This window comes from Anopheles ziemanni, chromosome X (genome assembly GCF_943734765.1).
Source record: "Anopheles ziemanni chromosome X, idAnoZiCoDA_A2_x.2, whole genome shotgun sequence".
Lineage (NCBI taxonomy): Eukaryota > Metazoa > Arthropoda > Insecta > Diptera > Culicidae > Anopheles > Anopheles ziemanni.
This window is the reverse complement of record NC_080707.1, coordinates 4,670,843-4,793,479: the sequence shown is the minus strand read 5'-3', so window position 1 is coordinate 4,793,479 and position 122,637 is coordinate 4,670,843. Positions and strand designations below refer to the sequence as shown.

Below are 122,637 nucleotides of genomic sequence, written 5' to 3'. Positions count from 1 at the left end.
AAATCAAGTTCAACCGTATTTAACCTCCAAAGTCAACGGATGCAAAAATGCCAACAATTAAAAACTGTTGATTAGCAATATTTGACATGTTTACCTAACATTATTGTATAGAGGATGAAAACATTGAGCTATGTATTGTGTATTGTTTGTAGCATCTTCTTTTAACCGTCCTTCTAAGAAGTCGTTCGTGTGAGGAAGATAAAAGGAAGATGAAGCCCTTAATGTTTCGATACGAATTTTATTATAAGAGGCGCCCCTTTGCGTGTAAACAAACATATTTTCAGTCAAATTATCATGTTATGATATCTAACACAAATGCTCTCATATTTAACATCTCTTATCTCTCGAAACTATTTTCGAGCACTCTGGCTGTAAGCGTGTGTAGTAACCAGGAAATACTAATTGGAGAAGACAACTTATGTATGATTTAGGTTTTAGCTATGAATTAAAAAATGTGCCCTTTATTACCATAAAAGAAAAGAGTTGTGCTGTAAAGGAACTGTTTGTTTCTAGAACCTCAGATACGCAAAGTTGGAAATATGTATGCTAATTACAAACTGATTGCATGAAATTAAACTTCAAACCAAATGAATTACGAGTATTATATTACGATTCGTTGGTAACAGTGTAATGCAAAATAAACGAATTCAGTAAATGCAAGTTAATTTTATTCTTGAACTAACATAAGTTGCATTTTACTTTGGCTTGTTACTTGAGAATAGCACCATGCCATTAAGGGTTAATATTCCATATACGAAAAAACCAGAAACTGTGCTCCTTTTTTTTCAAATCATCTCATGATTATTTAGTTCCATTGTTGATATTCTCAGATAAAAAATTATTAGAACAGCCAATTTAACATAGACGATCATTTGAACGCTCATACTTTTCGTTCCAATAGCTGTTGAAAATATATCTTTTAAATACTTGGCACTCAATGCCAGGTTTATTTCTTCTAAATATTTCGTTCCATCCGTTTGCACAGCTTGCCTTTCTCTTAGAAGGCAACGTGTGCCATATGATACACCCTGAAAGTCCGCTTAACTAGATGGTCATCGCGCTCGGTTTTTCGCTATTTTCTTCATGTTTATTTTTGATTGCATGGTCTCGTGTAGTTTCTTTGTATTGTTTTTCCAACGATTCCGAAAAGAAAGCATTTGCTACAAACCGGTTGTACCGCATCTTCGGAGCACACGATGTGCGAGTGGAAAACCTTTAGTTTACTAGCTAAATAAATATACTCGAAAATATATCTTTCTTGCTCGACACAACTGTTACGTTTGTGAGATTATTTGTTTGTTCTTTATCTTATAACTATACCTCAGCTAGGCAAATTACAAGTGCACCTACAATCGAATTCAGCTACCAGCCGGACATTAAATTTTCTCTGTCTCTTAGGTTTCTTAATAGTTTGTTTTTATTTTTGGAGCAGAGAACTGGAGGCATACAATACATTGCTCACGCACAAGAAACACACATTCGTACATGCATACACAACACAGAAACCCAAAAATTATATTTTAAATTAGTTTCAGTACGTGCTGTCCAGGATCCTACTATCCTTACAACACCCCCCGTTGTAACCCTCTCCCTACATTGAAGAATGAACATTCGGTGGGTAGTGCGAAAAAACTCAGTTTTGACAAAACATTTGACGCAGGGCTAACGCGAAACAAGTAGATGATGGAGAATGCAGCAGTAAGGAAAAAAACCTTAAGCCTAATCAAGTTTAGCATTTGTCCAAACAAGTTTCACAGTTACGTATTTTATGCGCATCAACATTCGAAATTCCCTAAGAAAACAAGCTAAAACAGATAACGGCAAAAGTGTGTGTATATGTTGTTCCATCGTAGGAGTGGCTATATGTATGACACCGCCATCACCTTCTAGGCAAAGTTCAATTTGTTTAATGTTACGACAGCAGGAAGCAAGTTAGTGAAAATATCGAAAAAAAGGAGTTTTACAACTGAATTACATTTGTGAATAGTAGAAATTAGAAGATAAAAAAAATGTTATGTGTTGTGGTGAATTTTCTTTGCTTTGTTTGCGTGTTGGTTTGGATTTGTTTACGCGTCAGTTTATAAAGCAACAGTTTCGCTGCTCCTAAGCCTAACTAGCACGAAGTTGCAAAGTAGTTTTGCATGGAGATTAGCCGCCGTACGCGCTTCTAAGCGAATGTTTCCTTGGCACGACGAATATTCACTTGTCAATGTAGAGATAAAAGGAAGAATTTAATAAACAAACCCGAATTTTATGTACTTATGTACACAATACATTTGAATGTTTAGAGTTCTATGTCAACTGGTGTTAACCGTATGCCATACAAATTGTATGAAGTACCAGTGTAATTTTGGAATCAAACGAAGGAATAAATTATCATACTTATTGAAAATATATAGAATTATGTAATTTTTAGATCTTTTTTAAATACTAAAGTAAATCGAAAAATCTACCTTAATTTAAAAGCTCTCTGACTTGACATACCGAATTGGCAGATATTTGTGCCGAATTTTAAGATCCTTCAATTTCCCATACAATACACGCAAGGGATGCAAAGAACCCTTGAAAATTGATATTCTTAAATTTGTTTAAAAATTCAGATTATTCATAACATGACAAGATACTGTTCGATCTATGTATTTTAGATAACGTACCTAAGATTCATTTTCCAACGATGCATGACTAATAAAACTGAGGTTAGAGGTTGAAAAAAGAGAAATCCATCGATATCCATACAAAAGGTATGACAAACAAGTTTTCTGTCCGTTGATTTCAGAGACGAAATTGTAGTTTTTTGTGCATAAAAAATAGTGTAAACTTTGTTTCAACATTCTTTTTCACCTATGTCACAGAAAACATTCTCGTGTAGGTACTGTATTTTCTCTGCCAAGCTAAGACTTCTAATAACAGGGCTAACCATTTTAAAGTAGTAAAACAATTCCGGATATGCCGTAGTAGACAATAAGGAAATCTTGGAACATTGCGTATCAACATTTACGGCAGATGGTAGCTTGAAGATCCAATCCAGTGTAAATGGATTACATTGCAGATATCAACTAGAATCAGCTAACAGTCGAGAAACGAAAGCTATGAACAACAATATTTACAAGTGAGCATCCTAGTGGCAGTATCCAAAACATGTGTGAGATAAAACTAGAGCAAATAGGAATAAACGTGGGCTACTGCCTTATGATCATAGAACACAGACACTAAACCACAGGCTCGTGTAGTTCGATGTTCATAAGCAGGAGAATATCCAAGGTTCTGCTATTACCGTAGCAGCTAAATAACCTAGCACAATATAGTTAGATGTAAACCAAAGGGCAGTAGCCCTAAAAAAGGCTAACGCTGACAACAGTCGAAAAACGATCGGCAAAGAAAAGTATCGAACACATTTAATTGGTTAACCACAGTCGTGCTTGACTCGAACGTTTTGCCCAAACATATATACTAAGTAAATGAAAATGCAATTGAATTGAGAAGGAGAAAATTATAATTCTTTTATAACGAAACTTTCTAGTCTGCATGAGCAGAAAGGTGTATGAACCTGTGCAACCTGGCATCCTGGCGGGCTGTTATGCTAACAAGCTAGCTATCAGTAATGAGTCGAATTAATAGGGATAAAATATTACAATAAAATATATCTAGCTGTAATAACCCTTAAGATCTCCACCTCATTGACTAGCTCCGAAAAGGTTGATGCCGGAAGAATATGTACCATATGATTTTAAGTTGTCTTACTACAGCGTCCTGGAATAAGCGTGTAGATGTAGAAATGTAGAAACGTTTCAAAAATTTTGTCGAAGCTGATCTGGGGCTTAACGTTTGCTCAGTATTAACACCTTACTGCGCTTATCTTGTCAGTAGGATGAAGAGGTCAAACATAAGTTAATATAAATCAATTCCCAACGGAACAGTACGAGAATTTTTGGTGCGTCGCTAGTTTTGCTACAACGGCTTCAGATAACCGCCTTCTTAAGTAACGAGAAGTTGTGCCGAAACTTCCATTCGATGTTTGAACGACTATCCAGTGCTGGAACGGATGGACTTGATAGCGGCTCGCTCACTGCAGTCTTAAGTGATTTGGGTCGTTGTTATTGGAAAGCTTTGTCCGCAGAGGCATGTTTTCGATTGCCGCTAGGAATTGATCTGTGAAAGAAACAATATTAATGAACAAAATAAATAACTAATATACGATTTGTATGATGATTAGATGAGTTTTTAACCCTTTCACAATTTGTGGATAAAGCTACAAGTTGCAACCGAAATGGTATATGATCATTTGACCAAGACGTTACGCCAAGAAGAAGAAGAAGAAGATCCTTGCACACCATCTAATTATAGCTTGCTCTTTTCAAACACCCTTTGATATTTCATATACTTACTCATGTTAATTTTCCCAGTATGCGCTGTGTCCGCCTTTACAAACAAGACATCCACTTCTTCAAGAGAAATTTTAACCACATACTTCAACGCATCGTACAACTGCGCACGATCAACGGATCCCGAAGTTCCGTAAAGCTAAAAGAAACGGAAAGTTTCAGCACCACTGCACTGCGCTTTTGTCTGTTGTGCACCAAACGAGTCGGTTAAGCAATTTCATTTTACTCACGTGAAAGAGTAGTTCGACGAACACAAGTTTTGGTTTGTTCAGGGTGGTAAGAAACAGAGTCATGAGGAGATATTGCTGCACATCGAGCAAGTCTGGTTTGTTTGGCTGAAGGAAGGAAACAAACGAAAACAAATTTAAGAAAGTCTAGGGTATCTAATAAACTAAAGAAACTATTAGCTGTTAATTTAGGCAGCTTCAGATAACGGAGGTCCATAGCGATGAAACGTACCTTAACAAATATTTGATGCAAGGCGACTGTCGCCTCAAGCTTTTCGTCAAAGTGAAATAGAGTGGCAAACTCGGAGAGTGTTAAGAAGCGGTTGCCGTCGTTGAACGCTGGTGTATTCCGTACAACAGTCGCCTCGATATCCGGGGCCGCACTAATCGAAAAAAAATGAACGAATTGATCACAATCATCGTAAAACGGTTGGTGAACTAATGAGTGCTTACCCGGCCAACTCACGCAGCTTTTCGATGTCAGCAATGGCCGATGCGTACGGCAGGTTGACGTTCTTGACGTATGTCATCAGCTTGCAGTCATCGAAGGTGTAGTCGGAGATGGGAATGTCGAGAGCCTTGGCCATCAAGTCCCGTACGTTGCGCGCATAAAGTTTCGGATCGGCCTTCTCATCTGCGCTGGGATAGTACACGGGAAGAAACTCGATCTCGCAGAAGGTGTGGAACTTGGTCAGGGTGCGCCACAGCAGCTGGATGCTGGAAGGCAAGAGTCTGGCATGAGATAAGATGTTAGGGTGTTAAACGGGTAGGTAAAATACTTACGCGCTTGGTCCTTCCCAGGTCCAGGTAACCGTGTCGACCTTGTTAGGGTAGCGCATCAGTACCGGCTGAATTGGAACTCCCGGATAGAACGCGCCAGGCTTAAACTGGATCAGCGAGGTGCGGTTGGTACACGTCCCCTCGGGGAAAATCAGAATTTGTGGCCAATCCTCCGTGGAGTTGGCGCGCTGGATAATCTCGCGAATCGTGCTCTGACGCGAATGCGGATCCTCCCGGCACACGTAGATTGGTTGTGCGTAGTCGATCAGTTCTGGTTCGGAATTGAGGTTCGAGTACCCAAACACACATATACATAAAAGATGAGAGGAAGCAATAAAATCATCGTGTTAGCATGGATTGGAGCCAAAGGTAAAAACTAGCCTGCAAACTTTCGCCATTGTGCACTACCCATTCTCTGACATACTCCTGCCTTCCCTTTTCACTGCGTAAACAAACACACACGAACGAAACAAAAGCACCAAAAAACATCGCGCACACGCACGAAGTTGCAGTTACGGCCAGGATGATTGACGCAATGGACACATTAAGCACAAAGGGCAAGGAAAAACCGAATAAATAAATTCGAGGAGCTTTAGTGATTGCTAGTAAAAGGGAACGTTTGCAGTAGTAGCAGTGGTAGTAATAACAGTAGGAGTAGGTAGACATTTCTTTTAGTAGGGTTTTCCTAAGGAAGGAAATGAAGATGAATTCGTAGATGTAAAAGAGGTATTGAGGATACGAACCATTCCGAGATTTGTTAAAGTGCTTGTGTTATTATATTTCGCTAAACTTTTCCCAGTCTGTACACATCAAAATCGGCCACTCGTAAAATGATACGATCTGCTGTCTTTTCGCAAGCCTACAGCATTCCCGGCACCCAATAATGACCTGTAACGTACATATACATTTCTTTTGAATACCTCTTTCACTATGGAAACAAAATCGATTCACTTTATACAACACAAACAAACAAATCGGGAGTTCGAGATTAACTATTTTGTAACATTTCCACTTGAATCCAACCGACTTGTAATCAATTTGGAGTGCTTTGTACTTCTGTTTTTTTACTTTAACTCTGCCATTCACGTCTTAAGGTGGTTTAAATTAGTTGGTCACTGCGTAACCACTTTTTTGAGTCTACACAAATGCTGTGTTGCCCACAAGTGTATTGTTATTCATTTCATAAAACTACCCAATTCCATTCTGCATTCCTCGTATGTAGTTCACTTTCATCTTGGGACCATCTTACTTGTAATAACCTGGACTGAAGTCCATCTAATACCAACAAATTTGATACTTCTGTTAACGGTCTTTGCGTACAGTTTTGGCCATATCTCAGTAAAACAAGCGTCTTTGATTCCGTTTTTAACTCACATGCCAAGAGGAAGAGGTATTGGAAAGAAATATAAACATTGGAGGTCATTATTCGGTTCTGGGAATGCTGTAGGCATTCCAGATCGTATCATTTTACGAGTGTTCAATTTTGCTTGCTGCATACTGCATATGGGAATAATTCGGACTTTATAGGGCCGCCAACTGCGGTGATATACACAAAGCTCTCTATCCATAAGGAGGTTTTCCAAACCAAAATTAATAAAAACCCTACCAACTTCGCACAAGGCGTTTAAACTTTAGATCTTCAGAATCCGTGTCAATGTATGGCTTAGTATTCTACATAATAAAGAAGTTAAGGTGGTATCTACTCGGTAAGGACGATCAGAGCTGGGACTTGGATCAAATCAGTTACACAAGCAATAACCTCTTTTGCAGGTGGGGATTCCAAACAATTACAGTACGGAAACGGTAGTACGAGAGATCTCAAAAGCACAACGAGGGAAAAACAAAAAAGGAAAATAAGAAATTGAATTTCTGACACTTACTCCCGAGGTTACGGTCAGCGATTCGTACCAGCGGACTCGAAAGCCCGGTCAAGTAGATGATGACCGCGTCGAGGAAGGAACTGTGCGGCGACACAACCAGCACTGGCGCCTCGCAGCGTAGGGCCTGCCGACCGCGGATCGAAATACCCAGCCCGGCGCAGGTGTACGTCAATACGGCAAACTCGCTTAGTAGCCCCTTCATGCGTCTACACAAATGTGTACAGTTGCGTCCGCGTCCATGTGTACGGCGAGCCAGTAGCGTCCAGAAACGGTCGTTCAACGGTCCGGCGTCCAGTTTTCATGTCAATATGGGCGAATGAGGTGCGTTTTTATAAGATGGGTCATGTATGTTAGCGGCGATTTGATAAAGTATGTATGATGACGTAAAAGTAAAGTGTTGTCGAATGTATGTTTATAATGCCGAAGGATAATCGTATTTGGTACGATGACGTAAGGTGACAGGTTTGAATTGAACAGTAGCGATAGACAACATGAAAAATGACATATGAAGAGAGAAAATCAGTATGATATTGCCAACGTGTTTTGTTTCAGCCAATTACACAAAAGTAAAACGGTAAACAGATATTATCAACCAGAGTGTTCCAAATGGTAGAATCCATAAGGGGTGCACATAACATCGTTTCGTACAACAAGTGAAACGTACGCAAAAAAGGAACATTGAGAAATAGAAAGAGAAAGTGAATAGAAAGAGAAAGAGAGAAAAAGAGAGAGAGAGAGAAAGAGAGAGAGAAAGAGAGAGAGAAAAATTGTAGAACGCGAGATCTACGTGTTGGGTTCATGAGACGCAATTATCTAATTACTTTAAAATGCAGGAAAAATTTACAACGTTTAACATTGGCTTGGATTCTTTAGCACAGTTAGATTAATTATCAGCAAATTAACATTTAAGAGAAAATGAAGGAGAACAAAATTGAGACAAAACACAGCATCAAAAGCTCGCCAAGTGAGAAGCATCGCATTGATGATCAAATGTCTGCAGAAAACCCAATCACCACTCCTAGGAGTTCATTATGTTATCAGCATAATAATATACATAAATATGGATAGTGAAATATTTCATTAAAGAATGTTAACACCAAGCATAACAACTTTGCATCGCTTAAGAAAGTTGGTTCTGCACCGTTTAGTGAATACATTTATAAAAAGTTATTCTTTATATACAAAAAGTGAGATGCTTTGCTTAAATTCACCACACGCATTCCGCCGATTCGAAACTATTCAATTAAAGCTAATTTTAAAAATTTACGAGCTTTCATTCCATGTATATAACATTTGCATTAAAAAAGGACAAAATTTCGTTAGCAATTGCAAAAACAGCACGCATGATAATCGAATGAAGTAAATTTTATCGTAAACTTACATCAGTTTACTACTTTATAAAAGTATTTTGAAAGCCAGTCAGGTAGCTGTAGATGGCCGGAACTTAATCCATAGCCGATAAAACTATTTATGTTGACATGTTTTTTAGCTGTTGTGTGGCTTTCATGACCACATGCTACTTCGTTTAGGCATCCTTGTTAGAAAAGATCCTGAATTCTGAGGGTTAGCAGTGCTGGGTATACTAATGATATGTCACCGGTTCATCTCCTCCGATGATCTTTACGCATGACCCAGTGTGGTTTGTCCAAAACACTGGATTGTACTTTAATGATGTTTTCTGATAAAGTCGCTTACTTCTGGAAGGCGCAGCAAGCTACATAATTCTCTGTAAGTCATGAAGTCATGACAGCTAAAACAGCAACTTAGTGTGCATTGCCTTTAGTTAGGGATTTTTTCAAGCAATCGAACAGTTTTTCGATCGGAATTGCTGTTTAGAGCTCCTAATTTTATTCCAGACCGCTTCAGCCTATACAAAAATGAGGGATTTTTTATTCGCTTGGAATAGTTTTCGGAGGAAACCGTTAGAAATGTGTAGCGGGACACAAAAGAAATATTACTCTTGATTATGGTTTCAAAATAAAGTTTTAAGCATTTTTTTATTTTGCACGAACAATCGTTTAAATTTATCCTTTTTTTAATGCATACGTTAAACAAACGTTGAAGCTGGTAAAAAAATCAATGCAAATGTTGTTTGTTTTCGCTTCCATTGACATTAACTTTACTATGATAAATATCAAGGAGTATAAACATACATAAACATTGAAACGATGTGCCTTTTCCATTTATGATTACGTATTAGTATAAAGATGGGTTTGCAATGTTGAAGGACCAGGCATTCCCTCCAAAATATGGCTCGTAATCAGCATTTTGGTGGCAAAATCTAGTGGAAACAATACAGCTATGTTAGTATTTGTCTTGCTAAATTTACAAAGATTGCGAGAAGTAGAAAAAGTGTCACTTTACTGACAATTTTATTTTTGTTCGCTGCCCGCTGCATCGATCAACTCGCGTTAGTACAACGTAACGCGTACCCGTGATGGCCATTTTTACTCTGCAGTTGCTCAAAGTTGTGTACAAAAAGGCATGAAACAGTTAGACCTACGAAAGCCAGATCATTAATACATTTTCCAGGCAACGCAAACCAATGGCAAGTATTAATGGATCTTGGCGTGTTGAAGCATTAAATCTTAGAGAAAATCGATAACTGAGCAGATACTTCTGGTATTTCTTAAGGGAGGATGACTGAAAACACATTATACCTTCACAGTAGCCCATGTACTCTACAAGCGAATGGGCGAGAAAAAAATGAAAAGGAAACAACACAAAAACGGTAAATGGGGGGTGTTGCTGAAGGTCCAGCATTAACAGATGAGACATGCAGGATGCAACTAGCAATAATGTAGCTGCTTTTTGCTTAAACCTAAAGAGCGAGTAGTAATGAGGATAGTTATGAACATACTAAGAAGTGTGTGTATATGGTTCAATATGTAGAAGCTTATGTTTGCTAGTCGGTGATTTTCCTTCAGCATGTAATAGAATCTGTTTGCTAGTCGATGATTTCCTGTCGGATATAAATACGTCACGGTTCCTTGTTTGCCAAACGTTATGTCAGATGAAACATCGGAGGGAATGTCAACCTACTACTGTTGCTATTTACCACAGAACACATACAATTTCCCTTGCTTTTGAGATCAAACTTAGGCATTCATCGATAAAAAACGTTTTTTAAATCGTATAACTAACAAAAAATATTGCCATAAAAATGTTCAAACAACAGACGTTTGCTCGAACGATCTCGATACGTGTAAAAGTGTCAACGAAACTTCAGAGTATTTTCACACTATTATAATTATTAACCAAACATTTACCTTACCTATTTCAAGACTTCCTTTCAACTAGATTCAGTTTGAAGTATGGTCTACTTTTATCAAAATGGATCAACATTTAAGCATCGTCTCCGTTTAATCGAAAGACAATCCCATTGGCAAATTGTTTTTGAAACATCTAATTTGTGTATTAGCTTTTTTGAGGACAAAGGTTATCAAAGGGATTTGAGGTTATCATGAGATAATGACGCGACCCCCACTCTGTGAGTAAAGAAGCAAACGTCGATAATATCTCAACATGCTTCTACGGCCGGCATTGTTTTCGGTTTTTCCCATATGTTGTATACTGGTTTTATGGGAGTTGAAAAAAAGGAGATCGTGTCGTTATATCATGAAAACGTCGTATGACAGCAACAGGGTTCAGAGATACTTAACTTAAACCTGGAACTTAGCTCGAACAGGCACGTATTTTTGTGATGCGTAAATCTGCATCCTAGTGCGGTCATATTCGTCCTCACATGCATTACAAATTTTCGTTCAATGTTTCTCGATTTGTTTACTTGTTTGCTTTTGTTTGGTTCGTGAGCAGAGAAATTGCAATGGCGACAGCAGGTACCAGCTGTTTGGACACAGCGGCGAATCTAGCAATAAAATCAAAGAGTCAAATATAGCGGGCACCTACTTCCGAAAAACGGCAGCGAGGCCGTTTCGTACTTGGCGACAACGGCCGACGGCCCGAACAGGACGACGCAGACCGAGTCGAAGAAGGCGGTGTGGGGCGCGACGCATATTACCGGGGCCTCCTTCGGCGACGCTCGCTCGCCCTTGTATCGTATGTAGTTGAAGGAACCGAACAGGAACAGCAGGCGCATCACGTGCGCGGTGATGCAACGCAGTTGGCTGAAGTGTGACCGCGTGAGACGGTCAATTGGCGAGCAGTGCGCGTTCCATAAGGTGCGGAAAGGAGAAGGTAGGGGGGAAGTGAAGGAAACATAGCAGAAAAGAAAACATAAAACTATCAAAACACGCTTCTAGCATTAATGATGCACTTCCTTCACTGGTGTGCGCTTCTAGTTACTACTTATCGATAACCGTCTTACTACGAGCATTTCATGATGATCCTTCTGTTGGGACCACCTTGTCCCCGAGCCAGTTGCAACAATAGCTAGAGTAGAATCTAGAGTCTTCTTACTTGGCGTAACGACCGTCTTCGGTCATGCCTGCCCCATTAGGGGCTTACTAGACTTATAGTGATGTGCGCTCTGAGTGAGAATGAGTGAGTGATTCGAATCTTAATATTGAATGAACGATTTAAATCCAGATAGTTTTTCTGACTCCCTTTGATTTGAATCCTTAACTGGGATTCGAATCCCAAAAGAATGAACGAGTTGGTAAAAGAGTCGCTAGTCGCCATAGAGATTCGAATCCCAAGTTTGGGATCACTACATGGGCGACTAGCGACTCTTTTACCAACTCGTTCATTCTTTTGGGTTTCGAATCCCATATAGAGATTCCCAAACTGGGATTCGAGTCACAACTTGGGATTCGAAACACAACTTGGAATTCGAATCACAACTTGGGATTCGAATCTCTATGGCGACTAGTGACTCTTTTACCCACTCGTTCATTCTTTTGGGATTCGAATCCCAGTTAAGGTTTCAAATCACCTCGAAGGTTAATAAATCATTTTACACTTTTTAAATCACAAAAGAGTGACTTAAAGATTCGAATCATCGTTATGATTATTCACTCTGATTCAAATCTCTAAAAAGAGTAGTTATTCTCATCACTATAGACTTATTCCCATTGCGTACGTGGATATACGTACTCCCCTCTCGTACAGGGGAGGGGTGAGTCCATCCGATCTCATTTGGGATTTGAACCTACTCTGTCGAGGTACTCGGTACTCGTGGGTAGTGGTGGGTAAATTCGACAAAAAATCGGAACCGCTTCCGAATGACTCCACCAATATCGGAAGCGGCTCCGTAAGGTAGGTGCAATACTCCGAGCTCGGAACCGTCCGGAGCCGTCCGGAACCGTCCGGAGCCGCTAGTCGGCAGTCGGAGCCGTCGGAGCCGTCCGGAGCCGTCCGGAACCGTCCGGAGCCGTCCGGAGCCGTCCGGAACCGTCCGGAGCCGCTAGTCGGCAGCCGGAACCGACCGGAGCCGGAGCCGTCCGGAGCCGTCCGGAACCGACCGGAGCCGGAGCCGTCCGGAGCCGTCCGGAGTCGTTTGGAGCCGTCCGGAGCCGGGTCCGCTCCGCTCCGCTCCCGCTCGGAAGCGGTTCCAGGCGGTGGGTGCGGTTCCGAGAACCCATCACTACTCGTGGGTTGATTTTCTAACCGGTGATCTCGCTGGACTGTCGCGGACCTCCCTCTACCGCGGATCCCACTCTGTCTAGAGTACAATATCAATCACTGACAAACTTATATTGCGTGCATTCATGAACCAACGATGAGAGTGTTCAAGTCGCTAATCCAGCATAGAGATAACAGTCATATCATATCCTTAAAATCTAGCAAACGTATCTTTAGGAGAAAAGAAAAATCTCATGAGTGCTAAAGTATCACAGCGGAATAAAGTTTTGAAGTGAATGTGAAACAAATACCGTATGCGTGATAATGTTTGCACCATCGTACTAATATGGTTCCCGCTGGACCTGGGCATACAAATCCTTGGCTTTCTCTCCACCCACTTAATTCTTTGGATAACTATCCTCGAAGATACTGGGCACCTGAATCAATCACCAAGCGGCACAATGATCGAACAAGTGAAAAAGTCCTCATTTTACCAGTTAAGTTAAGTTGATTTTAACAAAAAGAGACCTAATTTATCAAAATTCATCTTTTAATAGTTAAGTATCTCATAAATCATAAGAAAATGGTTCTACGTGCCTAAGTTAGCTCCCACAACACTTAAGCCGCAGAAATTCTTTGGAATCCTAAATGTCCAACTTTGCAATTGACTGGCAAAACTATGACTTTTTGCACTTTTTTATCATTGCGCCGCTTGATGACCGATTTTTAAGCACTCTTTTTGCACATGCTTCATAAAAACATAGACAAAGAAGATGTGATGTTTTTAATTCTAAATACTCTAAAATTGACCGCAAAGCCAGACAAGTATTCGTTTTTCGACTTGCACCCTGCGATTTGCGATTCGTTCGATTTACACACTGTATATAAATAAACTGAACCTTCAAGCATTAAATTTATAATTTAAGAAAATCTTAATTAATTAAAAAAGCATGTCGTTTCCTATCGTGAGATCGTTGAAGGTAAAATCGTCCTCTAGTAATTCTATGGCTATGAAGGCCGTCCATTGTTATAACTAGTGGACAATTACAAAGCTTATAGAAATTACTTTTTTCAATACAAACTATTGAAGGGTCCATTGCTATTGAAGGGTCGCTAGACTGGTGTAAATAATGGAATCACGAACAGCTAGTCCTAGGCGATTAGTTCCAAGACACAGTTTTTTGTCCTGAATGACCCCTTTTAACAGCGTACCGGTGAAGGGCTTTTGGAAGAGTGCAGGCACAAAGCAACCGGCGAAATCGACGACGCCGACGAGCTTTCTCCGCGGACCTGGGACCTAAGGGATGTACTGTAACAATCAACAAAAAGCGCAAACCAAGACTGTTACACTCGCAGTTTTGCCTTGAATTGGATCAAGGTGAAAAAAGTGAGAGCTCGGACGAGCCAAATGATGATGATGGATGCACATCGTTCAGAGTCAATAGGCAACACACTTTCCCCAAGGATTACGGATGACGATTTTTATGCTTGGTGACTGGCCGCTTGATTTTGTTTCCCTTGGCATGCTAACCCTTTATCTCTGTTGCGCGATAGAGGACTTTATGCATGGAATTCCGTTTAAAGACTTCATCCAATCTATAACCGCTCGCAAAAGGGTAGAATTGTAAATTTACAAAAACAAAAACTAACATTTTTGAATTCGTTTTCAACTCACTTACATAGTGGAAGAGTTATTGAGAAGAAATATTAACGTTGAAGGCCAATATTTGGTTCCGAGAATGCTGTAGGATTGCGAAAAGACATCAGACCGTCTCATTTGACGTGCATCCGATTTAATCCTTGCTGCTTTTATTGTTAAATTATTGCTAATCCCAATCACAAATAACGCATATGTAAACTGACAAACATTTAATCAATAAAATCTCAAAAAATAGGAAAACATATTATTTTCTCCGATTCTAGACCAAAAACTATACAAAAATGTGAAAAACAGTGTTCGGATATGTTCGGAGTTGCAGTGCTTTGAAAATGTTGTCTTTCAAACGCTTTTCTACTTACAATGTCTCAAGACACACACAATAACTAAACACACAGTATTTCACTACACAATCCACTGCACCATTTTCGTAAACACATCCATTTCTGATGCACACGCATGCTAAACGGTGATTTAAAAAGCGGATGTATGAATATTTACTTTACTTTTGCTATTTTGGGAACTCATCCTGCCAGAAGAAAACAAAATCAAAATATTTGACTTTCGGCTTTTGTCCAAATTAGATTCGTTCACGGTTTTAGCTATCGTAACCAAACTGACGATGTTTTCGGTTTGCTTTCATTGTTTCGTGAACAAGTTATCAAGTGTTGGCGACAACATTTTTTCGACGAGCAACTTTTGGTTGCGCTAGCCATCACTAGTAGTCGCTAGTATAGAATAGCTCGCGAGAAGCGTATTGGCACTTTAAGGTTCAGTTTACAGATTGTAACAGATACACTTCATAACATTGATATGATGAAGCAAATGGAGAACGATAGTCGTCTAAGTTTGAATATCCCAATACTACGAATTCTGTCCAGAGAATTATCTAATACGACCGGTGCGTTTTTCAATCTTTATTCGAATTTACGTACGAACAGCAACGCGCTTTGTGGAATTTGTTTACTTTCTATTTAATGTATGTTTACATCCAGTAGTCTGTAGTCCGTGTCAGGTGATAGCGACGCACCAAAATGATGTGTACGGCAAGGTGTTAAAATTAGTTACACCATTTTCATGGCCACGGGTGAAAAGCACGTTAACACGGACGAATTTAAGGTGCTTTTTACCCGCGATAACAAGTGAACTGGTCATGAGATTTCATGAAAATCGTATACGAATAGCACTAAGACTCTCTAGCTTGAAATAGGCTAGCCAATTTAAACAAAACGGGAAAGCTTACTAAGAACAATAACCACATCACCCAGCAATAGGAAGCAATTGTGCCAGCAAAACTTACTTACTTATGTGGCTGAGCGGTCTTGGCCTGACGAAGCTCCATCCGAAACCGCTTACGGTCGCTCACCACGCTGGTCCAATTTCGTATCCCGGCTTTACTGGCGGCTTCGTCTACGCCATCCTTCCACCTCAATTTAGGCCTACCACGCCTCCTCTGTCCTTGGGGACAGCCTAAGAGGACTTTACGGGCTGGGTCGTTCGGTGCCATCCTCATGACATGACCAGCCCACCGGAGCCTGGCGAGTCTAATTCGCTGTACGACGGTGAGGTCTCCGTACAGCACGTAGAGCTCGTCATTATATCGGCTCCTCCATTGTCCCTCCTCACATATGGGGCCAAAAATCCTCCTTGCCAGCAAAGCAACAGTTGGTAAAAAGTATTCAATTCAAAGCATTGACGAAATATTTGTCACGTGAGCTATTGATTTTGATGATAAATATAACTAACTTGATCTTAAAACTAGAACAAGATCTCATAAGACTAGAATAATACTGAACTTTAAATTTATCTGGAAATCCGTCCTTGATCATGACTGGCCCCATTGCAAGACTTTCTTCCATAGTCAGGCCTCTCGTACAAAGGAGGGTCCGGTCTCGGTCTAAATTCGAACCCACGCCGTCGAGATGGTGAGCACAAAAGTTTATGGACCGAGATTTTCTAACTGTCGCTACCACTCGGCTTTCGCGTTGAAAATTTATTAAGACCATTATTGTCTAGCGCCGTGTGACACGGTGTTGTAAAAAAGTAACAAAAATAAAATAAAGCTCAATGGAAGCGTCAGCTTGTGAAAAGTAAGGCGATTCATCGCATCAGCGTTTTTTGGAGTGGTCAGCTGTATATGGGTCTTTTGATTTGTATGCGGCGTTGACAGAAAAACCGGGCTTTGACACTAGGTCGTGCCAAATGCGTCGATAGATCGCTGCAGTATTATCTAGTGATGGGCGAAATAAGTTCAAATTCGAAAACCGGTTGCTTCTGGAGTCACAGAAGGATTAAAGCTTCTTTTCCACGATGCACCCAATTTCATACTCGGCATTCCCGGAAGGATACTCGAAACTCCATACAACTTTGACAGCAGTTTCACCAGTCTCCTAACAGAGTTTCCTATGTGGAGATGAACAGTAAGGGGGATCCATGACCCCGCCCTTATTTCACGAAAGCATCTCCCTTTTTCCTTCCTCAAATTCATTTCTTTGGATAAATTCATTGGTTCCTGCTATCCATCATGTGTAGAATAATTTACAAGGTTAATCAATATGTTAAAGTACAGGTGAACGTCGATTATTCAAGGGTGTCGGATCCGGGAGGCCCCCGGATAATCGAACATGTACTAAAATACGTTTATAATACCTGGTTTGAGTCACGACTAGTTCACTTTTTACGGCGGACGTTTCCCAAAGGTTGATACATTCCACAAATTATAACGTTAAGTTTCTCCTTCAATAAATTGGAAATGATTTTTTTCGAATATACGTATACGGGAAATTGTTAATCAATCATAAAAAATGTTTGAATAAATTTCCAATGGTAATTTTCGTTGCTATTTTCGATCCGACCAATTTTATTTGACACATAATTGCAAAAGACTTTAGTGAACCAACTTGATATTAATTGAAACATTTCAACAATGTGTGCAGTTGTCAGTTACAAGACCCCCGGATACTCCGCCCTCGGTTAATTCGACCCCGGATAATCGCATCCGACTGTATACTATCATGCATCACTGCATGATTATTTAAAACCGTTATGTGTTTCTAAGCTATCCGTTAGCTTTCAATCGTCGCATCGCGCTTTGCATAACTTCAAGCGCAAATTTGACCCAGCAGGACGATGAGGATCTAGGCGGGGGTGACATTTACCCTTTTACCAAACCCGCTTACTATACTTACCAAATATGTGATTAGGCACAACGCATCATCAAAATTTTAACTTTGCAATAAAAACGTTCGGAAACCAAAACAAACTGTATTTTTTTGCAATGAGCTACCATCACACCAAGCTGGTGTGATTGGATGTCAATCAGTACATTTTCACCGCCTCCATAGTGGAGAGTCCGGATGACAAGGACTTCTCCACATTGTGATCGACAATAAGCCACTCGACATATTATTGAAAACTCATCAACACGAATTTGAATTAGAAATCTAAAGAATTTGAATTCCGAGCTGAAGCAATATCAATTCAATGGAGAAATTCGGATTAAATGGAGCATCTAATGCCTGTATTTTATCGGATTCGGATACGGTATAAGATAGGTGGAACCAAGGTGGACTCGCGCATCCATTCCGGAGTTCCCTTCACTAGTGCCTTCGCACAATAAAGATAGGCGAGGGGAAAGTGAGGGAAGTTAAGCAAATACAAAAATAACAGAGAGAGAGCGAGAGAGAGATAGAAAGAGAGTGAGAGAAAGAAAGAGAGACAGAGAGAGACAGAGAGAGAGAGAGAAGCAATCGATGGAACGACCATGGAAAATATAGGAAAACTTAAACCCAAGAAGATACTTTGCAGCGGAAAATATGTTCCGAATCATAGTTGCTGAGGTTGCTTCCTTGGAGCCACCACACCACCACCACCACCACCTACACCACCGTCCTCCATACTCATACGTTACTCACCGCCGCCAGCCGGTTAGGGGCTTCATCCGCAGGTCCTCCTTCGATAGTCCGAAAAGACCGATGTTGGCGAGGGCCCATGCGATTACCAGACATCCCAATATCAAGATGACTCGGAATGGTAGCAGGATTACTGTGAGGATAACGGTCTGCGAAACAGAAGTCGTAAGAAGGCAAACACATTCATTAAATATCTCACATTTTACACGGACAGCTATATAAATATATCCTTCCAGGAAGTTTCATTTTGGGTCGACGCACTTACATTTTCAACCGTTACGGAGATTCACAACTGTTCTAATGGGTGTCCCCGAAAGTATAAGCACGATTTCGGGTGTTTGATTGTTTACATTCAAACCTACTAGATAGTGCATCGAAACTATTTTTTTCAACCGTTTCTGTTAAAATGCGAGGCATTTCCGTTAAAAAGCGCAAAAGCGTTCTACACAAATGGTATTCGACTCCTTACATTTCGCTAAGGAAATTGGCGAAATCGGTAGATGTGAGTATCGGAGCCGTACGAACCGCCATCCAAAAGTGTCGGGAGGAGTCCAGCTTCGAGGATACGCCGAAAAGTGGTCAAAAACCTGGTCCTAAAATAGGAAAGTTCCATTCGCGATGTGGCTCAACAAATGGGTACGTGAAAAAGTAACGTCCAATGAGACAAGGCCAGATTGAATTTAAAATCGAAACGGAGTGCATATTAGGCTGCATGCATTAAACATCGGGCTCGGAAGCTGTACGACAAGCTGCTGTGTGGTCAACCCTCATGCATCAGTTCGACGAAGAGTCGACCAAGACCAGACCAATTGAGATATTTTGGGCGCTAGCGAAGGCATACTTCAGAAAACATTTTAAAGCTGCGAAAAACATCGACAGACAAGGTGGGTTCTAAGGGAGGTGAGCTCAAAGGCCTGGTCGTGGCAGCCATTTTGAAATTAATGTTTGACAATCGTTCCTGGTTTTGTTTACCAACAAAAGGATTGCGATGCGTTAGCAAGCTGCTGGTTCCAGTTGATACGGTTACCGGAAGACTGCCCTCATAAGCCACAACTTTGGTGAGGACACAGTTCCATCAACGATATATTGCAAAGTCATCTAGTAAATGAGGTTGGACGAGATGGGTAAAGCGGTTTGGTCGTCCCAAGGCACATATGTTAACACTTTGTTACTACTATGCTACACGAAACGTGTTTGTTAAAACGACAGTATCTTCTTCATATCGCATTTTTTTCACATTAACGCCAAACGCGCTTGACAGATACATTCCTTCCTCAAAATCGGAATCAGGCATGACTGGTTCCAATATTGGCAAGGACTGGAGGCAATATTAATTAATGTAAGATCAGAGAAACGGTTTGTCTAAATTCACACCTTCCTGTGTAATTGAGTAAGCGATTTAGTAACCGGCAAGTTGTTGCATTAGTTCTTCTTCGTGGCGTAACGATCTCTTGGTCATGCCTGACCCGTTAAGGGCTTACGAGAATTTTTACCCTATATGTACGTGGATAGTCAGTCCTCTCGTACAGGGGAGGGTCCGGTCTCGGTTGGGATTCGAACCCACGCTGTCGAGGTGGTGAGCCCCGGCGCTCATGGACCGATTTTCTAACCGGCGCTATCGCTCGGCTGTCGCGGACCCCCAATTGTATTAGTCTGTGCGGCTACAAATCACTGGCCTGCATATTTGCTATTTGCAGTTGCCGACGTGCGAATCAGTCTTAAGACCATTCCGAAGATAGGTTGCTATTTTGACACTATCTGTGCATCCGTTTTGGCTGAGCAGTAAAAAAAATGCTTTGGCCAAAATTACATCCATTGGCCAAATCACCCCCAATATCGTTATTTCATGTAAACATCCCTCAACTGGTGCACGAAAGATCACAAGGAATGTCAGGAAAACGGTCTTGCGTTGACACATTTGATCTGCCCATTGTTTAATTGGTTGTTTACGTTTGCAGCAGGATTGAAGTTAAGTCATGGATGTATGAGGTATATGAAAAAAACCCAATAAAATCTGTGACGGTATCGGTTTCGGAAGCTCCAGAGAGGTGGTAGATAAACACCACCTTCCACCGCTTGCGTCATCCAAATGGTAGACACAACCCTTGAAAGCCAGAATTCGTGGTCGATGCTTGACGAGATTTTGTGTGAAACTCGAGCATAATCGTGTCGGCTGTTCCCGATATGCTAATGGCGTGCTACTTACCTTGAACTTGTCTATCGGATCGTCCCAGGCGAGCTTGTGGACGAACGGGTTGACACGGTGTATGTCGTGGTCGGAAATTTTTTGACAGCAAACATCGGCCGCAAGTGTGTTGATTGCTGAGTGTGTCGGTATCTGGCACAGGAATTCGTTCAGATCTTTGTTGCTGGATGTTCCTGGCACAGAGTGTTGCTCCATATCCGGAGTTGCCATCGCTTTCCGACTGCTTCGCAAATGCAGAACACTACACTATGGCTTTGTCTGCCGTTGATTTTTTTGTCAATGTTTTTCCAGCTTTTTCGCCTAATATACACCCCCACACCACTCGCACACCGTACCCCAGAACATAAACTTGCAGACACAGGCACGACACTAGTCTGTAAATATCACAATTGGCAAGCCACCACCATCACCCCTAGTAAGAAAAATAGCATACTGCCACACACCACACGCTTTTCGTCCTATTGCGCGACTGACGGATAGGGCATACTACAATCGTAATGGTCGCTAAGACAACGCTCCGCCGCTTTCACAACAGCTGCTCTTTACAATCTGCCCTGGAGCGGAAGGTTTTTCCCGAAAGTTACCACCGACAAGTATTTCTGCTGCGCGAACAAAATATTTTCTTTCCCGTACACTTCTGCACTTTATCTTTTTAGCAGAAAACCTTGGTACTACCCTACTGACGCCCGTTTGATACGCTCTCTGTAAAACAAAACGGAGAAAGAGGTGGCAATATGAGTTTTCCGCTAGCGTTCAATTTTGTGGTTGCTGTAATGTCGCGCGCGTGCGCTCGTGTGTATGTGTGTGTGCTTTTTTTTCGTTTTTGCGAACCACACTTTCACTGCAATCAGCCGCTTGCTGGATATGTCGCCTTTAACGCTGGGCCAAACTAATGCTACTGCCAACAACCATAGAGCTTCACCGAGGGGTCGAGGACGGCCAACGAGCACAGAAACTTCAGCAGAGCTGTTTTACCGAATGCGTTTGCATTGTACACAAACATTTTTATTCATTTCGTGTCCGTTTTCAACAACAGCGCAGTTTCTGGCAACGGCACCATACCTGTGACTTCGTCGTCGTCTGAAACGCTGTCTGCGTCAACAGTTGTTGAACGTTATCCCGTTGCGACGTTACTGCGGCCAACATCATTGCCAACTAGATATAGGTACCCTCGCATGTACCAAACCCCTTTCTTTCAGTTCCGCTCTTCAGCATCCTCTTTATTTTTCTCCGTGAAGATTAGCAAGTAGAGAGATAAAAGTGGGAAAAGTTATTTTAAAAAAAATTAGTTATTTTTGCTAACGCCAATATTAGTTGTTTATTTCCACGTCGATCCCAATTTTTAAGATAACCGAATACATGATCATTGTGAATTTTTGACATAATAGTTTTTAAAATGTTTCCGTATAGAGTTCGAGCTGCAAACAGCACGATAAATTATAATTGGAAGCAAGGTTGATTGAAAACAAATGATAAAAATGGTTGGTTTGGTGGCTGGTGATGTTTCTGTAATTTTTCAAATACTAAGAAAATTAAATGATTTTTATTATTTTTTCTAGATGTATGCCACGGTTCTGAGTTTAAAATCCAATTTTGTTGTCAGATAAAATCGGATACCACCCAAGATGATTAAATACTGAATTAGGTGACTTTTTACGTACTTATTAGACGAGGATTTTATTGTCGGCTTTGCCTTTTACTATCAAAGTAGGCTCTGGCGTTTGACATAAAAATGAATAATCCGCTCGTGTAATAACGCAAAGTTGCACAAAGTGGATTTTGCAGTTATTTGATCATTTTCATGTTTAAATTTAGCGTATTGTTCATCATTTAGTAATGAACAAAATCTGTTCTGAAAATATGACAGATTAAGTCCTCGTTTATACCCTATTAGGCCGCTAATAGACGGGACGCATCCGACGCGTCCGCGTCCCGAATGTGATCTACAATCTGTCAAATTGACATCTTTTAGGTCACTTTCGGCACGCGCTAGACGATGCGCCTGCCTGGACGCAGAGTTGCTTCGAGCAAGTCTTTTACTCGAAATTGTAAATTTTATAAGAAGCAATATAATACAAAATATCGCGGGATCGCGATATACGATCGATTATGCGACGCTGCAGTCTAGATACCGTGTCGTGTACACGCCGAAAAGACAAGGTTACTCAATCGCGGTATATTCGCTTCAGAAAAGACGTAGCTTCGTACAAGTAACCTTGGTATTGCTCGTAAATCTGGCTCGGTGCTCGTAGTGCGGTAAACTTCAGTTTTAGTTAAATTTTGTAAGCATGAAACATAAATAATTTTTTAAATTATCAAATACGATCCCACAACCATTAACAGAATTAATTCCCCAAGAAGCAGGACCATAGCGAAACAGCTTATATACTTTAACAACGGTATTTGTAAGTCAATCAAAAGCGCGGCGACTGATCGTGTTAATCAAGGTGATTACTTTCTTAGCAAACACCTTTATGTGAATGAGAGATCGTTAACAAGGCGAGTCTTTAGACAGGTGGGCTTTGGGCTTTGGTAATTGGGATACAGTCTGTTCTCGAGTTACGCGGTTCTCGACTTACGCGGATTCGGAGATACGCGGTTTTCAAAATTTGACAGTAGATTGGGTTTATTACATCGATTTAAATTCCTGAGATGTACAACCACACGAATAAATATGTAAATTACACATTTGTATAACTTACGCTTTTTATTTCGTTTGTTGCAATTTATGTTGTTTGAATACGCTTGCATTGCATTCATATTAATGAAAAAAGAAATTTTTTGAATATTATATGATACATGTATACAAGAGCTCGATCTCTTAACTCCTAGTATAAACTATGTGTCAAGCAATATTCGAGATACGCGGAAATTCGAGATACGCGGATTTCTCTGGTCCCCATTATCCGCGTAACTCGGGAACAGACTGTACATATTTTGATTGAAAAAAAAAATATTACGATACCCTTGTAACTATGAAACGGTTACAAAAGAGCCTTAGCACAATGACGAAAATAACTTATACCGGCATGCAATAAACCAAAAACATTACTCATCCCGATTGTTAAGACATTCTTTAAATTTTCGAATGAAATCAGTCCGATTTGTTCGGGATGAACCCACCTCGTCTGTTGATCCATCTTGATCGTAATAACCTTTATGAGGCTTTCTTAGGTGGGGAGAAAAAGGGAATGTTAACAAATGCTGCATGTCTAGTTCTGAATCAGTTGTTCAGTGTATGTAAAATGCGTGTACGTTGCACGAGCGTTTCTTTCCAGTTATTACACCCTCGGTGAATCGATTTAGAAGTTTACAATTCGTCACTAATTCAAAAATCAGTTCCCCATCTTTCGTTGATCATTTGTTTCATGCATAATGAAGATCGCATCGTTGGAAAACTATTTTACTTTGTTGACAACAATCATAATAATGAGCCATGTCACAATAACGAGTGGTAAGTTGTGGTTATTTAGCGTTGATTTTTGCAATAGTTTCGATTTCATTAAGACACCACCCTTCAAAACCAACCTTTATTGTTTTTCAATAAAATTACCGTAGAAGTCTTTGGGTACCTATGGTCTTCATCTAGGCTTAACTGTTAGCTTCAAAATGGAAGTGTTGCAATTTATCAAATTTCCTGAAATTTGTAATTGTATATCAATCATTCGCTTCCCCGCCCTGTTTCATTACGCATCGTACTAATAACATATAGATGTTTCTTGAAAAACGTATTCCGGGCTCAAGCTCTGAAGGCCATTACGAAGACTACGCCGCGGAGCTTTCTAAAATGAAATGAGGGTAGTGTAGGGAAAAATGCAGTATTGCAAACAATCATTTGTGCTTTTTGGCCGAGGCAAAATATGTATAACTGTTAGTTATAGTTTATGTTTAGTTAACAAAAGTTACCAAATGATTTGTTACAACATGAGCGTTAAAATTCGAAACCTAAAAAGGTTCATCCATCGCTTGAAAGCAAATCTTCATTGTGCTTACTTTATTTTACAAAGAGCTTGAATCACCATCAACAAAACTGGTGCATTCAACCATTCACCATTTCTCTCTCTTCCGGGTATATGCGATTGGGCAACGCATCCACATCTGTTAACATAGGGATTTTTACCTTCACTCGATTTTGAGAGATATAGCCTAAGCAGGGATGAATGAAGTCGAAGGATCAAACCAAATGTGCTTATAGAAGCTTTCTCTCTGTATGCTGTTAATACTTGGAGCAAGGTGTAAATGGTTCATGAAATAATTCTATAAATAGTCGCCTTGCGTATGTCTACAACAAGTTTCTTATATTGAAAGCATCGCACAAAGTTCAATCCTCGGATCCTTTAGATGGGTACGGTACATCAGTTATAGCTAACCGTTGCTTTCTCATTTTCTGCAGACTATGGTTCTGCAGAGTATTTGAGATGCAGAAAAGTTTAGAACTATTGCTTTTTTCTTGCCGTTTTGCGCGCAAACCAGAATAAACGAATACACTTTAGTTTACTTGCAATGATGATAAAAAATGAGTATATATAACACAAATCTGAACCCTGCGAGCTGTGTGAATAGTATCCAAAGTCAGGATGGTCCAAATAGTTAACTCAATAAATTAGGAATATAAAATAAACATATGAAGATAAGGCTCTCTTTTACTTTTATTTTGTATTTTTAGCTTTACTTAAGCGATGCTACCAATGCCGTTCCCGAAGCGAACTCGGGAGTTGCAAAGACCCATTCTTATTTAATGCAACTCAGGTAGAAAACGAACGTGGTGTTTCCGCCGTTCCTTGTGCATCCGGTTGGTGCGGTAAAGTCATCGAGGGAATGGGTTCTTTCAGAGAAGATGGTGAGTGGATTCCATTTTGTCTTAGGACGCTATTTTAACACATTTGATTTGGTTGATATAAATTTCATTTCTAGACTACGATATGGCTACCCAGCGAATGTGTGTGCAAAGAGGACCTTCGGATTCGGAAGATCGTTGCGCATATACTGTGTACAATCACAAGAAGGTGTACATGTGTTTTTGTCAAGGAGATCTCTGTAATGGTTCCGACAGGCTTCACGGCGGACGCAAATGGATAACATTAACTAACGCATCGCTAATCTCTCTAGTGCTCTTGAGGTGGCTAGTGTAAAGAAAAAGGTTTAATACAAGATTTCAATCAGCTGTTGGTAGGACCTAACGTTCACTATCGGTTAGGAGTGTATGGGATTCCTCAGATTCCATTTATGATGAAAGTGTATTTATGATGAAAGTATCTAGTATCGTAATTATTGACTCAGATATGTTATTCCCATTCCGTCCTAAATCATTCCAAATGGTTTGATAGCTCTATTCATGATGCAATACATAATAATAGTTTTAAAATTGTTGGTGAATTGACGGATGTTTTTCGATGTTTTATATTTATTGAAAATCGTTCTTGTAATCGCAATAAAAACTTTAATATGAAATTTGGTTTCTGCATCTACTTGTACTATTGTTTAAATTGCATATTGTTTTTACATAATGATTGCGAAAGAGGGTTTTCAATTCTTGTTGATAGGTTAAACCTTCGATTAAAGGTTTCGCATACTTTCGTAAAAGTAAAACAATTGTTTGCATTCAATATTTTCAGTTTGACACTTTCAAATTTTGTTATTTTTGAAATCAAAAAACAATGCTACTTTTTTAGATTACCTTAAGTCAACAGATGGAATGGAATATTATCACATGATGACTACATATTAAAGAAGTTTGTGCCCCAATTTTTAGAAGAATCCCTTCCAGAATTGTTTTATTTTTATTTTTCATCATTTCATTTCATAAAATCAGCATAAGGTCTGGATTCGGATAAAATCCGAACAGACCTGCTTAGCACAATTACAAATTTACTAATCAAGTATAACTTATCCACTATAGAAACCATTTTACAAAAGAAATATATGTTGGATAGTACACACATATATGATACACAAAGCACACTATACACAAAATATATTTCATTTCATATATAGAACATACGCTTTAGGTAAAAAATGTAAGAAATGACGGTTCATTCAAATTTATCCAATTAAGTGCTAAAGATAAATTGTAGCAGAAAAAAATATAACGTCAGGTCGAATATAATTTTTTGTAAAAAAATCCTGTGAAATATATATGAGATACATAAGATCAACATCCACATTCTATGTATGAAATGTAATACGTAGCGTAATGTAACCCTAACGTTTACGGATCCATACGCCCTGTCCTGTACAAAAGGTTTGACTACCAACGTAGGTAAAGGGAAAGGCCTAGTTTGAACAATAGATAGAACAAGCACACCCGGGTATTTCATTCATTATGTATTGACCAAGATGGATTTGTTTGTGTTTGAAATCGACTTCTTACTTAATGTAAGTACTATTCTAGTAGTCTTAGCACTTCACAAGCAAACCAACTCTTGAAAAATAGTAAAAACCAAATTCTTCCGTTCTTTTCATATCACAGAAATCATTTACGTTAAAAAATTCATGAATTTTGGACTTCTAGATACGGAAATATTGATTTTATAAAGTTGCAAAATATTGTCTTGTCATACTTAACGTGGCTACCATATGCGATCAATAAAATTAGGCCAAATTGTACAATTTTGAATATTTCGTTGGTCACGAAACGTTTGATACAATATTGACTAATGTAATCGAAAAATGTTTTAATATAATTTTTATGTAGTTTACAAAAACCTTCAATACCTTCTGCCTAATGTTGTACCTTATGAGTCTTTTGGTGACAATAATTCATATGAATCATTCACCTAACATTCATTCAGATGGATTCATTAATCTTTAGGGATTCCAATCTTAAAACGTTCTTGAATCTATCGAAACCCGAATGAATCTTCATGAATCCTTCATGGATCTTTCACTAACCTCCATGATAGTTTCATTGGCGTGGATCATGCGCATTACATTTCTTGGGATTAATGAATCTCTCGTTAACGTATTCAACCTCTAAAACGCACAGAAACATTCAGATTCATGAATCTGAATCTGAATTACACAACTCCAACTCTGCCAGACCTCTTCGATTTTCACGATTTTCACTGCATATATTGGTAAATTAGCTAGCTGCCGATAATTTGGTGGTAAAACCTGCTAAATTTGCTTAAAAAACACACAAACTCACAGTACAACATAGCAGAGCAGAGCACTTAGATGCAATCGGGTTTAAAATGCATAATCCCAAACTAATGTGTAGGTACAATACATTACAATACAAAAATGTAAATATCCTTTTCAAAAAGTTTAATGATCTCAACAGTTCGATTTGGCATGCATTGATTAGAGTTGACTATCGAAGATAATTGAAAGTTTGTCCATCGTTTCGGAATTGGCCGCACTAGCTCGAATAGCGTTGCATACCATGTCCCTTTTAATAAATACAGCTAACTTAATATTCCAAAACAATTGTGGCCTAACTTAGGATTTTCCAATCGAAGAAATTTAGCATTTCCCTTCATCTATTGAATGTTTGCTAATGGCAATGCATGGCATAAACTAGTGGTTGGACAATAAATTGTCCTTTCAAAATTTATAGTTTCTTATGCTTTTTTGTGTAAGTCGATACTTACATGCTCGAAAAATTTTACTAACTTTATGTAACTTATGGACTTTTGATTATAACTCAAAACAATCTATTCTTTGACTTGTAATTTTATTAGTTTTTCAAAGATTCAAAGGAAGTCTAGGCGACTTTAATGAACTTAAAGTTGTGTCAAATAGAAAACTGTAATTTATCAAATATTTTTACAGTTTTTGTCAGCCCTAATAGAGATCTTACAAAAGAATTAAGAACGATTTGAATCTATCGACAAAAAGCATATACTTTATTTTTGGCATCCCGACAGTTCTAGCTCAAAGTTACACAATTTATACTGTTACTAGCTCCAATTATAATTTTTACTTTCGTCTAAATCAGGATTTTACCACTAAGAGTTGTTTTTACAAAAAATCATCAATTTCTTTATTTGTTTAAGCAAAGCTTGCAAATAGGGGGTGCCCATGGCGCAGCGGAATCTCGAGTCTGGCACCCCTCCGGTATTACGAACGGCTGACCACCGATCTATAATATACCGTCTTTCGGTCACACAAACTCTCTTCAGGCGAAAAAAGTTTGCAAATTGTTATCAAAAGATTATTTAGAGTGAGCTAATTTACAATATTTTCATTGAAAATCACGAAAATCAATGTGGTCTGATAGCAATTGGAGTATAGAATGTAAAATAAAAATCAAATTTAATAACATCTACATCTGAAAATTCCTTCTTTGAGCAAGATTGTTATAGTCCATTTTGTTTACTCATCATCGGATGAGTGGGATTTCAAACGAGCCGTAATCATTCCACGTTTCTGTGCAGACGCGCCTGTCGGGGAGTTTGATCTCGTCAAATTAGTTGAAGCCTTATTCGTCGAACTTCTTGATGAGCTTTCGGTTCCTACTCCGGTAGTGGACGTTGTAGCAGTGGCTGATGTGCTTCCTGTAGCCCTTGTCATGATCGATGTGTTTTGACCGCGATGGTATTTGGATTTGTGTGTGGATAGAGACCACTTAGTTTTGAATCTGGCCTCACAGAGTAAGCAAGTGAACGAGTCTTGTGAGTTGCTATGCTTTGCCTGACGATGGCGTTTCATTGCATTCATTGAGCAGAATGAACGACGACACTCGGGGCACTTGTACGGTTTTTCCTCGCCAGTTACGTCCAGTCGATTTACGCTTACTGCAATTAAAGAGAAGTATGGGGGATTATGGTTATATCATAAAAAAGCTATTTTGACAAATAAAGGTGCAAAACATTTAAATGGTTATATAAACGATAAGCAGGAAACAAAACCCCATATCCACTAATTTCAAATTTAATTGTTAGTTACTCAATTACATAGAATATTACAACAAACGGCAACGATTTAGTTTCTCCATTCTTTTAACAGATACGTTTGTTTCATGACACCAATAAATTGCTAGTTTCGTATTGTACGTAAGCGTAATGTATGAATGTCACACGCCGCTCAATTATTTAATTATTATATATATTTATATAAATTATGTCATTATTATATATATATTTTACAATCCCTTTTATCAAAGGTGTAGATTACACAATTTTCTTAAATTATAGTTCAAACTGCTGAAACTTAAATTACTTTATTCTCTATTTAAAATAAACCCTTTAAAGTTGCGGCCGCACTATGAAAATTAATTATTACTGATTATAATTCGTTGACCGCTAAAATTTAGATTTACATAACGATCATATAAGCCATATTGTTATGAAATAGCATTACAATATTACAAAGTGTGTACATTTTTCCAAGAAAACTAACTTGAAAATACATTGGAGCTGCACTGCAACGAGCCATCGACGTTTTTTGGAACGGTCAGATGCCAAAAACATCTCTTTTCTACCAAAGCTTTGAAAACATCTTTTAATGCCAGACCGTGTTTTTATTCACTGTAGTCATTATTTTACCGCCGAATTTAGTTTACCGTTTTCGTAGAAATATTTGACACCAGATAAAAATTACTTTGGAAAAGCGCTCCAATAGATTACAGCGTTTTACAGATCAACTACAAGATCCAACAATATTCTTTGTAAAACACACTTTCATTCACATCAGCAACAAAATTGAAGTACTGACATCAACGGCGTTATCAATAAGCATAAATCCATAACTGGAGACGGGAGAGCGTAACTGATCATTACCAAGGTACTGGTCAATGAAATGAATTTTCTCTGTTACTACTTCAAAATTCAAAATTTGCTGATGTGAAAGAAAGTGTGATTTAGAAAGAATGCTGCTGGATCTTGTAGTTTATCTGTAAAACTCTATATTTCGGGAGTTCGAAAAGAATAATTTTACTACCCATGGATGATCCTTAATCAAATGAATTAATAAATATGGCATATACTGAGTGAATTTCCTATAGAACTGACAAGTCACGCGTTTAACTTATCAAAGTATATCACGAGCATTACCTGATTTCATCATGTGAACAGTAGTGCTAGTATTTTGGACCAACTTTTTATACCAATCACTTACATGTTCGCGACCATGTTTTTAATTCGATTAGCTCTCTTGATTTGCTAGCCGCAGCAAACATACTAATACTACAGTGATCGATATACCATTTGCTAGGGTTGATTGATATACTACATGCTTTACCATGCTTCTTTTGATATCAATGTTTTTAATAACTATCTTCAGAAGTCTTCTAACACCCTCTGATTTGTTTCCACTGCGGTTACTGCTGTGGCTGTTTGGTCTCGTGTGCCATTCGCACATGCTCCCGCAAGCTGTACTTGTTCTTGAATTGCTTGTTGCAGTGATCGCACTGTTTTGGCTCGAGACGGCTATGCTGCGTGCGCATATGGCGCCAAAGATTACCCGACGTAATAACCATCTGACAAATTTTACATCTTGTCCACTTATTATTGATAACAATATCTAAAAGTAGACAGAAGCAGATAAATTGTACGTTTAGACAGAGGCAAATACGAGAAAATGCAAAACAGATAACAGTCAGAATAAAAAACTACAGCAATATTGTCACTGTTATATTGTTACAATTCGATGTCAAAATGTTCTGTCACTACGGAAATAAAATAAAATCATAAAAGTTGAAACTGGACATCAACAGTGACTGTGAAAATATCGAGCCACACGAGAGCGAAAGGATTTGCGCACCGGTAGCTGTTAGGCCTATCAAACAAATAAGTTTTCAAAATCAGAACCTTATGACTTTGATAGTTACCCTAAGCTCACTTAATATTATACAAAGTGATTTACACCAATTAAATACGGCAACCGATTGCTACAACACAATATTTTAGACATTCACTAGAGTCCCAAGCATTTTTGGCCCATAAAATTCGCACCTTTCTACATTCTCGGAACAAACTCTTATCTAATTGTGATATTTTCAATTTTGCCAATCCCTAGACTGGCCTCAATTAGCTTTTGAACATACTAGGCATTTACTCATTTTCTTCCTAGGTACATATCAATATGTCTTGTGTTGAGCAGAGTTTAAAAAAATATTGCTCGTTAGCGGATGAATAAAAACCTTCAATCATTCTTTTGCTAGATGAGGCGGTGTATTGTTTTTTTTTTTATATAGGCGATGATTTTTCCGTTACATCTGAACTTCATCGTCAAATGGTGCTTCGCATTTATACGAGTGTTCATGGTTTGGTTTGCAACGCAAAATAAATGTTCTCGTTCAATCTACTCGTTCTATGCTGTGATATTGTTGAAAGATTGGCATCCACCGGCCAGCTAATGTATATCTTTTACATGCTTCAGCTTCATATGGCGTTTTAGATTGGCAGTGCGGGACAAGATGGCTCCACATATATTGCACTTCGTGAGGCCTTTGTGAATGTGCTGATGCATCGTTAGTGACTTCCAGGCAGCGAATCGTTTGTCGCAGTCTTTGCACTTGTACTTTTTCGCTTTAATCTTTTGCTCAAACACTTCTGCAAGAGAGAAGAGAGAAAATGTAATAAAAGGTGCTCTTGTGTTTGCTTGTCATAGAACACTAAACATGTTACATTCTGTGATGTTGCAAGGTTCTGAGAAGGCGGTCTGCTTTTAATACAACATTTTTGTACTGAAGTAGGAAATGTTCTTTCAGACTGTTTGCAACTTTTGATTTTGTTTTACCATATCGTTTTGTTCGGTACTACATCTATTCAATATGTTTGTATAGGCACTTGGAAAACTTGAGTGAGTATTTGAGCATAAGAGAAAAGCAATGGATTTAGTTTAGAATATATAGCCCACTTTGCACAGGATTTGAGAACGACTGCTAACCACCTAAAGAACGGAGCCAGATTCGTATAGTTAAAGGTTGCCAATTTGGATGAAATTGTTTAGTTTGATAAAAAAAAACCGAAAAGTGCTAATGCCCAGTGCGCATCAAACTGCAACCCAAAGGATTATCCTAACTATTTGCAGTGTGATAAGACCGGTGACAAAAAATGTTCAGATCACACGGCGTAGTTAGCAAGGACATCATATTGTTTTATTCGTAAATGTTTCTGGCCTGCACTCGGTATGTGGGCTAACAATATTTCTCAGCCAGATTTTGCAGTTCTTGTTAAAAAAAAATTAAAGGAAATATAAATATGATTCAGTCGGTCTGCTGTATAAAACAATTGAAAATTAAAGAGCCAAGATAAAACAATTTAAAATACATGTACTTGGGAACAAGAGTTCAAATTACTGGCAAACTATGAATCCTGTATGACACAATAGTGCATACTAATAAGACAAAAGCACAATAACAAGTACAACTCATCAAAGCTTTTCGGTTGCGAAGCCGGTTCAAATCACGTCGAATACATCATTTTGTAATCCCTTTATTCTCTTATATTAAATAAGTAACACATCTTCACAGAGCCAATGTAACAAAGTAGATTAATACTACCATCCATGTGTTTTAATCTGACTTCATGTTCTTAAAATTGAACCTTGCGTCCAGCTTCAGCGTAACTTGGTGGATTTTATTTAGGTGGATGCGCATATCGTAACTGCGCGAGAAAGAACGTAAGCAAACCGGACACTTAGTTTTCCCTGAATGCAGATCCTTATGCAGTGTCAGTGACATCGGGTGCTTGAAGCCCTTCCAACAAATACTGCACCGGAAACGTAGCTCTGTGTCTGCAAGTTAAGAGATACAGAGAAGAGAAAGGGAGATAGATAGATAAAGAGAGATAGAAAGAAGAGAGAGAGAGAGAGAGAGAGAGAAAGAGAGGGATATAGATGTGAGAAAAGCATGTCATTACACAAACTGATGAATGTTTAGCCTTCTCATGTAACATCTTTGAGTGTATACCAACACCTAATATATGACAACAAATTTGAATTTTAACTACAGAAGTAACACAATTTACTTGCTGCATCAAAAAACTTGAACTGAATCAATTGAATGTTACAGTCAGCTTTCTGTTTTCTTCATTTGCATTCACGCTCGAAATGATGCACAAATATTTCAGGCCTGAAGCGAAACAATTTTTTTTCCACAACACACTTTTGTTAAATTGCAATGTACACTGACAGTTTTAAGGTGCTATGAAAAACGGCCCACGAGCGCTTTGCCAGCTGCTCGACGGCATGGCCCATCCCTCCTTTGTACGAGACGACTGTCTTTGCCCGTACGCAAGGGAAATACAGTTTAGTAAGCCCTTCATGGACACGGTCATTATGCCAACAAAGAAGAAGAAGCTGCTGTTTGAATGAAAGTAAAACATAATTTCTCATTTTACAAAATTCAGGGTCCATAAACGACAAACCAAAACAAAGTCCCAATTCTCTTTCTCTCCGCGGTATAAAGGACAAATAGCAGACATTCCAGACAAGCTTCTATACGATAAATCCACACGCTTTAGCCAGTCGAAACACCATATATAAAAAAAACAACCAGGACACACAAAAAGCATCAGCTACAAGAGAGCTTGCATTACCAAACGAATACTTAAATCTAAAATTAGAATATCTTGAAATGAACCAGAATACATTATTGCCGCTGATTCGAAATTGATCCAAGTGCACTGAGATCCGCGACGTTGGATGTAATCCAAAACGAGACGGGAATTATTCCTTACGAGAGAACCGACTAGGTGACCTCGCCGTTGTGCAACGATTTAAATAAGTTGGTTTAAATCGTTGCACAACGGCGAGGTCACCTAGACGGTGCGATGTTATGTGTTGTCGATGTTATTTGTATTTGACCACAAACATCTGAAAATTATCCACCCTGTTGTGGGCGGTCAGTGTTATCGATGTTATTCGCATTTGATCTCAAAAATTTTAAAATTACGCAGTGATATCGTCATAGACAGTCATGAAGGATACAGGAGACATTGTTGTGGAAAACTGGGATGGTAACAAAGCGAAAGCTAAGTTGCAAATGAACAAAGATGACGTGAAGTGACAGTTAATGGTTGTGAATTATTATAACAAGAGAACTGCTTAGTGCCTACACCACATCGATATTGTGCCTGAATGCCACCATTTAGTAATGTAAAAACAAAAGCAGAAGATTTTTTAAAAAATACTCATGTTTGGGTGGTAAGCTCTGATTAATCAACACTGGATGCTTATTTTCTTAGGTGTCAAAAACAAATATCCCACATTTGAAAAAAGGCAACTACGTTGAGGGCTACGACGACATAAAGCACGTCTTATAGGTTTTACTGTATCCGGCCATACGATAAGCTTCGCTGCGATAAGCTGCATAAAACATCGTTGAGGGACATCATCGTTGAAATGATCTTTCGTTAGCTTCGAGAAACGAACAAGTGGCCTCCAATCCGAAAAATCGCTAATTTCGTTTAAAGATCCCTCGGAATCGGCCCTTGAGCGCCGGGGCTCGCCACCTCGACGGCGTGGGTTCGAATCCCAACCGAGACCGGACCCTCCCCTGTACGAGAGGACTTTCCACGTACTCAAAGGGACTCAAAGTGTTGTAAGCCCTAAAGGGGCAGGCAAGACCAAAACACGGTCGTTACGCCAAAAAGAAGGAGATACGCGTTGAATGGGTATAAGATGACACACTCTGCCAAACACAATTGTGGTTGTTATAATCATAAAAATTTAAGAAAATCATGAACGAATGTTCCATACGGATTAACGTGATCTAACCAATCTTCTTCTTGGCGTAACGATCTCTTGGTCATGCCTGACCCGTTAAGGGCTTGCGAGACTTGTTTCCCTATTGTACGTGGATAGTCTGTCCTCTCGTACAGGGGAGGGTCCGGTCTCGATTGGGATTGGGCCGATTTTCTAACCGGCACTACCGCTCGGCCAACCAATAAAAAAAAATTAACCCTTTAAACTCGAGCGGCGTTATTTTTCTTATCTGTGATGTATTAATGAATAAACTACCCAATTTTAAAATTTCTACGCTACTTTGTTTGAAACAGTTTATGCGCGCGCGTGTAACAGGTTTACCAAATTTGGTGAATATCACCTCGAGCGCAAAGGGTTAAAAATAGGATACCATATCCTAGCGACAATTTGATTTTATGTTCATTAAGTTTCTTGTAGATGAGGGAGGTCATGCAGCAGCTATAGCGCGAGTAAACAGCACGCCATAAGTGTGGGATCGAATCTCGAGTCTTGCACTCTTCGGTATTACGAACGGCTGACCACCGTTTCATAATATTACCGTCTTTCGGTCAAAGTAACTCTCAAAGACAGGCCTATTCCGACAACGGGATGTTGTGTCATTTTTTATGGCATACGCATTGTTTTGCGAAGTGATTTTTTTGACGAAGTGGAAATCATGTTACCGAACAATGCACCAGTCAACAAGAACAAAAACATGATTGTGCCGATTAATTGTGTAAACCGTGTAATATTCATATATTATTAAAGTTTTTAGATATACCAAAGTAAAGTCAGAAAAAAACTACCTGATCTGAACATTTTCACATTATTTGTATTATAGTGCCTTGCAACTAGAATAATTTAACAGCTATCAAAAACGCAATTAAAAAAGTTAATACAGTTTTTATAAAACGATTTCATTGAATGTATAGAATTTAAGAGTTCATCATAGGTGCAAATTGATATCATCATCGGGAAAATTCAAAAGGTGCCATGATGAAACCCAAGATTTAAAGAGTCTTGGCCAAGCTAAGCCGGTATGGCTAATGTCTTAAGTGTATCATTTGTATACCTTTGCATATTTTAAAGTATATTGTTGAGTAGATATAGCCTGGCAACAAAATGAACACTATTTCGAGCTAATGCCTTCTAAAACCAAAATGCAATGAAAACATTGACCAAAAATGGCATATAAAAATATGCAATGAATAATCAAAATGAATACATCAGCATGCCACCTTATACATTTAACCAAAGTTCATGTATTTACCTTTTAAAATGTTCGACTTGGTTTGTTCATCAGTAGATTCTTGGAAGATTCGGCCTAAGGATAAAAAATAAAAAAAGAAGAGTAATGTAAACGAATTCATATAATGAGTTATTACAAATACAATACATTGCAAATGCATTTGATGCAAATGAATAAAGATAATCACAAAATTCTCATCGATGCATATATGTGATTATCATTATTTGACACTAATCGATGCAATTGAACCAATTTTTACTTATTTCTTATATTATTACTTATTACTTATATCTATAATTCTACTGTCTACAACTGTATACCCCCCAAATTTACTTCACCAACGACGATCAATATCTAATAGATAAATATACCCGCGGTTAGTCAACGTTTGTGAATAAAATTGTTATTTGGTAAGCTGGACTCACCTCGGGTACAATGTGATGTGCACAAAAAGGCATCTATACATTGACAATTTCACATGGACGCATTCAACACATTCAGAAGAGAACTAATGTGTATACTATTGGCTGGTGCACTCGCAAGTGTCCACCCGTAAGCAAAACTGATGGACATTCCAACAGGATTTTTGATCTTGCTAGTAAGAAAATTTATCTTATGAGAAAGTGGTTAACATGATTGTTCTTGTTCGATTTAAGATGCTCAATCGTAGCGGTGCACCGGCAGCATTGCCAGCATTGTACCGCGTAAAGTAGATTTAGAACGAAATTGTGTAGGTAAAAATTACAATACTAGAACTAAACAAATAATTATGTGATTAATTTTAAAAATTCATGTCTGCACAGTGCACAGTTTGCTCAGGTGGACGAGACGCCACTGTTTAATATAAATTAACCAAAACCAATTATAAATGTTGACAATTCAATTTTTCTGTAACATGTGGATATGTCAACAAAATTCACAAGAAAATGTGGCGGTTAAATGAATGAAACATAAAGCCCATTACATCACGATTATGGAGACAAGGTTCTTGTAATACTTTCGGTTAAATTGCAATAATGCAATTTTTTATAATACTTTCGTTTTTATAACACGTATAATTAAGTGTAAAAGACGTGTATTATCCACGTACATAAAGGGTAACAGTCGAATAGGCCCTTAAAGGGCAGGCATGACCCAGACCAGGCAGACGGTGACTACGCCAAGAAAGAGAAGAAGCCCAATAGCTTTTGGGCAGCTTCTTTCAAGATGTTTTATTTTTTATGAAACATTAAAAATTAAATAAATGCATATATTTATGTTAGCATCTTGAACTTACTCATATCCATGTCTGCTCCTTCTATTTCTATGTGATCCTGGGCCATATCTTCATCATCTTCATCCTTATCTTCCGAGACCAGTTCATAGCCTTCTGGTTAAAAAACAATGAGAAATTGAGAAAGGGGTGCGAAAGAAATCAAAAGAAAACCATGAATTAATACATACCTTGTATAAAAGTGTTATTCCCGCTACTAGTGCCGGTAATTGGCTCGCCAAGACTTATAAATTCCGGAATTTCCATTTTCATTCCTGAAGTATTTTGCTGGCCTGATTCAGCGTATGTTTCTACTGTAAAGACAATCCGACAAAAAATTAAGCCTTCAATTAAGATTTAACAGTGACTTTTGCGTACCTTGTTCTTGGTCGGCTCGCTGATCATCCTTTGTGGTGGTGATGGTATAGGTTTCTGACTCAAATTTTTCGAAAATTTCACCATCGTTAGATTGGCTTGAGCCAGTAGCCGTTACAGTCACAGTTGCCGTAGCCGGTATACTCGATGACGCCTGAGATGCAATAATCTGCTGTACCTTGATCTTTTTTTTTCTTGGCTGCACTACGTGGTCGACTACTTCTTGCAATGTAGTTGCCTGTGGAGCTTGTTGCGAGGCTTGGGTCTGTAACGAAGACGATTGTTGTGTTCCTTGCTGCGATGATGTGTGCTGGACTTGATGGATCTGTGCATGTACTTGTTGCTGTTGCTGCTGCTGCTGCTGCTGCTGTGCTGACTGTGGTTGTACAGAAGGTTGCTGGGGTGCTTGCATCTGTATTTTAGTCAGTGTTGGCTGCTGCTGCGTTATTGGAACAGTTATGGTAGCCGTTGCAGTCGTCAGAGCCGGCATCTCGGAAGGAGCAGGTTTGATGATAGCTTTACCTATGACTGGTGTTGTCTGAATTTGGGACTGCACGAGCTTCGGTTGATGGACGATAGTGTTTGATGGTATAGTAAGAAACACTGAGTCAGCCGAGGTGATTGTGGTTGATTTTTCAAGTACTGGTGGAGTATGTATCAGTTGAGTGATGCTGGAAGTTCCTGATCCAGCAGGTCGCGTTTCACTAGCACTATCCGTCAAACCTCGTATCGAGAGCAACTCTGCAGTGTGTAAGAAGGAGGGTAGCTGTTCCTGGGCCACACTTACCTCACCTTGGTACATAAACTCTACCAGCGACATAAGATCCGTGTAGCGCACATTTTTGAATATGATTACAGGATGTTGGCAAGGGTTTTCTTTGAACACCTCTTTAAAATACGGACTGCAAGCCGACAACAGAATCTTGTGGGCGCGAATTTTTCTCCCTTCACAACAAAGCGTAACATCGACAAAATCCTCCTCGTAGCGTAGTGAATCAAACGCTCCCGCTATGTAAGTGCTGTAGTTATTCCAACGCAAGGAAAACTGTTGCGGGGTCATCTTTACTATGTTCGCTCTTCCGCCGTAATTCCGTAATGTTTATAAGAAACAATATCCACACTTTGTCACTTTACAATAGTTTGTATTGCTGTTTCTTCACACGAATAACAATCCTCATAGCTAAGAAGAAGTATACGTATGAATAAACTAATTCATAATAAACAACCTAATAAAAGACAAGAAGGTGAAGCATGATGAATAACATTGGAATCGACCTCACGATACACTGTGACATAAAACCTTTATGAATTTATGTGCCCAACACTTTGCTAGTTGCCCTCCATTTTGTATAGTCGTGGAATAAACCTTTTTAGTTACTTGAGACACAATTTACGATGCTCTATCAAGCTGTTAACAAATCTAGCTCCGTGATGGCTTTTCTCTACTCACTCGATTGTCAAAGAGCGTCAGTATAATATTTGACGGACTGTCATGTAGTTACAGCAAGAGTTCCAGCCAAGATATATACACACTTATATATTCAGTATTTAATCGTCTTGACTTCAGCAATCTAATATTCATGGTAAATCTTGCTGTGTGCATTATCGCTAGGCGATTTCGAGCAATCGTGCTAAAAACGTGCTAAAATGAAACAAACATCGAGCAATTTAGTATGGGAAGTAGCACGAAGTAGAACGACTGCTCGAAAACGTCCTGCATTTTTTTTACCCCCATCAAGGTTACTCCCAAGATAAATACACACTATATTATATTATATTATAAATACACACTATATTATATTATATTCAGTATTTAATCATCTTGGTTGAAAGCGATCCGTTTGGCATTAGCAAGATGACGAAGCTAAGCTATATCCTGTACGAACCTTAAATTACTGATTAGAACCAAGATAAAGAAAATGAAAAGAAGTTTAATTAAAAAAAGCAATTTATTATGTGCACCGTACGTAAAAAACCAACAACCCGCCTCAATCGCTCTGAAAAGTTAAAGATCAATTTCAATATCTACACCTGGAAAGTGGAATTAATCTACCTTATTAGTAAAACCCCCATAGGCCTGTATAAAATATATGGCTAATGAAAATGCACTTCGGGTATGGATTTGGTTGCATATGCTCAAGTATCATTTATTCGTCCTTTAAAATTCATCATATCCTGGAAGAGGGAACTGTTCACTATATTGCTCAACTTCCTTACGAAGGGTTTGCACCTTAACATTGATACCTGCATCCTCGTGGATGACGCGCTTAAAGTCGGCCAACTTTGGACCTGAAACGGTGGTGATCTCTTTCGACAGCTGCAATCCTCGATCGATAAAATTCACGACCTGCTGCATATCCTTCTCCAATAAGCCACGAGTGGTAAGGGCTGGTGTACCGAGACGTATGCCTGACGGATTAAGAGCTGATTTGTCGCCAGGGACAGTATTTTTGTTGCACGCTATTGAAATTTCCTCTAGAATGTATTCAGCACGAGCACCTGTTATACCAACGGGTCTTAGATCCACTAAAACCAAGTGCACGTCAGTCCCACCAGTAGCAACAGAGTATCCCTTTTCAAGTAGCCCTGCGCACAAAGCACGCGCATTCTTTATCACTTGTTCTTGATATGCACGGAATTCAGGTGATTTTGCCTGCAACATGCATGTAGCAATTCCAGCTATCGCGTGGTTGTGTGGACCACCCTGCAATCCGGGAAAGACAGCCTGATTGACACGTGATTCTAGATCGTACATCACTTTATCACCGTTTGGCTTTACGGTACGTATGCCTTTACGGAAAAAGATGATACCGGCTCGTGGACCACGAAGTGTCTTATGCGTCGTAGTACTGACTACGTCCGCGTATTCAAACGGCGAGGGTATCACGCCGGCAGCGACAAGTCCCGATATATGCGCCATATCAGCGAACAAATATGCTCCATTCTGATCAGCTATGGCCCGGAATCGCTTGTAGTCTAAACAACGCGAATAACAAGATATACCGGCGATGATAACCTTCGGCTTGAACAGTTTAGCCGTTTCCTCCATCTTGTCGTAGTCAATCAAACCAGTCACGGGATCGACTTTGTACGGCATGCTCTCGAAAAAAATCGAAGTAGCAGATATTTTTTTCGTCTGCGTCATGAAGCCGTGTGTCAAATGACCACCATCTGGAAGGTCCAATCCCATGATACGGCCATGTGGTTCGATTAGAGCAGTGTAAACTGCAAAGTTCGCCGGGGAGCCGGAATAAGGTTGAACATTACATCCCCATTGTTCCGGGTCAAGACGATAGGCCTCAAGCGCACGTTTTTGAGCCAATAGCTCGATTTCATCGATAAATTCATTCCCTCCGTAGTATCTGGTGAAATAAAGAAAATTAGGTTGAAAGTAAGTAGGTAAAATAAAAAAAAAAAACAATCAAAATGATTACCGACATTACCTTTGTCCTGGAAGTCCTTCGGAATATTTGTTGTGCAGGCAAGAACTTAGACACTGCAGCACGGAAAGTGATGTAAAATTTTCACTGGCAATCATCTCGAGACCACGCGTTTGACGTTTCTTTTCCTTACGTATCAAATCCATTAGCTCGGGATCTTGATCCCACAAGTTCTCTTGCAGCATTTTTGCATTACCGGACATCTAGAATTATTTAATCATAAAACAAGGTATTATTTGATTTTGTTTACTATTTAAAAGATCATCGCCCTTATTCAAGAAATACGATTTCAACTAGATTGCTCTATGATATTTACAAAAGGCTTGCTCATTATGTTGAACCACTTCGTTAGTTGGAGTTTTCACTTATGACGAGCAGACTACGCATGCGATATAAGTTGATAACGCAGCAGATATTGTAAAACGCTCCGGAGATGTGTGCAGCTAGTTACTGAATGGCTGAGATTAATGCCGGATGATCTTATAAGCTAGCAACTCAAGTCGTACAATAAGTTGATTTGATAAGCGCTCGTGGACTATTTTCGGTCGGCGATGGAACTCAATAGGAAAGGTCATCGCGTTGCAAATGATTACTTGTAACAAACAGATCACGTTGTTTACGCCGTCAAGCATTTTCTTATAATACGTACTATGAAGATCTTCTTTCCTTATCGCTGTTTACAAATATACCCTGGCTACCAATCCCTACGCTACCACGTTTAAATTAAAAGCATCACTTTGCTTTATGCAAGGACAGTAACTATGCGCATTTCTTGTACGTTATAAACAATCTTCTATCATATTTGTAGTAACATAAAGAGGGTAAGGATGTTTTCTTGTTAACATACTTCATAATATTCATAAATATTTGTTTGTGCAATCCCTCTTCCTTATTCTATTTTACTATGTTATAACATATAAACCTTTTCAAATGAATATTATATAATTTGCCGTACCAAAATTTCAGATTTTGATGGTTTATACAGTGCGAAATCTATTCTTAATGTTGTTAACACTCAAGAAATGTAACCTTTAACCTCAAAATTTAAGTGACATGTGTCGTGATCTACACGAAACATTTCTATATTTTTATTCTAAACTCCAAATTCGACAATATTTTGCTTGCTTCTTATATTTTTTTTTTATCTCATCCGCTCAATTCAACTTCTATCACAAGACTGCTCTTCGTTTGTTCTCGTTTCAATATATATACTTTATCTTCCTTTGTTCCAAACGCAGATCTATCTCCGCTCTAGTAGGTTATAGTTCCAAATTGTCATAGCCATCTAACTTGCGAATAATTTCACTCATTCATTTGTTTGTTTCGATCAAGCCAAAAAAAAGTTACGACGAGACTTGATCAGTTAATTTGTGCTTAATGCTGATGAATGAATACTAAACATTTTATTGACTACATCTTACAGAAGTTATTCAAATCAACATTTTATACACTTCACCGCGTCCCTTTTTTGTGTTAGTGCGCCAGTCAAGTAGCCTGAATGCGTAAGCCAAATGCGTACTAACATTTGGAGACACCGCCGGACTCAACGTGCTTAACTTATTAGCGCCATTTTCTTGTATGTCCATGTATGTCACAGTAATTCATTTTCTAAGTTCGTTTTAAGATCCAGCACATGGTTGATCTTGCAACTTTGAGCATTGGGTTGAAAGATGAAGGCGAATTCCATTCGCCGGTTTTATAGCTCTCAAGGTCATCTAAAGAAGCAAGGAGATTTGCTCGTCTTGAAGTAACGATTGAAGCTGGAGTATTTTGTTTCGGATCATCAAACGAACTTTTCTTTTCACTGGATAATAAATTATTATTATTTAATAATATAGTTACCTTGGAAACTGAATGTGTTACCGAAGAAGCGAAACGATGTTGAATTTTCAGTACTGGAGCAATGACAACTTCAGCAAATCCGTAGCCACTTCTACTATATGCCACCGGAGAGCAATGAAACATTGGAGAAGATTCCCGCCTTCGTATTGTTGTACGGGCTGCCAACGCGGGAGCGAAAGAGACATACCCTCTCGGGACAACTGCTGCAATCGCTTTCTGGATGTTCAGGCAAGCCATTGCGTAGAGTGAGAAACGAATTTACTGCAATTTAGGATACAATGCTATGGGAGCTATCCCACTCAGGCCGTTCAACGAACAGCAACCGATCTATACGGTATATATATCGTTCCTGCTCTTTTTAATAGCTAACTTGAGCTATCCCACTCAGGTCGATCAACCGCTTTTACGATAAATATCTTCCTTGCTCTTTCTACGGTACACGGCTTCGACGGTGCACACCTAGCTATTGGCACAACACTAAACAAGATGCTGATTTGACGTGTGGCTTCCTTCTACTGCTGTCGGATGTTTTCTGCACCGCTTGGCTACGCATTAAAAACCGTGGTCCCACACGTTTGGGGCGTTATAATCTTCGTTGCCAACCACCGAAACAAAAGGTCACCTAGGTTATCAACACTTCGGCGATGATTTTTTTTGTTGTAACTCCTTGTCTGCTCTAAATCATGAAACCCTACTGCAAAAGACCTACAGAAAACGTAGCGGAAGGCGGGGTAATCAGGTAAGATGAGGCAATATACACCGCTTTGCCGAGAAACAAAAAATTTCTCCCGCTCTATTATGCGTATATAAATACTCCAAATTTTCACATTTTGATTCCTTGATTTGCTTCGTTGACGAAAATACGAAAAACTGCATAAATTCTAGCTCTTCGTAGACAAAGAAGATTTTTGAATAATTTTTTCGTTTGTTAAAAATGACTAGAATGAAATGCACCGCAATTCCTTATCACATTAGTCACCTAACAAAATTTGGTCTTACTCAACGAAGATCACACCAGATGAGTTCATTCCGTACAAATCATCCCCCGGAAAATTTTCCCTATAACAATAATGTAACATAGGGGTCCGTGGGCCCCCCTTATATCGCATCCTTAAAACCCTTGCACACCTGAGCAATGCCTGCCAAGGTAATATCAAAGCAATACTTGACAACCTCTGTTTTTCTGCCAAAATAGCTTGCCTTGGCATTGCTCATGTGTGAAGTATCACCGCAAGATGTCGAGATTGTCGACGACAACATTGTTTTAAATTTCATTCTATACTCGTTTTTACATTAAAAATAAACAACACCAGTTGTGTTTGAATGCGAATGGTTGTTTACGCTTGGTAAACTGGTTTGTTTACCTTTTCTGTACTAGGTAATATTGAATTGTCAAACATTGGCGAGGTTGCAACCAAAATTTTTTGGTTGAGCAAGATTTGGTTGCAACTTTTTCCGACAGATGGCGATACCATAGAATCTGCATAATGGCAGTGAAAGTTTGCGCCAACATTGTTCATGTGTGCAAGAGCTTTTACGTTGATAGCGTAGTCGAATTTTAACGGTCCACACAATGCCTCAAATACTCCTAGGTCGTAATTGAGGATTTAATATAAATCGTTGCACCGAAAAAACGAAGGCTGAGCATCGTTTACTTTTTTATCACTCTTAACTTTTTTATTTATAGTTACGAGGTTGGATCAGTGTCATTCGGACCGTCAAAAATTGCTCAAACATGGTACACTGTCAATTTGTAAAACACTGGAAAATTGTAAAAAGGCTTAAGCTACAACTATAGTTGTTGGATTAAGAACTATGACCAACAGAAGAAAAAAAGAAAATTCATGAGAAAAGAACGAGTATTTTTGTTTGTTAGGACTGTCAGTTTGGCAGAGAAGTGAACTATGCTGTGTATATGCGTATTCATCATCGTTGACATCCACTGTCAAAATGGCAGCAAGCATCCTTTTTCTGCTCAGCCATAGAGGTTACCAGACGCAGAACGCTAATTTTGTTTGTTAGAGAGAAGTACTGTTACAATTTTCAGCCAAAATGCTACATTTGGAGGATTACCTTGAAAGTAAGTTGAAAAGTGTCACGCCGAATTGAGTAACAAAGATAAATCATCGATGCGTAAGCAAAATATCTGAAGAGCAAGCAACCATCAAGCCCCGGGCATCGGCCATCTACATACAATCATATTCAACAAATTATAACCTCATTGCAGCTATATTTCTTATACACAAATTATAACCTCATTTCCTTTACACAAATTATAACCGCATTCGCGATTCACTTTCATGGCAAGCTTTCATCGCTAAATGAAAGTTGTTGGTGCAACTTAAGTGTAATGTAAAATAAAAGTGATAACTTTCATCGCATCTTTTTATTTGCGATACCAGTGATCGAGCATCTACCCCAGGAGCTTCGGGATAGGTTCACGGAAATGCGTGAGATGGATTTAACTGTCCAAAGTACGTAGGTGGTATCACAACGTATTTGGAAGCAAATATTTATACATTTTCTCTCGCGCTTCTGCAGATAACACTGATGCCCTGGATAAACGGGCCCGTTCACTATTTCAACAGTGTCGCAGAGGGGAACTACCAACTGCAGCGGCGGATGCAGAGTTCAACGCAATTCGAGGCGACTACTACCGCGTGCTGGATGATTCTGATGAGAAAATCCAACTGTCAGGGCAGATGTACGATTTGGTTGAACGATATGTGCGCCGTCTCGACACCGAGCTGTACAAATTCAAGTGTGAGCTGGAAGCGGATCACAATGGCATCACAGAAATACTTGAAAAACGTTCGTTAGAGCTCGACAGCAATGCTACGTCGAACGGTGGCACGAACCAGAAGGAAAACCGTTTCTATGACGCCCAGCATTCGTACTCCGGAACATCTTCCGGGCGCTCGGATAGTCGCTACAAGTCGAAGCCGGTAAAGCGCCGTGAGAGCGTGGCCGTCACTGCTGCCGAAAAGCGTGCCGCTGCTGCAGCAGTGGCTGCAGCGGCCGCGGCAGCATCCGGAGCTAGCACATCGAATGTTGCTCCGATCATGAATGCGCACATTCGTCCGACGACCCCGGGCACGGCGGTACCTGCCAGTATTGTGTCGGGCACGATCGTTATCCCTCCGGCTGTGAATGTTGGTGTGCACGCTTCATCTACTACACCGAACGTATCATCCTACAATTTGCCAAATTTTTCTCCGGCGGGAAATGCAATTGCTGCCGCTGCAAGCCAGGCGATCGCTCAAACGCAACAAATGCAGCAGGGTCGTCGAACGGCCAGTCTGAAGGCATCGTACGAAGCGATTGGCGCAATGGGATCGCAAGAGCTGCTGATCAATAGTGAGCTGGCGGGGGCCACGCACAACGCGCTGCAGGCAGTTGAGCGAGAGTCGAGCGTTTTCTCGAACCAGCGACGTACGAAGAAGAAAGGTCTTACGAGCACGCCAAACACTGCAAACACCAGTGCGGCGGGTGGTGTGCGGGGCACAACTACCACGACCCTGCTTTCAAGCAATTCGATTGTAACGCCGATACTCACCACTACCCCTACTCTGCCGAATCAAACGCCGTTTGCAATTTTAGGCCAGCAAACAACCACGTTGCAGCAGCAACAGCAACAGCAGCAGGTTGGAACGGTCCAAGTGACACAGCCGCTTGTGCAGCCACAACAGCAGCCGCAAAAGGGGCCTACCCTGGTGCCGTACATAATGGGCACCAATGGGCCAATCGCGGTGCAGCAGCAAATACATCTGCACCATTCGAACGCGCAAGTTCCTTTACAGCACCTGCAGCAAGTATCGCACCAGCAACCGTTGTTGCAACAGCTTGCGGTCCAACAACAAGCGACGCAGCAAACTGTACAACAGCCGACGGCGATGAAACAGGAGTTGCTTCCTCAGCAAATTCAGCAGCTCGGCAACATTCAGAATGCGCAGCAGAAGCACATTCTCTTACCAACCACACCGCAGCAGGCACAGCAAAGGCTACCGCACCCACAGCAGCCGCAGCAGCAGCAATTCCAACAGTCGCTGCAATCACCGCAAACGTTGGCACCGCAGTTGCTGCAGCAGCAACAACCGCAGCAACCGGTTCCGGCAAGTTCCCAGCAGTCGGGTCAACAGCAGCAGCTGCCAATGCAGACGCTCGCGCAGCCGCAGCTGATACAAGCGCAAGGCGGGTCCCATTCGTTGCCACTGGCGCCGGTGCCGGTGCAGCCCACGTTGAAAACGCGCCCAGGATGGAAAACTATCACGAAGCCTACATTACGCCGCTATATCCCTGGGCAAACTCCGCACATCTTACAACGGCAGGTGGTCCATCTGCAGCCACAGCAGCAAACACAATTCCAGCAAATACAGCAACAGCAGCAGCACCATCATTTGCAGATGGTACAGCAGCATCTGCAGCAAACGCAGCAGATAGGGCAGCATCAGTTGCAGATAACTCAACAGCAGCAGACTCCGCAACAACAACAACAACAGCAGCAGCAGCAGCAGGCTCAGCAACAGCAGCAGCTGCCTCAGCAACAGCAGCAGCTGCCTCAGCAGTTGCAAACATCTCAGCAGCAACAGCATCACCATCAGCTGCTCGATATGCAGCAACAAAAGGATTCGCAACTGCAGCAGGCAATCCAACAACAGCAGCAGGTTTTGCAACAGCAGCAGCAGTTGCTGCAGCAGACCCAGCAACAGCCACAGCTTCAAGTCCACCATCTGATACAACAGCAGCAACAGCAGTTGACTCAAAAGCAGCTGTCGCAACAGCAACAAAAGGTGGTACAACAACAGCAGCAGCAACAGCAGACGGCGCAACCGCAGCAGCAATTTCTTGCTGGTCCCGCTGGATCGTCGGCGTCCGCTGTTCTTGCGAATACGGCATCGACGATGGAACTGCTGCCTTCCTCCACTGCAACCTCAGCGTCAACGGCGTCGGTCAGCTCGTTGGACGGCAGTCGGGGGGAAGTCACCAAAGGCGCCAGCACCAGCGGCGCAGGTAGCACCACCCTGACTGCCTCCAGCGGCTCCAGCACCTCCGGCTCGGTCGTCTTGAACGAGTCTGGGATGGTGGTCGAACAAACGCCCGAAGGTGAGTGGTCTTACGATCCAAACGAACCTCGTTACTGCATTTGCAATCAAGTTTCCTACGGCGACATGGTGGCCTGTGACAACGAAGACGTAAGTACTGCTAACCGATGTCAACGGAAAGCGATGACACTGTGCCAGCGGTTCTATTTACTAATTCGCCTTTATCTTACAGTGCCCATTCGAGTGGTTCCACTATCCGTGCGTTAATATAACGTCCTCCCCGAAGGGCAAGTGGTACTGCCCGCAATGTAGCAGCTCGATGAAAAGACGGGCCTCCCGCAAGAACTAACGCTGACCGGCAGCGAGGAATCGTTAGATTTTAATTTTCCTTATCCTATCCATACAGTCAACTCCGCTTAGATCAATTTTTCAACCATATTCGAGTGATGTCAGGTTGAGTGCTTGTGATTGGAAAGATGCTTTTAGGAGCAATCGAGTGGAAACCTTCGGACATCGTTTCCATGGCCAATTCAATACGTTCATGTTAAACCGGGTTCTCTTTCTTTTGACCTATGATACAACATTTTCCACCTTATAATTCCAAGATTGCAGCAATAAACTAACTCGTGTTGCAATCTTGGAATGATAAGGTGGAGAAGACTGTAACAAGTAAGTTCCCACTTAACGCACTTGTTTTATCACAGGCTTTAGAAAAAGATGTAAACATGGACGAATTGAATTGGTCATGTACACGGTGTAATCCGTTTTACGGTTCTTGTGCTTTTCCATAGAACTTACAGCAAGTTCCTTCCCAAGCCGGGTTTTAGTTGCCTAAGCTCTGCATGACACGCCGTGAATAGTCGTATGCTTTTACCAAGCAATAGCCACTCTCTGTAATTCGGCACAAGTGGTAAGTGTTGTGCATTACAGAGGTGCGCAGTTGCTTGTTAAACACCTACGTCTTGTGATGAGCGTTTTGCGACCTCTTTGGTACCTAAACCTATGGGAGATCTTGTGCAAATTTAAAGTGCTAATTAAACATTCATCCAAAATAAATTCTCTTTATGAATTTCCCATAACATAATGCAATAATTTGAAACTAAGTGTATATATATAATTTATTATCGAATTTTATATTTAATATCAACTGCCTGCTAGTTTTATGTGTTGGTTTGTTCCACTAGTGTTTTAGTGATCAAATCGAATCAATTATTAATCAGTGTTTTAGCTTAAAGTATCATGTTTCGACTTTCGAACACCGAGCGGCAGCAAAAAGCAAACAAAAAAAGTGCCAAGAACCGAAACGGGAAGAGATTTTGTTCCATCTCCTTCCAAAACGGCTATGCTTTGATTCCACTTTTTTTTAATGTGATAATATCTGTTCGCCTTGGCGAGCACCTGATTGTATATATGAATGTTTATGTTCCAATGTATTTGCTAATGTTTTTTTAAGCAAAGCAACAGGAGTGACTTGTTGATGTACCTTTCACAACAACAAGACCTCCTGCGTGGTCGAGGGCGTTGACTGTATTTTCATTTTCGTTCTTAAACATCGAGTGTGCTATAATATAATAAATAAACATAATCTCTATAAAAAGAACCGATTTTCATCAATACAAGGCGGAGGGCTACAAGTTGGTTTGTAGTTCTGGTAGATGACAAAATGAAAAAAAAAACATAAAAAAAGGTGGCAAGGTAAAAAGGCGAGTCACTGCTAAAGCGACATTTGCGAATATAGGTGGATCGAACGATGGAATTAACTACGAATTCGAGAAATTGAAAGGAACAAAGTACTGAGTATGTTAAACACTCCGGACCACCACAAACAGTTCCCGCTCTTCACACGCCATGCACTGATACTCAACAATCCTTGATCTCTTGTCGCCTCAGAACGATATCTCTTCATTATGCTTCTCTCAATCGAATTACACCAACTCGTGATTTATTGTTCTTAGACAGCTCGGCACGGCGTACGTCGTACTTAGTTTCATTCCATTCTAATTATTTTAGATGCACTTGTTGTGATCCACTCGAGAGTCCGCTGGTTTCGTCCCCTTCTCTGCCAAGCTCTGTTCGACGCAAAGGGGACGGTAGTTGTTTTCCCTACGGTTTTTCTAGTTTCAACGCGGCGCCTAGCAGCAGCGTGAAGGGATGACGGAGATCTCTATTTTGCTCCTTTATTGTCTCAGTTTACTTGCCTTGTTATTATTGTTACCCATATAATGCACGGTTTTTTTGTTTTCCACAGCCAGCACGGTAAGTGCGCAACAGCAGCAGGTTGGAACGGACCAAGTGACACAGCCGCTTGTGCAGCCACAACAACAGCAGCAGAAGGAACCTACTCTGGTGCCGTGCAAAATGGGTACCAATGAGCCAATTGCGGCGCAGGAGCAGATACAAAAAAACACGCAAGTTCCTCTACAGCACATGCAGCAAGTATCGCCCCAGCAATCGTTGTTGCAACAGCGCGCGGTTCAACAACAGCCGGCAACGGAAATACGGAAGGTACAGCCGAAGTACATTTGCTTATCGAAGCAATCACTGCAGTTGCTGCAGCAGCAACAGCAGACGGCGCAACCACAGCAGCAATCCCTTGCTGGTCCCGCTGGATCGTCGGCGTCCGCTGTTCTTGCGAATACGGCATCGGCGATGGAACTGCTGCCTTCCTCCACTGCAACCTCAGCGTCAACGGCGTCGGTCAGCTCGTTGGACGGCAGTCGGGGTGAAGCCACCAAAAGCGCCAGCACCAGCAGCGTAGGTAGCACCACCCTGACTGTCTCCAGCTGCTCCAGCACCTCCGGCTCGGTCGTCCTGAACGAGTCTGGGATGGTGGTCGAACAAACGCCCGAAGGTGAGTGGTCTTACGATCCAAACGAACCTCGTTACTGCATATGCAATCAAGTTTCCTACGGCAACATGGTGGCCTGTGACAACGAAGTCGTAGGTACTGCTAACCGATGTCAACGGAAAGCGATGACACTGTGCCAGCGCTCGTTTCGGTTCTATTTACTAATTCGCCTTTATCTTACAGTGCCCATTCGAGTGGTTCCACTATCCGTGCGTTAATATAACGTCCTCCCCGAAGGGCAAGTGGTACTGCCCGCAATGTAGCAGCTCGATGAAAAGACGGGCCTCCCGCAAGAACTAACGCTGACCGGCAGCGAGGATTCGTTAGAGATTTTAATTTTCCTTATCCTATCCATACAGTCAACTCCGCTTAGATCCATTTTTCAACCATATTCGAGTGATGTCAGGTTGAGTGCTTGTGATTGGAAAGATGCTTTTAGGAGCAATCGAGTGGAAACCTTCGGACATCGTTTCCATGGCCAATTCAATACGTTCATGTTAAACCGGGTTCTCTTTCTTTTGACCTATGATACAACATTTTCCACCTTAAAATTCCAAGATTGCAGCAATAAACTAACTCGTGTTGCAATCTTGGAATGATTAGGTGGAGAATACTGTAACAAGTCAGTTCCCACTTAATGCACTTGTTTAATCACAGGCTTTAGAAAAAGATGTAAACATGGACGAATTGAATTGGTCATGTACACGGTGTAATCCGTTTTACGGTTCTGGTGCTTTTCCATAGAACTTACAGCAAGTTCCTTCCCAAGCCGGGTTTTAGTTGCCTAAGCTCTGCATGACACGCCGTGAATAGTCGTATGCTTTTACCAAGCAATAGCCACTCTCTGTAATTCGGCACAAGTGGTAAGTGTTGTGCATTACAGAGGTGCGCAGTTGCTTGTTAAACACCTACGTCTTGTGATGAGCGTTTTGCGACCTCTTTGGCACCTAAACCTATGGGAGATCTTGTGCAAATTTAATGTGCTAATTCTCTTTATGAATTTCCCATAACATAATGCAATAATTTGAAACTAAGTGTATATATAACCAAGAACCGAGACGGGAAGAGATTTTGTTCCATCTCCTTCCAAAACGGCTATGCTTAGATTCCACTTTTTTTAATGTGATAATATCTGTTTGCCTTGGCGAGCACCTAATTGTATATATGAATGTTTATGTTCCAATGTATTTGCTAGTGTTTTTTTAAGCAAAGCAACAGGAGTGACTTGTTAAAAGGTACACCTCCTGCGTGGTCGAGGGCGTTGACTGTATTTTCTTTTTCGTTCTTATACATCGAGCGTGCTATAAAAAAATAAACATAATCTCTATAAAACGAACCGATTTTCATCAATACAAGGCGGAGGGCTACAAGTTGGTTTGTAGTTCTTGTAGATGACAATCTGAAAAAAAAAATTATAAAAACGCGGCAAGGTAAAAAGGTGAGTCACTGCTAAAGCGACCGTTGCGAATATAGGTGGATCTAACAATGGAATTAACTACGAGTTCGAGAAATTGAAAGGAACAAAGTATTGAGAAATGTACCACACTGTGTTAACCACCACAAAGAGTTCTTCACACGCCCCGCACTGATACTCAACAATCCTTGATTTATTGTTCCTAGACAGCTCGGCACGGGGTACGGCGTACTTAGTTTCATTCCATCCTAATTACTTTAGATGCAGCAGCGTGAAGGGATGACGGAGGTCTCTATTTTGCTCCTTTATTGTCTCAGTTTACTTGCCATGTTATTACTGTTACCCATATAATGCACGGTTTTTTGTTTTCCACAGCCAGCACGGTAAGTGCGCAACGCCAGCAGGTTGGAACGGTCCACGCGGCACAGCCGCTTGTGCTGCCACAACAACAGCAGCAGAAAGGACCTACTCTGGTGCCGTGCAAAACAGGCACCAATGGGCCAATCGCGGCGCAGCAGCAAATATATCTACCCCATTCAATCAAGCAAGTTCCTTTACAGCACCTGCAGCAAGTATCGCCCCAGCAATCGTTGTTGCAACAGCGCGCGGTTCAACAACAGCCGGCAACGGAAATACGGAAGGTACAGCCGAAGTACATTCGCTTATCGAAGGAATCACTGCAGTTGCTGCAGCAGCAACAGCCGCAGCAAGCGGTTCCGGCTTCCCAGCAGTCGGGTCAACAGCCGCCGCAGCTGATACAAGCGCAAGGCGGGTCGTCCCATTCGTTGCCACTGGCGCCGGTGCCGGTGCAGCCCGCGTTGAACACGCGCCCAGGATGGATAACTATCACGAAGCCGAAAATTGACATTGTGCATACTCCGCACATCTTACAGCGGAAGGTGGCCCACCGGGAGCCGCAGCAGCAAACACGATTCCAGCAAATTCAGCAACAGAAGCAGCAACAGCAGTTGACTCAAAAGCAGCTGCCGCAACAGCAACAGAAGGTGGTACAACAACAGCAGCAGCAACAGCAGTTGACCCAAAAGCAGCTGCCGCAACAGCAACAGAAGGTGGTACAACAACAGCAGCAGCAACAGCAGTTGACCCAAAAGCAGCTGCCGCAACAGCAACAGAAGGTGGTACAACAACAGCAGCAGCAACAGCAGTTGACCCAAAAGCAGCTGCCGCAACAGCAACAGAAGGTGGTACAACAACAGCAGCAGCAACAGCAGTTGACCCAAAAGCAGCTGCCGCAACAGCAACAGAAGGTGGTACAACAACAGCAGCAGCAACAGCAGTTGACTCAAAAGCAGCTGTCGCAACAGCAACAGAAGGTGGTACAACAACAGCAGCAGCAACAGCAGACGGCGCAACCACAGCAGGAATTTCTTGCTGATCCCGCTGGATCATCGGCGTCCGACGTCCTTGATACAGCAGCGACAATAGAATTGCTGAACTCCATCCAGAAAAAGAAAAAGTGGTGGATGACGATCGAACCAACGCCCGAAGGTGAGTGGTCTTACGATCCAAACGAACCTCGTTACTGCATTTGCAATCAATCACTCACAAATGATGACACTGTGCCAGCGCTGGTTTCGGTTCTATTTAGTAATTCGCCTTTATCTTACAGTGCCCATTCGAGTGGTTCCACTATCCGTGCGTTAATATAACGTCCTCCCCGTAGGGCAAGTGGTACTGCCCGCAATGTAGCAGCTCGATGAAAAGACGGGCCTCCCGCAAGAACTAACGATGATCGGCAGCGAGGATTCGTTAGAGATTTTAATTTTTCTTATCCTATCCATACAGTCAACACCGCTTAGATCCATTTTTCAACCATATTCGAGTGATGTCAGGTTGAGTGCTTGTGATTGGAAAGATGCTTTTAGGAGCAATCGAGTGGAAACCTTCGGACATCGTTTCCATGGCCAATTCAATACGTTCATGTTAAACCGGGTTCTCTTTCTTTTGACCTATGATACAACATTTTCCACCTTATAATTCCAACATTGCTGCAATAAAGTAACTCGTGTTGCAATCTTGGAATGATGAGGTGGAGAATACTGTAACAAGTAAATTCCCACTTAATGCACTTGTTTTATCACAGGCCTAAAAAAAAAGATGTAAACATGGACGAATTGAACTGGTCATGTACACGGTGTAATCCGGTGTTTTACGGTTCTTGGAGCGTAATACAATGGGTAGCGCTACAAGTTGGTTTGTAGTTCTTGTGGTTGACAAAAAGAAAAACATACTTTTTACAAAGTTGAGTCACCGTTAAGGATTGGATTCTTTTTTTATTTATTTGCAGTGTTACCCTTGGATTGGCCGCTTTTATAATTTCGACTTTTGCGGCGACTTTTGTGAATTTAGGTGGATCCAACGATGGAATTAACTACGCGAATGATGGAATTACCTTCGCTAACGATGGAATTAACTACGAGTTCAAGAAATTGAAATGTACAACAAAGAATTGATAAATGTAAAACACTATGGACCACCGCAAACAGTTCCCTTTCTTCACACGCCACACACTGATACTCAACAATCCTTGATCTCTTGTCGCCTCAGAACGATATCTCTTCATTATGATTCTCTCAATCGAATTACACCAACTCGTGATTTATTGTTCTTAGACAGCTCGGCACGGCGTACGGCGTACTTAGTTTCATTCCATTCTAATTATTTTAGATGCACTTGTTGTGATCCACTCGAGAGTCCGCTGGTTTCGTCCCCTTCTCTGTCAAGCTCTCTGTTCGACGCAAAGGGGACGGTAGTTGTTTTCCCTACGGTTTTCTAGTTTTCCACGCGGCGCCTAGCAGCAGCGTGAAGGGATGACGGAGATCTCTAATCAAATTATAGCGCTGCTCTGGGTGATGTGACCGAATCAACCTTCGCTTCTTTCTCCTTAGCGCCTTTCGCCCCTTTATTGTCTCAGTTTACTTGCCTTGTTATTATTGTTGCCCATATAATGCATGGTTTTTTATTTTCCACAGCCACCACGTTAAGTTTTATAACCTCAGAGCATGTTTAAGTTTATCATAGATAATTTCAGACGCAGCAATCTTCCATGCGAGTAGTGTTTAACACTAGAATAACCGCGACGAGTAAAATAAAAACCCATCTTACAGAATCGGAATAGACGACGTAAACAACGAACGGTACCTCCTTCAACCCTCCTTTTGGGTACTGTTTTCTGGCGTGATCATTCGGTTCAAAAGATTTTTAAGTACTCATATTTAAAATGATATTTTTCATTCTTTGCAACCTTTTTGTTGCTTTCCATTGCTCGGTAAGATCTAGTGCTCGCTGAAACAGTATTGTTTTATTAGAATGTTTTTAGAAAGTTACCTAGGAAGTACATTTAATTTTGTCAGCAGAACTTTAAGTTATGTCTTCAGTACTGATTTCAATAGCATTTAAACTTAATCATGTTTTTTTAGGTTTTTAAGTTTTTATACTAGCACTGTCGGACCGGATTATTTTCAATAATCCGGCATGAGTTATTTTGAATACCAAAGAGAAAATAGTTTTCGTTCGACATTATAAAGGACAAACAATTAAATAATTATGTACAAATAAAAATAAAAAATATCGATATAAAACAGAAAATCCAATTGTTTACTGGTTGTTTAACGTTATGCACTCAACAATGTTCTGCGAATATTCAAATATTTCGAAACCAAATGGATTACAGGTCCAGGTTCCAATAGTATGTATTTTCCTATCGAGTAGTATGGATATAACAGGCAAAAAAATGCGTTTAGGCTTGGTAAGTAAATTTTGTATTAGTCGATCGATTAAACCATGCTTCACTTGCTACGTGTCTTGTTTCGAGTTTCTAACACACCTTCAGGACAAATCATTGAGGCACGCTTCTTCTTGAGCTACTTGGAACCGACTTTTGAGAGGAAGATGGTAGGGGAAAGTGGTTAAAAAAGGACTCTTTATATTTTTTATCTGAATTATGCAATTTTCAACAAAAAGAATAAGTTCATTAACGTATATACGTTCTAGATGAGTTCCTTAGCCCCAAAGTAAAAATTAACAGAGTAGACAAGATGCAGCAAATTGAATACGAAAGCATGGAAGACTTTTCTGCCACAGAGTTGGACTCATAATTTTTGCAATCTGGTTGTGAAAACAACTCAAGGATGTTCATATTCAATAAGCATGACTTTAAAATATAATTCATTTTTGATTTGTTATTTTTGATTATTTGTTTACATGTTTTCTGATTTTACGGACGTTGCTATTAATTAAAAAAAAAAACAAATTAATCGAAAAAAAGAAACGATACACATTGCTTTATAACTTTAGATACTGAAATCTCTACAAACAGCATCGATTCAATTATGATTGACGAGGTGCGTTTTGTTCCACGGTTTGTCCTATTTCACTTTTTACACTTAGACTTTACACTTTTAAATAGTGCGTGTAAGCAGTTTATTTTTCGTACTAGTAGGGATGTTAGGAAGTTGATTTGTGAATATTCTCAAGTGAAAATAATATTATTCACTTGAGAAGTTCGCTTTGCCCCGCCTTACCTTATCCTTGATGGTTTCGATTACCCTTTCTCGGGAATGATTTCCTGCGGCCCCGTCAAGCGTGCTGCAGTTTTTGCTCGTGGAAAAGAGAACTCTGGAGTTTCTGGCTTTTCCTCGGTTCGTTTTAGTTACGTTGTCGGGAAAACGGTGGCATAATTGAGTGCAAGCAACCGGCGCGCAATTAACGGAAATAGGTTGAAACGGAGAAGATCGCTCCGCGGACACGATTGTGAGTGACAAACATATTGGAATGATTAAGGAAACGGTGTCTTTGCACTCCGCGCACGGCGGCGACGGCATGTGGGCCGATTTTCCGTGTGGAAAAATCGAGCGTCAGAGACGCGCTTGGGGCCATAAATAACGACGTTCGGTGGCGTCGCTGCAAGGCTGCAAGCAATTAGGTGTAGGTGGTGACAGGGTACTGGCGGACGTGTTCCGGGGGCAGGGCGGTGGTTTGGGCGGTGAACCGCAGCGCGCTGTCGCCATTGGAACGTGTCGTGATTTTCCCGACCCTTACCACCACCGTGTGCGTGTGTGTGTCACGACGAATAAATTATAATTAAATTGAAATCACAATTTTAGTTTCGTCCGCACGCCCGGAACCGATTTTCCCGCCGCCGAAACCCGCCCGACGCCCGGCTGTCTGTCTGGCTGGAAAATGCGGCCCTGCTTGATGGATGATGGCATAATGGAGCTGGCAGGCAGCGGAGGGAGAGAGAGAGAGAAAGGGGGGTCGATTTGCTCGGCGTTCGCAACCAATCAGCCTCCAGGCATGTGCGATGTGCCAGCGGAATGTGCCATCGCGTGCAACAGCATTCCCGGTTTGATGGCCGGGACTCGCTCTTTGTTTACTTTGAAGTCGAGCACTATGGTTACTGACGTGCGCCGGGAGTGGCAAAACATGGCTTCAACTAAATTCAGCTCTGGTGCATTTATTTTATTATTGTCTATCCTGTTTTGCTTTATTGTGGTCCACAATGTAAACTTTCCTCGAGCAATGATTTCGGGTTTCGCTCCCGATCCACCGGGTTTTCGTAGACCACCTTTCTCGTCTATAGTTCCGGGCATGGCGTAACCCGATGTCGGCACGACTGATGTCACCGAGCTGCAGCTCCGGTGCATTTTTGCAGCCCGAGCACGCAACGTGTACGATAAAGCGCGCTCTGCCCGGCGGTGACATGTGCCCGGCGAAGCCGTTTATCAGTTTTTAGCGATCTGTCAGCACGCCGACGTTCGAGCGGGGAAGGCCATAAATCTGTGCCTGCTTTGCGCGAAACAAGAGGCGTGCGGCGAAAGCAAACAAGTGGATGGCAGCGGATGGTGTCCTCCGAATCGAAATTGATCGGTCGACAACGATGACGGAGCAATCGAATCGAAACACACACACACACTGGGACTTGACATCTTTTTGAACCAACAAAACGATCTAGTACCAAATTGCCAAGTAATTTATTTTGTTACTTTTAAGTAGAATATTTTTTTAAGGTGATTTAAAATTGACAATCGTGAAGTGTTTGAAAAAGAAAAGGCAGAAATAATGTGACGCAAAATTACTGTATTTGGAAATGAGCAGGACATTACTTTTGCCAACCCATGTCCATTATACTTAAGCAATCTCCTATTTTAACCCAAAACCTCGTCTCGCAAACCTGTCACGAAACACATATATTATTACACTAATAAAGTGGTAGGCTATGGTAAATGTACAGATTTATTTACAGAAAGCTTGGTATCATTCTCAGTTCATATCAACGTCAAAGAATGTTTTAAAAACGTTGAACGTGTTAATAAAACAAGCTACTTTTTGCAAAATAATTAGCTTACCCTATGAAGCAAAACGTACTTTATACTAATCGAAGGAGAAAGTAGAGAAGAAAACAATGCTATATTTGATGTAGCGTGAACAAAAAACCTCCCCTATGCCTAAAACTAGTATTCCAAGTGCATTATAAGAAGGCTAAAGGCATAGTTTTTACAGTTTAGCAACTGGAAAGAAAGGAGGAAGAGGTAGATAGATTTATAACGGGAACTTGATTGGGACAAACATAAAAATAATGTTATTGTTGCTAGTTACAGGAGAATAAGACGTGCTGTTTGAACGAAATGGAAGTAAGAAACATTAACCCCTTTTTATTAGTTTATAGACGAAACACCCAGTGGAAGATGTACAAATTTTATAAATCTTTGTATGATGGTTAAACACCTCTAAAGACGAGCCTAAACTCTTGGAGCTTGTATAATTAAAGATTGTGTAGCCTTGGGGTGACAGGTATTACTCGATATTGGTGCACAGAATATTTTGAACAAAGTCGTACCAAAGTAAGAACCAGTTGTTACGTTTTTATAACTTTTATAAGGACTTTTAGATGCTGTGTAAAGAGAAGGTCCTTGAGGTTTTGAGAAAGTTGTACCAAAGTTTTAACGAGGTGTTGAACAAGATTGTTCACTATCGAATGTTTGAATTGCGGAGTACATGTTTTAAAAAGAAACACGTCTTGACGCTACAATCAGATCGAATTGTTTTGAAATAAACCATTTCTTCTAAAGTTAGTTTAGCTCATTGAATACTAAAACGAGACAGGTTTAAATGAGTATATATGTATATATAGGCAGGCAGATGGGAGAGTTAGACGGGAAATCGACGTTTTTTCGGTCAGAATGCTCACGAATGTTTCCAGTGTGGAATACATGTTTGATAAAGCAACCCGTTGCTTAAACATCCCCTTTATTTTCCTTCTTCTAGGACGAAAAAATGGAACCGCTCAACGAACCGTTATAAATAAATGTCGGACAATTCCGGCGTCGCTTGGAAAAAGCTGTCTGCGTCAGCTTTCCCTGGTGAACAAGTAAATGAGTTCTGCAAGCTCATTTGTTATCCTTTCCAGTTCGCAAGGTTTCCTGGACGTAAACAGATGTAGAGTAGAGGCGTCAGGGTGCAGATACATAGAACGGGGATTATAGTTTACAACCGGCTTCGAATGATGCAAGGAAGGCAGGGGGGAGGGGGGGGGAGGGGGGGGGGGGGTTAGAGGGAAAGGATATCCTAAAGTCGCACTCGTGTGCGTCGTCCATGCTTATTCCCACAGTGAGTGTGAATGTTGGCTGGAGTCGTGTATGTTTACAGCGGTGCCAAAAACCCGACCAGGATAAATAAGCACGCCTTTTTCCGGAAGTGGGAAATAAGATCCTATTTCACCCGCTCTTCCGACGTTCTCTCTCTCTCTCTCTCTCTCTCTCTCTCTCTCTCTCTTTCTTGCTCTCCATCTGTGTAGAGTGGTGTGCGTGTGAAGATTCATTTCGAGAAACCACGCCTACTCGCCGGTCGGCACAAACGCGCACAGTGGGCCAGGCGAAGCGATGCCCTCGGACAAATGTCCTTGTTTTTTTTTCGGGAAAACTATCTACTGTGGAAAACGGAAAAATCCAAGAATAGGTGAGGCAGTGTGTGATAACGTTGGAGGTTGTACGATATCGATGCAGCATAGATTTTTTTCTTGCCGATAGTTTTTGTTGGACGGGAAAAGTTGCAAATTAGTCAGGGTTTGAAGAGGAAATTCCCGGCTTCCGGGTGTTGGTGCATCCTTCGGTGAGCCTGTGTGCGGGGCTGTGAAATGTTGCCCTTGAGATATGTGGACTTTGTTTTGATTGTGGGCGAAAATTTGTGGGAAAACATTTCTGGCGGTAGCATATACTCCAGCTCGTATCGCGCCATCTCCGGGACGGATCGATAAATCCGTGTGTGTTTGTGTGTGAGTTTATAGGTGTGTGACGTCAATAGAGCTTGTCTGGTCGGCCAAAGGGACGCGTCCTCCGACGAGCGCGCGCACTCTAGCGATGGCCGTTGTCACATCGCATGTTCGTACGAACCACATTTCGGGCTGCAGGGCCGAGAAAGGAATAAATTGTGCGCGTTATAGAGAGAAAGGAGAGATAGAGAGTGTGCGAGAGAGAAAGAGAGGATAAGGAGAAGTTGTGCCGTGTCGATGTAGAGGCGCGCGCGAACACTCTTGGCGAGGGCCAACCCAGAGGGCAGTTGTAGTATCGCCGGTATATCGAGATCAGGCAATATCGCGCGCGTCTCCGGCAGCGGCCTGCTTATCGTACTCGAGTTCCAGCCTCTCTCACTGTGTGTGTGTGTGTGTATCGATCCTTCCGGTAATAGGTATCTGTTTGGCCATGACGTGCACCGCCCGGCTGGGGCGGCTAGTCACAGAGTGAAAGCGTGTCGGTCACCCGCACCGTTCCCTGAGCTGGAACCGGAGTCCGGTCCAGAACGCAACCCAACTTGAAAACCCCCGAGAAACTTGGATGTCCCGGCCTTTGATGGCCGAGTGCCGGTGCCTTTGCCACTGCTGGTGCTAGTAGTAGAACGCGTCGCCTCGCATAGGTCTAGGGTAGGGCCCGTGCCCGTGTGCCCAGCATGCTCGTGCCACCGGACATGGTGACCGTGCAGTCGAAGACGATCTTCCAGATCAACAAGTACTACGCGGAGAAGGTGCAGGTGCGTATGGGCAACATCGCGATCGTGCTGCGGGAGATCTGCAAGATCGTGCAGGAGGTGTTGCGCGAGGTCGAGGTCCAGGAGCCCCGCTTCATCTCGAGCCTGGTCGAGTGCAATGGCAGGTGAGTCACACACGCCGTCACACATCCCGTCGGCAATCGGCACCCTGATAGACAATCTGGAACTGGTTTTAGAGCACCGGCGATGCACATGAAAGTAGGAAATCCATATGCATTACAATAAATCACTGAAGAATCACACCAAGTGCATTTGAGCCCCTTCTCCTCAATCGGAGAACCGAGGTTGAAATACCGTATTTTTAAAACATTTTCCCACAGAGGTTCTTAGGACTTCTACTACTTTTCAAACAAAGATCTTAATTAACCACCACCATTCTCAGATATAGAAGTTGGTTGCTTGGGTTTATAGCTGTAATTTCGCGCGATTGTTGCCGCTGATAAATGACGCAATGGTTATTTATCTTATGTTAGAGGTGCAAGTCACTCATGTCGGGATATTTCGTCACATTTTCTGACTCGTTCTTTGGTTCCTTGGGCTAAGATTAAAATCTGTTTAAACACTTAGAGCTTGTTGTTGGTTGCTTGGTTTAAATTGTAGAGTTGTTTAGAACTTGACAAGTATAAAAATGAGTTAAACAATTATTCTGCAGTTTGGATGGTAAGGTACACGAATCTCCTTTAACTTTTGCTATCGACTGTAGGACATGGAAGGTCCGGTATCTGCTATCTGGTAGGCAACTGTGTAGAGTTATGCAAACCGTGCTAGAGCTTTGTGTCATACGTCTCATTCGTAGGTTCGAGGGGCTGGAGGTGATATCGCCGACGGCGTTCGAGGTGGTCCTGTACCTCAACCAGATGGGCGTCTTCAACTTCGTCGATGATGGGTCGCTGCCGGGCGCGGCGGTGCTGAAGCTGAGCGACGGCCGGAAGCGGTCGATGTCGCTGTGGGTGGAGTTCATCACCGCCTCCGGCTACCTGTCCGCGCGCAAGATCCGCTCCCGCTTCCACACGCTGGTGGCGCAGGCCGTGGAGAAGTGCCCGTACCGGGACATGGTGAAGCTGGTGCCGGACACGACCGAGGTGAAGCTGAAGATACGCGAACGGTACGTCGTGCAGATTACGCCCGCCTTCAAGTGTACCGGCATATGGCCCCGGTCGGCCGCGCACTGGCCGCTGCTCAACATCCCCTGGCCCCATCCGGCTCTGGTGGCTGAGGTGAAGACGGAGGGCTTCGACCTGCTGTCGAAGGAGAGCGTCATCCTGCAGGGCAAGAACGCCAACATCGAGGGTGACGCCTGGCTGCTGCACTTCACCGAGGCGGAAAACCGGCTGCTGCAGGGTGGCTACCGGAAGCGCTGCCTCAGCATCCTCAAAACGCTCTGCGACCGCCATCTGGAGCTACCCGGGGCGCCCATCAACTACTACCACCTGAAGACGCTGCTGCTGTACGAGTGCGAGAAGCATCCGCGCGAGGTCGAGTGGGACGCGAACTGCGTCGCCGACCGGCTGAACGGCATCTTCCTGCAGCTCATCTCGTGCCTGCAGTGTCGCCGCTGCCCGCACTACTTCCTGCCCAGCCTCGACCTGTTCAAGGGTAAGTCGCCGACGGCGCTCGACAACGCGTCCAAGCACGTGTGGCGCCTCTGCCGGGACATTCTCACCAGCAGCAAGGCGTTCGATCGACTCTAGGGCGCCGGAGATCATCACCTCCATCGGAAAGCAATAACCCTTTTACCACCATATCAAATGCGCAAAGCGGCGAAGGACCCCGTCTTCGGGAGTCAACGGGCCCACCTAAGCACTTACGTTGCTCGGCATTTTAATATGGCGTCCTCCGACATGCAGAACATCGCTGAGCGCGTTCTCTAACGCATTCTTACGCTAAATCCAAAGGGTTTTGGCACAGATCAGGACATTCTGGTACTTCTGAAATACTAAATCTGAACTCCTGAGACTTGACTGGTAACATACAACGAACGACCTTTGACAGCGTCCTAGTCAAAGGAACCTGACACCTCAAACGTCAAGCGCTAGTCCAAATAATTAATTGCCGAGCAACAGAACGGTGTCGAAGTGGGGTTTAAAGAGAGATAGTACAACTATCGACTAGCAGAAGAGTCGCACGTCGCGCAGTTAGTTCTTAGTCATGCAATGACCCTCTACCAGGAAGCTACCTGGAACACGGTGTATACGATTCTTCATCTTACCCAGCGTCAGTTTGTTTACTCCCACGTCCTTTTGGTAAACCCTTACCCTCCTGTCACGTGGAACGTAGTCTGTATCTAATTTAAGTTAGAAAAATGGTTTCTTGTTTTGTCACCGCCCTCTCCCTCCCTCTCTCTCCCTTCGCCCTCGAGTGGCGCAGTAGTATGTTGGTTTGTTTTTAATTATTTTAAGCAGGAGAATGCGGTACGGTTTTAAAAACATGTGTGATAGGTAAAAAAAAAACAAAATAACAACCAGAAGGTGCTTACTAGCTTCCGTTGACATTTGTGGTACAACCAAAATTGTAGTAACAAATAAAAAGCAAGCGAAATTAAATTTAAAGACAATCCCATCACCTTTTAAGTGTAACACCGTGCAAAAGAAGGAAAGAAAGAAAAGAAAAGAACTAGAAATTAGAAAATCTTCACCAAGCGGAACGAAGCAGAGATTGTTCTCCTCCCGGGAAGGAAAAGGCGGAAAATCGCGAGACACTCCGACCATCTCCGATTAGTGCAAGTGCTAACAACATTCATTCCGGCCGCCCCGAGTTGCGTAGTTAATCACATTAATTAATGCCACATTCCAGCGCTAATAATGATATCAGCGCGGAGTCGATTTAAACGGGCTCGCTTTTTAGAAAAGACGATGGAAAGAAGAAGCACCTCTCTTCATCTCCTGCCCCATAGCACACGTACGCACACAAACGTACCCGCACAAAGTATGCTTTCCCGAGAAACTGTTGGCGCCATTAATAGCATGCCATAGCGCATGGTTTTAATGGCCTTTTTGCCATGTGGTTTTGTTCTTTTTCCTCGTTGAAAACGGTAGGGAAAACGGAAAACCCACAAGGAGATGCGTAGCCAGAAGGGAAAGTTTGGGGTCAAGCCGCGCGGAAGATAATAAAGTCCATTCTAAATGAGTGGAAAAGAAAAACAAACGGCGAGGTACGGATCGTAGAAAATTATCCCATTTGGGGAACAAAAACAAATGAGGAAGGAACAAAACAAAAAACAAAGTGGAAAAGGTAAGCCGTACAGTAAGTAGTGGCGGGAAAGAGACAAATACCTACTAAGTAAGGTTGAACTAACAAATCAGAGTTGCTTGAGTAATGGAACTTAAAGAAAGAAAAACTAAATCCTTGCTCATCAAGTAAATCATCTCAGATGGAAAGCGCACCGTTTAGGTGAGTGATTCTCAACCGATGCATCTCTTTATTTAAATGTAATAATTTAACTCCCACGCATATACCACTAGACTAAAATTGTATATCATAACAAGCAACCTAATGGTTTTACTATTAAATTATAAAAAGAGTTGTATGCAGTTTGAGAATCGCTGAAATAGATGATTCAACGACTAATTTATACCAAAAGGCAGCACGTTTGTCGCTTTTAGAGCTGCCAAGCTTCCAATACCGCGTGTGTGTGTATGTTTACGTGTGGGTAGTGTGTTCTTTTTATTTTATTGGTTTGTTTGCGAGACTATAAAAATTAAATTGTAAGACAAGCGACCGATTTGCTTGGCCTGTGAAACCCAAGGTAGGTTGTGTTAACTGCGGTGTAGGAAGGCGATGGAGGAGGTTGCGGGGGAAGCAATAGAACCAAGGGGCGAACGGGCGTGTAGGTTCATATAAAATATTAAAAGAAAAGAAACGAAAAAAAACAACACCAACCAAATGAAGGTAATAATAAACGATGCGTCTCGTTTCGTTCGGTCCCGGAATGGTGGACATTCACAATTTACGATTTGATGATTTCTAGAGCTCGCGTCCTCCAATTCCGGTGTGTGTGTGCCTGTGTGTCTGTAGACTTTTTTTTCGTTTCCTAATTTTGGTTTTCCTTTCTCGCCCATTGTGGAAGAACGTGAACGAAGAACCAGAAGCAGTGCGCTTTGTTTTTATTTGCTTCCGTAGACTGAAATAGTCGAAGAAAAACACTAAAAGAAAAAAAAACGCTAACTTTACCCCTCGCTGCCCTTTTCGGGCTGAAAGTATGTTATTTCCCTTATTTCCAAAACAAGCATCAAGCATGTTTAAAACAGTTCAATTTAAATAACAAAAAGATATTCATTCTAAACGCCACCGAGCAGCTCAAAATTCGCCTTAAATATAAAGTGATTGATGGGAAACGGGGGAACGGGAGGGTCGGGGGGGTTTTTGCGCACACTTTGAGGAGATAAACAATGTGAACTGAATTTTGAATGAACTGCGTCTCGATGAAATATTAAAAAATTTCAACGGATTTCGGATTCGCCTTGCTTTTCATATTTTATTTTTTTTCCGAGCAGTCGTCTGAGGTGGTCAGGGGTGGCCAACCCGCTGGCTTTTTGTTCGCTTGTGTAGTAAGTGTAATACTTGTTAAGGGAGATGAAAATCAAACACGCGTTCCGATGGAAAATGGAAGGGAAAAACATGATTAAAAATGTTTTACAGTTTAGTTAGGGATTTCTAGCCCAATTCTGGACGAACTCATTGAGCAACCGGCATGAGATCTGCTCGCTCGCGTAATGATTTATCGCACACAGTAACGCTTGCGCCCGAAGGCTGAAGGCCACAAGGCAACTTTGTATGCAGCCGGGCAGGCGCAAGTTATCACATTTTAATCGAGTGCGTCGCGTCGATTCCCCGAAACCCCGAAGCGGAACGCGCCAACAGAGGCTCCGAAAGCCAATCCGTGCCCTATCCTGGAGCGGTCACATTGGTAAGTCGAGCCGCGTACCGTGCGCCGACGGTTACATTTAATAATTTTATTGATATAGACCCGGCGACGCGGCACGCATACGCAAGCGAGTGCAGGTGGATGCGAAATACGAGCATTTGGGAGACAAGGGATGGCGGGGGAGAAGGAGATCCGAGAGATGAGGAAATGCACACCTTCATCGAGCGAAATAAACGTAGCACCACCTTGTTTTTGTCTACATATGTTTACCAATTGTTTTTACCAATTTTGATGTTTCTTGTTTAGAATGTTATTAACAACAGTTTTAAACTGTCTAAAATGTTATTAGATACAGTTTTAACATTACGTTTATGTGACTGTGCACTATTAACTTTTAAGCCGAATAAATCATAACAATGAGAGGGAAATAAAAATATCACCGTACGTTTTACTGTATAACAACAAACCATAAATTCATCAGTCAAATGGAAATTTTACAAAATTCTAGTCGAAAGTGTGATAAATCGTTAATGAACATTTTTATTAAAGCAACCGTTCACAGAACATGATTGTCGACATGATCTTTGGAATAAGAAAATGACTCTATTGAGTATAATGATATTCGACTATCAGAAAAGGCTACGAAATCAGCGAAAGAATGTAGAAATAAAATGTCATACACCGTGCCATCATTGAAATGTTCAATAATCTGCTGCTAAATGACCTTAGTGTCGTAACTTGTCGTTAAAGAACCACATGGTGAAGTTGAGCGATAAATTCAAAGAGAAGTAGACAACCAGCAAATGCAAATATTACAAATTCGTGCAAAATTGCAATTGCAGGTGTCAAGCAAATTATGTCAATCATTGCTAACTAAAAGTGGGTAACAAAGCTAACCTCAATCGAATCAGTTGAATATTAAGTTAAGTTAAGTATATAAACTGGACTGACGATTGGATTCGGATGGAAAAGTTTCCTCTTTTCAGGAAAAACTAAATTCGTCCTGATGGTTTCGTAGTTTATTCAATAATATTTGCAAGATCTGCTAAAAGAATATTATGTTCCAACAAGCTGATACACTAACGGTTTTCAGCTCATTTGATATATCAGTTTTGTCACTAGGACTTTTCATCGCTGTGCTGAAAAATATCAAAGTTTTACGCTTTTCTAAAAAATCCATTACTATTTAATCTTTCGATTCCATTCAACTCAGCATAAAAAATACGGAAGTTTTTTAAAATTCTACCATTTAGTCTCATCATCTAGTTTCTACACGCCAACACCTTTTACCTTCAGTCTGAAGTATGTTTTTCGAACATTTTCATTGCCAGATATCGGAATCAAATATTTCATATCGGAAACAAAAAAACCTTTCAATTTAAGAACATTTCCAGCCACGTTTTTCTCATCCTTTCGGCACAACTTGATTCCAGTCAATGGGTTTATTAATTTGATCAGCGACATTCGCACGCGAAATTCTCTTCGCTCATAAACGTTTGCCATTTTCCAACTGGATGACTTCATTTTCCCGCGGTTCGGATGCCAGAGGGGCCGAAAGGGCCAACGGCGCCGTCATCGTCATCATCGGTGCCATCTTTTCGGGCGCTGGATGACGAGATCGGGCGCGCCATTTAATATGCGAGACGTTGCGCGCTCCCTAATAAAACACGTGTTAAACATGACGTTCGGCGTCGAGTTCGGCAGGGAAACCGCGGAAGTGTCCTGTCTCTAGGACGGTTTGGGGGACTAGAGGGAGAGAGAGGAGGGGGAAGAACTGACGGCCACGTAATTAGAAGCGGAACGCGCGAAGAAATGGCTGTTTTGTCGTCTTTCAACATCATAATTAGGAAGCTGTACGAGCGGACAAGGTGTAGATTGATGCCTTCGAACACTTGCAAACACCATTTCGTACATGTTTGTGTGTGTGTGTGAATTGCGATTGTGACGAAAGTTTTTGGGCACATTTTGTTCCACTATTCCTTGTGCAGAAAACACCACTGTGACCAATTAACCCTTGAGGGGGCAAACAATTGCAAAACTACTGCGTGAACACAAAAGCATGCATGTAGAGTTTATGAATCTGAATGATTCGTTGCGATGCTTTCGAGATTCATAAATATTTTAATAAGAGATTCATGAATCCTTAAGATTCCTGATTAGTAAAGGAAAGTGAAAAGTAAAGGACACAACACATGTTTGCGTTGCACCCTTTGTTTTCTTTGGTTGCTTGATCCACGCCAATCCAAAAACCAAGAAGATTTATGAAAGATCTATGAAGATTCATTATTAATTAATCTCGCCTAAAAATTCTAATAAGATAAGACACAACACTACAATCAACTAGTTGTAGTAGTTGAGAAACGGTGCAAAAGTTGAAATAAAGTTGTAAAAATAGATTTCCGGAAATTGCTAAAAAATTCTTCTGCGTACAACATGAAAACAACAATACCACGAAGGAAAAACTCCGCCGAATATGAAAACATACGAAAAATCCTGTTCAAAAGCTGCAGAAATACCACAGGAAAATATTTTAATTAGCAAAAGTAAAGGTTATCGCTAGTGTTATGAACAATTTGGCTGGTCTCTCGTTTATCATCGATATTTGAAGCGTAATCTTGGCTTTGCTTATGTTTTGCATCATTTGCGGTAGGTGCTTCGCAAGCTAAATTGATTAAAAGTTAAAGCATTTTTTCGAAGCTACGGCTATTATTTTGTTGTTCATTATTGAAAGTACTAAAAGTATTATAACTTTTGGTTCGTTTGTTTACGACTTTGACTAGATTGAAGCATACAATGGTGGAGTCTGAAAGCCAAAATTGTTGTTGACAGATCGAGAAGGATAAAGAATCCTTTAAAAGAACACTTTAAACCATATCAACAATGTATTGTATGGTTTATCTGAAGCTAGTTCCTTCCTGTGAGACTGAAATTGACATATGACAACTCTCGGTAGGATGAACTTTTCAAATCGCTTTCACAAGCTGCCCCCGGAGGGGTTAATGAGACGCGGAATGCATTGCAATTCAGCTGTCGAATGGCACGGCTATGCGGGTTGCTATGCAGCTTCGCCTTCGGCCTGCCCTCCGTACGTTGTGTGCATTCCTATCCGGCTAGGGGAGGGGGGGGGGGGGGGGGGGGAAGTGGGAAGGGACTGCATCAATCGCCGTGTTGAATGCGTCCGTAATTAGTGCACGTCGTTAAATATTAAATAAAAAGGTCCCGATGTTGGCGGGCGAGTCGCTAGAATTAATAAGCTAAGAAATGCGCACCGGCTCTCGACCGTCGTTCTCCTTTTTTCCTGGTCTTGCCCAACTGTCATTCTTTCAGTCGAAATGTCATCGAAACTGCGTTCGCACACCGCGGTGGGAATAAATATTAAGGACGTCGTTGCGTGGTAAGGTTAAACCTGTTAAGAAAAAATGTTTTCCCGTTGACTAACAGCTAATATGCGGAAGTAGGATGAAACACACCACCGTAGATCAATTCTTCGTGTGAATCTGGAGCCGGACGAATTTTCCCACCTTACGCTATCTATTTTTGCAACCCTTCCGTTTCATCCCGCCCCCTTCCCTTGCGCTCGAATCCTTAACAATCTTCTAAAAAAAAGGTGCTGCTTTGGGGTGGGAAGCATTAATTCATGCTTCAGGTATTCATTTCAATCGTAACGTCGCGGCCCCAAGCTCGGCCTTCCCCGTGCCTTCTGTCTATCTCGTATCCACCCCCCCCCCCTACCGCCCCTCCGATCAGATCGAGCATTATTTACTTTAAACGTTAAATTTATAGCGGCAATAAATTAGGAAATTATCATGTTTTCATATTGACGCTGCTTTGTTGTCGTTTGTTCTTCGCTGGTTTTGTGGATGCTGTCGTGATTTGCGGCCCCAGGAGAAAATAACCCGTTCCCCTCCTCCCCACACGGGCCCACCACGGCCTAAACCCGTTGATCCGTTCTGGCTTGTTTGTTTTATTCTTTCTTTCTTTCTTTCTTTCCTTCTTTCCGTTTCTTTTGTTTTCCTTCTATCTTAATTTGGCTTAATTTTCTTCCCGGCCTTTTCAGCATCGCATCGCGTACGAAAAACTTGTCACATTTGACGTGTGCCTTCGGTTTCGGGGCCTCCTTCCCGCTTCCTTTTTCTTCCTACCTCATTAAGGTGGGTACGTTCGGTCGCTCTCTTACCTTGAAATCCCGTCCCCAGCGTGCTATCGGCGCGCCCAGGGGTTGTCAAACGAAACAATTTCTGCTTTGTTGTAAAGGGTTAAAGATAAATATGGCTATTTTTATTACAGGAGTTGAGAAACCGAGGTTTGCAAAACAGGTGAAACGGTTTCCCGTTCGCCCCAGTCGACGATTGGAACAACCAACCCTAAAATGCTTCCCGACCCCTGGCTATCGCTGATGATCCAAAGCCGGATCATTGCTCGCTACATCTTTTGTTTTTTTTTTTTGTTTTTGAAATAAAAACTCAAAATCAAAAAGAATTCCCCAAGATCGAAACACTACTGCATTTTATGGTGGGAACCTGAAGGCTGCGTCGTCTCCGGAGGGAAGCCCAACATGGAACCTGCCAGCTCCTACCAAAAAAAAAAAAAAAAACCCCGGGGGTGATGGGGCAAGATGGGTGTCGGGAGGGATTTCATTATTGATTTTTATTCTCATCCTTCGCGTCGTGCGCGTGCGTTTTGGTCCGGCCGTTTCGGGCCCCGTTCGTCGTCCGTTCTCGTGTTTCACATCATTAATGTGGATATTTATGCGCTAGCGTCGAAATAAGATCTATAAGATCTACCATCGACCCCTCGCCCCCCGCTCCCGTGATCCACTCCACCGGGAGGGAGAGGAAACCGGAGGGAAAAAAGATCGTTATCAGTAGACGCTCGGTGTAGAAACGGACGAAGTTTGGCGACCCCGTCCGTCCTGCTGAAGGTTGGGCCTCCCAATGGACTTCAAGCCCCGGTTTTGGTGACCGACATCGAGAATATGTCCACAGAGTTGGAACCTAAAGTATCCAGCAGAGGAACATAGTCACCGAAAGGAACAAAGATGTACTTAAAATTAACAAAATAATGTTTGAAAGAGTGTAAGCAATTCCAGGAAAATGAAACTTTTGTTCAAGGACTATCTTTGATTAGAAATATCTAATAAGACAGTTGTTTTACAGTTGTTTTTAAAACTTAGATCAACATTAGCTTATTGACACCACAGGAATAAAATGAAATTCGTAAAGTGACAACAAGCAACAAATTTAACAGAACGAAAAGAAACATTGAACAAAGTAGTAGGCAAGGAGTAGAACTTACGATCGAAGCGAGAAAACAAGCGAAATCATAAAGAAGAACAAACGGGAGTGGGAGTGGAAACGCAGGTTCCCATTATTTTCATCCGAGCGGTTGTTGTTTTGGAGTCCGGGTCCGGGGCGCGCGCACACAGTCGGGAGCGTATAAATCGATGAAAATTAGTTTAAACGACGTGTGACCACGACGACGACGACGACGGCTTGGTGTAGGTGTTTCGGGGCAAATAGTCGATGGCTGATTTTGTGATATTTATTCGCTTTTCATTTTTCCTATTCCCACTCCGTCTAGTTTGCGTTCAAAATTGGGTGATAATTTTAAGATACACAAATAATTCTAATTAGGCTCGATGGATGGCTACGATACCGGCCAACCCAATTGATGAAGACGATGAAGGTACCGTTACACGAATGAACACTTTTAAAATGTCAAACCGAAATAGAAACAAATTGCGTCTCTTGTTTCCAACCGAGGGTTTATGGGGATTTGTTTGTGTTCACATACCATAAATTGGATACAAAAACTCACGATCACAAATTATTTACCGTGAGAATGTACTGAAACGCGTACAAATCACAGCGTCTGAGTGAATGCGAAATGAAGCAACTTAGATAGGATTCCACACACATTATCCTTCGAAACAGATTTTCATTGAATCAAACCAAACAAACGGAGTATAAAGGTTCATTTTGTTCATCTCCAGTTAGTTTGTAACAGAAGCATTGCCAAATGTCAAAAGGACGAATCTTTCAACAAAATAAGTGAATCTAAATCATTGCATTGTTTTATTGAATAAAACCAATCAAACAGAGTATACAGGTTCATTTCGTTCATCTCCTGTTTTAGTTTTAAACAGAAGCATTGTAAATTGTCAAATGTCAAATGGACGAATCTTTCCTCAAAATAAGTGAATCCAAAAACATTGCACAAAAGATTCACTCGAGTCTTTCGAGAATCATAAAGTTTTGTGAACCATGAATATTTTGAGACCTTATATATTTTCGAATTTCCCATATTGTGTAGTTCATGCGCAAGTATTTCAATAACATCGTCAGGCATCTCTTAAGATTCATGAATCGTTCTGAATGATTCAACTTTTATAGATTCATATTTATCACACAATATAATTGAAAGATTCATAAGATTCAACACGGAAAATTACTCTAGTTTTAGGATTTTCAATAGGACTCAAACCAAATCAAATTAGAAACAGATCTTAAGCTCCCTTTTGACACTCCGCTCTTTTTTATTAAGTGATGGAGAGTTTCGAATTGAACATTCTCGAGAGCCACACCACACGGCGTTTGGTGTAAACGCACCTTAAACGTCATCGTGAGAAGAATGGCAAATGCTATATGAGGAACACACCTTTACGATCATTACTATGCACGTGCAGTGCGTCGATAGTCGGGGTTTATCAGCCAGCTTTCAGCGAACGTTGGCAGGACGTTCGACAACCCTCCATTTCTTTTCTCCGTCTCTTCTCTTTCTCTCCCTTTCCCGTGCCTATCCTTCTCCCGTTTTCCCCCTTTTTCACCAGGGAGGATGGACGCTCGACGTTGCATAGCATAGAGCATAGCGAATGGGCATATTATTAATGGGCGGATATCGACTCGTGCTCGCTTCTGCACCGGCGTGTTGAAAAGTGTTAATGTGCGGTCCCCACCCCCCCAGCCGCCCGTCCCACCACTCCTCTATTCCGAGGGGGGGGGGGGTTTATTTTGGTTGTTCCTTTCGATGATTATTATTGTTGTTTGCCGAAACGATCGAGCGGTGATTTCGTCATTGCGGGGCTTAGCGCTCATCTCGCTTGTGTGATGAAGGTGATCAGCGGATGAAGATGATGCTCTCGGGGGTCCTGTGACGGGTTTGTCCCCGCCGACCGAACCGTGGCCGGTCTGATTAATGGCCCATAAATCTCCCGCTCCTCGCTCGGTAAACGTGGGAACTTTCGGGCCGGTCTCCCACGACGCAAACCGCCGGCTCGGATGCAGCTCCGGACGAAGGGCCCGTGATTAACCGTGACCAGCTGGTTCCGTACGCGGGGTTCCGCGTGGGCGTCCAACGGGGTTTGCCGAGGAAGGATGGAGGATGCATTTTTCCGTAAAACACTGAACCACCTGGTGGGCTTTTCAGGAGTATTTTTGGTCCCTTCCTAAGCAAAGATTAAACTGAAAACAAGAGAGGGACATAATATTGCTCCGTTCGTTTGGTACCGTTGGATAATTTTTCCTTAAACGTGCAATTTGCTCTGTAGGGGAAAGTGGGGCAAGCTGCAACAGCATGTTTTACACCGAATCAAGGCAAATGTAAATGATATAAACTAATGAAATATCATTTCCTCGGTTCAACGTGAATATTTTACAGAGAAAACAAGAAATTACAAAACATGTGTTGATATGAGACTTTGCAAAAAACTTTCACATTCATCATATACCTCAATATGTTTGTGTACGAATAGTTAAACTAATTGGATTCGTAACCATTTCATTCTGTTTGTGAACCGTAGTCAAACATAGACAAAAAGACTTGTTAAATCTCTTATTGCGCAAACTAAATAAACGCAGAGGATATGGAAAAGATGAATAATTTGGTTCATTGCAACAAACAATATCTTCATTGCTACAAAATGAACCTTTGTTTGGTGTTGGAAATAAATTTAACCGATATTTTTTAAGACGTTCCTCTTTGTTTTGGAACACATACCACATCATGTTTGGTTTAAGACACCTTTTGCTATTTCAAACGTAGTTTTGATATTTTTAAATTTTGTTTTTAGTTACAATTGGAGAGTTTTAATGTTGTTTTGATTAATGTATCTATATGTTGGGGAATTGGTCTGTGTGTAATCTGTACACGCTTTTGGTGTGCATATTACCCCAGTTCACCTTCCTCCAACTTCCGACGGGGGTTGGGATTATGAAAAGGGATGGGAAGGATGACAGGTCGCGAAAATAGACGAGGAAAAAAAGGCGTCGGAATGGGGAAGGGTAGGTCGAAATATCTCTCCAATCTGTTCCCAAAGAATCGTCAGAGAAGGAGGTTTGTTTTGTTTTATTCATTGCAGCTTTCCATACGCGCATACGCGGCCCTTCCCGGTTTGTGCGGTTAATATTTTCCTTCGCTGGCAGTGGGCATTTTCACCGAGCGAGGGCTCGAGATTGGTATTCGAGGACGGCCACGATCCACGGCGCTAGTGGAGGGAGAGGCGGGCAACGGATGACGGACGGTTGCACGGTGTCGAATCGCAGAACAACAGCACTGCATGCGGTCGACCGGTGAGAGGGCGGCGGGCGAGGGGAGATGGCGGCCGGGGGGAAACGAACAACGAACAATCCCTCACCTGCCATATCAAATTGCATTTTGCTGATTTAAAATGAACTCCAAATCAAATAAACAAGCACCAGAACCGAGGCCCTATGGCATGGCATGGTTCGGTTGGTGCGGTTAAAGGCCACCACCACCGCGTGTGTGACTGTGTGTGTGTGTGTGTGTGTTGATTGTCGTGCGGTTAGATAGCCTTATACCTTGATACTCCATCTGAACCACTAACTCGGTTCCTCCAGATATAGCGTCAGCAGTTGGATTGGTTCCTGCGTCATCGAAATGGCATCTGAAAAGAAGCCGCCATGCTGGAAGACGGATAAAACCGGAAGTATAAAACTCTTACAGTAGCCAACCCTTCTCCAATCGGGGATGGCGTCCATATTAGCACGCCATATGTATCTTATATATAGGCATAATCTAAACTCTCCAGGAGTTAGTCAGCGCTATCATAGAGTGTTACCGACTCCACTGAGAGGAACATTCCACAACTTTGGGGAACATAGAGACCGGTGAGGCAAAAGTGCCGCTGTAAACATTGGAGTTCTAATCTCAACCTATAACGGACAGTTAGGGATCTCCAAATCTCTATTTTGACAGCCAGAAATAGTTTGCCACAGTGAAATAGGACTATTTTCCAACCCTGAAACGTTCTGGAACCTATAGCTATGTGTGTGATACAGACACGATTTATTTTAAAATACGATAAGTAAAAGATTCGATTACTTTGCTAAACAAATCGTGCCGAATTTTGGTCTTTGAAGCCGTCTATTGACAGTGACTTTCTGGATATGAGTTGACAGCTGGACCTTCGACAAAAGTTCTTCAAATCTGCTCGCTTGTATTCTATAACTTTTCATGATAATATGAAGCTCCTGATGAATTATAGCTTATCAGTCTCAGAAGTCGTCGTCTATGAAGGCGCAATCATCTATCAAAGTCAGATTAAGCCTATTAAAAACATAGGCATTGGAACATAGGCAACAAAAGTTCGCTTCGAACACAACAGTGTTGCACGGTTGCACCGAACCTTCAGAAACCGGAACCTTTTTCGTTACTAATCACGGAGTAGTTCGATTAGACACTCGCATCTGGGCGGATACCTGCTGTGCGGTGCGGCTGACTCCTTCCGCGCATCCCAACATCCTGCGCGGCTCCAACACCTCTTTTAATTTCGGGCTCAGCAAAACGTGGCCACCAAACCCGCTACACACGCCGCGCTTCGGAACATGGGAAATTATGAGCCTAATAATCGTAAATTGGTTTGTATGGCCGTTGAAGCTGTCAGCGTTTATTGCCGCTCGTCGAGCGCTCGGGCGGAGCGTGCGGTGATGGCGGTCCGGTTGAATGTTGTCCCCGTCGTCGTCTTCGATAGGCGACGGTCTGTTCGTTTCGTTTGTCGTCGTTCGTTATGATCCGGGCGATGAAACTCGCGAACGTCTGATAGCGGCGTCTCGTAGGTGCCGTTTGCCTCCGCATACTCCGCAACACAGGCTGAAAAGTGGAGCAAATGGGCAGACGAGTTTTATTCGTTTCGGGTGCTGGGACGGCGTATCTTTATCGGAGGTAGGTCCGTTATCGCGACAAAACGGACAATTGCTGAAATGGCCACATTCCGAGGTGACAGGATTGGCGTACAAAGTTCAGCTTCCAAGTGTTTTCGGGAACGTTTTGTTTTACTTTTGGCATGCGCTCAGGTGACAAACAGATTCCACGGGCTCGAATCGAGGACTACGGCTCTTTGGAAGACTCCTGGAACTCGGTGCCTCGTTGAGTAGCTGTTGAGTACATATTCTGTGGCATTGCCGTACCAGAGTAGAGTCCCACGTTCCGTGGTGTTGGCACAGGCACCCTTCTTATTCTCCTGGGAAAAGAAATATAGACACACTTCACAACGCCGGGGTTTTGTATTTCATTCTGCAAAGAGCAATGTTAAAACGACTTTTATTCTTAGAGTTCATGTCTTCGATTGCATCCGCGTACATTTCCTCTTCCAGTACGGTTGTGAATTTCACAACCACAGCTCAGCACCTCACTCCGCATCTCCGACGGTTGGTATTGACTCCTGTCCTATCGCCGCGAACCCTAAACCTCGGCTTGGGACTTTTAGGAAATCCCGGATCTTCCGCTCACCACTTTCTACCTTTCCATTACCATGTACGCTAGTTTTTCTTCTTCTTCTACATCTCCTCTCGAAATGCTAGTCTAGAATCGATTTTTACAACGCATTGCGCCTGCACCACTGCTACCCTACACACTCCACTGGGACGTTTGGGAGTTCCGGCGACGATGGTAGGCACCGGTCCTCGAGGAGGAACCAGCAACTGGGCAGGGCGTGTGCGCTATGGCTCACTCGGTTTGTTTCACCGGTGAAGTCAACACGTTACACGGATATAAGTTACCAGTTATAGTTAGCTAAGAGTATTTAGTATACATGCGTAATAATTTAGTACCTCGCTAGAGTTTAGTTAGTAGTACCTCGGGATTACATTCCCTCAATGCTCCCCTATTATTTTCCCCAGCTCCCCCCAACTCATCTCTAATGCCCTTGCGCATGGGAAAGCTTTATAGGCGAGTCCGCCATTGTAGTTGCTTACATATCGTACTCTGTTTCGAAATTGTATTGTTTTGCACCGATCCCTCCGATCCAGCTTCCTAGCTAGCTGCTAGCCCCATTTGTGTGCCCCTCACATCAGACTCTGGACCGTCCTAACTCCCGCACTCTCCTTACAGCTCCTCGAGACACCGCGAGTTGGTGAGCATGATCCGCGTCAGCCGCCAGACCTGCTTGGAGGCGTTCTCGAGCGCACCGGGCGACTTGCCCTTGAACAGGTCCATGTTGGGCAGGAAGTAGTGCGGGCAGCGGCGGCACTGCAGGCACGAGATCAGCTGCAGGAAAATGCCGTTGATCCGGTCGCCCATGCAGTTCTCGTCCCACTCCATCTCGCGCGGGTGCTTCTCGCACTCGTACAGCAGCAGCGTCTTCATCACGTACGAGGTGACCGGGTTGCCCGGCAGGTCCAGGTGCCGGTCGCGCAGCGTCTTCAGGATGCTGAGGCACCGCCTCCGGCAGCCACCTGCAGAGGAACAGAGCGAAACGTGAGCGGGTGGATCAGTCAAACTGAGGCGAACATGACCGGCGTTCGATCTGCTACTATCTGCTTTTCATAAGAGGAGCAATTTAATTCCTCGGACGGCATTGCGATAAACCAGCCCTGGATTATTTACTCAACAACTAACGACCTGAAGGCGAGACACTCTTCACTGTTGTGCCCCGTTGAGGCTTGCCATTTTCATCTAGCTTTACCAACTTGTGAATTCGTTTGAGACATATGTATAAACCCTACTAATGTTTCAATTCATTTCTGTGACAAAAGTCAACTGTTACGACTGTTCTTTTTCAAAGTTTTGTGCAATTTGTATCTTCATCATGTTCTAAAGAATCGACGAAATTATTTCAAACACGTCGTATCCCAAATTTCTTTTCTCATGTGCGACGAACAGCACATCTTTCCTAAGTTTACTATTTGTTTTTCATTTTTGTTTGTGCTTTTTCAAGCTTTTTTGCATATGGTTATGCACTTCACAAATCATTTACATTTGAGTAATCAGTTTCTTTGTTTTTAACTTATTTTAACTAAGACATTTTGGAGCTAGCTTACAAATCGTATCGTTTAATGTTTCGATGAGTCAAAATGAACCATCAAGAGCGGGAAATATGTGTTTTCAAAACGTCTTCTATCGATGTTTGTGTTCTTCACTAAACAATTCACGTAAGCCAAAACTTATATCGTTTTCAGTTCGTTACAGTTTTTTTAAACTTATGACGACTTTTTTTTAACTTATTACGATTGTTGTTTACATTTAGTTTGATTTACATTGCCATACTGAATCCGACAAATGATAAATAAAATGAAACGTGAAATTCATGTTGAGAGTAGCAACTAAATGTTGGATGATTTGAAATCTTTTTACAAAATACCGATGATTAAGAACGTATTTCTGGTGGCATGTACGTCTAATCATTTTCCAAATTTGTCCCTTTTAATCACAGAAGGCTCAATTTTTGGTGTCTTGGAACATATCAGCACTGTTCATTACACACAAAAAACCATGTAACTCTTTCGATCAATTAGCTTTATCATTCGACAGCCATCGCAGATACATTGGGTTGGCGAGGGAAACACGAACATCGAGCGCATGCCGGCGGCCCTCCTGCGGCCTCACAAACCATAAATCTTTCCTCGGGGGCGCTCGGTGGAAAGTGAGACTGTTGTTTTCCGTCCTATCCAGCTGGCCCAGCTGAGACTGAGAACGGAACGGAAACTGCTTTCTTTCCCAATCCGAGGTATCTCTATGATGATCTGTGCCTTTTAAAAAAGGTACGACGCTACGGTCAAATGTCAGGCGCACGGAAATCTGGTCAGGATGGAGTGTTCTAGGGATTTTGCGTTTCCTGAGAAACAAGTTCGTTGGCCTGATACCGTTTTTGCCCAAATTTATGCACTATCACAATATGTTTTAATCTGCATCTCTTCTAGCAGCAAAGACCTCAAGCGAGGTTCGCACAAATGTCAAAAAGGATTTAGCTTTAGGAAAGCAGTGTTGAAAGATTCGCAATGCTCTTGCGAAGGAGCTCAAGCTACCGAACGCTACATTGTTGGACATTTTCCGTTTCAGCTACCGATTTTCAGATAGTTTCTGTTTCCCCACGAATGCAATTTTCTGTAGAAAGTCATTTTTATTGCACCGATGTGTCATTACTGTCAAATGACAAACCATTGGAATGTTTTGATGCTTCATCAAAGTTTTGATTGCATGTGGAATGAAATTATTGCTTGTTTAGATTCCGGATGGAAGAAAGCAATGCAATGAAGTGTCAAATTTTATTTCATTGCAGTGAAACATTGACAAAACATCCAGCAACATATCACCACAATTTAATCAGGAATTTCAGTTCCTATATTCTGGATCAATCAGTGGTTCTCAAGCTATGAGGCACACACTTTTTCAGGACCACCTTATCCTGCTTAATTGATTTCACAGAAGATGCTAGTTCGTAGTATTCTAGCGATGACAAGTACTGTCAAAAACAAAAACAACCAACCAACAACACAAAATGTTTTCATGAACTGGTGAGTTCATAGTTGTCTGCTCAAATGAGTGTTTGCGGTTTGATCCGAGGATAGAATTATGATAGGGAAGGAGTAGATGACAGTTGATGGCTACCTTGGAGCAGCTTGTTCTCGGCCTCGGTAAAGCTGAGGACCCAGGCGTCACCCTCCATGGCGGAGTTCTTGCCCTGCAGCGCGATGCACTCCTTCGACAGCATGTCGAAGCCCTCGGTCTTCACCTCGGACACGATGTTCGGATGGGGCCAGGGGATCTGCGGGAGCGGCCAGTGCGAGGCGGACCGGGGCCAGAGGCCGGCGCACTTGAACGCGGGCGTAATCTGCACGATGATGCGCTCCCGGATGCGCAGCTTCACCTCGGTCGTGTCGGCGATCATCTTGACCGAGTCGCGGTACGAACACTTATCACAGGCCTGCGCCACCAGCGTCTGGAAGCGGGAGCGGATCTTGCGCGCGGACAGGTAGCCGGAGGCGGTGATGAACTCCACCCACAGCGACATCGACCGCTTCCGGCCGTCGCTCAGCTTCAGCACGGCGCAGCCGGGCAGCGTGCCGTCGTCGACGAAGTTGAGGACGCCCATTTGATTGAGGTAGATGATGATCTCGAACTCCGTCGGCGACACCACCTCCAGCCCGTCGTACCGCCCGTTGTAGTCGTTCAGCGACGAGATGAACCTCGGCTCCTGCACCTCCACCTCCTTCAGCACGTCCTGCACCACCCGGCACACCTCCTGGATCGTCTTGTGGATCTGGGCCTTCCGGGCCTGCACCCGGTCGGCGCAGTACTTGTTCATCTGGTAGATCAGCTTCGACTGCACCGCTATCATTTCCGGTGGGACCAACATCTTGCACACACGGACCTTCTACGCACTCCTACGGCAGGAACACTCGGCACACTTGGGCACACTTGATGACACCTTGGGCAGCCACGACTTCCCAACTCGGCACACGGCACCTGACGGAGTTCGGATATTCCTTAACGGGTTGATTGACTGTCGCCTCGATTGATAGTGTGCATCTTCTTGGTCGGCCCTGGACGGCCGCGCAAAGGGGCTAGCAAGGACTCGCCTTCACACACCCACACACACACACGCACACGCACACGCACGTACACACAAAAGCACACGGCCCAGGCAGAGTGGGCTACTCGGACTGCGGTGTCCTCGGCCCGGTGCGCATCCTCTCTCCCTCTCTGAGGTACCCAGCGAAGTCCGCCTGGAAAAACGTTCCCGGGAAGCAAAAAAAAAAAGGGCACACCAACGGAGCAGGCACAGGTCAACCGTTCACCAACCGACCAACGCTGTATACGCGGCAACTACTTCCACCCGACTGACAACGGTGCGGTTGCGTGCAGCTGACGGTTGCGGGCGCGCCACAGCCGCCGGAGGACGCAACATCCGCGATTCGTCGCGGACGAGCATTCCACCACCGAAACCCCCGGTACATAGGATTCCCCACACGCACACCAGCACACTGCAGCCGTGCGTAGGGACAAACTCCTTGACGGCCCTGGGTGTGTGTGTGTGTGTTGGTTAAGGAAGCAATGGAGCCAACGGCACTAGGCCACGCCCATTTCCCGCACGCCCAGTGCGCGTCCTCCTTCGCGTTCGACCGACAATGGCAATGGTGGTGCTTGAGGGAGTGTGCGTTGCATGCTCACAATGTGCCGGCTACAGCTACAGTGGCCAACCGCTTTTACGCGACACCGGTGGGGCAAAAATGAAGCACCACAGCTTATTATAAGTTTGTTTCCAAACAACACATTTCCTGACAACAACTGAAAAACATCAACTATTTGTCATTTATTTGTTTTGAAAGCTCAAATTGATACTATTTGGTTTAGTTTAAAAGCAAATATGAAATGCCTTGAGAGAAATGAGTACCTTAAGGTCTTTGTTATTTTTATTTGACTTTTCATTTTTACCAGAAAGGAACATTTTATCAACGAACCTTTGAGCCTTAAATTAAAAGAAAAACATTTACACATTCCATCACTAGCACACCTTTTCAATCAGCGATGTCACACTCGGTAGATAGATTTACAAAAATCGCACCACAAAAATGTTTCTATAACTTTTTCGGCTCATGATAAGTTGTATAATTTTATTTTTAATCTTAAGCTTCAAATTTTAATTCACTCTTTTCAAACCTTGGGTAAGCTTAGAGGAGTGTTTATGATATGAAATTTGTTCTATCCTTGTTACTTCTTAGACGTAGCATAATTCTATCTGATAGTTCTTCCTGATCTGCTGATAGATAGATAGTTTGATGTTGATTGTGTTTACTGTTTACTCGCCTACCGTGGGTTTCAATTGGATCAGATCTTTGAACTTAATGAACAACATTCTACAGAGTCAATTTTAATAGTATAAACGCGTTGTTAATTCAACTAAAAACTTGTATTGGTTTAAAAAACTTCAAGAATCTCTTCATTGTAGCAATACTTTGTGCAATCCTTACCATTGATCGCAGCGTTATTTTGTTTTGTTAATTTACAATTAGTGTAAATCAAGTGTGAATTTATCTTTGAACATGTTTGTTAGTATGCTAGCTGGATTTAATTTGTCCATTCATTATGGTGCAACTGTTGAAAAGGTTTGTCAATTGATTTTCCGTCTCCATCTATCGGCAAAAAGGGGCACCCACTGTAATTGGGGGCGTTTGTATCAGCGATGCCTGCGCCGGTTGATGGTGGTAGATGTTGATTTTATGTTTTTTTGCTAAGCCCATAGCTGTGAAAACATAACGAAGAGTTGGGTGAGGGGGGGGTGGGGTGATGAGAATTGATAAGTGGGAAAAAAGGCAGTAGTAAGATATTGTTCCTATATGTTTTATATCCCGCTCCAATACACATGCGCCTTGCTCCAGTTCCAGCTTCCTCCGCGATGAGAACGATCCTGGTGCAAAATAAAAAGGGGCAAACGAAAGAAGTGCAAGAAGCAGCCACCAAGGAGAGGGAAACGAAGCAACAAAAGGGGGAGGAAAAAAAAGAACGAAAAGAAACTAATGCTATCATCGAACCGTGCGGTGCCGATGTGCGAGACGGAAACGGTAGCGAACTTTAAGGAGATGTTAAAGAGGGCGAGATAAAGCCTGAATAAAGTGTTGATGATGACGATTTTGTTTCTGTTTTCTCGCTCGCCCGCCCGTCCCCGTTCCGCACGCCCGTTCGGCCCCGCTGATGCCAACGACATCGGCTTGAGTGAACGATACATTGGCGGCCCGCTACCGCTCATTTTATTCATTGTGTGGTTCGCGTTTGTTCCGTTCGTCTTCGGATGGGGCTATTCTGGCGTGGAGCAGTAAATTTTACTTTATATGGATCGTTTCGTGGTTGGTGATTCCGATTCCGGTCGGCGAGGGGGCGGGGATGGGGGGAAGGAAACCAGAGCTAGAATTTAACGACGGTCCGGAACATCTCTTCCCCTCCCCATCCCCACTGCCTCCTTGCGGCCGAGGGGCGGGGGAACAAAAAGTGTGTGAGAAGGTACCCGACCTACCGACGAAATTAAACAACATAATTATCAGCTTTAATTGAGCTCCTTCCTGGTCCCGCCTTGAGATGGCACCTCGTCGAAGATGCGTACTTTGGTGGGAAAAGAAAAAAAAACTGAAAAGAAAAACCACAAATACACACCGCAAACCATAAAAAAAAAACGCGGGAGCGCAAGAAGAGGAAACAAAATGCCCTTTTTTAGTGATGACGGTTATGAGCCTATCGTAAATCGAGCCTCTGAAAATGGGCGCTGAAATTGAACGACCTAGCTGCCGTTCAAACAAACATGCAATTATCGCACCAAATACTCGGCGGCCAATCGAAATAAGATAACCTTTATGGAGGATCCAATTAACAACACTCCCGCTGTTGCTAATCGCGGGGACAACAAGAACTTGAAAGAGGTTCTTGCGCTGCTTGGAGCATGAATTAAAACAATATGAAGAAAAGTACTATCGATATCATTGTTGTTTTGATTTGAATAACAGGTGCTTAATATTAGGAAACTAAGTTAGTAACTAGGTTTTCGTGATCTGATTTATTTAAATGAAACGATTAAACACTTTTAACACGTCATGGCACCAATTAAGCGGGTGACAGCAGTGCTCTACACGTCTATAGTAACTTATATCGATGTTGACTATACTACTTTCAAAAGGGTATCCTTTGGAGAGCCTAGCTTTTGCTTGGTTTCCGAAAAGCCGTCGGTTTTATACAATTTATTATCAATTTTTTCCAAAAAAGATTGTACTAAAATCGTACTAAAACAGCGTGGTAGTCAACGTGATACTAATACAGCTGGTCCCCGCAGTACGCGAATGTTTGGGACCGAACGCAACAGCGTATATCGAATTTTCGCGTATTGCGGATTTCCTTATACCTCATATTAAAGAGCTGTCACTGAGAAGGAGCCGCTTATTTAACATATCTTCTATCCAAATCACTAATATGTGTCCCTTTTCATCTATTGTATCATTATTTCCCTGTTAAAAAGTGCATATTAAAAACTTCATTCTACCAAAACAAAGTAAAATTGACTAATCAGAACTCAAGGAACGCTATGAGCTGTCAGTTGTAAAAAGTCGCGTATTGCGAATTCGCGTATATCGAGTATTGCGTACTAAGGGGACCTACTGTATATTAATTCTAACACCTAGAGGTTCAGTTTATTACCTAGGTTATTCTAACATTAGCCAACTTTAAAAGTGTATACTTTAAATCTCAGAGTTCTCGAAAGGGTCGGCTTGTGTTGACAAAAGTTCCCGTGTGTTCAGTTCCCGGAAGAAACTTTGAATGCACAAAGAATGCTTGCGAAAAAGGAATTTCTGATCGGTGTACGACACCGGGAGATTGTTTTATCGGTTGCCCCGGCGAGGTGGAATTTGATTCGCTGCGGAGCGAACCTCACAACCGGCTGGAATGTCAATTCCGTAAAAGTGCGCTAAATATGATCCGCTCCGTTCATCCGTTGCGTTTCCCGACAGCGTACGGACGCCGAACGAAATCCAGAAGGTAGCATGATCGAGCTTGGAGGGCACCTGGAGAGAATCCGTCCCGAGTAACCCGAGCTGCCGTGGATATGTCCGACCCGAGACGTGGTCATGATCGTATCGGTATCGGGTCCGGTGTACCTTTCGCGCACAACAGCGAACCGGACCAGAGCCAGGAGGGGCGGTGGACGGGGAAAACAAAACAGGAATCGCGGCCTCGGAGATGATCTTTCCCCGATCCCTGGTCGCGATCCCCGTCGGTTTGGTTTGGTTGGCAGCAGGAGCAGCACAAAAAAATGTTGGAAATAAAATAAAATCGAAAAGGTGGTAACAAAGAGGAGGAACAAATCAACAGCAATGATGACGACGACGACGACGATGAACGGACGGAGAATACAAACCTTTCCTCTATCACGAGTCTGCAACAAGAATGGGGTAAAAGAAAACAAACCCCGCGGTTTTTTCTCTCTCCCGGAGGGGTTGGGAAGGACCGCCGGCGAAGGCAAGCCGGCGCGGATGGCTGGGAGAAGCCGAAGGCAAGGGGTAAAAGTATCAAATTTCATCCAATTAATAGACACCCCGGCCGTTTTTTGGAGTCTCGCGTTTTGTTTAGGTAGAAGGATGAGGCTAGGAGGATCTTGTACTACTGGAGCTGGGGAGGAATCGAATGGGGGACGACGACGAAGCCAGCATTAAATAAAAAGTTGACAGAATGAGTTTGTTCGACGGTACGCGGAAGTACCGACAGCGTAGGTCGCCACCGAAGTCAACAGCTAATACGGACTAGAATGAGTCGCCAGGTTCCGCCCGAACTCCGGGCCGAAGGACGCGGCCGCTCATGCACCCCGTCGGGAGGCTCCGTAGTCGTTCTGCCCTGGAGTCCCGTTCGGTCCGGGCACTGGAGGTTGCCCCTCAATCTTGATCGTGCGTCCACCATGCAAACCGGGCGCCTGCACCCCGTGGCTTTCTGTCTAACGACGTCTTCTTCCTCCTGGGGGTGCGTAGCCCTAGAATTCCTGACTGCCCGCAGAAGAATCCGGTCACTCCGATCAAGTCCAAGTGCATCCGACCAGTTAGATTGTGACGCAGCGATCATATGGCGTGCCACCGACATCATAAGTTGGTTCAGTGGATTTAAGTTATCTAAGTCACGCGTTAATCGGCATGAACTGAGCTTCTTTTACTATTCTTGAAGATTCTCGATAGGTTGGGAGTATGGTTTCAGTGGTATTGATGAAATCCAACCAATCTATATATACTGATCCTAGAGATTAGGAGGGTATTTAAGAGATTGCGGTGCTTCTCGCTAGAGAACGCTTAGTAACAAGTGATCTACGAAATAAAAACCTGATCTGTAATATCCAAATCTAAGACATTGTGTACAGTAAACTTGGTTGTAAAATAAATAGTTGGATCATAGGAGTGTATAGAAATTCAACTACCGGTTTACTGGCAAAAAGCAGAACATGCCCAGCCTTTGGTTTGTGTCTCTCACGCTAATTACTACACTATCCGCAAACCGAAGATTGTTTTGGTCAAAACAGCAGGCTGAAAATACTGCTAAAAGAAGGTATTCTTGCAGTCGAAAAATACGGTCTTCGGGCGCAGCACATTCTGTCGCGAGAACGTTTTGAGCTCGTTTTGAGCAGCGGTTTGGTGAGCGAAAAAAAAAAGCGTGGTCGCGCTTACTCACGCTCTTTCGCACCGCACGCACCACGCTGTGGAGAGAGACTCAGAGGAGGAAGCTATGTAGGGTTCTGTTTTTCTACGGGTTCTAGATGTAGAGTTCTGTGATTCTATTTTTAGACATGGTACTTCAGGTTTGTGAAAAGTTTCTAGTGGTAGCCGTTCTACCAGTAAGGCTACGGAACAGTTGCATGTGGCGCGCTCTAAGTTGTTCATAAAAACACTGGATCGTGCAATCACACTTTTTTCCTCAGCTTGTTTACATTTCTCTCACATTTCTATATTGCTCCATTTTTTCTCTCATAGCGTTTGGCGTAGCTTTCGGCAATTGTTTAAACCATGAAAGCATGCATTTCGGCTCTAAGCGCCCGTGCGCGTGGATTCAAATATTTAATTACTCAAGGAATGTAAATTCATACAAAATTATAATATCGTAAAATGCTCAATAATTTAAAATATTGTTTTAAAAATAGTTGCATACCGGTTAAACATTTTTGTATAATTTACCGTTTGTGTGATAATGTTTGCACGACCTTACTTATATAGTTCCTGTTTTCTATGGGCAAATAAATCCTTGGCTTTCTTAGCATCAACTTAATCCTTAACTCGTACCTAAATAGGTTGTGAACGAAAAACGTTTTACTTAGTTAAGCACTTGCACCATGACCAAGTAGCAGGGTATTCGCGATTTGTCTCATGAGCAACTATCTCAAAAACATATTGTCGACGCCATAGGAATATCCCGGTGGATCGTGGAAAAGGTCTTGGACAGGGATAAGCTTGGATAACTATCCATGGGGCTCCGCGCTATCCCTCGAAACGCACCCAAAACTAGAGGCAGGAACAGCTTATGTTCTGATCGAAATATATATGGCCACCATGCTGGATTCCGGGTTTGTCACAATGGCGCTTTATGAAGGTCAAGGCTTACTCTAAACGCCGCCCAAGTATGACTAGCCTCCGGTAAACCATAGCCTGCATTTTTTGGACCTGCAGTGTATTCCGCAAGCGCATGGTGAATATAATGGCCGCAAATGGAAACCCACTCGAAGACCTACATGCTTAACAACATTGCCAAACCTGTTCCTTTAGAATAAATGAAAAAAAAATACATCCTAAAATGTTTGAGGATATTTTAAATTTTGTTATTGCTAAATGGTGCAAACATTATCACGCATACGGTATTTGTTTGATTATATCCCCAAATGCAGTTAAAGTTTTTGTTCAAAATGGTTTAAGCCCAGGGGCAGAATGCACCACGTTAATTATTTTTCAATTGGCTGTTCATTTTTCCAGGTATATGCAATTGATGAAAGTTATTTTATGTTCAATAGTTTTTAAGAATCTAATATGATGATACACAGTTGGCTTTTTACTTCCGCTCACGCCTTCGCGCCTCCTCTCCTTTCATTTTCGGGTAGGAGATGTTTCGGACTACAATATTAATCAAAGTATTGAAAGCACATATAACAAGTAACTGATTTTAAGTTGGGGTTTGCAAAGAGCATTGATAAATATTCTTCTTGAAATAACATAGAATCACGCTCGTGCAAGAAGCTCAATGCATCGAGCGATAGTTCTACAAAAGGACCACCAGATGACGCTACTGTTATGGCAAAATCAAGCAAATTCCAACAACAACGCGTCGTGTCCCATACAAAACTTCGGGAAACGTTCTCAAACCGTTCGGTTTGCGGATAGTGTAGATTCTCACTGTTAATCGCCAAATGAGTGTGCCTCATTCAATATCTCACTGCCACATGGTGAAGCATCACCAAAGACAAAAAAAAGAGGTATCTGTTCAGCTTGAGGACATGAATCAGAACCAGTTCGCCACCTCGCACCGGCCGGCCCCTCCCACAGGGGCGGGCTAGATAATTTATTAAATATAAATAAATGGGACACTCACTTATGAATCATATCTCGGGCATTATCATCCTCGTGCCCGTCGCTCGCTCGCCCGCTGGCGCTCGTTTCCTCACCTTTCGGTTCCCCCCCTTCCCCCGGGTCGCGAGGATTTTGATTTGTTTCGACACACACACCTTCATACGCGGGGCTGATCCGGTGCTTCTCGTTCGTCTTCCTCAAGCAGCGGTAAGCTCCCGTTTTGTGGCGTGAGCGCCGGCTCTTCCTTATTAAAGGGCCCTTGTTTGCTTAGCCGTGATGGGAAAAAATCGATCATCCGCTCGGAGGGGATCGCCGTCCCGGGGCCGTATGTATACGTCACCGCGGGTTCACCTGAAAGTGAGCCTCGGCTTTTTTTTCGGTTCGGTTGAAGGATCGTGACATCGAAAACGCATTACGGCGGGTGAGTTTTGCGTGCGAGAGGGTGAAGTCGGAGCTTCCAGGAGGCCTCCCGTACTCCCGTGACGTGATTGAAACGCTCCGACATGTAGGAGAGGCATTAGATTTGAACACGTCAAGACACACACACTCGAGAACACGTATCTACTTAAAGAAGCAAGAAACATGTTCACGCTGCTTGAGCATCACGATAAATAAACATTCCGATCGCAGGAAGCTGGTAATGGATCAAATGTGGACATTAATCAAGTGTGGCCACCGCTCCGGAGCACACCGGCATTCGGCTCTTACGCCGACGAGAGGTCACCGAAAACTTTATCAAACATTCCAAACAGCTCGAACAGCGAAGGAGGCCTAAAACCAGAATTGCCTACCTTGAGCAGCATTCATCGTAATCGATCGGCTCCGACGTGGAAGTGAGTCGAATAGTTTTAATTTGAACGGAAAGTGTTAGTACTTTCGATGGTGTTGGGAAAAACTGTATGAGAATATTTGGATAGAAAGCGAAAATGATCGAAAAGTGCTTTTACAGTCGTCGATAGCATGAAACAAATATGCCGTAGGACTTATCAGATGGATGTAAAATGCAAATAAGAACATTTTTGTGTACTTTTTATGTGATTCAGGTATTTAAATTTAAACAAGTACACGGCACTCCTCTCGTCTTCTTACCAATTTGTTTGAATAGGTTATTTTATTTCCTTGTACCGATCAATTAATTGCAGGCATATCGTAAACCACGTGCTGTCAAGTGAGCAGAACGCACCCGAAACCAAAACAAAAAAGCCATCGGACGCGTCTCGTTTCAACAAACTAACAAACAACGGTGAAGTGGACCAATTTTCCGCCGCTTGTCCGCGGTTGGCGAGCGAAACGGATTAAAATAAAAAAAAGAAACAAAACAAAACAAAGAAAAACAGGCGGAAATACAAAACAACCAGCGCACCACACATAAACCAACAGAGCAGTTTAACCGCACCGAACCGGGCCTAGCACGCTGCTGAAATGGCGAAAAGTGCAGCTCATTAAAACGGAAATTGGCAGCAGCCAAAGATTCACCCAAACGGCGGGGCCGGAGACGTCACTGTCGATGGAGGGGGGTAGCTCACTCCGGATAATGCCTTCCGGTGGCGGTGATGGTGGCGGCGGTGGTGGTGGCGCTAACTCGTCAAAACAGCTGCCGCCGGGATGGGGCCAGGACCGACGGAGGGTAACCTGGCTCCGTGCGTCTTGACAGTCGTAAAAAACCAACAGAACGTCTTCCAGAAGAGCGTGCTCCGTTGGCTCGAAGAAGACGTGGACGGTGGGAATGGGTTTCTTTTTACTTCCCGAAATATTGCTGACTCCAGTACCACCAGAATTGGCTGTAACTTAGTGGAAAGACCTGAGCCGGAGAATATAAGTAAGGCCTCTTTTATTCGTGGTTGATGAGTATCTCAGAAGGGGCTCAGAAATACTGATCCAATGTCTTAGTACTTCGAGTATTTGGGTCACAGAAATAGAGGATTCAATATCTTAGAACTCCGAAAGCCCATTGGGCCTAAAAGTTTAGCCGTCTTATGAAACACCGCAGTCAAGTACCTGCGACAATAATGGAAGTGCACAAAGAACGCAAACCACAGTTCCCACTCAACCGAAACAATTTGCAGATTTTGACGTGCTCAACGAGCTCTAGTAAAACTTCAGCAAAGCGCTTCACTCCATCCAAAAACCAGCCCCGTGATTGACATGTGATACGGACCGCTACAGAAGGCGACCTGTTGAAAGCAAATAGCGTAATTACGCTCACATCACCCAACAGCAACAGGCTTCCAAGGGGTCCCGGTTTCCACGTCCCGGGCGCATTAGCCGGCGCGCAATTATCCGGCCAGTTCCTGCACCGTTCTTTTTTTTTTGCACCAAAAAGGCCTGAACTGAGGCACCCAGGAACTCTGAAAGTACGGACTCCCGGCACGAATTTCGGTGGCCGGCGCGGTTTCGGTGGCACATTGCACTTTTTATTGTTGCACCGTTGATTGTAAGCTATCACAAGGCGCATTAACCCTTGACGTACCTACTGCATTCTCAAAAACATGTTTTTCCCTGTAACAATCTGTGGCTTATGCTACTTTTGATGTACGTTTTTGTCTTGAATTCTTCCATGATAGAAGGATCGACATCAGCTTTTGTCTCTGAAGCCTCTGGTTTTGACATAACGCCTCAGTTTTTGTCACTAACGCCTCAGCACTAACCTCCTAGTCATCTACTTTCACCTCTTATTGCAATTATTCTTTATCCAAAACGTTGATTATTTCATATGACTGGGAACAAGTGCATTATTGTTTATATTTTCAATTGTTTACCAACAAAAGATGCAAGTAACGTTTGGTAGCTATAAAAAGTCATTAAAATTCGATAGTGTAACGCTACTGGACGGATTTCGGTATAGGCAAGAAGTGGTACTCGGAAAAGCGGAAAAAAAGGAAATTTTTTACTATAAATTTATGATTGTTTATTATAGTTTATCAACAATTTTTTTTTACTTACTGTTTTAATATTTAAAAAATGTTACTCCATTTAAAACGGGTTTAATATTATTTGTCAAACATTAAAACCATCGTTTAAGAGATTCTGCCGTCCTTTCAGTATTTTTTCTCATCATCTGGCTCTCTTCAGGAAACGAATGCCGACCCCTGCTTTAGAGCCAAAAATAGATGCGCTATGGTAAAAAAAACCCAATCAATCATGTGTTTATGCAAAACGACATGAATTTACTGACAACAGCTGGTATATTTACTGTGTGCATAATAGACCACTGATATTTCTGCAGCCTTTTAAAGACATTAGCTGAGGTGACACTTAAGGGTTAATTCACGTTTGGGAGGAACGGTATGGTGTGTTGCTTGCCATGCACACCCGATTCCTGGACCATTTCTGGTAAGCAACATCCTGCAAGCACGCCGACCCCGGGCGCCGATTGGAAGATGCTGGTTTTGGTTGCGTTAACACACATACCTTCTCTCCTCTCCCGCTTCCCTCCCTCGGTAGGCTTCGACGGCTTCAGCTGTCCAGGGCGTTGTTCCGCTGGCGTCCGACACATGGTTGACGGGTAATTGCGGAATCACGAGCACGAACTCCTCCGTCTCTCCGCTTTTCGCTCATCGTCTGCTTTCATACGCACGGTTGAAAACCCAAAACCCGCCCAAAGATGATGATCTGCAGAACACAAAACAAAACAAAAAAAAAAAAAAAATAACCCGTTCCGGCTTGGGTCGGATCGGTCCTATCGATTATTGGTTATTTGGAACCCCGTTTACTCGTTCTGCTGTTGCTGCACGCACGCGCAACCCCACGATAATCGGATCCGGAGGCAGTTGCTCGACGGATAATGTTCGATCCGATAGAGAAAAGTGGGCCAAAAGGTGCGCACCGAAGTTCAAACAAAAGAAAAACCAGATCCGAACACGCAAAAAGCAGAAATAATACACTCTAAATATAAAAATAACTCAACATTGACCATAAGTTGGTTTGTCTTTATGATTAGTTATTTGTTGTGGTTGTGAAAACAGCTTGCCATTAGAGAAGTTGACTAATTAAGCTGGTCAAAGTTGGTATCGTTTCGGTTTTGAAAACTTGTCTTAAGGTTATAGGAACGTTCCATCGAATGGAAAAACCTGATTGAAACGGCGAGCCTCACATTATTCGAACGAACAAATTAGATTTGATGTTTGCAATACGTTGATGCTGCTTCTCGGAGGCTGCACGCATGGATGGAAGGTATTAAAAATGCAATAAAATACTGCACACACACACACACACACATACACCGCAAGCAGCAGCGAGGAAGTGTGGGATAAAATGGGTTAAAAACGAGCACTATAAAATGAGACTAAGGCAATTAACCGCATGAAATGAATCCCATTTTCTGGCCAACTTGCAGCGCCCCGGAGCGGATGAAGATTTTCCCGCTACCACCATCCGGATGGTGGCTGGAACCTCATCCGCACACACACACACACACACACACACACACAGTGATCTGAACCGGGTCCGGCGCGCGAGACATGAGAAATAGGCGACAAATGTTTGCATCAATTTCAACAAACAAAGCATAAATCTTCGCCGCGGCGTCCATTTGTAACCGATTCCGTGAAAGACGGGGGTCGTTTCAGTTTTTCCCTCGTTGACGCTGGCCCCTTTCTCGCGTCCTTCTTCCCCCCTTCCTTCCGTTCCGTTGTAGGGCATCGCGGGCAAGATCGCTTGGAGAAGGCGAGTTTCCTTCTCGCTAACTCTGCGCCAGGACGCGGGGCGCCTAAGAATAGAATTCGGCCGGCAAATGACAAATCGGGTCGGTTAAGTCGCCTCCGAACTCGGGCGGGTTTCCCCCGGGGGGACGCGGGGGAGAGCACAGGGCACAAGGGAGGGGTAGGAAAACTGGTGCCAGAAATCTACAAGTTAATATTTTACGCCCCTAATGCATTTTATAATCATCGTAAATATTATTTTTATTTTCTAGGAGCGCGTCTTGCGACAGCGGCGGAAGCGAACCGAGGTTCGAGTGCGATCGGTATCGAGCTACCCGAGGCTCATTTCACCAAACGGCCACACGCACACACACACACACACACGCACATGCCGGGGTGCAACGGAAAAACCAAACTAAATAACGACACAACGAGGCAAACCCTTGACAGCGAACGCATGAATTACCGGGGTGTTTCTTTTTTTTTCTGTCGTCCCCTACCCACCCACAACTTGGCGGCGCGGGTTTCCTCTGGCAGAAAGGGAAACCCGTCAAGTTTGACATACGCGAGTGACAATTGTGCGGTAAGCCGCGGGAGATGCGAGGGGCCAGAGATTTAGGTGCAATAATTAAAAAACCATGTTCGTGGATTTATGGAACTACCGTCCGTTTCGGTTTTTAACCTTTCATCAGGGGGAGGGGGAAGGGATGGGGAAGAGCGGAGCGTAGAGGATGCTGTGAAGTCTGCTCTCCCTATCAATCAGGACTTGGAGGAACATTTTACATTCTGAGAAAAAACAAAACACAAAAGAGCTGTCGTTGCCCTGGCTCTAGTCAACTGTGGAATCGCCTCTGTTAGTTATAGACCTAGTAGTGGTCTCACTATTAAGTCCGGTTCAGTATGCAGATCAGGGACCAACTCTTACTATTATTTACTAATCTGCGGGTTTTCTTTTCTGATGGCACGACATCCCTTAATGGAAGTTGAACTCTTTCCAAGGAGAGTACTACTCTAGAGTTACCAACGTTGGTTACGGCAAATTCCGATACGTTAGAACTCCCAGAGATCACATCAATTTTTGAAGGAACTATGTCTTTAAGTCAAAGATCAAGTAGTTTTTGCAGTGCAGTGTTCAAATCGGAGTCCATCTCCTATTTTATTTTTTAATGACACGACATCCCTTAGTGGAACTTGGCCTTTCTCCAAGGAGAGTACTCTGAGGTTAGTTTGAACTTTTGTTGGACAAAATATTAAAGATCGGTGGACTCGAGAGTTGGATCCACTTCTGGCATAGACTTTGCTATCAGCTCCAACCTTGGGGACTACAATCGCATACTGATACTCCTGAATCAGAGTTCCTGCTAATTTCTTAAGGAACTTCTCGAGGATGCGCCACGACCGGTTCAGCCTGCAGACTACGGGATTTATTAAATAAAATTAAACATTGACTACTGACCAGCAGACTCTCACCGATCTGCTGAATATGTTCTCGGAGAACAACTGCAGTTCCCCGAGGCCGTTTGACAAATCAGGCGGCCAATAAACGGTCGGTGGAGGTATGCAACCGCGTAGCCGGGTGTGGCATTAAAAACCCATTACGCTGTCAGCGGCACAAAAACCCCTCGCCACCCGCCACCGCTCCTCCAAATGGAAGCAAGTGCCGATCGCGCGGGGGCCATCAGAGACGCAGCCCGCCTCCTGAGCCGCGGATGTGTGCAGCAATGTGAGAACATTTGTATCATGATTTTTATTTGAAACCTTAAATACCACTTAGGATTAAGATGTCAAAGTGGCTTAACGCCGCCAAGTCCCTCCCCCCGTCCCCTTCCCTGTTGCCGCCCGGGCTCAGAATTCACTCCGCTCCGTGGTCTCCTCACCCGCCCGGGTCCGCAACAGACAGGAGGCGGGAAATGTGTATTCATCTTGGTACGCTTTCTTTCACTTTCGGCGGCGGCTTCTGTGGCGCTGTATGTGTGCGTTTTTCTTTTCCGCACTTCCCGGCGGGGCCCCCGCCGAACCGAAAAGCGACACGGCAGCCACGGACCGGCTGATTAATAGCCGTGTCGACAGTGTGTCTTCGACACTCGTACTTGCCGCGCCCGGCTGCGGAAGCGCGGGGTTAAAATTAAGGATTTACTTTTTACGACCCGCTGCCGACTTGATGCAGTACCTTTCTTCGTTTTTTTTCTGCCCCCGGCTGAGCCACTCGCCAGCGCGAAACAGAGCCAGTACCCGCGCCGGGTCGGTTAGAACCCTTAGCGACCCCTCGCATATCTCAAGCGGAAACAGAGTAAGAGAGAGAGAGAGAAAACGGCGTGTGTTTTTAAGCGAGAACAATCGCCGAGAGATCGCCAAAGGATCAGAACGCGCTTGTCGACGGCCTGGATCATAGATTCGGGCTCCTGTGCGCCGATGTCTGATCGCGATTAGGTTACGCGATCGGCTCAAAAAGGGCTCCAGATCCAGATTTAGGAGCCGCTCAAGGATAGTTTCAGGCATCATCGGATCGAATTTCCGAACGACGTCAGTCAACGGGACCGTCTCCAGAGAGCGCCGGCTGTTTGAGCAACACAATCGATCAAAAACGCATGTGGTGCGGACTCCGGAACCTCCGAGCCTATCCTTAACCAGCGACATTTGATGCTTCTATTTTGTGTGACGCGGAGGGACATTGCTAAATATGTCTGATTTGAGTTGGAGGCTCAGAATAGGCTTCTGTTACTAGAAAAGGTCAATATTCTTCGTGTAGTTCTAGCATTCTGATTTGGTCTAATACCGGCAGGCTGAAAAATCCCGCAACCTCCAAGGGAAGCATCTGGAATCCTAAGATTCAAATAAATTTGCAAGCAAAGCTGTAAGTAGGTAGTAAGGTAATGGGACTTAGGCTTAGGCTGGAGAGTTTTGCATCACATACCTGTAGTAATGATGTTAAACATTAAGAATGAATTAGCTTTCGTGAATACAGCAAAAAAGCAGGGATTCTCTTTTAAGTTCTGTGTGTTAAACATCATAATTAAGTTGTTGAAGAATGTCGTCTCAGTTGAAATATCTCAGTTCAACGATTGCTCTACTATATGTAGAATATGCCAACGGAATCTTACATTATTTAAGACTTCACATTACTTAACATATTCAATTATTTCATATATTTTGAAATGGCATAATAAGGCGTAAAACTCACTGGTACATCTTTTCCCCCTTTTTCTCCTAACTGTAGGCTTTCCCCATACCACAAGTGGAGAAACCAAATGGACACGGAGAACCACAGAGACACGAGGAACAGCATTCCTACTGAAGGGGGTCAAAGCGCTCACGAAAACACTTCCCACACTAGCCCGAACAACATTTGACATCGATGGCATGAAGCGGGAGCTGCCCGAGCAGTGGGTCACTGAAATTGATCGCTTAAGGAAAGGTTTTCGATTATTTCATTCCGGCCAGTGACAGTTGTACAGCGCGCGCCCGCACTCCAGCGACTGTCAACCTACACGCACCAGAAGACCAGGGTCCGGACCCCTTTGCGCCCGATGTCGTCGCCCTGTTTCGCTGCTCGACCGTTCCATCATTCGCTAGCGGTTGACAAGGCCGAACGTATATACACACATATATATATATATGTATAAACGAGCCCAATTAAAGGATTGACTTTTGAAAGTAAATTAATTTAAACGACCAATTCAAAGCTAACAATAAAAGGTAAACAAAATACGAAATGTTTAAATTATGGAATTATGCTAATGGCTTTTCTGGCGTTATTTATGTTGGTAGCATTTTTTCCCCAACCGTCGTTTGGCGTCGTGTTCGATGCCTTTTCATCCCGTCCCGTCCCGCAAACTGCCACCGAACTGGTGAGTCACAGGACCCTCTCTCTCTCTCACACACCCTCCCCATATGGTCCCGCCTATAGACGGAACGAAGCCTGAAGAAGGTCTGGCACGCGGGAAACCGACGACGATGACGACGATGCAGACCCGGTTCCGAGCCGGATCGACAAATCAACCGTAAACGATGGGACACAATAACGAACCTATCAACACCACCGTTCCGTTCCAGCGTCTCCAGCGAGCCGCGGGAGAATTGATTTCCAGCGCATTATCTTATCTTACACATAGGAAGCCCAAAAACATGCTTCCCAGCCTCACCTAGGTTAGATAATGATACGGCCCGATGGTTCGGGTCGTTCTCCGTCGGTATGGGATGGGGAAGGAGGAGCGGTGCTAGATGAGGCTGTAGTACAGTCGAACCCGGGTAGGATAGATTCAGGTGAAACTGCGCACGGTAGACCACAACGCCACGCTAAGGTTCTGATTCTTTGACACCACAAATTAATAAGCAAACAAACCAAAATATCTAATTTATAAAAATTACCCTAACACTATAGCAAAGAAGTTTTCTACAAAAATTAAAAACAGTCACGTATCTTTGCCTCTAACACACCCATGATTGATATAGCGCACGAACTTCTGTCTCCTACGCATTTGTCTCCAACTCATCAGCTTTTGTCTTGCGTACAATCAGGTTTTGTCTCTTGATTTCAATTTTTTCTCTTTGGATTAAGGTTATATTTTATTATCTAGAATGAAAGTAATTATTGTTTGTACTAAACATTATTTTGTAAAGCTGCTTATAATAAGGAATTTAGGCAAAATGATTAACCATCTAAAAGTTTTGTTGTGCGATTGTAAACAAATTGGACAAGAGACGTTTAGGAGCTATGGAAATAAGTTTCTATCCCCGAAAAAAATACACCTAGTAAAAAAATCTTGTTTATAGGCAGAAGTAAGATTTGAAGCTTAAATTGATTCATGTTAATTGTTGTTCCAGTGTAAATATCTATAAAAACCACAATTACCCATTTTATTTTTATGTTTTCTACCAGAGACGAATTTTAATGAGTTAGAGACAACACCACCTGGTTTAAATAAAGTTTAAAGCGGCAACGGCTGTACGCGAAACACCTGCATAAGGAATAGGAATCGAACAAGAAATAAAAATCTCATCCCGCTAGGGCTGCGACTGTAGCCTGTGGAGTCTCTAGGCAGTAGCTCCCGCTAGAGTCTCGAATGATCACGCAGGCTTTTTTGGTGATTTTTCTTCATTTCTCTTCGCGCTCGGCAAGGATCCCGGTCTGGTAGCAGCCGCAGCAGCAGCAGCAGCAGTCGGTCGGATGATGAAAAATCGAGCGAAGAATAATCTTCGACAAGCGGCCCTTATCGCTTCCCATCTCATCACGACAGTTTTTTCGAGGACCGTGAGGAACGATACATAAAAAAAATAAAACAAAGAGAAACAGGGAGGAGAGAAAGAAGGGAAGAGCATAGCGGGAGGGAAGCTGAACGGTGGACGAAAAACTAGAAGGCCCGAGAGGAGATTGCGAGCGCGCGCGCCCGCGCTCACACACGAGGAGGAGTGGATAACCACAGTGGATAATATTTTTCTAAGACGCGAACACAAAAGGGAGGAGTGAAAAAAAAAGAAGGAAAACAAGCTACACAACTATGCAACATGTCCAAAGCACCAGCATAAAAAGGGAATTAAAAAATTAAAACGAAACAACAAACCACACAAAAAAAATATACAAATAACCACACACACATGGGACGGCTTGAGAAAGAACAACCGAAAACGACCGGTGCTTATTCCATCTGACAGCTATAACTTACTTTCTTTTCGGATGTAGAACGTTTCCTTCCTTTTTTCAATAATTTGAATCGTGTTTCGCGTTTCTGTTTCGACGTTTTGTGGATTGAGCTTCACTTTAAGTTAAAAACTTTTAGTTTTTCACTTTTCGACAACTAGAGCGAGCGGTAGGTGGATGAAGCGAGTCAGTTTTCTCACTGAATGATTTGAAACTGATCGGAGGGCGTTGCAGGTTGGGAACGAGATTGGGGGGAAAGCCCGACAATTCGGTGCGAGATAAAATAAATACGTGCCGTTATTAATCTTCCGATTCCGGCGAACCCGAAGCTCGGGAATGTCGTCGAAGATAAATCGCTACAAGTGAACGCGAAGAATGCAACCCGTATGTTGATGTTGGCGGTTTGCTCTTCAAGTTCGTTTGTTTGTTCGTTTGTTTATTTGTTTGTTCGCTTTGTTTGTTTTGTTTGTTCTCGTTCGTTCGTTAGTGATAGGTGGCGGAGTTTTTGTTTGCTTTGCTAGGCGGGAAGTTTGTTCGTAAGTGTGCAAAAACACACACTGGTTGGCGACACAGGCGTAATTAAAACGCAGTTAACTTTGGCACTCCCTGAGTGCGCACTCCCGGGCGCAATTTGCATAACAGGACTTACGGTGCGCGGCCATAAAATCCTGCCGGCCGGCCGGAAGCTGGCACGGTTGCCGGGCATTGCCTGGACGTTCGGACGATCGTAAAATCCCGACACTAACCCGCGGGCGCTCGCACTTTAATTTAGCCGTTAAGCACAAAATTGGAGCTCGTAAAAGTTTCCCCCCCCCCCCCAGGGCTCCCTGCTACCGGGACGATAGTGTTAAACGCACTCCGCACTCCTGCGCGATAGTGTCCTGCGTTTGCGGGGCCAGACTTTATGATGATTGAAGCTAACGGGAACAAGGCGAACGGGGAAAGGGACAAGCGATCCACCTAAACACCATCGCGCTTTTTCCCTTTGGGCGAAAACCCAGTATATGTGTGGATTAAAATTAGCCCATTTAGCGGTCGTAAAAGCCGGCGGTCGGGGGCCATAAAATCCGCTTCGGAAGCCGCCCGGATCGGTCTGCGCGCGCGGCGGATATCGATAAGTGTCCTGTTCACTTTTATTGGCCCGTTTTCTCAAAAAGCAAGCGGTGACAGTTCTTCTTTTACTGCCTTTTTTTTCTTCGTGCGGAGAAGTGCCGTCATCGGAAGCATTCGGGAACCGGTCATTCATCCTGTATGTTTATGCGCGCGAAACCATCACCGTGGGCCTGTGAGCATAACACATGTTTTTCGTGCAGAAACAATAATCCATCGAGTGGAAATTAGCATCTTTTCTGCTCCATTCGTTGCGATTTGGGAAGGGAAAGTAGAACCGTTTCGATCAACAAGAACAACACATTCGCTAATGCAACTACCAAGCGTTGGAAAATAACAAAGTTGACACTCAAGTGAAAAATCAGCGTTAAAACATTAAAATTTAAGTACTTTTACAGCACTAAGTCGAAGTTAATTGAAAATGATTCCGGCAAACTACCAGGCAGAAGAATTAACAAACAAACAAAAGAAAACAAACTTTAATAATTGGTCTAATTTTACTTATTGACAACAGAAGAAACAAATGATTCAAAATAGGTTTTGACTGCATGTAATTTTCACTTAATTTTTCGTTTAATAAAAGTTATAAGAAGCATCATGTAATGATCATTTAAAGATGTAATAAATTTTCACAACAAGTAATGAGAGGTAACAAATCTATAAAGCTCAAAATGTACAGAAAACTTACGTCACTCGGTGAAAAAACTGACCTTTAAGATATGACATAAAAGAGAATTTGATGATTGGCGTGTTTTAAATATCCTTTGTGACTTATATGACGAATTTAGTATGAGTTCTTTTAAAATTGCATTACCATAGTTCAAAGTATGATAAGCTTTGAAGTGACATATTCCAAAGCAATCCCAGTCATCTATTGCATCTAAACACTGAAAAGAATAGGATTTATGTTTAAAAACAAGCCTTCATTCGAAGGTAACATGCAGAATACACTGGAAGAACATAAATGTTGAACAAAGCACACAAGATACACAAACTTATTCTTATAAATCAAGTTCATCTTCTGCATTCATAGCAACAAAGCATTAATTTTCGACATCTTTTATTTTATCATATGATGAAAAATGTATCGCAACAAAATTTATTTGCATTTGCTGATGGAAACAAATAGTACTCAAATTGTTTGCCTTTTGGAAGAACCATAGATGCTTCCAGAACATCAAAACTCTGTAAAAAAAGCAACCCAAGGTTACGATAAAATAGTGGTATAAAATCACTTAGTTTAAGTTATCTTTTGGATATTTCTAATGTTGTTTTGGTATGTTTTGGTTATGTAAGAGATTTTTTTTCCGCTTTAGCGTAGCTTAAGGGGTTTAATGTTTTTACATTTAAAAAGCATATACCTGTCTATGAATTTATAATCTACAGCAAATCGGTGACAAGTACTCTTCCTGTATCGTAAAAAGAAAACAACCTGACTTTGCTGTGATGTGCGTGATCCGCAATCAGACCTTGCAGCTTCCGAGCTATAATAACAAACGGAAAAAACAAACCACACCACACAGCACCCGCTTCCGTTTCCGGCTGGCGGCTTGCCCACTTGTTCCCTGCACTCCCCGGGAAAGGAGGCCGGAGGGCTTTCGTCAACAACCGACGCCCAGCGAGATAACACCAAAACCCGCGTCGTGTCAACATCGTTTTCGGGTTCGCAATGATTGTCTAATTATGCGTACCGTCGGTTGGTCTCGGCGAGGGAACGAGGGGTGGGAGGTGAGAGGGGACGAACAAAAATGACGAACCCTTCGCGCGTCGAGTGCCATTATTGCCCTTCGTTGTTGCCGCTAGGACAAACAACGGTGGCAACAAATTGAAACGGCCCGCCCTGGGGTTGGAAAAACGAGGACCCGCTGCTAGGGGTGGCGGGACGGCGGGGGTGCATTAGTGCCGTATGCGTCAATTCGCAGCCTCACTGTCGGCTATCTGACAACAATGGAACCCGAAAACCCGAACCGAACCGTCTCCGGTCTTCGGCTCCGGCAAGAAACCGGAGATCCGGTTGGCGAGTGGAAAACTGCGGGGCAAGGGGCAGGCCGCGTTGAGTGCCGACAACATACCAGCCCAACAGCAAGGGGACACGGTGTGGAAATCGGATCTGCTGTTTTCGCTCCGTGTAGTGTTCCACCCCAAACAGAGGCAGACATTTCAAGGGGGAATAAAAAGGTTAGGTCCACCTTTGCTGGTGCCAGGGGAGGAGCCAGGGAGGCAGGCTGCGTGCAGCAGACCCTCTTGCCTGTTATGCTTGATCTAAATTTGATTATGTCGAATTAGACGCAATTCGCAGGACTGCATTAGAGAAATGAAAATAATTGTATCCCACCGACGGTGTTGCTCTCTTTGCACTGTCACGGTGAGTACCTAGGGGTAGAAACAAGGCAAAGGGGAGGGATATGTTGCGGTGCATTGTTGTATTTTCTGAAGTAGTCTAGCCAGCCTATCCGAATGCTTATGAGAGCACCGATATCCCGATGTTCCTCTACGCTGAACAAAGCAATCGGAATTAGGAAAAACTGACAGTTCTTTGCCATTTTTCTATCAACACATACAAGAAGCAGTGATTTAACGCTCAAAAGGTAAGTATGTTTACAATAAATGTACTTGTAGCTATTAGCAATAAGATATAAAGGGTTTTGATACGGTATAAATTTCTACATACAAGCAGATTAAACTTAAGATAATTCGAATAATAAAAATGTGTACTTGAAGTTGTGGTTGTGGGAAGAGTTAAGCTAAATTAAACAATGGCAAAGAAAACCCAACCTATCTTAACCTTTCTTACTTTTGCGAATAAAGTATTCGATAGCCTGACGATTTAGAGGATGATGATAGTTATTTTATTTAAAGTGCTAGACTAGATGTATGTCGTAAAAGGGAAATACTAAGTTCTCCAGAAGAGAAGGTTTTGAACTTGTTTTAAAAGTTGGGCCACAATTTGCTGTTGAGAAAATACTATACGTACATAATGTTAATAATTCTAACTCATACTATTCTATGAGCTTGAAAATCAAATGAATTGTTAACAAAATCAAAAGTGTAATCAAAACAAACAAATGAAAACAAAACCAAAAGAGCAAACCATCAGAGAATCGTCCATTATTTGAAATACTACAACCTTGTTGTACCAACAACTGTTCAACTCGGTTCATGTTACCAGAAATAATACCGAATTTGCGGAGTAAAGTTGCAAACTATTGCAGAAGCTGCACGGTTTAGTTTGACAGATGGTTCGGTTCTGGATAGGGTGACGGGCGCGTCGGTATAGAGATGTTCGGAGGCAAGATGTGCACCTGACCGGAACCGGTAACCGGATTTGTTTTGCCATTTTTGTAATCATAACTCTGCGTCGGTACATCTGTCGTGGAAGCGCGATCGAATGTTTCGAAATCGTTCATTGTTGGTTTTTAAAGTACTTAAGTTTGTACAGTTGGTAAATTGATGAAAATAAAAATGACCAAGTGCTTCGAGGGAAATTGGTGCCGGTGGAATCATAAATAAAATTACAACCTTGTTACTGTCCGAGAGTTCGCAGTGATGTTTCATCTTCTCCGCAGTTATCTTATTTCAACGCATGTCCCTAGCGTTCGGTGCGTTCGCCTACAAAGGAAAAACACTTCTAAGCCGGTACGCCGACATCAACATCAGGGGGAAAACGCGTCCCTTCCGAGCTCCGGGACGGATAGAGGGAAAACCCCTATCTCACCCTAGGGCAGCGCCGGTTTCGGTGGTTGCGTGGTGAAGAGTAATTTGGCTATGATTTATAGTCACTTGATGCCTCTGAAGTGCTCCGGCGCTGCGTGCACTCCGTGTAATCTACTCCGCGTCAGCTTCCCCTCGCAAGTCGGTGGTAAAGGAAAAAGCGTCCTGCCCCTCGACGGTGACGTGGGCCGATTTTCCCGACGTACGTGACCAATCTACGCGGGTGGAGTCGCAGCAGTCACGCGTGCTGGATTTAGTGCGAAATGCTGCGCCGCAGCTCATCCCAGTCTCTGGTTATTATCAGCGAACCGGCAGCGAGCACACAGCTGCAACAGTTTCCACCCCCGGGATATGGCAGGTTCGGGGAACCGGTGTTTGTGGAGCGAGTTTTCTCACCGGGGGGGAAAAAAACACATTAACCGAGGACCGATTGAATAACTGTCATATTTTGCTTCCTGTCATAATGTTTACTAGTACAGTTGAAGGCTGGTGAATTGGAGTTGAACACTTTCGTTCATGTTTTGCTCGTTCACGAAATCAGAAGGAGAGGAACATGGATTCCTTTAAACCAAACCCCTTGCGCTCAAAACGGGACCATCAACGTTCTGCCTACTCAAGTTCCTGACGACTGGTGGACATAAGCTAACGAGCTCGACTTGGAAGACACTCGACCAGGCGTTCGCTCAACAGAAAACCTGGAATTAGCGAATACTTATTGGATTGGAGTAATGTGGAAGTTTTGATCCGTCCTGTAGCATTAAGAGATACTTGTCCATGCGTTGAGTCCTACGGCTATAGGCGGAACCTTAAGCTCTGATTGTCGTTAACTGGGGCCCGTTTCACCACCGTTCGTTGGAATCCCGTCGAATTAAAGTCCAATTGCAGAATGTTTAGTACGGGACTGCGTCGACGCGGAGTTCTGCCGGTTGACACCATGCCGACGGTTTGGATGCGAGGAACAAGTGCGACGGCGATGCGTGCCGAGTTCAGGAAGTCTCCCCGGGGGTAGCGCGTCCCAAGTCTGTCCCCATCGAAGCGAGTCGACGAGAACGAGGCAAAAAGCGAGGCACACCGGCCCGGACCACAACATTTCCCCGACGGTTGATCGTTATCGGCTCAGTACGACTCCGTGATGGGTCCCGTGGGCACCCAAACACACACACAACCGGGCCCCCTTGGCTGTCGCCCGGGCCTCATTGTTTTACAGCCATTTGCATTAAACGATCGTAAACTACGGTATTTTATTAGATAACTTTCCGATTTATTTGTTTGCTCATGTTACGGTTGTCGTTGCGGTTGCGGCTATACGGTCGGCGTGTTTTCACCTTCCGAGCCTTCACCGCCTTCCTCTTCGTTCCCCCGGGGGCGAGGTGAGTCCCAAACAGCACGGGTTCGGCTCAGACGTCTTGGGTCCGCTGCGAGCTGCATCTGGCTTTTCCAACGGTATCGGTATCCAAATGGTTTGTAGTTAAACATATATACACATTTTATTAATTGATTTTCATTAAGTCGCATCCAGCCGGGCCGGGTCACAAATCAAACTGTGAGCTGACGGCGAAGGGAAGGTGGAGCAGGAGGGCGAGGATTCCAATGGTTCTCGGATTGGGAATTGGAGCTAACGCTTTTGTTTGGGTTGGTTGTCAGCTTCTCGATGCCTTTTGTTTGTGTTCTTGTGCCTTGTGGCTGAAGACTCGCAGCCTCCGGTTGTCCAATTCCTGGGTCCAACAGTGACTGGACCGATTCTATTCCCCACAAACACACACACACGTGACCGGTTTTCGGGTAGCCGCAGCGCGAGGTAGCTCCCATAATTAGCTGCAGCGTGCCTGTCACGCCTCTAATGGTCGCCCCGAGCCCCGAGGAGGTGAAGTTCGACGGTTCCAGGGCGTTCGACCCACGGCTTGTGATTACAGCCATAGCTTCCAATTAGGCGAGTCCCGGGTTCTGCGCGGACCGGTGTGAGATACCGGCGACATCGGCGAGTCCCTCGTATCCACCGTCAGCATTCAAATCGATCACTCAACTCAAACAGGTTTCGGCTAACGGCTCGCTCGGTTTCGCGCCCCATGCTGCGTTTTGGTTGCGATTATTTTCCCCCTCCAGCATCCAGAACCTGCTAATCACATCCACACCGAGCGTGGGGGTGCGTCTCCCTTCCACAATTTGGAAGCGGTGTAAGTTCACCCTCTTGTTTTTGCAAGCGCTCCTATTGACTACAGCTGGTAGGCCTTAGTCTCCTTTGCCGACTCTTTGATACAATTCGGTTACCGTTAGCCGACGTCAAGTAGCTTAAATTCGTTGTTCGTAGTCATATACCGATTGTGCTACAGCTTTTACCAGTTGAAAGTAAGTATTACTGTGTCTAGGAATGCAGTGCGTGAAATTGCACATCAATGTTTACCTTTTGACTCACTGACGTAAATTGATACATCATGTCAAAAACTGGTACCTTAGAGACAAAAGTATTTGCACAAATAACACATGCTTTAGACACACTGTTTGCTGTCAACGACTGTGTATTAAACCTTATCCTAATCCTATTCGGAGGAGGTCCAACACATCTCATACACAAATTCATGTTAAATAACCCACTGTTTTCCAATAGCACCTTAACCTGAAACAAAAACAAACGCAATCTGCTGCCTTAGAAATAAAAGTTCTAGGTCACAGTAACTCTTCTTGGAGAGCAGCAACCTCCTACTCGGAAACGAAGAAGAAGATGTTCAGCATCAGTCCGTAAGCTCTCGAGAGTAGAGGAATTGCTGAACATCCGAGCCAAACAACTCCTGCTATGTCTGGTATCAAGCAGCTTACTCTTCTGCCTGATCCACGCGGAAAGTGCAACTAGAAGATAGGCTTCTGGGACGCAAGGGGAATGAGCGTGCGAACGCCTCCTTCGTGCTGGTCGCCGATCGACAAAGGCCGCTGTCAAAACAAATTCATTTGGACAAGAGTTTGCCGTTGTTGCGTCGGTACCGTTGTCGTCACCGCCGCAAACTCCAGCCTTGAGGCGCATAGTTTTCCCGGCCGGACGTTACGTTGCGTTGCGAAAGGAAGTACCGAGGAGGTCCAGCAACCACCCTGAGCGCGAACAGGATAGCCTCAGCCTCACGAACCGATGGAGGGAACAACAGGGGCGCTGGGATCCCGGGACCCGTTGCGCACACAAAAACGCAACGGGGTGCTTTTGTAGAGTTTTATTGTTTGCATGTTATCGCTTGTTATGGCACTTTATGTGCCCATTTGAGCCGTAACTCAGGCTGCGCTGTCGCTGGCGAAGGGAATTCAGTACGTTGTTGTGGCTGTTTCGCTGGGGTTGTCGGGCGCGGAAAGGGAATCGATGCGACTCGGGGAGGGTTTCTGGAGGCTTAGACCAGGAACCGCGACCCGTAGACGCTGGACTTCGGCGTATCAAACGGGTTCGACACTTCGCGGGTTCCTAAAAACTTTAAAGGTTCTGACCCAAAATCGTCGAACCAAAGGTAAAAAACAACTAAGGTACCATTGTCCTCGAGGAGGAGCTATCGGCGAATTCCTCCCCTTTGAGAGGGAAGACCCGGTCTCCTCCACCCCCTATATCCTTTCCTCCCGGACCGGGGATCACCCTTTGGGAAGATGGCGGCGGTCCACCAGACAAGCGTCTCCCTGTCACCTGTGGACATTTTTCATCCGTAATTGATAATTTATCTCTGTCAAAAGAATTGCGACAGTTCGCGTCGGTCCTCCAGCGTACCCTCCCTCTCCATCCCCTCCTCCTCCTCCTCCTGTTCCAACGGTCCTGAGGTCGAAAGAAGGAAGCGCGGACAAGCGACGGAGGCGAAAAGACCACTCGAGACATTGGATATTAGATAACGTGCGTCGATCGCTCGAAGGGAAAAGGGATCGGAGCGAAGGGGAATCGTGGAAGGGGCTTGCGCCCGAGATAACATAGGACCGCGGGGCCCCCAAAGGGTGACCCTCCGGCGTTCCTGGGCCCGGCACCAGCTGGGGGATCGATTGCAGGTTTGCATTTCGGCGGATGAATTGAACCGTTGAATCGTTTCGCGTTCCATGCGATATCTCCATCTTCCGCCAGACCCTTTCGCGGCCGGCTCCCTCCTCCTCCTCCATCATTTTGATTGTCGTTGAAATCGAAACTTGGCTTCGTCGGGCGTGTTTTGTTTCTTTTTCCCCATTCCCCTCCAAGATGTCACTGTTCGGTTTCGCTCCGCGTTTGTTTTACTTTATGTATCTGCATTTGCTGGTTTTGTTGTTTTATTCGGTGGTGCTCTTTTCCCACCCGAAAGTAATTCGTCGCCGACGGACCCCGGCAGGATGCGATGAATCTTATCACAATGGTCATAATTCTTGACCCGGGACGCTGTGTTTTTACGCTGAGTCCGTTTTCCGTGCGCAGTTTTTTTTTTGTTTGCTTGTCAGTTGACAGCGAAACAAAAACAAAAAATGCACAAGACGAGGATAAAGGGAACGGATGCACCAACAGAAACCCCGAACGGTTACACATTCACATGTCGAGGGAATAAATTACCGTCACCGATGGATAGACAGCTAACGAAGCATGCGGTTTTCGGCAGAGTTGCAACACAGAGCGCATCGCAGGAATATCGATCCAGGCAGCGATCAGTTGAAATCGTGCGAAAAGTAAGACATTTTGTGATATATAGATTAAATCCGATAAATAACGGGTTCATAAGATAAATTTTCTAGTTATCGAAGTTAAAAGCAAATGCTCAAAAACAGCACAGTGTTTATGAATCTTTACGCGAGAGTCATGCATAAGAATCTTACATCTCAGATTGAATCATTTATTTTTTGGGATTCGAATCTTAAAACATTGATGGACTCTTCGAAACATTAAAAAATCTTTATTACGTAGGTTGCCTTTTAAGTTTCGGGATTTGAAAAAACTGGTGATGCAATCTACCAACTAACAATTTTATCGTAAAGTTTGACGTTTTTTAGGTTATACGTACTAAGAACGTTTTGACATACGAGCGGTTTTTGTGTTGTTAAAAAAATGTTGAAAGTGTCAATGTCCACCAAATTGTCGAATTGGGTCGTGGACATTTTCGTGCGATTATTTTTTGCAACTTTCAACGTGAATTGCCACAGCAGTAGTGCATGAATGAACTTAATTCAACTTTTGGCGATGAAGCTCCATCAATGATCAGTATTTATCGATAGTTTGGAGAATTAAATCGTGGTCGGAGTTCACTCCAAGATTGATTTCGTGAAGGTCGTCCAAAATCAGTTGTCGTTCCGAAAACAATTGATGCTGTGTGTGAACGGATATTGCAAGATCGTCATGTGACTTTTTGTGAGATAGAGACAACCTTAGGTATTACTGGGACCAGCATATACTTAATATTGCATGAACATTTAACTGTCAAAAAAATTTGCTCGTGTTGGATTCCACACAATTTGTCAATCTCTCAAAAAAAGACTCGTGTCGATTGGCTTGAAGAAATGCTCTAAAAATACGATTGTGGTGCTTCAAAACTCGTCTTTAATATCGTGACAGGGAATGAGTCGTAGATTTACGCGAATGAGCCCGAAACTAAACTGCAATCGACTGTATGGGTGTTTCAAGATGAGCCGAATGCAAGAAAAGTTGTTCGCGCACGAAGCACTTCCAAGCAAATGGTCGCATGTTTTTTCGGAAAAACTGGATGTATCTCAACCAAACCTCTAGAACAACGCAGAACAGTCTATTCTGAGTGGTACATAACAATTTGTTTGCCAGTTGTCTTCCAAGAAATCAGGAAATTCAACCGCTGTCGACGGATCACCCGTCACCACGACAATGCGAGCTCTCACACATCGGCTCAAACAACTGCATTTTTGAGTACTCAAAACATCGATTTGATGAGTCATCCGCTATATAGTCCTGGATCTAGCACCAAATGACTTCTTTTAATTCCCGTACGTAAAAAAATAAACTGAGAGGTCAACGTTGTTCAACACCTGAAGAAGCGAAGATCTCTCAAAAAGGACTCTTGTCGATTGAAACTTTAAACATTTTTTTAACAACACACATAGCGTTCGTATGTCAAAACGTTCTGAGAACGGATAACTTCAAAAACATCAAACTTTACGATAAAATTATTAACTAACAGATTGCATCACCAGTTTTTCCAAATCCCGAAACTTAAAAGGCAACCCTCGTATTAATGAATCTCATAACAAAATTAAAAAATCTCGAAAACGAAACAAAAAATCATTCTGTTTCATGAATCTGAATCAGACTCAAACATATGAATCTGAATCGGTATAAAATAATAACAGTATAAAAGTAAATACATTTGAGGTAAATCAAAGGTTCCCGTTCATAAAATTTCGGAAGGATTAATTTAATCTTCATCTTGATATCCTTCCGGGAAGCTTAGTTCTTGTTTGGCTTTTTAAAAACGTTGATTTTTCTTTAGTTTGATAAACAAAATGATTGTACGTAAAAAGCGTGTTAAAGTTTTCAGTTCGCAGCTTCAGTTCTCAGTTCTTACAATATTTTAATTTTACATCTTGCACTTTAACTCCGTTGATTCTTGAGAAATTGCGTCAAAGTGTTAGTGCTGGGCAAACTCAATACGGTTCGAAGTCAAGGCAGGCAGCCTTGGTGTTTCGACATGCAATAGGACAAAGTAGAAAAACCAGGACTCCAACTTGGGTGGGGCGAACGACAAACGGAAGGAAAAACAAAGAAGGGCGGGAGGAAAAACCGTTCCACAACCGGAACCAACACCACGCGAACGAAAAAAAAGGGGCGACCGATCGGAAGGAGGGCTGGCACGTAACAATAACTAAATGTGAATTTAATTTAGCACGCGATGGACGTATTTCATTTCCAATTTCATGCAAAACAGTTATTAAGGCACCACAGTTTTAACGGCCCAAAACGGCTCCGGGTGCCGGCGCCCCACCAAAAAGGGAAAACACCCTTTTCCCATTGTGTGTGTGTGTGTGTTTTTTTTTGCTACGCCAAAGCCTACGCGTCCTTCGTATTTATCACACGTTGTTTATTTAGCGTTTTTACCTTGCCTTAGGGACTAGGAACAGCTAAGCGGGCGCTGATTTAACGACACCGAGCAGCGTATCACGTGTGTTTGTTTGTTTATTTTGCGTTAATCGGTTAGCATCCTGTCGACGGCCATAAGGGAAGGACAAATATTACGGTGATTTAGCGTCGGGTATGAGGTGCAAGAGAAACACCTTCAGCACGCTTGGTCGATTCAGAACTATGGATTGGTTTTATTTTTCGTGTTGAAATGTTTTTGTTTTACTTTCCACTGTTTCTCAATATTAAGCTGTTGAATTAGCCAACCTTTGTACACTTTGTATATATCTTTTATATATCTTTTACAACTATTTACCCTTTAAAGACATCGCTGAGGTTGCTTTAATACAACCAACTTTACTACATTTCAGACTCTTTCGATGGAGTTTTATTGTGCATGCACTTCCATTGCATTGCCACCGGACTCTCTCTCTCTCCTGCCGAGTGCGTTTGTTTTCCTTTCGCCAAATCCCGCTGCTTGTTGACGACTTCCTGCACGTAACGCACGGTGGTCCACAGCGCGGGCTTTTGTCTGTTCGAGAAAATAAAAAATCCATCATTTAATTTATGTATTAAAAAAAAATACAAAAATAGATATTCGTTACATTAAAAAAGTGTGCAGTTACTTTAATTTCTCATTCAAGATTTAGCCAAAACAGGTAGCACTGGATAGATTATTGTATCAGGTAAACAATTAACCATTGATTATTGAACGCAAAGATGCCAAAACTGAAGGAAAATTGGGTAGGAAAATATTACAAAATTGTTTGAATTGAAAAACAAATTAGGCAGCCTTGAAGTGCTTATCTCAATGCAATCGCTTAATTTGTTAAACATTTTCATACTTCTTTTCGTTGAATTTTGATCAACATATTAATATTGGTTTATTATACTACTCACTGCTTTTTTTAATTTTCCTTAAATTAGTCCTGTACACAAATTATTTTAAAATATCTTAATTTTACTGCCGTACTCTCTGAGAGTCTAAAATAACTCAGCTTCGGTAAGTTTTCAATATTTCTATATTATTTTATTTTATGAAAAATGTATTCCTTGAATGACGTGTTAATTTAGAAATCACAAATATATATCACAAATTGAAATATTTTTGTTGATAAGAAACGTCCTTCGTGTGGGCGCAGTGTGCGCACGCCATCTCCGGCCAGCAGCAATCGTGCCGATGGGGTCCCGAATAGCTGCGTGTGCTAAATGCCGTGCCCTACGCAAGGGCAACAACGACAACGACGAGGTCCTGCGCTAACAAGGACAACTGGCGAGCGTGACCAAATTATGCAAATAACTTCGGATTTTTTTGTTTTTGGCGTCCCGTGTTTTGGCTGGAGAAGGATGTATTATCCGGAGTGAAACGGATCGCTGCTGGGCGAAATCGTACTAATTTCTTAATAACATCTCTCTAGCAAAGAAGAACAGCTACAGCCCGGACATAATTGCGCTAGAAAGGTCAATGTGGAGCGAAATTGGGTGCTGCCTTTCTTTCGCGCGTACTCGCTCTTTGTTTTCGTCTTATTTCCACTTTCTTATCCAAAGATAAAAATCCTCAGAGGTGACTTTTTCCCCAAAAAGACCGTTAAGCGCAAACGCTTTCCCAAGAAAGGACCCCTTGTGTGCGTGTGTTTAATGTACACGTTAATGTTTGGGATCGCAGTGATGTTTTGTGTTTGTTTTTCTTCCGACTTTCAACCCCCCTTTCCCCCCCAAATGCCGACAAAAAGCTGACAATCGATTTATCCCGATGCATTCTGAACGATCCCGACCGCATTTTTCTTGGTTTTTTCTCCAAGAAAACAATTATGTTCCGGTTGCAAAGGTGTGGTAGAAGGTGTGGGAAAAGGGGATCGGAGTGAAATTAAACAAATATCGCGCCGCGCACTGCGATTATGCGTTTTTTTCTTCCGCCGCGCGCGAGATGGATGCTTCCACCCTTCATCCATCGCATGAATCATGTTCCATATGATGGAGGAGAGAAGGGAGGGAGGTTGGGAGTGGATGTAGAGCGCCATAACCAATTTTCTTTCGCTGACCAGCGAAACAAAACCGAAGGAAAAAACGGAACGCGCGGCGCCACAGAGAACAACCGGTGCATATTTGCGTCTTTAAATCGCTTAATAAGGATTAAAAATAAAGCGGGAGCATAAATCTCCCGGCTGGAATTATTTGATTATTTCGATCATGTTTGGCGGGCATGCAGATTTTTCTCCGCGTCCACGAACGGTTTCGTTTTCGAGCCCTCGATCCTCGGGATCGGGACTGACCCGAGCTTGCGCGTACGCTGAAGAGCGAATGCCAACGAAGGTGTGTCTGTGTATGAGTGTGTGAGTAGGGAATAACCGTTTATCCCCTTCAACCAACCCCCGACCAACTACCGGTCAGGGGCGGGGGGGGGGGGGGGGGGGGGGTGGGGGGGGGGGGCAGAAAACCAAACAGAAATATTTTTCCATTTCATTTTCATCTAAAGCGACTTAAGTACACCGATAACTTATTGCCCGCCATTGTGAGGGCCCGCCATGTTTCCCTTTTCTCGCTCTGGTCGGTGCCGAAGGTGTGTTGGGCGGGGGCACGCGGGGTGGGTGAAGGGTTTAGCGTTTGTTTTCTCCTCCTCGGTTGGCTGGCGGTACGAAAACGATATCGGAAAGTGTTCGACAGCTCCACACACAGGCGCGGCTCGTTTCGCGAGCGAAAAAGGGCACACCGTCGGCCGACAGTCGGTAGCGAATGGTAGGCGACACCGCACATCAATTTACCTACCGTTTGCTTAACGAACGATCGTGGACTTTCCATATTTTATCAATTATATATTTCAAATTATGATATCCTTAAAAATAGGACGGTAAGAAAATAATATTCAACATCACATAGAAAAAAGTATTTTACACCAAGAATACTTTTTTATGCTCAAAAACTATGAATTTAACAATTACAAATAATATTAGCTTTTGAAAGGCTTTATTTAAATCGAACTAAAACAGAAGATAATAACAGTGCCTAGTCTCTTAACTTTTACGTATTTAACAAAATAGCCAAATTTTCATCGACGATAAGAAAAAAAAGATAACCAAGCTTATTAAGTGAAGAACGAAAGTGAAATATTTGGGAAAAACATTCAAAACACGCCTAACATATCAAGGACAAATCAATAATAGTAGCTTTTTGAAACAGAAAAACTAATCTCAACTAATATGTCAAACAAACGGGATTTGTATGCATCTCTCCCAAAACTAGTTATCGCTTATGGTTCTCGATTTTAGAACGTTTGTGCATAAGTTAATATATTAAAGTTGTAAAAACTCCAGAGAAATACTTACCTGAAGAGAAAAAAAACATCTAAAAATCCTAACTCTCCATCACCTGGAAAGAATGTAGAACACCCATATTCACCTTTATTATCTTTGAGTCTTTGCCAAGTTGATTGAAAAATTGATTGACAAATACAAAAGAACCAAACATCAACAAAGGTTTTATAACATGATAATCGATAAGGTAGCGTAGATCAGTGAAGTGGTTTAATAAATCGCCTTTATTTTCTCTCCTTCTAAGGTGAATTTAAAGAAACAATTAATCCCACTCAAATAAACCGACTCTCTCAGAAGAATTGATTAATCTAAAATATGGAAAAGAGTCAGTCGAATCTATTTTTAAAAATTATTAATGTCATTATTCCACTTGAACCGTTTCCTTCGAAAAACAATCCGTTAGTTTTTCCACATATTTCTACTTGCTGTGCACTTGTTGCGTCACGTACTGTGTGCTGATTTCGCTCGGTAACTGAGACGCGGACGCCCGGAGCTCGGCTCTGCACTCCAGCAAAAAACATACAAACTGTGCAGAAAGACATACTGTGGACATGAGCAAAAACCAAAAAAATCAATATCAACAACTTCGGTGTGTTTTTCCTCGCTGGGGGAGGGAAGGGCTCCATCGACTTCGCGTGGAGAAGATCAAAGAAAATCGAACCGCCCATCGGCGGACGCCTTCGGTACGTTGCGCACTTGGACACAGGAAAACGGAAACCGAAAACCCAAAGGACCAAAGGCAACCGATTCGGATTCGGTTTTTTGCGAGATTTTCCCCCCAACGCGAGCGGGGGCTTTCATTTGTCTTTTCAAGTTTGGCCGCGGTTTGTTTTCCTTTTCTGGTTGTGGTTTTCTTTCGGCCGAGACATGAGTAAATTGATTTTTTCGCAAACTTTATCCCCGCCGACCGGGGCGCATCCATCAGCCACCGGAGTATTGATCGCGAGGCAGCGATCGGGGATGCCAAGGTGCCCGAAGTTTCCACCCGTTTTTTTTTTCTTTTCTTCCCAGCCGCGCGTTCCGTCATTTTGGGGTTCTTTTTTTCCCTCCTCTGCATCGGGCCGCCCTTTCCATAAATCTCCGGGTGCAAATAAATGGAATACCGACGCACTGTTAACACCCGGGCAAATGTACTTCAGGCCTTCGGAAATGGAGGTGGACCCCTCCCTCCCCCCACCCCTTCGCACGCTGAGAATTTGTGAGTGGAATTTGTTTTCCTCTCGCGCGATTTTCCCGAAGTGTCATCCATTGTGTCTGCCTCTTCGACAGAGGACAATATTCCTGTCAAATGGAGTTCAAAAGACACGAGCACATCGATTCGGGAAAATTCCGCTCGCCGCCACGCGGGAATGTCGCACACGAGCGGGAAATGTCTTTTAACGCCCATTAACGGAGGGGGGGATTTTGGAGGCATTTTCCAAGCGCAGTTCGAGAGGTTAATGTAAAATTCCATTCCGCAACAAGTAACAAGGCGATAGGTCAACATTAAAACATCACAGTAGATGCGCCTAGAATGTCGCAGGCGATATGTCAGTCAAAGGTAATTGACAATTTGGTTACAGGACTTTTTCATATGTGATATTATTTAATCGTTATTTAACATATTTTTCAGTTCAACTAAAGAAGTTTGAGATTGTTGAATTTATTTAGTTTCATTATTTTAAAATTTGTAAACACCTCACAATCTGACGTTTTTCATCAATTATTTTCAGGGGTAACTCAAACGGAAAAATTAATCATAAAAAAATGTCATGCAATTCCTGACCTTTACCTTTTTTCAACGAAACAACTCATTTTTCTTTAAATTGTAAACGTTCCGACACCAACTGGTTCAATGTAACTGTAAATACAAACCATATCGCCGATTGCGCGCTTTGCGCATGCGGAATGCAAATGAAATGTTTCAGCAAAGGAAGCGATCTAGAAAAATAGAAGAAAAAAAAACACAATTTCAAATCATCGAGAGGAACTAATTGTCTTTATATGTAAAAGAAGAAAGTAACGGTGTGCAGGTGGAAACAAACCAAGGGAGGAGATCAAAATATCAGCAAATGGAAAGAAAAAAAAAACGCCACACGGAAATGGAAAGAAGACAACACATAACAAAGCAAATAAAAATCAACCTGAGAAAACGTAAGGAAAAAACAAACAAGTAAAACAAAACATAGCGAGGAGCATACAGAAAGAAAAACAAAAAAAAAAAGGGAAAACAAGCAAGTAAAGAGAAGAAAAGAAAAAGAATAAACCAACTCACACACGTAGCGAGGAGCCTCGGCGGGCCGTGACGATCTGCGCAACGGTGCAGCCCAAGACGACAACGACACACTGGTCGCGAGAAGGGGGCCCTATTTCTGGCGTGGTGGTATCGTATTTCAACGCCGTTTGCTGCCGTTACTGCAGCCATTCCCCCCCCCCCCCCCCCCATACCCTTCCTGGCCGTTTGCCCAACACCCACTGACAACTGCCTCCATCTCAAGCCACGAGGCCCCCCTGTTGCGAACGTGGCTCGGGTCGGTTCGGATGTGAAGAGAGAGGGAGAGGGAGGGGGGGGGGGGGGGGATGAGGGTAAGGCTCGCTGGGGGTTTGTTTTCGTTCGGTATTCGGTTTTGGCGCGGTCGGGCATTTCGGGTGGTGCAATCTGGAGGATCTGCGCACTCTCTCGAGGCCGATGATCTGAGAGTGTTTGATGCGTCCCGGGATCCTTCCGGTGGCAGGGGGGGGAAGTGTGAGCGAGAGTGTGGCAGGCAGCAGGAATGAATAATCTGGACGGGCGGGAAAATCGTTCCCGGTCCCGGAGCCACAGCCGCAGCCGAGACAGGAATAGGACTTAAAGACAGGTTTAACAAGATTCATCCGCCCTTAAAAATCAGTTTCAATTTTAATTACAATATACCAAAGTAATCGCACGAAAGGAAAGGCATCACACAATCGCTGCGAACTAAAAAGAAAACATAAAAAAAACAAAGAACACTAAGGCAGCGAGGGGAAAGAAGGAGGAAGGAAGGAGGAAAAATCAACACACAAACACGCACTCAAACGGTTAAAGAGTGTGCTGATTGGAAGGACGAACAGCGGCGCTGCGAAGGCAGGAGAAAATGAATGGGGATGGAAAGGCGCTGATAGTACGAAATTTTATGTAAATTCGTTCCCCCTCCTCCCCTCGCCATTCCATACAGTTAGACGCCAGGTACGCCTCCCCTGGCTCCAACAAGCGCTGCATCTCCAAAATGCGAAAAACCAACAGACAGGCCGAACAAAACCGAAAGGAAGCGCAGGAAAAGAACCGGCAACTTGCGTGCGGACACACGCTCCAAGCTGTACAGTGTGTTCCACTGAACCTGGGACACCCGGAGGTTGCGGTCGATTTGGTTCAAGTTTATTAGCGTTCCATTACTGTTAGAAAAACAAAATATTTCTGCGCCTGAAAGGGCTCTCAGATTTAGAGAAGCTATCAGAGTTCCACATATAAGTACGGCATATGTGAGTAACGCACCGATTATCTCTATGTTTAAAATGTTTAATGTATTTAGCGTCCACCAAGACTTGCATGTTACCACGACAAGCTTTAAAAATGACATATTATTAAGATGGACGTCTAGCACTAATTAAACGAAATTAGGTTGAGTTTGTGATGTTATTAATCATTTCTCGATTTTTATGAAGATTTTACACTTAGATTTAGTATTAATGTTAAGTTCAATCAGTATCAGAATAGTCCCTTGAGTGCTGCTTCTCATTTAACGGCTGAGTAAGAGCTTACGTTTTACTCAATATAGCTCGTTATTCCCTTAAAAAGCTTGACAACATGCCCACACAACACGAAGTCGTATTAAGTTGAAGAAATTGAATCACATATTAGTATTTTTCAAATCGGAATCGCAGTAAGCATAGACAATGTACGAGCAATGTATATTCTTTGTTCCATATGATGCCGATTAAGAATGTAATACGATTTTCTTTATGCATACGTATAGATAAACGAGCAATGTCCGGCTGATGTTTATCGTAAGTCGTATATGATGCCGACTTAGAAAATATACGACTAAACATATACATTTTGAACAATGTACGGTTAGCACCTCCACTTTTGTACGTATAAGCATTATTTTAGCATCATTTACGATTCAATCATATTGCATAGAAGTACGATTATTTCAAGTTGATATTCGATTTATATGCATATGTGTTGTGTGGGTGATCATAACAAATGAAATAAACAAAGTTAGACAAACAATTTGTGAGTTAGTTCATGAAATTGTAAGTATGGAGTTTCGGGATGACTTAGGCTTAGAGTAGTAGAGTGTTTGCTCATCTGAATTGTGTGAAAAATGACGTTCAAAATTATCAGAACAACACTATCGAAGACAAGTGTTCCAGTTTGTGTGTGAGCAACTGTACGGTGCAACAGACTGCTGCACATTACATGCATACATGGTTCGCATAATGGAAAATGGCTCAAAACTAACAAAAATATTCTCCCTCCCCTCCTCTTTCCTCACCCGGACTAAGACTGGGAGTAGGGGTTGGGGAAGCTTTTACGCGAGGCATTCCAAAGGCGAAAGGAGCAAGCATCCATACTTTCATAAAGCAAGGAGTCGGACGCGACACCACATTTGAATACGGCGCACACATGTCAGGACGTCCTTTTCGGGAGGGGGCCTTCGGCTCAGATTGGTTCTCTTCCACCACCTTTACCTCCACTGCAGGTGGGGTGGAGCGGTGGGGTGCATTTTGGCACGCTCGGCCCCGAAGGGATGTCCAAAGCACCTTCGGAAGATAATTTATGGGACGATGAAGAGGAGATGATTGAAAAATTAGGGTGTAATTATACATCCCCGGGTGGAGCTTGTACACATACCCACACACACACGCACAAACACACACGCCAGGTTTCGTGTTGTTCACTCTCCTCGCCTCCGTCTATATATTCATGCTCTTTATCGTTTCACACCAGAGTCTGGCATCTGTGAGGAGATAGTTCAGGGATTTGCTGATTGCATCCTGCACATTAAACAGCGTTAGAGCGTTGAGCAGTTGCGAGGGATGCTTCATTCTAGTTCCTTACTCGAATCATACCTGAATCTTTCGGTGAAATGCATCGGAATGTATCTTTCATGATCGATTTGTCTCATAAATGTTTGGAGAAGCGATCTGAAGAGGCTGAAGCATCTTCAAACTTTTGTGACCCGTCAATTAGTTTAATGAACCTCCAAGTATTCTTGTATCTAAGGATAGATTGACCTTACCAGTAGTAGAAGAGTACACCAGATTCATGAATCTGTGTAGAATTTGTAGATCTACAACTAACAAGATATGAATCACGGCTTTCGAAATCTAGGCATATTGGAAAACTAGGTTAAACCGGAGTACCCCAGAAATCTGGACATTCTGCTAGAACCTGCACATTCCTCTACTACGGTCTACTTGAAGGATCTATGACATCGATCAAATTCCTCTATTCGGTTTGATGAGAAAAGGGTTCAGGTAAGGACTCCACGGGGGAGGGACTCTACGCAGATAGTTTCTCAGCCTAGCGAATTCCAGGAAGCCAGCAGAGGTTCGCGTCCGACAAGGTCCGACGGCTCAAAGCACTCCTGGTCATTCTAAAGATAGAGTCCATCCATCGAATTCGGAAGAAAGAAACACACGTCACCTTACGTTTCGTTGCTTGTTTATTCAACCCTTGTTTTTAACGTGTGTGATGGCAGTGCTGGTCTCTAATTTAATAACAGCCCCGTGTTCGGTCCGCATTGTCATCAATAAGGGTTTAATGGTAGCCGACATTCCAATCTGGCCCCCGGATTGCGTGAACTCGTGGCCCCTGGGACCGGTTTCCGGGCGATGCCGGAGTTCATCAGCGGCATCCGCCATGCGCCTAATATGACGCCCACGTCAAGTCGATTTGCGTCAAGCGGTAGTGGATCGCCGGTAGAGCGGGGGGTGCGCTGGCTGCGGCTCCGGCTCTCGGTTCTTCCTTCCTCGCGCGGCAGCGGACCTGTACCTCGGAAGCACCACAGACGACGCGATCCCGCCGTATCGGTTCTGGCTGGCTGGCAATGATTGATGATCGTATCACTTCGGAATCAGGTTCGTCCGTCCACGTCCTGTCCGTTCGAATGATTCGTGGTCATTAAACATCTATCACGACTACCAGGTGATCCACGCTGACCCTTCGGAGAGACAAAGGCGGAGAACCTCGTCAGCGCTGCGAGGCACAATGGAGACGCGTGTGTGAGAGGCTCGAGCAGTTGGAGGCCGAGGGGAGTTCAAACGCACCGAAGGGGTTTGGCGAGCTAAATGTGTTTGCTTAAGCTCAATCATCGGAACGTGATTCCCGGTTTCCAGGTAAAACACCCCGCGGTAGCAGCGAACGGTCGAGACGTCAGAGAAGAAGCTCTTCCGAGTGGTGGAAAGCCTGGTACGCCTCAGGAACGCAAGCAAACCATGGTGTTGCACTTTTGCTCAGATCAGATCACATTAATGCTTGGAGTCTTTGGTGCCTACGAGCAAGCTGGCAATAACACCGACGGCGTTAGGCAACGGCTGAGAGGTTGGTTGGAAAACAAGGAACCACGTCCACAACACAGGAACACCACCATGCGAGAGAAATTGGAGTCGCCCGATGAACCGAGGGGCGGGAAGGGGACGGCCGAGCCGTCGAGCCGTAGGAATCTGATCAGATTCCCAAACTCACTGGCAACTCTTGCGCGTTTCGCATCCATCTCGAGCCTCGCTTATCTCGAGTTTCATTTGTTTACCACCTACTGCTTTCTGGGATTTTCTGACGCTGTGTTTTTTCTCCCCCCGCTGCCTTCATGTTTGTTTTGGATCTCGCTCCGAACTTGTCGTGGCTCCCACACACTCCGATTCTTCTTTCCGGCCTTCATCGACGCTGTCTCTACTTCGCCCTCTCCAGTGCTTGTCTCTGCCAGACCTTTTATTTTATTTAACTAATCATCAATTTGCATGCTGCGTTGTGCGTTTCGGGACGTGCGGGGAAAGTTGGAAGAAGGGAAGCACACACACGCCGGATCAGCAGGAAAACGGTATCGCTGTCCTCACGGTTGCTTGAAGCCGAGAGATGCCGATTCGCAGAATACTGGACATGTCATGTGAAGTTCTCCCTCTCTTACTGAATACTCACCTCATCTCGCTTCATCGGAAGTGGAATGCAGGCGCGAGCAAATCCCTGTTCACGTCCCTGTGAGTCAATCCGGTCGTTGCACTCCCACAGTCGCAGTCCCTGGATCTGGATCGCGTGGAGTGGAAAAGGAATGCGCCTAAAATAGAAACGAAAAACCCAAATTCCACATGAGACGCCACTATGCTGACTTTCTTGGACTCCGAGAAGTACCAGTATGCTGGCCGGATGCCTAGATCACCAGGGTTACCTGTTGCTACCAGCCTCCCGACCGGTCCAAGCCAGTCAATCAATCCCTAGCCATCCCGGCGGGAGCCTTGACCCCTAGCGTCCAGCGGTGACACGAGTGTCCGGGCGTGCTCCGGAGACTACCGGTCGTGAGTTTGGCAAGCTGGCCGCTCCGCCATATTGGATGGCCTCGAATTTTGAGCTTGGCTGCCGTTACCTGCTGGCATTCCTGGTGCGCTGCGGAGGCTTGATTGCCTCGGAGATACGGGTGCCAGCGCCGCGGGGACTCCGGAGTATTTCTTTTCCCAGCCTGCCAGCCTGGGACTGCAGGAGCTGAACGACGGCGAGCACTGACTAGAACTTGGAACGACTTTAAAATGTAGCTTAACTCCCGATGAGTTTTGCACTCCGGTCTGTCAAACGGTCTGTCGTAGGGATGGCCGAACGTGAACGTTGAAGTCGTAGTGAACTAGTCGTAGTGACCATTTTGGAGCCATTTGCTTGAAGGAACAAGGCTGCGAGCCGTTGTCTAGCAACAGCTTGTTGTTTGGCAGCGTTCTCTAGTTCGTCGAGACAAAAGCAGGCGAGGCTCAGGATCGAACAATTGCCGCGGAAGTGTTTACGCAACGGGGTTAGATTCGCCGGGAAAGCTCCAAAGACCCACCAGGGTCCCTACTTTTTCCCCTTCTTCTTCTTCTTCTGCCCCTCGGGCCAGGCGAAACCGCGCGACTTCAGCACGTCCTGGATGTTGTGGCAGATGTAGTACGCGTTCTCCATCGCCGCCTCGTTGAAGATGTCACCCTGGAACTTGGACGACTTGCCCCCCTTCCCCTTGCCCTTCTTGCCCTTGCCCTTCTTTGGCTTCGCCTCGCCATCCTCCTCGTCGCCCTCCTCCGCCTCCGCCTTGTCCTTCGCTA

The 122,637-nt window shown here is 43.1% G+C and overlaps 9 protein-coding genes across 9 annotated transcripts in view; 4 read left to right on the top strand and 5 right to left on the bottom strand.

The window, feature by feature from the left end:
• Positions 1-3,481: 3,481 nt before the first annotated feature.
• On the bottom strand, positions 3,482-20,764 carry LOC131290613 (lysophosphatidylcholine acyltransferase-like). The gene is made up of 9 exons (XM_058319774.1): positions 20,567-20,764; positions 18,364-18,509; positions 11,179-11,396; positions 5,393-5,660; positions 5,063-5,326; positions 4,842-4,992; positions 4,613-4,717; positions 4,386-4,521; positions 3,482-4,149 (listed from the first exon to the last, which is right to left on the bottom strand). The coding sequence occupies exons 1-9, from the start codon at positions 20,759-20,761 to the stop codon at positions 4,064-4,066; spliced, it is 1,569 nt and encodes a 522-aa protein (XP_058175757.1). The 5' UTR covers positions 20,762-20,764; the 3' UTR covers positions 3,482-4,063.
• Positions 20,765-23,288: 2,524 nt separating this feature from the next.
• LOC131290352 (protein quiver) lies at positions 23,289-25,782 on the top strand (the record flags this gene model as incomplete). The annotated part of the gene is made up of 3 exons (XM_058319502.1): positions 23,289-23,313; positions 25,233-25,406; positions 25,481-25,782. Coding segments are annotated over 3 exons (417 nt in total), but the record flags the coding sequence as incomplete, so codon positions are not given.
• Positions 25,783-28,778: 2,996 nt separating this feature from the next.
• LOC131291454 (longitudinals lacking protein, isoforms H/M/V) lies at positions 28,779-39,143 on the bottom strand. Its single transcript, XM_058320667.1, has 5 exons — positions 38,077-39,143; positions 37,890-38,009; positions 37,723-37,815; positions 36,468-36,521; positions 28,779-29,304 (listed from the first exon to the last, which is right to left on the bottom strand). Exons 1-5 carry the CDS (start codon positions 39,131-39,133, stop codon positions 28,883-28,885), a joined length of 1,746 nt encoding a protein of 581 aa, XP_058176650.1. The 5' UTR covers positions 39,134-39,143; the 3' UTR covers positions 28,779-28,882.
• A 1,047-nt stretch (positions 39,144-40,190) lies between these two features.
• Positions 40,191-41,716, bottom strand: LOC131290358 (serine hydroxymethyltransferase). Its single transcript, XM_058319507.1, has 2 exons — positions 41,517-41,716; positions 40,191-41,435 (listed from the first exon to the last, which is right to left on the bottom strand). The coding sequence occupies exons 1-2, from the start codon at positions 41,714-41,716 to the stop codon at positions 40,232-40,234; spliced, it is 1,404 nt and encodes a 467-aa protein (XP_058175490.1). The 3' UTR covers positions 40,191-40,231.
• A 3,691-nt stretch (positions 41,717-45,407) lies between these two features.
• LOC131290611 (putative uncharacterized protein DDB_G0271606) lies at positions 45,408-48,826 on the top strand. The gene is made up of 6 exons (XM_058319773.1): positions 45,408-45,435; positions 45,758-45,829; positions 45,897-47,761; positions 47,939-48,076; positions 48,161-48,547; positions 48,630-48,826. Exons 1-6 carry the CDS (start codon positions 45,408-45,410, stop codon positions 48,744-48,746), a joined length of 2,607 nt encoding a protein of 868 aa, XP_058175756.1. The 3' UTR covers positions 48,747-48,826.
• A 296-nt stretch (positions 48,827-49,122) lies between these two features.
• LOC131290610 (putative uncharacterized protein DDB_G0271606) lies at positions 49,123-54,369 on the top strand. The gene is made up of 4 exons (XM_058319772.1): positions 49,123-49,144; positions 50,646-51,248; positions 53,035-54,168; positions 54,344-54,369. The coding sequence occupies exons 1-4, from the start codon at positions 49,123-49,125 to the stop codon at positions 54,367-54,369; spliced, it is 1,785 nt and encodes a 594-aa protein (XP_058175755.1).
• A 7,254-nt stretch (positions 54,370-61,623) lies between these two features.
• LOC131290789 (protein mab-21-like) lies at positions 61,624-63,413 on the top strand. The gene is made up of 2 exons (XM_058319964.1): positions 61,624-61,826; positions 62,519-63,413. Exons 1-2 carry the CDS (start codon positions 61,624-61,626, stop codon positions 63,411-63,413), a joined length of 1,098 nt encoding a protein of 365 aa, XP_058175947.1.
• A 14,513-nt stretch (positions 63,414-77,926) lies between these two features.
• On the bottom strand, positions 77,927-81,176 carry LOC131290790 (protein mab-21). Its single transcript, XM_058319965.1, has 2 exons — positions 80,429-81,176; positions 77,927-78,276 (listed from the first exon to the last, which is right to left on the bottom strand). The coding sequence occupies exons 1-2, from the start codon at positions 81,174-81,176 to the stop codon at positions 77,927-77,929; spliced, it is 1,098 nt and encodes a 365-aa protein (XP_058175948.1).
• Positions 81,177-122,392: 41,216 nt separating this feature from the next.
• Positions 122,393-122,637, bottom strand: part of LOC131291266 (small lysine-rich protein 1) — a 387-nt gene continuing 142 nt past the window's right edge. The window contains exon 2 of the mRNA XM_058320454.1: positions 122,393-122,637. This exon is cut by the window's right edge and continues 3 nt beyond it. Within this exon, the coding sequence (XP_058176437.1) occupies positions 122,393-122,637 (245 nt within the window).

What these genes read in the sequence shown, in the direction of transcription:
- LOC131290790 (XM_058319965.1), bottom strand. Translation starts at nt 81,176, where the DNA reads ATGTTGGTCCCACCGGAAATGATAGCGGTGCAGTCGAAGCTGATCTAC. An exon ending in CGAGAACAAGCTGCTCCAAG is followed by an intron (nt 78,277 to 80,428) that starts GTAGCCATCAAC and finishes GTTCCTCTGCAG; the next exon opens with GTGGCTGCCGGAGGCGGTGC.
- LOC131290611 (XM_058319773.1), top strand. Translation starts at nt 45,408, where the DNA reads ATGCTACATTTGGAGGATTACCTTGAAA. An exon ending in GATGGATTTAACTGTCCAAA is followed by an intron (nt 45,830 to 45,896) that starts GTACGTAGGTGG and finishes GCGCTTCTGCAG; the next exon opens with ATAACACTGATGCCCTGGAT. An exon ending in AGCACCATCATTTGCAGATG is followed by an intron (nt 47,762 to 47,938) that starts GTACAGCAGCAT and finishes ACATCTCAGCAG; the next exon opens with CAACAGCATCACCATCAGCT.
- LOC131290358 (XM_058319507.1), bottom strand. Translation starts at nt 41,716, where the DNA reads ATGTCCGGTAATGCAAAAATGCTGCAAGAGAACTTGTGGGATCAAGAT. An exon ending in GAAGGACTTCCAGGACAAAG is followed by an intron (nt 41,436 to 41,516) that starts GTAATGTCGGTA and finishes TTATTTCACCAG; the next exon opens with ATACTACGGAGGGAATGAAT.
- LOC131290610 (XM_058319772.1), top strand. Translation starts at nt 49,123, where the DNA reads ATGGACGAATTGAATTGGTCAT. An exon ending in GGACGAATTGAATTGGTCAT is followed by an intron (nt 49,145 to 50,645) that starts GTACACGGTGTA and finishes TGTTTTCCACAG; the next exon opens with CCAGCACGGTAAGTGCGCAA. An exon ending in GGTCGAACAAACGCCCGAAG is followed by an intron (nt 51,249 to 53,034) that starts GTGAGTGGTCTT and finishes TGTTTTCCACAG; the next exon opens with CCAGCACGGTAAGTGCGCAA.
- LOC131291454 (XM_058320667.1), bottom strand. Translation starts at nt 39,133, where the DNA reads ATGACCCCGCAACAGTTTTCCTTGCGTTGGAATAACTACAGCACTTAC. An exon ending in AGGAGCAGACATGGATATGA is followed by an intron (nt 36,522 to 37,722) that starts GTAAGTTCAAGA and finishes TTTTATCCTTAG; the next exon opens with GCCGAATCTTCCAAGAATCT. An exon ending in CAAGTCGAACATTTTAAAAG is followed by an intron (nt 29,305 to 36,467) that starts GTAAATACATGA and finishes CTTTAATTGCAG; the next exon opens with TAAGCGTAAATCGACTGGAC.
- LOC131290789 (XM_058319964.1), top strand. Translation starts at nt 61,624, where the DNA reads ATGCTCGTGCCACCGGACATGGTGACCGTGCAGTCGAAGACGATCTTC. An exon ending in CTGGTCGAGTGCAATGGCAG is followed by an intron (nt 61,827 to 62,518) that starts GTGAGTCACACA and finishes TCTCATTCGTAG; the next exon opens with GTTCGAGGGGCTGGAGGTGA.
- LOC131290613 (XM_058319774.1), bottom strand. Translation starts at nt 20,761, where the DNA reads ATGGAGCAACACTCTGTGCCAGGAACATCCAGCAACAAAGATCTGAAC. An exon ending in ACCTGGGAAGGACCAAGCGC is followed by an intron (nt 5,327 to 5,392) that starts GTAAGTATTTTA and finishes CTTGCCTTCCAG; the next exon opens with CATCCAGCTGCTGTGGCGCA. An exon ending in AAGCTGCGTGAGTTGGCCGG is followed by an intron (nt 4,993 to 5,062) that starts GTAAGCACTCAT and finishes TTTTTCGATTAG; the next exon opens with TGCGGCCCCGGATATCGAGG.